This window comes from Lissotriton helveticus, chromosome 4_2, assembly GCF_964261635.1.
Source record: "Lissotriton helveticus chromosome 4_2, aLisHel1.1, whole genome shotgun sequence".
In the NCBI taxonomy this organism is placed as follows: Eukaryota; Metazoa; Chordata; class Amphibia; order Caudata; family Salamandridae; genus Lissotriton; species Lissotriton helveticus.
Genome location: NC_136064.1, coordinates 32,691,111 through 32,835,289, shown reverse-complemented (window position 1 = coordinate 32,835,289; position 144,179 = coordinate 32,691,111).

Below are 144,179 nucleotides of genomic sequence, written 5' to 3'. Positions count from 1 at the left end.
AATTTGGTCATTGTAGTAAAGCTATAACTGATATAAAAAAAGATCTTGAAGCAAGGATACTAAAAGGATAATATGTAGGCTGTAGAACTGTGATAGTTACTTGCCTACTGGAGTCTGTGGTTGATATGGAAATACCCCTCATTGATCGAAAGGAGTGGTGCTGTGATCAGTGCTACGGACTTGGGGTCACTGCCATTCAGGACTCAGGACACAGTTACACATGTGGGATCTACTTGTGTTAGAGAGGGTTAGTGGGACTACGTGAAGCCGGCCTTGCATAAGGAAGTATGCCTCACTGATCAGAGGGAGTCTGGTGCTATGGTCGCTGCCACAGACTTGGGATCACTGCCATTCAGGACACAGGTACACATGTGGGATCGGCTTGTGTTGAACAGAGTTAGTGGCAGCACGTGTCGCCGGCCTTCCATATGGAAACGTGCCTCACTGATCGAAGGGAGTTTGTTGCTATGGTTGTCTCATGGAGTTGGGGTCACTACCATTCAGGACTCAGGAGACAGTTCATAAGTGGGATTGGCTTGTGTTGAAGATGGTTAGTGGCACCATGTGTCGCCGGTCTTCCACAGTGTAGGCTGGAGGCAGCAGTGAGTAAGGGCCCACAGTCATGTGCATACGTTGGTGGTCCCACCAGCCTGCGCAGTTCAGGTTCAGTGGCACCACATGTCACTGGCCTTCCATATGAAAATATCCCTCACTGATTGAAGGGAGTCTGTTGCTATGGACTCTGCCACGAAGTTGGGGTCACTGCCATTCAGGACTCAGGACACAGTTACACATGTGGGATCGGCTTGTCTTGAACAGGGTTAGTTGGCACCATGTGTCGCCAGTCTTGCACAGTGTAGGCCGAAGGCAGCAGTCAGCAAAGGCCCACAGGCACGTGATGTTGATTTGAGCTGCCCAGATTGGTAGCATTTGGTCTTCTTAACCCATTATAACCTCTTATACATTTTGTGTCACTACTAATCTTGAACTGTGAACCGTGTAACACCAGTGTAGGGCAGAGGCAGCGGTCAGGATGGGTGCATAGCCATGTGGCATTGAGTTGAGCTGCACAGTTAGTGGCATCAGAAGCATTCAGCATCCCGGAGGGCCGCACTGGGAGCAATGTCTTTTGTCTAATGAATTCTGCCTTAATAAGGGAACCTTGCGATGACTTATGGTGCATTGAGTTAGTAGCACCTGAAGCACACAGCGTGTGTGCAGCCTGCGATGATACGTGGTCCAGATGGGTAGCGCTGGGAGCAATGTCTTTTGTCTAATTAATTCTGCTTTGATAAGGCTATGTGGCGATGACTTATGGTGCAGTGAGTTAGTAGCATCTGAAACACACAGCGTGTGCGCACCCTGCGATGATGCGTGGTCCAGGTGGGCCGCACTGGGAGCAACGTGTCTTGCGAACTGCACTGCATCATCTGCAATCACCACTGCATCTGAATTGTGGGTCCTGCTGTCCACAGTGTAGATCAAAGGCAGTAGTCGGTACAGACATAAGTCTGCGGTGCTGTGCCCCTGGGTACGCAGGAAGCCTGAGTCGAGGAAGGCCTGCAGTCATGGCGGCAGCCACGTGACAGGGTGAGGGCCGCTGGTCTGGCAGAGTCATTGGTCTTTCCACAAGTAAACCACACCTGGGGCCTGGCCTATTTATTCATACTCCTATGCTGGAGTGGCGTACTTGGACCAGCCCACTCCAATTTCACTTCCAGGGGGGACAACACAGCTACTTGACCGAGCTCTTCCCCACTGCCTGAGGTAACATGGTTGCATCCACTGTGCACTACACTACAAGTATCAATATTATATCTCCACATGGAGAGGTTTGTGCTTTACATTGTAAGGTCTGTGCAGCACATCAGCATTACACTTGGCATTGTGTGCATTATTATTCATGGGTGATTTGCCTCCTTCATACATAGTTGGTTCCCACATCTCCCATGGGGCCATCGTGTTTTGTGAAGGTCCGTTGTCTTGTTTTGCGCAGCCTCGGTGGTAGTAGGGGTGTCGTCCGGGGGGGAGGTTCTGGTGGTGGTGGCGCTGGGTGTTGTGTCCTTGTTGGGTGTCAGAGCTGCATGATCCGTAGTTCTATCACGTGTTGGTCTTTAGATGTGGCTGTGAGTTGGGTCCAATTAAAGCAGTAGATAGTCAACCTCCTAAGACCAGTTAAAGGTTGATGTTAATTTGTTACTGGTAACTTGGCTTATTGCCTGCTTTTTGGATCGCATTGCAGATTTGGCTGGTCGTTGAAAATATGGGGAAGTGGTGTTTTTTTTGCATGGGAACGCCTACTTTGCTTATCAATAGCGTTAGTTTTGGCTCGAGTTTGTGGTGATTTGTTGGCAGAAGGTATCGATGGAAGAGTGGTGAGATTTGCAGTTTTCATCAGATTGAGAATGGGATGATAATTAAAAAACACAGAAAAAAAAGATAGGTTTAATGAACATTATAATTAGAAATTAGCATTAAAAAACCTTTGAAATTTACTGAAAAAAACGTAGGTTTCAGGCATATTATAGTTAGAAAATAGCATTTAAAAAACCTTGGAAATTCACTGAAAAAACCATAGGTTTCAGGCACGTTATAGTTAGAAATTAGCATTTAAAGAACCTTAGAAATTCACTGAAAAAACCATAGGTTTCAGGGACGTTATAGTTAGTTGGAGATTTCACTCATACAAAACGATAGAAATTCCTCTGTTATAGTTAGTTGAGCTAACTATAATTCGCGCCCCCGCAATGCACTGCTGATGATGTCCCATATTGCATCATTCATGACATGGTCAGTGACACCACTGATGACATCTCAAATGACATCACTGTTTACATCCTCCACGTGAAAATCTGATGCACCTCATCAGACCCCAATATAACACTTGTTACACCCACTCTAAAATACAGACTATAATTTTTGAAATCATGAACACACCAATACCAGTTATTACATATCCACTCACTAATTCCTAGGTCTACACACACATCCATTCACTCACCCATACAGTCACTCAAACAGACAGCCAGCCATCAATACAGCATTGTCATATCCAGTCACATATCTATACAGACACTCACACACCGCCTCTCATTCATAGAGTTATTCACACACCTAGTCAGTAACGGAAATAATCAATCCCACTTTCATTTACTCACCTGTACAGTTATACACATACCACCTCACTTATTTAAACATATACTAACACATACTTACACTCTAATACAATAACTAATACAACCACACACTGATCCATACAGGCACTCTCATAGTCACTCACTCTCACATATAGTCATTTATACAGTCCAACACTCACATATATAGCCTTTCACATATGCAGTTACTCACACATGAGGCATCCATTCACTCACCAACATACCCATACACACACTCACCCAGCCATACGGCCCTTCACAGATACAGACTTGAACACATATACTCAGTGAATTATCCAATCACACATCTATGCACAGAGTCACATCCCCACACAGACACTCAGGCACCCATACAGATATTCAGACAACCAATCAATAGCCCATATAGAACCTCATTTAGCTGCTAACCAACCCATGCAACTGCTTACACACCAACTGACAACCTAAACTCTGTGAATGTCTGTATCAGTTGCTAACACATGCATTAAGTAAGACATAATTAATCACTCACTTATACAGTGAGTCACACACCTAACTAATTATCCATACTACTTGTATACACCCTTTCATTCTTCAATACACCTTGGCATATATATATATAAAACATATTTATATTTTATAGAAACACATAGTCACTGGATGATGTCATCAGTGATGTCATTTGAGATGTCATTAGTGATGTCATCAGTGATGTCACTGACCATGTCTTGTAATATGTGAAATCATCAGCAGTGCATTGCGGGGGCGCATGTTATAGTTAGCTCAACAGGGGAATTTCTATTGTTTTGTATAAGGGAAATGTTCAACTAACTATAACGTCCCTGATATATATATAATATAATATTATATATATATATATAAATATATTCACTAAAAAAACATAGGTTTCAGGGACATTATAGTTAGTTGAACTTTTGACTCTTATAAGACCAGAGAAATTCGCCTGTTATAGTTAGTTGAGCTAACTGTAACTCGCACCCCGCAGTGCACTGCTGATGATGCCACATATTATATCACTCATGACATGGTCAGTGACATCACTGATGACATCATTGATGACATTTCAAATGACATCAATCATGACATCACTCGTGACATCATCCAGTGAATGTGTGTTACTGTAAAAATGTAAATATGTTTTATATATATATATGCCAAGGTGTATTGAAGAATGAATGCATTTACAAGTGCCTAAAGGAATTATTTCGTATATGTGTGACTGACTGTATAAGTGAGTAATAGAACTGAGGTACTGGGTTTTTACGAACCGGCACAGAACCGGTAACCCAGCGGTGCCAGGGGATCAACACCCAGAGACCTCGGGTTCTTCCTGATCCAGACCTACAGAAACTCAGAGTCTTCGAGGTGAAGTCAAAGATTAGTTTATTGGCTGCAACCAAGGTAACAAGTGTCCTAGAAGTACAATACGGGTATATTCTCAGGAGACTGCACACTTTTACAAAGTCAGGCTTCTCTTCTTATACACAATTTTAGGCTCTAGGCAAGACATTCTTGGTTGTAAAGTAAATCGTTAACATACTTCTAGTAAAAAGAGAAAGCAGAGTCATGATGACATGTCCATATTTCACTTCGTGCTGCCTACAACAAATCATTTGGCAAGGCCCAACATTTCATCAGATATCGCTGGACCCCTAATAAAAACGGGCACCTCCCCACCATAAAGTAAGTGAAGCAAAAGAGTGGAGATAGATGTGAGCGAGATATGGCAGGTGTGCGCGCTGAAATGGTTTTATGGTTTGTTGAGCCTAGATGCTATCTTGCTTGGCCAGTGGGAGGGAACTGACCTAAAGAGTTCGGCCTGGGGCAATGGTTCCAACTTGTACTGAGGTCATAGAAAAGTCGATTAAGGAGTATGTGTCCTTGTGGAATTGAATTTAAATGGATTAAGGCCTATGTAAAGGGCAACGCATAAATGGAAGCCAAGGGATCAGAATGTGAACGACGATTTCGAGGTGAAATCGTCGCTCGAATATGCTGAAAATATATGTACATGATGTACTCGTCATTCTCGGTCTTTTGATACCAAATTCGTCATGTTTCGACTAAGTTTAAATTCTCGAGTAATCCAGATTTTCAGAACCTCAATCCCTCCTTTTGCCCTTACATAGGCAATTAATCTATCCTCATGTTAGTCTGAGTCCAGATCTATATTCCTAAAGTCATTGAGATGTTGCTGTAACATCATTCTAGTACTTAGTTCATCTCTTGACACAGGCTTCCTTACACATGATGTAACACAGAGGCCACATATTGCAGGAGCACACTGTATGCACAGACAGAACAGGAAAAGAATGACTAGGACCATCCCAATGACCATCAGAATTTTCCATCCCCAGGCAGATATCAGTTCCCAGAACCATCCCATTAACGACCAATCTCCTTTATCCCCATGAATAGATTCGGAAATCTTATGCAGTTTGGAGATGGCCCTATACACTGTTGGAGCATTATCTGGGATAAAAATGCAACAACTAGACTGGATCAATTTGCATACTCCACCTCGGTCCGCAAGTATAACATCCAAAGCGACCCGGTTCTGAAGGGTCATGAGTCAATCCGACTGGAGCTCAGCAGTCAAGTTACTAAGGGCACCAGCAGTTTCAATCACGGTGGATTCAACTACCCTTGTTAATCGCCTTATGTTTCTACTGTTAGCCATGGATCCCCAGAACGGCAGGAAACCTTTTGCAAAGTCCCCAAATTCTTGACCTGCAGTGTCTTCTTTACTCAAGACACCTCTAACTACCCTTGTCCGGTGGTAATCCGCCGCTGCTGTGTAGGTGGGAGGCAACAGAAATGAAACAAAACATGAGCCCGAGAAGTCAGGGGGCAAACATGTATAGGCTCTATCATGGCAGATGAAATAAGTACCCTTAGCGGCTAAAAACGCAGGGGAAGTCTGAGATCCAAAAACATATGTTTCTGCACAGATACTCTTCCCTAGCTGAGCTCTGGAATTCTTGCCAAAACCTTGCAGACACAGGTCACCCTGATGGGGTACTATCCAGATAGGGGACGATCTTTTGGCTTGCTGTTTCTCACTTAAAGTAGTGCCATATCCGGTCACGTTCCAACCTACATATGCAAGTATCTCATCATCCGGAGTATCCTCATAAGAAGTTACTTCTTTGATCATGTCAACTATACCTTTTACTAGGGCGCTAGTCTTAAGGTTGTCTTTTACGGAACGTAGGGGTTGGACTTCTCGCGCATATATGAACATTGTCCTATATGCCCATACTGAACCATTGTGACTAAATGGCAGGACCAAATAGGGGATACCTTTGTCCGTTGTGTGGGGCATGAGGCCGCACACCCAAAAGTTAGTTGTGTTCATTACAAGTTGGTGTTGGTGTAATAACTGAACAAAGGAGTTATTAATGGATTCTAACCTTCTATTGGATTCGTGGTCAGGCAGAGGGTGGAAGGAATGAGAGGAAACGGTAGGAGGAGGTATGGGTGATGCGGTGGGCGCAAATGTTACATGGAAAGAGAATAAAACATAACTTATCAAAAAGATCATTACGCTAGACAGCATAAAAATACACAAAATTATAAAACTTTTCTTTGTCATCGTGTTACACAGTCTCTGCTTAAAGTTTGTTTGTTTGGCAGGTCTCTCCACATCAGGAAACTCCATCCTCTCTAAAGTGCTGCCCGCGGTGGTAGGTTGCTTCTGCTAAAGGATGCTTCAGTCAGTCGAGGATAACTCCCTTGGACCAACTAGAACTACCGACCTAACGTCGTCAGTGGCACCCAAAAGACTTTTAATCAACCGCGGCCCTAGCAGCGGAACCCGGATGGCGGTTCGAAAAACAAAAATAAGCAAGTTACCTCGATGGGAGATCTGCACTTTCAAAAATAGTACTGGGGGGGGGGGAAAAAGAAGTATTTTATTTGTCCATGGATCTTAGTCTCAAACTGTAAAAAGGAATCACTTTTGTTAGTTCGTTTTTCTAGGTCGCAAATTGTAGCGTCTTTTTCCTGGTACTGTCTGGTCCTGAAACAGCAGTTCAGGCTCCAAAGAGTTCAATTGTTCTTGAAAAATGCTCTCGCTTTCACACTCAGGGTTAGTTCCTTCTACACGGTCATCGCTGACAGGTATGACACGTGGCACAGTTGTAAGCTCTGAGTCAGTGACACCTTTCTGGACCCACTGGTCATGTGGCGGAGGTGAAGGGATTCTTTTGCAATGGACCCCGTGGATCCAGTTGGCCTTCCCCTCCACACGAACTGCTGACCTCGTGGAAAGAAGGACGAGGTGCGGCCCGGTCCACCTGGGCTGGTCGTTCTTTGTCCTCTGAAAGTTTTTTACGAGAATCCAGGATCCAGGGACAATGGAGTGACCTGGAGTCTCAGAGACCGGAGGCAAGGTGTCGTGGACCTGTTGATGCAAAACACGTAATTTAGCCGTCAATTCATACAAGTAATCAAGCAAAATAGGGTGTTGCAGCTCGCTGAACTTCGTGGGCCTAGGCACTCCCCATATGTTGGCTGGCCGGCCAAAGACAATTTTGTAAGGGCTGAGTTTCACTCGCGAATGCACAGTCATTCTGGTGGATAGGAGTGCTAAGGGTAGAGCGTCAGGCCATTTAAGACCTGTGCTCGCTTGGATTTTGGCCAATTTAAGTTTTAAAGTGCCATTGTAACATTCTACTAATCCAGCTGATTGGGGGTGATTTGCAGCGTGGAACTTCTGTCTAATGCCTAGCCCTTCACACACTCTTTTCATCACACGACCCACAAATTCACTTCCGTTGTCAGACCAGACCATTCTAGGCATTCCGAACCTGGGGAAGTACTCTTTCACAAGGGCTTTCGCTGTGGACAAGGCAGTATTGTCTTTTAGGGGATAGGCTTCTACCCATCTTGAGAAAGCACAAACAACCACGAGCACGTATTTTAAGTTGTTGCACCTCTCCATGTGTATGAAATCTAGCTGCAAAACCTCGAACGGATAAGTAGGAGGTGCAAAATGACCAGCTGGAGTTGGGGTTCCCCTACCAGGATTGTGCTTCAGACATACCATGCAATTCTTGACAACATTCTCTGCACACTTGGGAATCCCTGAATTTTTCCACACTGGGGCCAACAACTCGCAAATCCCTTTCACGCTGATATGACATATGAGCCATTCCATGAGCCACTGTAACCACTGCAAGAACATATGCATCGGGTAACAACCATCTCTGATGCTCTGTCAATTCAATCCAACAACCATTTGCATCCATTCTTCCTGTACTCTCTCTCCACGTGCTCAACTCTTTCTCTGTGGCCTCAGCTTGGATGGACTTCACACTTTCTATCGTGTCCTCACATATTCCAACATCACCAGTCCATCTTTCTGGGCCTGCAACATACATTCGGCTCATCACATTCTTTGCCGTTTCTTTAGCGGTCTCATCAGCGAATGCATTTCCACGACCAACATCATCAGTCACCTTCTTGTGAGCACTACATTTCACAATCGCCATTTGCAGGGGCAAGGTCAGTGATTCAAGAAGCTCATTCACCAACTGACCATGCTGAATCTTAGCTCCATGCGAAGTCAGGAACCCACGTTCTCTCCACAATCGTCCGAAACTATGAGCCACACCAAAAGCATACTGGCTGTCGGTGTAGACATTCACTTTCATTCCTTTGGACAATACACATGCTCTTGTGAGTGCGACTAATTCTGCAGCTTGAGCTGAACCATGCGGTACTCGTGCAGTTTCAACGACTGTGTGCAAAGTTGTGACAGCATATGCTGCAGTCACGTTACCATTTGGGAGCTTAAAGCATGAACCATCCACCCATAACGTACCATCACATTCAGCAAGAGGAGTGTCAAATAAATCCACTCTCCCTTTTGTCTCTTCCTCTGTTGTGAGGAAACAATCGTGCTGTTCTAAAGCATCTGATTCTTCTGCAATTGGTAACAACGTGGCTAGATTTAAAGTACTTCATCTTTTTATGTGCACATGGCTTGCTAGCAGCGTTAATTCGTAACTGGACAGTCGAGCACTAGTTAAGTGCTGTGTCTTGGTCCTATTTAACAATGTGTCTACTGCATGCGGAACCATCACGATTAGTGTATTATTCATTACTAGACCAGCAGACTGTCGAATAGAGACAGCTGCTGCTGCTGTGGCCCTCAAACAACTTGGCAATGCTTTAGCTACCGGATCCAAAGTTGACGAAAAATAGGCGCATGGCCGCTGTCTATCTCCGAATAACTGAGTCAACACAGACAATGCACAGCCCTCCTTCTCGTGGACATATAATGTAAAAGGCTTACTGTAGTTGGGCGTACCTAGCACAGGAGCTGAACATAATGCTGTGCGTAATTCGAGAAAACTTTTCTGACACTCTTCAGACCAAGGAATGGGATTGGGTGTATTTTTACACGTTAATGCCACCAAGGGTTTGGCCAATAACAAAAAATTTGGAATCCACTGTCTACAGTACGATGTAATGCCCAAGAAAGCACGCACTTCTCTCTGTGTTCTTGGCACACTCAATTTCGCTATTGCCTGAATTCTTTCTGGGGTCAGTTTCCTTCCCTCCTTCGATAAGAGGTGACCTAAGTAGGTCACTTCTTGTCGGCAATATTGAAGCTTGGAAAGTGACACCTTGTGATGCAGATCACACAGATGACGCAATAATGTCAATGTGGCCTTTTTATAAATTTTCTCAGTGTCTGCAGCGATGAGCAAATCGTCCACATACTGTACAAGAGTGGCACCTTTAGGCAAAACAATCGTGTCAAGCTGTGTCTTCAGAGCTTGACTGTATATTGAAGGGCTTTCACAGTAGCCTTGAGGAGCGCGTTTAAAGCAGAAGCTTCGACCTCCTAAACTGAAGGAAAAGATATCCCTGCTCTCTTCAGCAATTGGGATGCTGAAGAAAGCATTCTTTAGGTCAATCACCGAAAACCATGAAGCAGAAGCTGGAATCATAGTCAATAATGTGGTAATGTCGGGGACAACTGGGAATTGTGGCACAACTATCTTATTTACTTCTCGAAGATCAATCACGAATCTGTACACAGGTGGCTGAGAAGGGTCAGTTCGTTTTAAAACAGGCAGAACAGGACTATTGCACACGTTGCCTCGTGTTTCCTCAATCACATCCTTTTTAATCAATTCGTAAACAATCGCTAGCAAAGCTTTTTCACCCTCATTAGATATTTTGTATTGGGGAATTCGTGGCATTTTGACATTCGACTTCAATGTTACAACATAAGGTGGAATTTCTAAAAGGCCTACATCATTAGGACCAGTAGCCCAAAGAATATCTGGGAGAAGTGACAATTCTGCTGGAAGTGCATCTCTCGACAAATACATGGGAGAAACCACTTTCTTACCTAAAGTAAGTTGTACTCCTGAAGGAGAACAGTACAAAGTCGCATACAATCTTTTTAACAAATCCAATCCTAGCAAATTTTCACCACAACCTGTTGTCAGAATAAGGGGTGCTTTGAATTCACAAGGACCAACTGAAAGAGATAAAGGGTCAGAAATCGGATTTCTAACTGGGGCGCCAGAAGAACCTACAGAAACGTTCATTTCGCCAGACGAAGGTGCGCCAGGGAGTTTGGAGTGCATAATAGAACTCTTTGTAGCACCAGTATCCAACAGAAAAGCTTCTGAAACACCTGATGTATTCACCTCAACGTATGGTCCACTCTGATCTACTGGAACTGAAACAACTCCCTCTCTTTGTCTATGGCTGTTCTAGCAATCATTATTCTCCCACTGCTCATTTTCTGTGTAATATTCATCAACGTAGTATTGAGCTGTCCTGTCAGATACGTTATTTTGCTGATCAAACCTGTTCATAGAGTTTTGTGGTGGAAGGGGACATGTGTCCTGAGGGGTGTTTCCACGCCCTCTACCTCTAGGTGCTTGCTGACTGCCACGACCTCTAACACCAGAAACTCCATTTGCACGTTGTAATAGAATAGGACAATTGTACTTGTGATGACCCTCTTGTTTGCAATATAAACACTGGTTGGGGCCTACAGATACACGGGGTTGATTATACTTGAATCTTTGCGAGTCTCTCTGGTACTGTTGAGGCTGCTGAAAAGTATTCTGGTAGTGATTTCAACCATTATTATTCTGTTTACCACCACCACGTGGCGGATAGGCTTGCTGTAGCAAAACCTTCGTTTTTAGTTCCCTAGTTTTCTTTTCCACTTTATCTTTCTCATCTTTGTCTCTATTCTCGTAATATTGTGCAGTAGCCAATATCTGGGCTGAAGATGAGACTGCCCAAGAACTTTCTGAATCTTTGAAATTTTTTACACAATTCTGGAAGCAGATTGTGCACGAATTTATCGACAAACAATCTCTGACCACCTTCTGTGGTCATATCTTGACCGCTGTGGTCAACAAATGTTTCTTCAAATCTGGTGAAGAAATCTGAAACAGTTTCTTCTTTCTTTTGCTTGCATGCAGACAACTTATCCCAATTCACGCGTATTGCAGGCATTATCGTTTTCATGTAATCTACTATTTTACCAGGGAGTTCAAAGGCTCAGGCTTGGCACCACCAACTTGTCGGGCATCTGCAGCAGTAATATTAGCCCATGTATCACCTAATTCCTGGTCATGATCTATATGATGAATTTTACCCCATAAAGGCTGTGGAACAACGTTCCCAAATAACATATCGATATCGGCTAAATTCATTATACATGACCCAGCAGTTTGTGACAACTCTTTATAGTACCCTGCAGGATTTTTACACGGATCTGGTAATGTTTGTTTGAGTGCTAAAACTTCAGCTCGCTTCCATGGGACATGTACCCATACACCCTGAAAATGCGGCAGAATAGGTGGGACAGCAGTCGTGTCACCCTCTCTCCATTGTGGGGGAACTTCTCTCATAGGGTACTGTCGCGTCTTTTTCCTACTGGATGTATTAGATTCAGATGGTGACCCAGAACTGCTTCCCTTACTTCGATATGACAACAACATTTCAACTGCTTTTTCCACATCCGGACCTACAATCATACCCTCTCCAACCTTAAACCGTACACGACACATCTCTTGTGGGATGCATTCCTGATCATTGTCTTCTAAATCCTCGCAAAGGAAAACACACATCTGTTCAAAAACGTATCTCTGTGTCGCTGCTTCCCATTGATGGAAGACTTCCATGACAGACTGTACAACATATTTTACGGTGTCCATGACCCATTTTCGTGCTAAACTATTCAATGTATCTCTCTCTTGATAATCAGGTAGTTGACTTCGCAACTGTCTTCTTCCCATGTTAGGGGTCGTGGTAGGCGACCCGAAAAGAGGTAAAAGAAGGTTAGTAACAGTACTGGCCATTTTCTGCCAAATGGAAGGTGAAACTGAAGGACAAACAGATGGAAAAACGGGATGAGACAAGGCAGGGGTAGAGATAGCAGAAGAGGTATCAGGGAAAATAGAGGGGGCACTAGGCAAAATCATAGAGGGAGCATTGGGAGACGTGAAAAGTACAGTAGGCAAAATCGTAGAAAACACAGGTGAAACAGAGGTAGTCGGTGGGCCTGAAGGAGGCTGCACCGAAGAAGTGGGAGCCAGCTGAAGAACAGCCGGTGGGTGCTGTTGAGGAGCAGGAGGTGTAGTTTGCGCAACTAAAGGTTGCGGGGGTGCTGTGGCATTCTGCGCATAGGGGGGTGGTGAATTTAACAAATGTGACATTAATGGGTCTTTTTCACGTTCTTTTGCTGCCTCTTGCTGAAGAGACGGCAAAACTGGATAACACTTATCTACTGCCATTTTACGTTGCCTGTGCAACTTCTCATTCATCTGCTCTTCTTCATTGTCTTTAAACTGCACAGCAGCTTGCATTACTGAAAGTCCCCCTTCTCTCTTATTTTTCTTAGCTAATTTAATTTCTTTTTGTTTGGCTTCTTTACGCCATAAGCGGAAAGAGTCAAACATCGCCGGCCGGGCTTTCTTTTTAAAGAGTTTAACTTCAAGGTTGTCTAAGATTTCAGAATCAAAGCTACCATATTGGGGCCATTTTAGAACACCATCTTTCCTGGTGTATTTAATCCATACTTCGTTGTAAGTGATGGGGCCTACCCCATGTTTTACATATAGCTCGTAAGTCGGAGTTCCAACTGGAGGAACCGAACATGAGTCCTCCAATCGGGAGTCCCTATTATTACCACCAAGACAAAACAAATTCCCAAGTCTAAGACCAGGCATCTTCGCTCTCTAGTCTAGTTCCAAACTTCAAAGGATTATCGATTACGATATTTCTCGTGAATACACGAGTCCTTCGGTTTTGGTGCTTGGAAGTACCAACACAAACCTTTGTATCCCAAAGATACCCAAAATTAAGTCCAACTAAGGACTGGGAGACGCTCCACTTATACTTAACTGAAATATCGATGACGTCACCAGAAGACTCGTCTCAGTGTTTCGCTATACCAAAAACTTCAAGGGTCCAAATCAGGGCGATAGCCAGGGCAGCAGTCCTTGTAGCCGTCGGGAAGCGGGGAACCTCGCAGCAAAGACCTTCGGACCACGTTGACATGCAGGGGTCGATGAGGTGGTTGGCCGTCCTCTGGAATTTCCACACGAAGCTCCTCACGATCTTCAGGCTGACTGGTACCACTGGAATCGCCCCAAACGTTGGGCGCCAACTGAGGTACTGGGTTTTTACGAACCTGCACAGAACCGGTAACCCAGCGGTGGCAGGGGATCAACACCCAGAGACCTCGGGTTCTTCCTGATCCAGACCTACAGAAACTCAGAGTCTTCTAGGTGAAGTCAAAGATTAGTTTATTGGCTGCAACCAAGGTAACAAGTGTCCTAGAAGTACAATACGGGTATATTCTCAGGAGACTGCACACTTTTACAAAGTCAGGCTTCTCTTCTTATACACAATTTTAGGCTCTAGGCAAGACATTCTTGGTTGTAAAGTAAATCGTTAACATACTTCTAGTACAAAGAGAAATCAGAGTCATGATGACATGTCCATATTTCACTTCATGCTGCCTACAACAAATCATTTGGCAAGGCCCAACATTTCATCAGATATCGCTGGACCCCTAATAAAAACGGGCACCTCCCCACCATAAAGTAAGTGAAGCAAAAGAGTGGAGATAGATGTGAGCGAGATATGGCAGGTGTGCGCGCTGAAATGGTTTTATGGTTTGTTGAGCCTAGATGCTATCTTGCTTGGCCACTGGGAGGGAACTGACCTAACAAGTTCGGCCTGGGGCAATGGTTCCAACTTGTACTGAGGTCATAGAAAAGTCGATTAAGGAGTATGTGTCCTTGTGGAATTGAATTCAAATGGATTAAGGCCTATGTAAAGGGCAACCCATAAATGGAAGCCAAGGGATCAGAATGTGAACGACGATTTCGAGGTGAAATCGTCGCTCGAATATGCTGAAAATATATGTACATGATGTACTCGTCATTCTCGGTCTTTTGATACCAAATTCGTCATGTTTCGACGAAGTTTAAATTCTCGAGTAATCCAGATTTTCAGAACCTCAATCCCTCCTTTTGCCCTTACATAGGCAATTAATCTATCCTCATGTTAGTCTGAGTCCAGATCTATATTCCTAAAGTCGCTCGAATATGTTGAAAATATATGTTATGTTATGTTATGTTATGTTAACTATTATTTATATAGCGCACGGCTACTCAACAAGAGTGTCCCGGCGCTTTCAAAGGGCGGCTCAGCAATTAAAAAACATAACAGTAGACAAACAAGAAAAGAAAAATGGAAATGTACTCGTCATTCTCGGTCTTTTGATACCAAATTCGTCATGTTTCGACGAAGTTTAAATTCTCGAGTAATCCAGATTTTCAGAACCTCAGAACGTGTCTTACTGAATGCATGGGTTAGTGACTAAACTGTGTAAAAGTCTGCATTAGTCTCTCCATTGGTGTGTAAGCAACTGCATGGGTTGCTGAATAGCTACTTGAGTGTCTATATAAGTTATTGATTTGTTGTCTGAATATCTGTATGGGTCCCTGAATGTCTGTGTGGGTGGGTGGGCGTATGAGTCTGCATAGATGTCTGAGTGGGTGATTCAGTGGATGTTTGGATTAAAAAGTGTATCTGGAAAGGGCTGTATGGGTGAATTAGTATGTCTATGGGTATGTTGGTGAATGAATAAATGTCTCAGTGGTATATCTGTGGCTAACTACATATATTTTAAGACACTATATGTGAGTGTTGGAGTATATAAATGAGTATACGTGAGACTAAGTTATTTTAAGTGTGGGTGTATTAATAAGTATCTGCTTTTATCAGTGATTGTATAAAACAGTAAATATATGTTAGTCTTTGTATATATAAGTGATGAGGTATGTCTAAAAATAACGAAGTTGGTGTGTATAACTGTATACATAATTACATGGGTATGTGATTCATTCTTTGCATTACTGACTAGGCATGTGAATAACTCTATGGATGAGTGGCAATGTGTGACTGCATGTATAGATGTTTGAGTGCATATTATAGTCCTCTATTGATGAGTAACACTACATGTATAAGAGACTGTATGTGTGTGTAGACGTAGGAAATAGTAAGTGCTATGTAGTATATGGAATTCTTCTTTGTATGGTTTCAAAAATAGTAGTCAGCATTTTAGAATGGGTGTTTTAAAGTTTATATTAGAGCATCAGTATGTGCATTAGATTTTCACGTGGATGAGGTCATGAGTGATGTCATAAGTGATGTCAGTTCAGTATGTACTTTATCCGGCATAAATACAATACCATAAAAGTGCAATTTATAAAAATAATCAAATGTCACAATATGACGTATCCAACCCAAAAATACATATACAAAACATAAGCTATAAGAGCCCCTGCTCTACTATCATTCATATACGTGTCATTAATAAATATACTGGATTACAAAAGAAGTGACATAATCAGATAAAATAATAACACGTGCAAAATACAGCCTCCTAAGCGGGAACACAGAAGGTAGTCATTTGTTTCGAGGGTGCCCACACCCACCCAATTCGTTGCAGGGACCTTTAACCTACCGAAACTAGGGTCAATATAACCACTCCTCTCCTCTAATATTTCTAAGTTGCATTGCCGACCTTAAAAAATGTACGGTACAACAGAATTAAAACCTCTGTGGACAACTTTAAAAAAGTAGGGCCACCTTGGCCTGCTTAAAACCACCGTTTTTTAAAATACTTTTTAAAAAATAGCTTCCTGGGGTGCACATAGTAGGGACATAATAAAACAAAGTGAAGGGTGTCCTGCGGAGACCGTTGGTCGCAACCGCACGGGCCCTTCAACTCTATAGTTTTAGTGTAACCTGCCGGCACCGCTAGGCTATGGTGCAATACATTTAGCCTGTAGCGTGTCATTAAAAATCTGTCTTGGGCATTGTGGATAAAAGACAAATATGGCTCAATGACCAGGCAGGATTTAGTTAAAAGGTGTGCTCTCACAAAGGGTTTGATCGCCTCGCTGTCTTCCCTACGGGAGGCCGCATACTTCAGGAATTCCACCTTAACGTGGGCCTTGTCCTTGGGCAACAATTTTGAGGGGTGGTTGAAGAAGTGTGCGCAGCCCTGGACTGACAGGGTTTCCCTACGATACTTCAGCCATGGGATGTTCCTCCCCTGGTCACGTGCAATGCAGTCGATAATAATAACCTTGGTTAGTGCAGCCTCCGGGTTTGTCCAAACATTGACCCAACAGGTAATGGGTTTTAATTCTATCTTGTCGCTAATGTGACTGACACCCAATTCCTCATGAATAATATAAGACGAAGTACTCTGCTGTACGTTCAACAGCCACCGCAGGTATTTGTTCTCTTCAGTTTGAAGAATTTGTGAGTCGATGAAGCCCCAGACCTCACTACCATAAAGTGTCTTGGCACAGCACCTCGAATTATAAAGTCACAATATTTGTTCCGGTGTCCATCGGTCCAACCTACGCGCAAAGTTCATGATAGTGCCGGAACAGCTTGTTAAGGTGCGACATTCCTCATCTATCAGGGCTTTAAAACAGAGACAGTTATCAAATAAAATCCCCAGATATGAGAAAGACTGGACTTTTTCCAGGCAGTGCGCGCCAATCATATATTTATATTTCCTTTTCGGGGTTTTCCCCACCTCCATGATATATGATATAGAGAGGTTAGAAGGCAGGTCAAGAGTCTCCATGAAATGGATGAAACCATATATCAGGCATTGTAGGCCTCGAGGGGTCCGGGTGAGAAGCACTGCATCATCTGCGTAAAGCAGAACAGGGACCCCTCTTGTTCCTATCCTTGGCGAGTCCACCCTCAGGGCAACTACCTTCAGCTCCAGGCCATTTATATACAGGGTGAATAAGAAAGGTGCCAAGATGCAACCTTGTCGTACCTACCTTGAGTATGGAAATTGATCAGTCATGCTTCCCTCCTCATTGTATCTGACCTGAGTGAAAGTGTTCTGATGTAAAACTCTTAAGATATTTACTAAACCCGGGTCCACGCCAAGAGTTCCCATAAGCTCCCACAATTTCTTGAGGTTCACCCGGTCGAAAGCTGCTGTCAAGTCCATGAAAGCCAAGTACACAGTCTCTTGACTAGCAATAGTGTACTTGGCTGTAAATAGATATAAATTGAGGCATTGATCGGCCATTGAACGTCCTGACCTAAACCCATACTGGGTATCAGTAATTATATGGTGTTCCTCCGCCCAATCCAGTAGTCAATTGAGAATAGCCCTGCCTAAAACTTTCACTGTCACGTCAATGAGCGAGATGGGATGGTAACACAGTGGGCTGTCCCCGTTTCCCTTTTTAAAAATGGGTACAATTGTGGCTGTTGGACCAAGATGCAGGCATACCCGACTCTACTGCAGCATTAATAACCCTGGTCAATATAGGTGCCCACAATTCCACCTGGCTAAAAAAAAAGATCAGGGTGAACCCCATCAGGCCCAGGGGCCTAATTCCTTGTTAAACCCTCAATGCCTGCTTTTTTCTCGCCCAAAGAAAAAGTTATGTGTCCCACAGTCTTGACCCTTCCTCAGCTACTATGGGGTCCTCCGTCATGCCATGATTATATAGGCCTTTAAAGTGCCCATACCAAGATTCTGGCAGTATGTGGTTTGCTATCCTAGGTTTATTAGCGTCTTGGAAGCAGGGGTCATTAATACCCTTCCAAAAGGCGGTCATGTTTTTGGACTTCCCTCAGATTCTCCCAAGCCTGCTGTTGCAAGGAGGATTTGCGACGCTTTACTGCTTGTTTATAGAGTACCCGACATGTGGAGACCCTTTTCTTGTCCCTTGGGACCATTTTTATATCTAACTTCAGCTCTATTGAGGCAGAGGAGCAATCGTGGTCAAACCACCTATGGTCCTCCTTTCCCTTTATGATCTATTTAGTCCTGAGTAGGCTGTCAATATGCTTGGTGACACCTTCAAAGACTTTAACCAGTTCTGTCCCCTCCACCATTGGATTTAGGCACTTCCACACATACTGGATTTGGCCGCCAATAAGGCTCTATAAAAGGCTTCACCATCCGCCTGAGACCATCTGAGCCTCCTCCCTTGATCAGTGGCTGTTCTTACTCCACTCTCCCCCATACGGGCAGAGTGCTTGATCAAAGGGTTATGGTCACTAAAGATACTTGACTGTATCTCAAACCCTAATGTCCCCCATTTTAACGTGTTGGAAACAAAAATAAAATCAATAAAGGAGTCTCAGCCGCTACCATTAAATGTTGGGTGGACCAGGCCATTCTCCCCTACTTTGATCAGGTCCATGGTGTGTGTGAGGGCATAAGTTCCTAGCACCTTATTTAACTCCTTTCCCTCTCTTGTGTGCTCTACATGCGGACCCTCTTCCAATGGGCAGGAAGACCAGTGCCCCCTTCTGGGTTTCACATTTGGGCAAAAGTGAGAGTTAAAGTCGCAGAGTAACACCAACTGGAATGCCCGTTCCCACTGGTCTTGTATCCCCGCTAAACTGCTCTCCATTTCATTCAATCTTATTATGGGTTGACCGTTAAAACAGCATTATAAACATGTATAAATATTAACTTTTAACCCTTGATACACAATCTAATCCCCTGCATAAAATCTGAGTCCCAGCCCAAATCGTCCCACCTCCTCTGGAGCCTTAAATCCACTTAAGGAATCAGCCCTCCTCTTGCTCTTCCCATAACACCCTTACGTGCCGGTACAAAATACATTTTGTAACCCTCAAAAGAGAGCGTGCTACTGTCTGTCTCCCATGTTTCCTGGAGGCAAATAACCTGAAATTTCTTTATGTAAGATAGCCATTCGATATTTTAGATGAGAGCCCAGCTATATTCCATGAGATGATCTCAGTAATACTCTGACTAGAGATGTCTGGACTATCTAGTGTCGGGCAACTGGTGGACCCAGGGGGAACAATAGATACTTGGGTATTGCCTTCAGTGGCAGGCCTAACAGAGTCTCCCGGGGAAAATGGGAAAATAGGCTCCTTGGCCTGTAACATTGGTGACTCCCCCATGCCTGCATTAAAAGAAAATCCCTCTAATCTATGGCCATCCCCAGATGGGATGCTTCTATCGCGTCAATCAATGTCGTCTAGGGCCAAGACATTTACAAGAGGGGCATACCGATTCAATAACTGGACCGGGGGACCCCCTCGGTACGTCCTACATGGTCTCTCCTCTGATTGTCATGAAGGTTTACTCCCATCGTGTCCCTATAAAAAAAAACAGAGGTAACAGTTTGATAATTGATCCGCCCTCTTCCTGGAAGGACCCCTTGAGCTGGGTGAGGAGATCATGTACCAACCCTGGAAACCTAAGATTTAAAATCACAGTGTCTCCTGGGAAGCACCCTTCTCGCCATTAGTATGTGCCTGTGGTTTGCAATGTTAAATGTGCATTTTTGTTCAGCCCGTGGGCCGCCTTATTGATCAGCATTCGCGGTGTTTCTTCTCTATTTCCACTAAGGGCCGGAACCCCTGTCAGAACTATTGTGTATGGGCAGGCTGCCGGCAAAAGATCTAAAACCGGCAAACCCGCAGTACACCTAATGGAATCATCTTGGGCGGGCACAATAGCCTGTGGTGCAAGTGCTCTAGCTGCTATGCCCCATGTGTTTTATGGGCCTGCATTCGGATTCAGATTCTGGACAATGGGACCTGCCCTCATATGCCTTGTATCTCCCACGGTACCTCTTGAACTCGGGGCATTTCAGTCCCTAGACCCCACCAGTTGCTCTTTACCTACACCCTCCTTTATTCTCTTCTGATGTTCACCAACATGTATCACGCCCTCATTTCTCTCTAGGGGGATAGCAACCCTTGATGGACTGGGAACATCTAATGCCCCCAAGCTTTTGGCTCTGTGCGTCGTGACTCCTTTGTTTGGTTGCTATTCTAGGCAATCAACAGGGACACCTTCTCTTCGATTAATTTGATTTTCTCGTGTATGGGCCCTAGGTGAGTGGTTAACATTGTTTCCAGCCTAGGCCATAATTCCATGTCTGTCCCCCGCCCTTTATCTACCTCTCCACAATTTGTGCACTGAAGTTTCACTGTGGGACCTTCTGTGTCTTTAGACCTGGCCAGTTTTAGTGCGCCGTTCTGTTTGGATTTACTATTGACAGTATGATGCCCCACCCCCGGTTCGCTTTGCTATTGCCACAGGGCTTGCTGGTGGGGTGACGGCCCTACTTGTCTTGCTTCTGTCTAGCAATACCCTTTTTGACCAGGTGACCACCTCCCCGCCTTCCCTCAGTGAAATTTTGCACCTCTTCGGTGTCATGGCTAGGACAGGGCCTCCCTCTGCCTGGCCTGACCCACATGCTAAATCCGAGTATGGAGCTCAGCCCTCCTCACTCTCTTGTACAACAGTCTCTGTCATACACAAAACATCCTGTCATAACTCAGTTGTTTGAGTTGATGATCCCGCCACCAATGGTGATAAATCGGCAAAATTCCGGCAAATTACAGTGTGATCGCCGATTGCATTATCTTGGGCTACTGGGTTACCGACATTAGGCGACCTGGCTTTAGCTAAGCCCCCCATTGACAACCTCTTCTGTGACACAATTGAATCCAATAAAAGTCTCTTTTCAGCCAACTGGATCTCATGCACTAGTAGAGACTCTGCCCTCAATAGGAATGCACCTAGTGTCCCCTTTACACTCCCCCCCACCCTTGAATCCTTCACCTTCCGTTTACTCATCACGCAAAATAAACAAATGACCAAATGGGCAGATCCGGTACCAACGGGACAGTTCATACAATCCAGACCCTTAAGAGAAAACAGGAGAGTTCTGACCCAGGTCTTCAGTGTTTGTGTGGGAATAAAATTTCCGAGCTGACCTATGATCTCCACCCGGCAATAGTAAGATAAGAAACTGTGAGTAAACCTCTAAGGCTTGTCCTCACCTCCTCCTCTTGTTGGTGGCCTGTAAGTATTTGTGCAATAGGCAGATGTTTCAAAGTTCTGGGGATGTAAGTGGAGTGGCCCAGCCCAGCCTCTTCCGGCTCCTGACGGGCGCGGACGGGCCCGCCCTTGGTCCGGGCTTCACCCGGGAAGCGCCCCGCGCTGCAGGAGGGCCGTGCTGTTTATGATGGCCTCTGGCGCCTTCTGCTGATGCCCTCTAGTCGCACCGCTCAATGCCTGTTGGGAGATTTAATCACCAGCTCCCCAAGGCAGAGCGGCGTGTAGGAGCAAGGGCATCACGGTCAGCCGTTCCCCACACGGCGGAGCAAGTATCCAGGAGTGCCCGGAGGTGCGGTGGCAGTGGCAATACCAGCCGCTCCCCTCATAGCAAGGTGGGTCCTTGGTTGCGGCATCCCGCGCTGCGGGAGGACCGCACTGTTTATGAAGGTTTCTGGCGCCTCCTGCTGATGCCCTCTAGTCGCGCCACTCAATGCCTGCTGGGAGATGTAATCACCAGCTTCCCAAGGCAGAGCGGTGTGTAGGAGCAAGGGCGTCGTGGTCAGCCGTTCCTCTCACGGTGGAGCAAGTATCCAGGAGTGCCAGGAGGTACGGTGGCGGTGGCAATAACAACTGTTCCCCTCACGGCAAGGTAGGTCCTTGTTTGCGGTGTCCCTGCAGTGAACGCATTTGAGATGTCATCAGTGATGTCATAAGTGATGTCTCTGATCATGTCATGAGTGATATAATATGTGACATCATCAGCAGTGCATTGTGGGCATGTGAATTATAGTTAGCAACTAACTATAACAGGCGAATGTCTCTGGTTTTATATGCGTCAAATGTTCAGCTAACTATAACTTCCCTGAAACCTATTTTTTTGTGTGAATTTCTAAGGTTTTTTAAATGCTAATTCCTAACTATAACGTCTGTAAAGCCTATGGTTTTTTCAGTGAATTTCTAAGGTTTTTTAAATGTTAATTTCATATTTTAATGTTTATACAACTTATATTTTTTCTAACATATTTTTAAATATTTCAAACTCTATTATACTTCTTTTTTTTAACTTTAAAAATCATGTAATGTTTTATATCTTCCCCCAAAAATATGTGTATTTTTTGGGGGGGGGGAGAAAACTGCACTCCCATACCGGTAGCGTACCAAGCTCCATCACCACACAAATCCTATCTGCCATATTGCTAAACTCATAAATGATGGGCATTTCGGTACCGCGTCCCGTGTAACATCATATATACATGAAGTCACCCCAGGTACTACTTTGGTATCCGACGGGTACGCAGTACCAAGCCACGCGTTACGTCATGTACGTATGGGGTCGTGCTTGCTGCCGTTACGTATTCGATGAGTACACGCTGCCAGACCCTGTGTTACATCACAGACGTATAGTATTGTGCCGGGTACGCTAATCCCTTTTTTTTCCTCAAAAGTATATCTAAATTACTTTAAACAGTATATGAGAGCACAAGAAAATCTAAATTATTTCAAACATTTAAATATTTCTAACTGTAATAAACTTATAATATGATAAATATATTTTGTCAAAATCGCGTTGGGTGCGGCCTCCTTGCGCGCAATTGCCATGTGACCTTAAAAAAGCATTTGATTGGTTCATAACATTTCCCATTGTAACAGTTGTACGACCCCACCCATTTTACTCATTTTCTATACAGCATTTGATGACAGACACCTCTTCTGCTTAGAAACCTTTTTCTAAAAGTGTTTTCCTGTATACACATATCTTATACTACACACAACATGCAACAATCATCTTGATCAATATTCATGCTCTGTACATTAGCCTTCCACGTGTGATTGCCATGCATCTCAAATGTTCCATCAAAAAATAAATATGTGTGTTACACGACGCCCCTGCTGTGTGTGTGTGCACATTATTGTGCTGCCTTTTGGCCTGGGTATTGGGGGCCCTAAGGAGTATTATTAGCCACGGGCAGACTGCACATCCTAGATCACATGCCATCTCATTAACGATAGTTTCCACCCTCCCGACACATACAATACTAATCTAAATTGCACACTCTGCGAGGTCAAAATTACAAAAGAAACACACATAAGTACACTTCATGGCCAGGCAGGAACTAAACAGCACCCAAGTCCCCGGAATAATTATTCACGCCCCTACGCTGGACTGGCATACGCAAGCCTAGCCCACTTTGCGTACATATAAATAGGATAACCACGACGCCAACACGTCCCTCTTCTTCCACACTACCTCAAATGATATGCCGCATCCACTGCGCCTATCACAATGCGCAATAAAAAAAAGAAATGGATCCATGAGGTGTACACTATCCTGGCAATCAACACGGGCTCTAAATTGTGAGCCCTACTGCCCATCGTGTACGAAAGGGATCCATGAGGTGTACACTCTCTTGCAATCAAAACTCCATCTGAATTGTGAGCACTGCTGCCCGTAGAGTCTGCGCACACAACAATGACAGCAGGTAAGCAGAGCGGCCTGGGTGCACAGGGCCTCCAATTGAACGCGGTGCAGCGCGAGGGGTGGGGTGCTTCAGCCTTGCTGCGCAGGTGCGAACAAACAATATTGTCGTGCGTAATGATGTGATCTCTGACCTCATGCAGTTTCATCTCTGTCTCATTTTAAAGTCCTGCTGGACCATACTGTAGGCCTGCGCCAGCGGGCAGCGCTGCCCTACAGACATGTCTTCAGCGCAGTGCTGCGGGAGGGGAAGGGATGCATCAGCCAGACTGCGCACGTGAGAATAAGCGATATTGCCATGTGTTATGATGGCATCTTTGTCCTCATTCAGTCACATCTCTGTCTCATTTTAAAGACCTGCTGTACCATAAGGTAGGCCTGAGCCTATGGGCAGCGCTGCCCTACAGACACCTGTTGAGGGTGGTACTGCGGGAGGGGTGGGGTGCATCACCCTGAGTGCGCATTTGCAAAAAAGCGATGTTGCTGTGCGTAATAATGTGATATCTGACCTCATTCAGTCACATCAGTCTAATTTTAAGGACCCGGTGAACTGTACTGTAGGCCTGAACCAACGGGCAGCGCTGCCCTACAGACACGCGGCGTAGGCTTGTAGGACACTGTAGTGAGCGCCTTACTAAGTGTACATGCACACAGGCTCCCACCTCTGCAGTACACGCACACATTATGCTTCTAGCATGCGCTCTTTTCCTTTCTATGTTAACGTTGACATAACATATTATTATTTGACCTTGTGTATTTTCCTGCACTCCAACTCCTCTTTGAACCACGATTACAACTAACAGTTGGTAGATCATACTTCAAAAACGAAGGATGCACTCAACTCCTATTTTCTATCAAGCTTGAAATAAACCTTCATTTACCTCCAGACATTTCCATCATTAAATAATTTCTCCCTTTTCAGACATTCCATTGATTGCCACAAGAAAAGCGGAGGTCCTGGCATTCTGACACCTTCCATTCTGGTATCAAGACACCGTCCCCGACCGGAGACCTGGTCTACCGTACAAAAGTACCCTGGACTAGGAGCTTGCACCAACCCATCGTGCGACACACCAGTGGAGGCAGGTGAGTAGTGAAGCTTTGGTGTGCAAGACCTACAATTGAGCACAGTGCGGGGGAAGAGGTTGGGGTGCAGCACCCTGGGTGCACTGGTGCATGCAAGCAATTTTCCCGTAGCTAATAATGTAGGACTATATTATCAAAGAACGGCTATAACATTATCACCACTTTAGTGACAGGACATTGCAGCTAAAGTGACGATAAGGGATTGATAATATGCCCATGTGAATTCCCATAGAAGCCCAGGTTCACACCAGAACCTGGGCTTCTATGGGAACTAATGAGGGCATTTTATCAACCCCTTATCGCAGCCTAAAGTGGCAATAATGTTATTGCACTTCCTTCATGTTATGGCCCATAATCTCTGGCCTCATGTATTTAATTTTAAGGACTTGCTGAACCACACTCTTTCTCGCAGACTCCAGCATCCTAGACAAACGGGCGACGGAGGGTAAACACTTAGGGCTGGGGGCAATAGGCTGACTCTCTGTCTCCTCCTCCCTCTCTTCTTTTGACTCTCCATCCCCTTCTCCCTTCCACCCCCTCCCCCTCCCTTCCATTCTCACTATGGTCCTTTCATTCGGACTACCTTTCTTTACCTCTTCCACATAGCACACATACTTATGATTCATTTTTGTCTTGCAGGTTTCCTACGCTACTTCCACTGGAGTCCAACCCACGTTTTTTTTATTATACTGTTCTATTAAAGTTACATTTCTATTTATTTCTGTTTTAATAAAGGTTACTCTTGTTTTCAAATAAATAACTGAGTGTATAGGACTTGTTTTTCTGACATCACTTGTCTATTATTTATTGTGAAAATTCTCTGTTTATAGGATGTTTTAAGGACAACATTATTTAATATTAGAGTGCACCTACCAAACATAATCTAAATGACTATTAGACAAAGGAAGCCTGGTTAATTATACAACTGCAAGAGTTCTATGATGGTATCACTTTATAACTCCATAAGTACCTCCCGTGTGATTACAGAACAAATAAGGCACTGCCTAGGACCACCGAGGCTTCAGGAACTGCAGAGGTCCACCCTGCATATTTAAATAAAGACCCCCAAGAGAATGCCCGGCCTAAAAATATATGTTAAAACCCCTCCTATCCGAAACTCTCACCACACACCCCTCCTCCGTCCCCCTGCTACCCTTACCCAAATCTTCCCCTCAACCCAACTCAACCCATCCCAGCCTAATCAATAACAGACTTTTAAAAAACAGAAAATTGCACCCTACGTTTGTAGCTAGTAACATTCCAAACAACCAATCTTTGCTTTTTTTCAAAACTCCACTTATCCACCATTTTAGAAAAAAAAAATCTTCAAACTGCCCTTTCATTTACAGAGACCATCTCAGTGCATCCAGACCTCTCTTCAAGATGTTTAAAGTATGGATTGTGGGACACAGCTATATTTTCAGGAGTGAAAGGTACGCACAACAGAAAGGAACTCACAAAGACCTAAGTTTATCAAATGTGCACATTAAATGGATTGGACAGAGAGGGTTAAAGTGGCACCAATTGATGCCATTAGTAAAATCCTTTATACATCTCCAACACCCTGACCTCATAATTGTGCACTGTGGTGGCAATGACCTAGGCACTTTAAATGGGGTAGGTCTGGAAATGTTTATGAAGGACACCTTTCAACAACTGATGGCACTTTTCCCCCAAACTGCCTTTGTCTATTCTAATTTCAAAAAGGGGGTGGTGATGGACAGAGTATCTGAGTTAATCAGAACACTCCTACCCAGTCAACAGATCAGGGCTTGATCCATCACCGTTTTTAGCTCACTGCACCATCCCAGTTCAGAACCTGGCTATATGCAAATTAGTCTGTCCCTGGCCCAGTGCATCATGGGAACAGGGCAGACCAAACTACCAAGCCAATTCTTTACTGGAAAGGAAACAAGCTTCCGGGGACCGGTTTCTGGCATTACAGCCGTCTTCGGCCCGGCTTGCTTGAATCCTGATGGTGCAGTGAGCAAGGGACTCACATCTGAGCATACCCTTCCACACTTATGGTGGCCAAAATAATTTCAAAAAGGGGGTGGTGATGGACAGAGTATCTGAGTTAATCAGAACACTCCTACCCAGTCAACAGATCAGGGCTTGATCCATCACCGTTTTTTAGCTCACTGCACCATCCCAGTTCAGAACCTGGCTATATGCAAATTAGTATGTCCCTGGCCCAGTGCATCATGGGAACAGGGCAGACCAAACTACCAAGCCAATTCTTTACTGGAAGGGAAACAAGCTTCCGGGGACCGGTTTCTGGCATTACAGCCGTCTTCGGCCCGGCTTGCTTGAATTCTGATGGTGCAGTGAGCAAGGGACTCACATCTGAGCATACCCTTCCACACTTATGGTGGCCAAAATAATTTCAAAAAGGGGGTGGTGATGGACAGAGTATCTGAGTTAATCAGAACACTCCTACCCAGTCAACAGATCAGGGCTTGATCCATCACCGTTTTTTAGCTCACTGCACCATCCCAGTTCAGAACCTGGCTATATGCAAATTAGTCTGTCCCTGGCCCAGTGCATCATGGGAACAGGGCAGACCAAACTACCAAGCCAATTCTTTACTGGAAAGGAAACAAGCTTCCGGGGACCGGTTTCTGGCATTACAGCCGTCTTCGGCCCGGCTTGCTTGAATCCTGATGGTGCAGTGAGCAAGGGACTCACATCTGAGCATACCCTTCCACACTTATGGTGGCCAAAATAATTTCAAAAAGGGGGTGGTGATGGACAGAGTATCTGAGTTAATCAGAACACTCCTACCCAGTCAACAGATCAGGGCTTGATCCATCACCATTTTTTAGCTCACTGCACCATCCCAGTTCAGAACCTGGCTATATGCACTGGGCCAGGGACAGACTAATTTGCATATAGCCAGGTTCTGAGCTGGGATGGGGCAGTGAGATAAATAACGGTGATGGATCAAGCCCTGATCTTTGGACTGGGTAAGAGTGGTCTGCTTAATTCAGACACTCTGTTCATCACCACCCCCTTTTCTGAATCGTTTTTGGCCACTATAGGTGTGGCAGGGTATACTCAGACATGAGTCCCTTTCTCACTGCTCCATCAGGATTCAAGCAAGCCGGGCCGAAGAGGCTGAAATGCCAGAAACCGGTCCCCGGTAGCTTGTCTCCTTTCTGGTGAAGAATTGGCTTGGTAGTTTGGTCTGCCCTGTTCCCATGATGCACTGGGCCAGGGACAGACTAATTTGCATATAGCCAGGTTCTGAGCTGGGATGGGGCAGTGAGATAAATAACGGTGATGGATCAAGCCCTGATCTTTGGACTGGGTAAGAGTGGTCTGCTTAATTCAGACACTCTGTTCATCACCACCCCCTTTTCTGAATCGTTTGTCTATTCTAATACATGCCAAAGGCAGAAATGGAACTGGTCCAACCAATATTGTCCACAGATTGAAAAAGCTAGGAAACATGTGAATAAATCTGTTTCTGCATTTCTCCGAGACTATAGAATGGGGTCCATTTGCAACAACAATCTGTGTTTCAATATGCAAGGAATCTATAGGAGAGATGGTGTACATTTTTACAGGTGAAGGGAACAGAGTCTTCCTCATGAACTTTAGACTCTGCATCGGTACTTACTTGTAAGTACTAACATCTCACAATAAACACAAGGGCTCTTTTTAGAGCCACACAACACATAAATACATACAATTCATAAATATCTAAAAATATTCATATTTTTCTTCCTTACGTGCGCTTATGGTACGACTTACGAAATTTGCACCGTAAGGTGCATCTATTGTAAAAAAAAAATAGCGTCTACATCAAATTTTTTATAACCCCCGGGGACCCCATCCCCCGGGGTAAAACAAAACGTTGGAGACTGTGGGGGGAGCCCCAATACCCCCACGGTCCCAGCCGGCTACCTGCGTCCTTAGGGAGCCGGCATTGCTTTTCGTCAGAGAGAGCAACTAACATGCTGCTCTCTCTGATGAAAAGCAGTTTGCTGTGGTAGGATTGGAGCCGTGAGGCTCCAACCCTACCACAGCAAACAGCAGGTCCCGGGGGTAGGCACCCCGGCACACTGCAGGAGCCGGCCCTGGGGAGGTGGTGGTCCCCAGAGCCATCAATGGCTCCAGGAGGGGGACCGCACGCCCCCCCTCCCAACATAGAAAAGCCCCGGGGCTGGTGGTCTTTTTTCAATATTGGAGCCCCGGGGGGGTGGCGGTCCCCGGGGCGAGTTGGGGGGAAAACAGCACCCCCACATATTTTTTTTTTATGAAATAAAACAATATTGCCCCAGGGATTTGGTCACCCCGGGGGCTAATTTTGAAAACAAACAGACCGAGTTTTATTATTTTTTTCATGGGTTACGCATAGGTACGCGTACCACCGCGAATAAAAAAAAAATATATATATATATATAGGCCTTGGGGGTCCTTGAAGAACCCCCTGAGCAGGCCTGGGAGGTCAGGGTGTGTCTACCCTGCCCCATTTGCGTATTTTGCACATTTGTTTCTCATTTCTTGCACCTCGGTTTTACCGAGACACAAGATGGCTGCCAACACTTCCTAGTTTGGAGTGTTGACAGACAGTTGACATCCAATCAGCGTGCAGCTCGTGCTCGGGAAGGTAAGCTTAGGGTACGCGTATGGGTACACCTCCAATATATACTTATGATTTTACTTTTGATTTTCTCAGGAACCACTGAACGAATTTACACCATTCAACAAAAAGGCCCATCTGCGAACAGAACTCTACCTTTTTGCCAAATTTGGTGTAATTCCGCTGTAGCCCCGGCTAAAGGTCCTATGGGAAATTGCATGGGGAAAACACGTTTTGGGACCCCCCTTTTTTCTCGGCCCCCGTTTGATGAATCACCCCCACACTTTCAGGGAAGGAGCGGAGCAGAGCAGGCCATTTTCTTGGAGAAATTTGCGAAGATTCGTCCACCGGCACTAAAGTTATTCCAAATAGAATGTTGTGGATTTCCTATGGAAACCAGATTTTAACTATAACTACCTACTGGCGACCGCCAGTAGGTAATATATATATATATATATATATATATATATTAAAGCTCGTATTTCTCCAAATCCCCAAGAGAAAATACCGCACTCAAGGTGGGGGGTCTCGCACAAGTCTTTATTCGGCAAACCAAGAAAAAAACATTTCGGCGTGGAGCCTTCTTCTGTGTCATTGATTCAATCATGAGACAATGTTTATAAAGCATTATTCGAAAAGGACAGTGAAATGGAAAAGGGACAAAATACCTCTTGCGAATTCAGGCGCCATTTTAAAGAGGTCATCAGTCTACTTGTTTTCCTATGGAAACTTCCCTATACATATTGTAGACAACAATGCTGTGATTACAACGTAGACCTTTTTCAAAACGCTTAAATATGTAAAAAACATTCAATATGTATTTGCCGGGGGCAATTTGCTTTATTATAATAGGGAGCCAAGATGGGCCCCCCAGCCCTGGGGACAGTCACCCCTGGGGCTTTTACATTAGGTATGCGGGAGGCTCATGGCCCAGCAAAGCCCCGGGGACTGACACCCCCGGGGCTTCTTTTTTATTATAATAATGGGGGCCCAGAGTGGCCCCTCAGCCTCGGAGACCACCATCCTCCGGGGCTTTAAAATTATGTATGGGGGGCTCACGGCCCCCCGCAGCCTGGGGACCGCCACCCCTCCCGGGGCTTGAGCCGCCCCACATGCCCCGGGGACCACCACCACACCCAGGGCTTTTAAATGTTGGGAGGGGGGCCGCGCGCCCCCCCTCCTGGAGCCTTGTGGTGGCCCTGGGGACCACCACCCCCAGGGCTGGCTCCGGCAGTGTCCCGGGTAGGGCTCCCGCCCTATGGTAGGGCGGGAGCCTCGTGGCTCCCGCCCTACCACAGCAAACTGCTTTGGGTTTTGGAAGAGAGAGCAGGAAACCTGCACTCTCTTCCAAATTCCAAAGCCGATTGCTTTTCTACACGGGGAGCAGCATGTTAGCTGCTCCCCATGTAGAAAAGCAAAGCCGGCTCCCTCAGGACTCAGGGAGCCAGTTGGGACCCTGGAGGATTGGGAACCCCCCCCACGGTCCCCAACGAAGAGGGCCAGCCCCGGGGGATGGGGTCCCCGGGGCTAGAAGTGGCCCGAGAGGGGTTCACAGGGCAACAAAAAAAAATAGAAAAAGAAGGGGGCCCCCTTCTTAAAAAAAGAAAAACACTGCATCGTGCCAGAGGCCACGCCCCCTTCATGCAGCACTCTGTAAACGCGCCCCCCTGGCACGTTTGCAGAGGGGAAACAAATTCCACTTGAATACTGGGGGTCCCTGGGGGCCAACTAGCCCACCAGGAACCTCCAGTATGTGCCAGGGGGCTGCGTTGCAGAGTGGTGTTCTGAGGCCACGCCCCTTTTTACACCTCTCTGCAACGCAGCTCCGTGGCGCTTACTAGAGACAGCTGGTGGGCTAGTTGCGCCCCAGGCACCCTCAGGATTCAAGAGGAGTTAATCCCCCAACTTAAAACGTGCCACGGGGAGTGTTTGCACAGTGGTGAAGGGAGGGGGCGGGGCCTGAGTTCACATGTTTACAAACACGCCCTATGGCGCGGTTTAAGTTGTGGAATTAATTCCTTGTCAATCCTGAGAGTCCATGGGGTCCAACTAGCCCACCAGGTTCCTTCAGTAAGAGCCACAGTGTTACGTTACATAGTGTTGTAAAAAAGGGGCGTGGCCTCTGAACACCTCTCTGAAATGCAGCCCCGTGGCACATACTGGAGGTATCTGGTGGGCTAGTTGGCCCCCAGGGACACAGAGGAATTAATTCACTAACTTAAAACATTCCACATGGCGTGTTTGCAGACATGTTACCTCAGGCCACGCTCCCTTCCTTCATCAGTGTGCAAACGCGCCCGTGGTGCATTTTAAGTTGGGGAATTAATTCTCTTTCAATATTGAGGGTCCCTGAGTGATGTCATCAGTGATGTCACTGACCATGTCATGAATGATGTAATATGCGACATCATCAGCAGTGGATTCCTGGCGATATAACAGAGGAATTTCAATGGTTTTGTATGAGTGAAATGTCCAGCTAACTATAACACCTCGGAAACCTATGGTTTTTTCAGTGAATTTCTAAGGTTTTTTAAATGTCAATATCCAACTACAATATCCCTATAACCTATAGTGTTTATTAAGTAAATTTTAAAAACACATATATACTTTTTATAGTAAAAACAAACTGAACAGTACTGTTTTATAACTTATAATTATACTTCCTGGTTTTATGGTATTTATTTTTTGGACACATCCATCTGTATTTATTCATATTTTTAAAAAAAAATTTTTTATCTATATTTACCCATATATATTTCGGGTTCTGTAAAAAACTGAATCTGAATTTAGTATATTTCCACCTTTATTTTACTGATAAATATGCTCTCATCTCTGAAAGGCTGACCGTTTTCACTCACGTAAACACTCTTAGATGATAACCTATACACAACCTTCACATTAAAATGTGCAAGTTTTCTTATACGAAGATATATATTGTTCTTTAAGGCTCTTTACTAAAAGACTTTTATTGTTTTTACCCATCTACTTTTAGAATGACAGACCTATTGACCTACTACTTATCATTGACAGCATTTACGATTGCTCAAAAAATAACCCAATTTCTGTATTTATCCACACTTTAAAATTAATACAGAGAGGAAAATAAATACTTTTCTGTCTGTATTTATCTGTAAAAATCAGTAAAAACATAAATCAAGGAGCCCTACTTATAATTTAAGAATGTTTTCAACTTAATTAGCAGTAATTAACATATAAGTGTGGTAAAAGTATGACGCAGTACCTATAATACCTGACTTTGAACAACAGTGTTGACAGTTCGATTCCAAAGTCCATCCGCATCTTAGCCCACCACTATCTCACTGTAGGTAACACCTTGCTTAATCTTCCCAAGACCCCAAGCGCTGGCACACCTTTCTGGGGTAGCTTTACACTTTACAAATGCTGGCATTTTTTAAATAAAAAATCATAGTGATAACAAATATTAACACTTTTTTGTTTTCTTCTATTGTAAATGATAATTTTTTTTATATATTCTATTTAGATGTTTTTAATCATGAGAATGCAAAGGACACAGTTTGCCGGGTAACACTTTTTAATTTCTCCAACATATGTAAATAATAAGGACCTTATACGTGTTACTATGGAAATCAAAACCTTTGCCACTTTACAGTTTGTAACTTTTCCCAACACGTGCACATGTAACACGGTTAAAATGTGAGCACGTTTAAACTGTAAAGCATAACATCTACATAGGCGGAGCCAAATCTTCCTTTCATAACCTACTAAACAACCAAAAACTATTTAAACCACACCTATTGTGCAATTAGTTTCATTTTCGCAAGTTATTTCTGTATCTCCAATCTGTGGTGCAGGTTCCCTTTTCTAGCAACCGATTCTTGTTTTACGTCAGCAAACATATTCCGGGGTTGTAAGTTGTTTCATTATGACATAGTAGATAGTCATAATTTGTGGCAATTTGATAAAACTTTTCGACCTCCGGGAGAAAAAGAAGCTTGGAAAATAATTATCACTCATAAGTATTCAGTTATGGATCTACTGTTAAATAGATAACTTTATTTTCCGTTTCTTTTTATTGTAACAATGGTATCAATTGTTATATTGTAATAGATTGTCCTATTGTTACAGAAGAGGAATAGGAGATTTTTCGGCGCCATCTGTAATACAGCTTACGAAACATTAGAACGTACTTGATCAAATATTTTTTTCAGGGAGCATATTTTACGAAATTGCAGAATAAAAAGTATAGCTTTCATACATACTTTGTTACTTTAAATGCTTGATAAACCCTACATTTCTAAATGTTATTTTCTATTTTCAATTCTTCTCATTTGCGGTTCCTATTCACCTTCTCCCTAAAGAATACAGAGGACCAGTTCTGTATATTATAATAGTACTATCCTATATATTCTTAAATGAGAATGTGATTTGTTAGCGGAACAGTGTGCGACCTCTAAGCACTACGACAGAACGTTCCTGAATTCTACAAAATACAAATTTGAAAAATAATAATGCATACATTTCTATGTAATATGAAGTCAGTTGTATTTAACTGTTTTTTACTTGTTCTCCTGACCTCAGATAATGTAGTGCGGGAGTTTTTGTTGTAGCACTTCTATTCTACTTTATCTAAAAGTAACCAATGCCCTCTTACATTATCTAGAATATGGGGCAACACTTTTACAAACTATAGCAGAAAAAAGGAGGGTATGGCCACGCTTAACTGATATTTGATGAAATTCCATTTTTATTTGTAATCCCTTTCATATATACGGCATCAGTTTCTGAAGAAAGTTTATTTGTATTTGATAAAAAAAACTGTTTCAAACCTAGACTGAATTTTTTGCTGCGCAACCACACCTCCCCATCAAAAAAGTAAACACCACATTATAAGTAAATAGTGCTCCTGGGAAGTATCTCACCCGCAAACGTGATTAAAAAAAACATAGCAAGACACTGTCATTTTTTCGCCGTGATTTGTACACGACACGGCAGTTATATAAATGGACCTTAAAACATATAAAAACAATGTTCACCTTCATAATCCCTCTCCACCACCTTGTGACCACTGTAAAGAGTTAATAGTGTTCCTAACCTCCCTCTACTACTTTCTTTTCCCATACTCCTTTGGAAGTGTGTCACAAAATCACTGACAACAGGGAACGGTTCACATTCAATAGGGAGCAAACTTGTGCTCGAAACACTTTAGCCAATACAATGTCCATGTTGTTCTGGGGAGGAGGAAGGAATGACTGCCAAAACTTCTACTTTTAATGTTTCACAGCCAATGAACATTAAGCTTCGTAAGGAAGGGCCAGCTTGGAACACGTTACTTAACGAAATGTCCATAATACTCTGTGAAGAGGGAAGGAATCACTAACAACACTTTTACTTTCAACAGTTTACAGCCAATCAACATTAAACTTGGGAAAGTACACGTCAGCAAATCAGATGTCCCTTCTACTCCGCAGAGCGGAAATGAATGGCTTACAACACTTCTACTTTCAATTGTTTGCAACCAACCAACATAAAGCTCAGGAAGTCCTCCTTACAACATGTAAGCCAATTAGATGTCCTTGCTCCTCTCCAGAGCAGAAGTGAATTGCAGAAAAAACTTCTACTTTCAATAGTTCTCACCCAAATGAACATTAAGCTTGTTGTTGGAACACCTTAGCCAATTAAACGTTAAATTTGTTCCACGCACACATACAGGACACGCCCTCCTACATATATATACATTTCCTGTAACAAAGTGACTCTATCCGTAACAAAAGTGAACACTGACTAATAAATAAACATTATTCCACATTATATTAAAGAAAAGCTGCAATACACCGCATTGTTGTTTTCCCGATATAATTTCCACAGCCTACCGCACCCCATCCCAACATGAGTGAAGCCTCGCGACTGTGGGGGCCCCAGCGAACCCCCGCTATTATTTTTATTATATTTTCCACTGACTTCTTCTACGACTAATGGTTCCTATGGAAACATTTTAAAACTCCAGCACAGTAACAGTTTTGATTACCAATATTGTGTGGTGAACTTCTAACCTCTGTGCTCACTTAACTGGTCCATGAACTGTTACTATGGTAACAGGTAGTAAGCAGTTTGGGGGTAGGGTTGAAAAGTACTGGCTGTACAGAAACCGTTATATTTACCCGGGGTCCTCTACATAACAGAAAGGAAAGCAAAGTAAGACCCAACACTGTGTAGCAGATTCACAAGCCCCTTGCGCCACTTTCGCGTCACTTTTCCCATCTTAAAAATGATGCAACAATAACGCAATGAACTTGTAAATGTGCCCCTATGCACACTACGAGCAAAAGAAGTACACAACTCTTTCAATTCTTTATCGATCACAATTAGACAGTGTTGCTTCACGATTCAAAATGCACTTCAATAAATACTTTGAGACTATTTAAATGGGAGACAGGATTGTTGACATTACAAAACTTAGGGGCATATTTACAAACACGGCATTAATATTGTTGTCGCTCTAACAGCAGCAAACTACCACACAAACAGCGAAAATGGACTTCAAAATCCTTTGTTATCTTGCCAGAAGATTTTTCAACATTGCTGTTTGCTATGCAAGAGTGAGAGCCACCCCCCAGGGCTATAAAATAAATGGTGCCTACTCCCGGGACACTGCTGTTTGCTTTGAGAGTGTGGGAATCTCGTGTCTCCCACCCTCCCTTAGCAAAGTTGGTAGGTATTTTGAAAGAGAGAGCAGGAAAATCGGTTCTCTCTTTCAAAATCCAGACTAGATTGCTTTTCCACATGCATGTTAGCATCTCCCTATGTGGAAAAGCAATGCCGGCTCCCGAAGGATGCGGGGAGCCGACAAGACCGTGGGGGCATTGTGGATCCCCCCATGGTCCCCAACATTTTTTATAAGACCTGAGGGATGGGGTCCCCGGGATTATAGAAGTTACTGATAGGGTCTATTTTTTTATGATACAATTAGAAGTCACTCACCAAGAGCGGCGCTCAGTGTGCGGCCCCCTGGTGTGCACGCGATGGATGCACGACTCATGATCTGTAGGGTGCACGACTCCAGCACCTTTGGTGCAAAACTTCTACGCGTTTGGGAGCTGGCATTTCATATCCACATGGGGAGCTACTAACATGCAGCTCCCCATGTGGAAAAACAATCTGGTTTAGATTTTGAAAGTGAGAACAGATTTCCTTGCTATAGGAGGGCAGGATGGGCAATGCATAAAGCCCCGGGGGTGGTGGTCCCTGGGGCTTTGGGTATCTTGGAGCCCCACCCCCCAACCATTTTTTTTTGTAGCCCCGGGGTTGACAATCCCCGGGGCTGGGGGACCCCTCTGGCCCCCCATAACATTTTATAATTTTGCCCCCGGGATTTGACCCCCCCGAGGGCTAACTATGAAACAAGCGCCATTTTATTTATTTATTTATACGACAGAGTCCACGCACCATACGGCACTTGCCGTTTTTTCAACAAAATAATTTTTTTTGTGGGCCCTGCAGGTCCTTCTGGGACCCCATAAGCAGGTCTAGAGGGTCAAAGTATTTCTACCCTGCCCCCTTTCTACGTTTCGCACACTTTTTCCACTTCAGCCTCGCTTCTACCGAGGCACAAAATGGCTTCCAGCAGTTCCTGCTTTTAAATGTTGACAACCACTTGACAGTCAATTAGCATTCAGCGTGTGATCTGAAGGGTGCGCTTACGATACACTCACAGTGCACTCATAGTCCGCGGATCCACCGCACCCATAGATATATATATAAGCTTTTAACTTTAATTTTCTCAGGAACTACTGAACAGATTGACACCATTTAAGCAAAAGGCACTAATCTGAACTGAGGACTACATCTCTGCCAAATTTGGCGTAATTCCGTTCATCAGTTCGGGCTATAGCTGTGGCTAAAGGTTCTATGGGAAATTGCATGGGCAAACACGTTTTGGAACCCCCCTTTTTTCTCGGCCCCCACGTCACGAATCACCCGGAAACATTCAGTGAAGGAGCGGAATGGAGGTAGCCATTAGTTTTGAAAATTTCGCAAGGATTCATCAACCAGCGCCAAAGTTATTCCAAATAGAATGTTGTGGATTTCCTATGGAAAATAGGTCCTAACTATAACTATAACTACCTACTGGCGACCACCAATAGGTAATATATATTATAGTGATATCTAGAGACGAAGTACTGTACGCGTACGGAAATCCGTACAATTACGAGCACGAGCACGAGCTGCATGTTGATTGGATGTCAACTGTCTGTCAACACTCCAAACCAGGAAGTGTTGGCAGCCATCTTGTGCCTCGGTAGAACCGAGTCCCAAGAAAACAGTAAAACAAAGTTGAAAAATAAGGAAAGGGGTAGGGTATAAACATCCTGATCCTCTAGGCCTGCTCAGGGGATCCCACATGGATGATTAGGCTACAATTTTTTTTTTTTTTAAATCGCAGGGTACATGTGGAAAAGGGAAAAAAAAACTAGAAGTCCGTTTTATTCTTAATTAGCCCCCGATTTTTTTCCATAATGGGGGGCTTGTAAGGCCCTCCAAGCCCCGGGGAATGCCACCCCCGGGGTTTTATTTTGAAGTATGTGGGGAGCTCACGGCCCCCCGTAGCCCTGGGGTCACCACCCCTCGGGGCTTTTTTAAAAAAATAATTCAAAAAAGTATGTTTTCAGCCCCACACCACAAACGACCCGGGGACCACCACCTTCCTGGGGCAGTAATATTAAAAATAGGGGGGTCCGTGATGGCACGGACCCCCCAGCCCGGGGAACCACCACCTCCCCGGGCTTTTTAATGTTGGGAGGTGGTCACGCGGCCTCCCTCTTGGAGCCCTTGATGGCCCTGGGGACCACCACCTCCCAGGGCCGGTTCCTGCAGTGTCCCGGGGTGCCTACCCCCGGGGCACTGCTGTTTGCTGTTTGCTATGGTAGGGCGGGAGCGTCACGGCTCCCACTTTACCACAGCAAACCTCTTTCCTATTTGAAAGAGAGAGCAAGTTAATCTGTAGGAAAGCAGATTGCTTTTCGTCAGAGAGAGCAGCATATAAGCTGCTCTCTCTGAAAAAGCAATGCCGGCTCTCGAAGGACGCAGGGAGCCGGCTGGGACCGTGGGGGTATTGAGGTTCCCCCCACGGTCCCCAATGTTATTTTTGAATCCCGGGGGATGGGATCCCCTGGGATTATAAAAAATTTGTGATAGAGACTATATTTTTTTTTTACTATCTATGTTGAATCTATGAATGTATGTTGGCAGTGTATGTTGACTGGGGTTCGGCTGCCGTTGATGGGGAGCAGATAGTATTTCTTCTCCCTGTGGTTTTGTGTACCCCCTAAGTCTAAAGGGAGCTTATACAGGCCGATTCTAGGTTGGCAGTGGGCGTTCACTAGGGTAATGGTATTTGTGTACCCACTTTACAGCTCTTTAAACATTCGAACATATAGTTTCTGCATTTTTTTTTGTATTGGGCAACAGAGTATCACCCCAGTGACTTCGTCATCCATGTTTCTTTTTAACTTTTTCTATATTTGAATTCCGCTTTATTTACAGTATCTTTCTACCTCTCATCACAATGAGTTTTACAGCGTAGCATCCGTTGTAGTGTTGTTAGTTTTCTTGTTCTTTTGCTGACTTACCAGTTTGTGTTGAAGCTTCGCTGTCCTATTTGTATAGCTTTCCTTTGTGTATCTTTTGTGCAGCCTTCTTTTGTGTATCTTCTTTTGTATCTGACTTTGTTTATTTAGTGCTTGATCCAGTGGCCTGAACATAGCAGTACATCTGTAGACATGTAGTTTACTGCTTTCCTTTCCCTCCCTAATTGACAACATAATGGAGGGAGTCAAAGTAAGGCACTCCTGTCGTCACTGTTTTAAGCTTGCAGCACAATTGGTAGGACACAGGTTAAGAAACCCAGGCTGTACCACTCTTAGACCCTCCTGGCCCTTGTTGCCTCCTCATTTGCTATGTCTTAAGTATTTAATCTCTGCACTTGACCGTGGTCCTCCAACAGTGTAATCTACTCATAGTCCAAGCACATACAATCCATCATTTTATCTGCTCTTGTGCATTCTGTGTGGTGGTACCGCCACCACATATTGCACATTATAGAACAACTTGAGTGTACCCGCCCTCGAAACGTCTCCACTGGCAATTGTACATGCAGACCTTGGACCACCCTTATCATCCATTCTTGCAAGCTGAGATGTAACCTCTTACCTCTGTTCTTTACTTCTTAGTTTACCCTTTTAAATATTCAAATCTTCTTGGAAAGATATTAGTAATCCTTATCATCGAAAAAGTAGCACGTTTCTGAAATCATTTTATATGTGATTTGTGTATGCTTTGAAACATTCTGTAATGTGCTTTAGTTGCAGTGTTCTTTCTTGTTTTGGTTTATATGTCATTACAATCAAAGGCAACATATTCCTATATATCCTAAATAAAGCAATAGACACAATGCATAGTGACACTGTATTTATTATATTTATTTTTCGAATGTTTTCAAAATAATATACACTCAAGTACACAATATTGTTGCTTCATTTCCAAGATAAATATTTAATTTACTTTATGAGAATCATCACATATGGTGATATTTCAGTAAGGATAAAATGAAGTGTTTATGTGTTTGTACAAGGACCTACAACATAAGAAATTCAGTATGGAAAATCAACAAAACAATTTGGAAGACGGTTTCGAAATTAGTAACAGTGTCATAGAAGAGCTGAACATACTTTTTTGTAAGTAGTGAGAATGAAGAGGAAGAAATGAATGCTGCAGATATCAGTTGTGATTTCCTAGACGAAACCTTGGATGCTGATTTTGTGGAAGCATTAGATGACATCGAGTATGATCATATGACTTTTGAAATTAAAAATCAGGAAAATGAAATACATGATGAAATTATTTTAGAAGCTCTATTCAATTATGAGATGTTACAAGAATACATTTATTATTATATAATAATAATGGTTTGAGACACTCTTCTTTCAGAATTGTAATCATTCAGCTAGTACTGAAGTACTCATGATGCACAGTGGGCCTTAGGGCATGGACTGCTTCAAACCCCTATAGACTTTGCATGCACTCTTCCATGTACCGTCAAACTTGTGTTTTATACCTTCAATACCCCAGTCTGTATCTTTACACTTCCAGCAAACACTATCACACTTCTGTTTTAATTTTGTAGTGAGCCACACAGCACAATGTATCACATTTATTTTCTGTTACCACCTCAAAAGCTGATATTACAGTAAATAATGTTTTAGACTAGTTGCAATTTATCCAAAAAATGTTTTATGAAAGCAGTTGAAACACTGATATTATAGTAAACAAGTTTTAAAAATAGTTTCAAGGTATCACAAAATATTTTATGTGAGCACCACAAACCTCGATATTACAGAAATGAAGTTGAGGAAATAGTTGCAGTGTAGCTTAAAATATTAAACGTGAGGAGCAAAAAAACACTGTAACAACAAACAACAATAAAGAAGCTGTGAAAATAGTTTCAATATAACACAAAAACTCATTTCACTTCACTGAGAACATGTTTCTTTTCTATTGACAGGTCTTATATCTTACAGATTGAAAATGTCACTTACACAGTAAGCATTTCTTTTTGGCATGTAGTTCTGTAATTTTCATAGTCCTGCCATGTCGTGTTGTGTTTGACTGAGGTAGTAGCTACAACAAAAAGGCTCGAAAAGGGGCCTCGACTTTGAATCAGAATATGAAATTCAAGAATAATTGATAACCCCAGCCAAGAAAGGCAGCAAGTGCGCAAATTTCCCTCTGCCTTCGGCCGGGGTAGTAGCTACAACAAAAAGTTCGATAAAGGGCCTTGACTTTGAATCACAATATGAAATTCAAGAATAATTGATAACCCAAGCCAAAAAAGGCAGCAAGTGTGCAAATTTCCCACTGTCTTCGGCCGGGGTAGTTGTTACAACAAAAAAACTCGATAAATGTCTAATGACTAATGTGGAGGGCAGCGATGCTCCTGTTTCCTGTTTTTTAACAGGTCGATAGACTGTTCCATGTAACACAAAAGTTCATCGCAATAAATGCATAGAAATTTAAGTTTACCAAAATCAAAATCAATATGTGGGTATGGACTGTTTGCCGAATATGCTGTTGCAGCAGTTGATGTGCTTGGTGCAGAAGCAAGTGGATTGTCCTGCAATCTCTGTGTTGCAGCTCAAGCAAAGTTGTTGGGGTGCAAGTTGTTTACATGTTGCACTATATTCACTGTGCCAAAGGAGTATTTTTGGGATTGATCACCCCTTGAAAGAGTTGTTTGGCAAATTGTACAGGTTACTAATGGTTGGTGTGTTTCAGTGAGTATGTGTCTGGACTTCGCTGGAATCTTCAAGGGACACATTAGGGCTTGCATAATACAGAAACACTTTGTACTTAGTGACATCCAATTCTATTTCATGTGGAACATTTGAATTCTACATCCACCTCTAGGACTAGTGGGAGGGTAGCATTTCAAATTGTTTGACAGGTTACACTACATGTTTCCATGCAGCCAAAGCAAACTTAGCATGCTTATGCATGGGCACCCTCTCACACAAAAGCCAGCACTCAGCATTCAGGATTGTAAAGGCTTGCCATAGGAGTGACTGATGACATTATGTATGTCAGTGACAAAAGAAAAGAAAAACAAGTACCCTTGTTTTACAATACAGATATACATACCTGAAAGACTATGCATGTCAATGCATGAAAACTTTTTTGAAGGTATAGAAGAAAGCAGTGTAAGGGTGTTTAGAAGCAATACTTTCCAGCATAAAATGTGTATGATTGTTCTTTTTGTTGACTCTAAGCACACCTTTTGGACTATGACCATGGAATAGTGGTGTAACTATATCATAGATTCTATTGTCAGACGTCTACCTTAGTGATAGTGGAACTACCACTACTTTTTAGACTACCATTGAACAATAATGTGTAGAGGAGCAGTATTTCTTGTTGACCTTAAACAGGAGGAAGATTTAAATTAATATCTCAACACCGTAGCAAAATAGTTGCTCGATATGAAAAAGAAAATTAAGTAGGAATGTTAGAGGAAGTCTGGCCCAACTCTAAAAGGATTGTGCAAATCGTGACAGCTGAAGGAAGTGGGTCTCAACATTACTTCTTATGATAATCTGGACACAACACTAGATGGCAGTAGTATGCCAGATATTTATTTGCAGCGTGCCACACCTGCACTGCATGCAAGGTCGGGCCGGTCAATGGAAACCTCCCACGTCTGGAATACAGAGCCCTATCTATCATCCCACCTGGGGCCTGGCCCGGTCCATGGCATATCCTGGATCCCCGGGGATTCCATAAACAATATGATTAACGGCGGCCAACTGCGAGGCCCAATAGTACTTTCTTAAATCTGGGAGCCCGATCCCTCCATCGTACCATGGGAGAGTCAATTTTTTAAACGCAATGCGGGCTCTCCCATCCCACAGGAGCCGCCTCTGAAGAGTCTCTATCTCCTTAAAAGAGGGCGGCTCTAGCAGGCATGGAGAGCGGGAGCGCTTTCCAGCGCTCCACATCCTTCCTACACCTGTTCAACGGGAAAGCCAAATTTTTTTCGTATCGCATCTGTGAGTTGAGCGTAATAAATATCCCTAGATACTTAAAACCTATTGTCTCAATATGTATAGGGCACGATTGCGGAGTTACCGGTGGGTCGCCCACCAAAACAAATAGCACCGATTTTGCCCAATTAATGGCCAAACCAGAGAATCTACCAAAGATAGCGAGCACGTCCAGAAAATTATGGAAGGATTCCCTAGGGTTGGTGAGATAAAGTAGAACATCATCGGCATGACCATCTTAGACCCCGTATCGATCTGTCCCATCTGACCCAAGCCGCCAGGGGCTCCATTGGTAGTGCAAAAAGTAGCGGAGACAGTGGGCACCCCTGTCTCGTCCCCCTTCCCAAGGAAAAATCACTAGACTTGCAGTTGTTGACTACTATTCTAGCCAGGGGGTTAGTGTACAGCAGGCGCACCCAATCAATAAACTCGCTTCCAAAGCCCAGCTTCGCCAACACTGCAAATAAATATTGTCACTCCACTCTATCAACGGCCATTGTGGCGTCTAAAGATACCAATACTGTAGGTTTGTGGATATTTGGGGAACCCTCAAGGACTCCGTGCAATCTACGCAGATTTAGTGCAGTGTTCCGACGTGGCATAAAGCCGGATTGGTTCGGGTGAATCAGGGACGTGATCACTTTAACGAGCCTGGTAGCCAGAATTTTCGTCAGTATCTTAGGCTCTGCGTTAAGGAGCAATATGGGCCTATACGAGGAGCATTGTGTCATAGGTTTACCTGCTTTATGTACGCCCACTATATTAGCCACACGCTGATCATAGGGGAGCTCACCCTTCTCCCTTCTTTCCACGAACATGGCTCGTATGTGTGGGGCAAGTCTACCCGCATTCAACTTAAACAACTCAATAGGTATCCCGTTGGGGCCCCCCGCTTTACCAGACTTTAACTGTCTGATTGCCTGCGCGACCTCATCATCCGACAAAGCAGAATCAAGGTAGTCCCTGTACTCCTCCGACAGACTCGGCATAGCTATGTCTCTGATCATCTCGCTATTCTCGACTTCCGTAAATTCAGTACCGGTGGTGTACACCCTGAGGTAGTACTCTGAGAACTCGTCGGCCACAGCCTGTGGATCCGTGATTATACGGGACCGTGACCCTTCCAATTCAGGTACTAACCTAGTTGCTCTCTCCCCGTGGTCAAGCCATGCAATCAATTTACCAGCTTAATCACCATGTTCATATATACGGCTCTAGATGGCATTATAATGGGCCTCTGCTCTATTCCTGACAAGGTCTCTATTAAGCATGGGCGTAAAATCCGTTGCGCTCGCAGATTTTGCGGATTTTCGGCAAATTCGCAATCCGCGAACTCTCATGAATTTGCCGAAAATCCGCAAATCCGCACGCGGTGGATTTTTTTGCTTGGTGATACAATATTGCGGCGCGCGGCGTGGCGCACGGCGTTCACTTTCCGTCATTCAGCGTTTGCCGAGTTGTTTTTCTCGATATTTTGCAAATGCTGCGCCATTTTGGATCTTGCTGCGGGATCCCGCAGGAGTTTGGCGCCCGCGAATACGTAATCGCGGCTTGCCACCTTACCTTGCACAGCACGCATCGCGAGAGTTCGCAATTGCGAACACGTAGGTGCGGCGGGCAGGAACAATCTCGCACTCGCGAAATAGAGATTTTGCAATTCTGCACAAGAAATCCACCAGCAAACAGCATAAACCTTCAGAAAATGATGATTTTTATCAGAATCACTCCTCAGGTTGACATTTGCCTGCACTTTTTTTTGCAAGGAGTCCATTTTTGGGGGGGGGAGGAAGGAAGTGCCCCACAGTCTCCAACTTCCTGTTCCTGTCCAGCAGGCTCCTCCCAGTGCTTTCTTCATGTGCTGGTCACTTTCATTTGGACCTTTACCTGGCAGGATTACTTTTTGTGGGTGCTGCTGGATATTTGGATTTGAGGCCTTTTTGACTTTCATTGGATCACTTTTGGATTAGAAATCAACTTTCACAAGTAAGTTTGTTTGGGGCATTACAGTTGCTGCAACTACAATTTTGGAACTTTTTCAGAACATTAAATAAAATATATTGTGGGTAGCCACAGTATCCAGTAGGACCAGGGTTGGTTATGGGTGCATGATACAACGGTTTTGTTGAATTTAAACATCATTGAGGCCATGGATGGGCTGGGATTGTGCTTAATTTTGTGTTTTTTTGTCGATTTTTTGGGGCTGCTGTTGGGGCCTTTTGCCCAGGGGTAGTGAGTGGTGCATGGACTGAGTCTGCATGTGGGGTCTTTTTAATGTAAACATCCTGGATGGCATTGGATTGTGCTGATTTTTGTGTGTTTTGAGTTTTTTTTGGGATGTACTGTTGATTTGGACTGGCCATGTGGGTGGTGGTGGTGGCCATCTTGAGTGCTGGTACAGGCAACATGTGCTTGGGGTGCAAGGGGCCATTTTGAAGAGAGGCAGTGTCTGAGACCTGCACTTATTTTGCCTAGCTTTCATCCATTATGTCCAGGGGTAGTGAGTGGTGCATGGGCCTAGTCTTTCTGTGGGGTGTCTTCTTGAATTTAAACACCATTGAGGCCATGGATGGGCTGGGATTGTGCTGAATTTTGTGTTTTTTGTCGTTTTTTGGGGGCTGCTGGTGGGGCCTTTTGCCCAGGGGTAGTGAGTGGTGCATGGGCCTAGTCTTTCTGTGGGGTGTCTTCTTGAATTTAAACATCATTGAGGCCATGGATGGGCTGGGATTGTGCTGAATTTTGTATTTTTTATCGTTTTTTTGGGGCTGCTGGTGGGGCCTTTTGCCCAGGGGTAGTGGTGCATGGACTGAGTCTGCCTGTGGGGTCTTTTTAATGTAAACATCCTGGATGGCATTGGATTGTGGTGATTTTTGTGTGTTTTTCGTTTTTTTTGGGGTGTACTGTTGATGTGGACTGGCCATGTGGGTGGTGGTGGTGGCCATCTTGAGTGCTGGTACAGGCAACATGTGCTTGGGGTTCAAGGGGCCATTTTGAAGAGAGGCAGTGTCTGAGGCCTGCACTTATTTTGCCTAGCTTTCATCCATTATGCCCAGGGGTAGTGAGTGGTGCATGGGCCTAGTCTTTCTGTGGGGTGTCTTCTTGAATTTAAACACCATTGAGGCCATGGATGGGCTGGGATTGTGCTGAATTTTGTGTTTTTTGTCGTTTTTTTTGGGCTGCTGGTGGGGCCTTGTGCCCAGGGGTAGTGAGTGGTGCATGGGCCTAGTCTTTCTGTGGGGTGTCTTCTTGAATTTAAACATCATTGAGGCCATGGATGGGCTGGGATTGTGCTGAATTTTGTGTTTTATGTCGTTTTTTTGGGGCTGCTGGTGGGGCCTTTTGCCCAGGGGTAGTGGTGCATGGACTGAGTCTGCCTGTGGGGTCTTTTTAATGTAAACATCCTGGATGGCATTCGATTGTGGTGATTTTTGTGTGTTTTCCGTTTTTTTGGGGTGTACTGTTGATGTGGACTGGCCATGTGGGTGGTGGTGGTGGCCATCTTGAGTGCTGGTACGGGCAACATGTGCTTGGGGTTCAAGGGGCCATTTTGAAGAGAGGCAGTGTCTGAGGCCTGCACTTATTTTGCCTAGCTTTCATCCATTATGCCCAGGGGTAGTGAGTGGTGCATGGGCCTAGTCTTTCTGTGGGGTGTCTTCTTGAATTTAAAAACCATTGAGGCCATGGATGGGCTGGGATTGTGCTGAATTTTGTGTTTTTTGTCATTTTTTTGGGGCTACTGGTGGGGCCTTTTGCCCAGGGGTAGTGAGTGGTGCATGGGCCTAGTCTTTCTATGGGGTGTCTTCTTGCATTTAAACATCATTAAGGCCATGGATGGGCTGGGATTGTGCTGAATTTTGTGTTTTTTGTTGTTTTTTTGGGGCTGCTGGTGGGGCCTTTTGCCCAGGAGTAGTGAGTGGTGCATGGGCCTAGTCTTTCTGTGGGGTGTCTTCTTGAATTTAAACATCATTGAGGCCATGGATGGGCGGGGATTGCGCTGAATTTTGTGTTTTTTGTCGTTTTTTTGGGGCTGCTGGTGGGGCCTTTTGCCAAGGGGTAGTGGTGCATGGACTGAGTCTGCCTGTGGGGTCTTTTTAATGTAAAAATCCTGGATGGCATTGGATTGTAGTGATTTTTGTGTGTTTTTCGTTTCTTTTTGGGGTGTACTGCTGATGTGGACTGGCCATGTGGGTGGTGGTGGTGGCCATCTTGAGTGCTGGTACAAGCAACATGTGCTTGGGGTTCAAGGGGCCATTTTGAAAAGAGGCAGTGTCTGAGGCCTGCACTTATTTTGCCTAGCTTTCATCCATTATGCCCAGGGGTAGTGAGTGGTGCATGGGCCTAGTCTTTCTGTGGGGTGTCTTCTTGAATTTAAACACCATTGAGGCCATTGGAAGAGGTGTGGCGCCGCGGCCAGGGCGACTGACGCTGGAATCTGGGGACCACGGTTCGATCCCCGGCTCCGGCGGCAGGTCAGCCCAGCACCATGTGACTCTGGGCAATAGTTCGCTTAATCTTCCCGACGGCCCCCCAGCGCCTAGAGACCCTTACGGGTGATTGTGCGCTTTACAAATGTGGACTTTACTTTACTTTTATGGATGGGCTGGGATTGTGCTGAATTTTGTGTTTTTTGTCGTTTTTTTGGGGCTGCTGGTGGGGCCTTTTGCCCAGGGGTAGTGGTGCATGGACTGAGTCTGCCTGTGGGGTCTTTTTAATGTAAACATCCTGGATGGCATTGGATTGTGGTGATTTTTGTGTGTTTTCCATTTTTTTTGGGGTGTACTGGTGATGTGGACTGGCCATGTGGGTGGTGGTGGTGGCCATCTTGAGTGCTGGTACAGGCAACATGTGCTTGGGGTTCAAGGGGCCATTTTGAAGAGAGGCAGTGTCTGAGGCCTGCACTTATTTTGCCTAGCTTTCATCCATTATGCCCAGGGGTAGTGAGTGGTGCATGGGCCTAGTCTTTCTGTGGGGTGTCTTCTTGAATTTAAAAACCATTGAGGCCATGGATGGGCTGGGATTGTGCTGAATTTTGTGTTTTTTGTCATTTTTTTGGGGCTACTGGTGGGGCCTTTTGCCCAGGGGTAGTGAGTGGTGCATGGGCCTAGTCTTTCTATGGGGTGTCTTCTTGCATTTAAACATCATTAAGGCCATGGATGGGCTGGGATTGTGCTGAATTTTGTGTTTTTTGTCGTTTTTTTGGGGCTGCTGGTGGGGCCTTTTGCCCAGGAGTAGTGAGTGGTGCATGGGCCTAGTCTTTCTGTGGGGTGTCTTCTTGAATTTAAACATCATTGAGGCCATGGATGGGCGGGGATTGCGCTGAATTTTGTGTTTTTTGTCGTTTTTTTGGGGCTGCTGGTGGGGCCTTTTGCCAAGGGGTAGTGGTGCATGGACTGAGTCTGCCTGTGGGGTCTTTTTAATGTAAAAATCCTGGATGGCATTGGATTGTAGTGATTTTTGTGTGTTTTTCGTTTCTTTTTGGGGTGTACTGCTGATGTGGACTGGCCATGTGGGTGGTGGTGGTGGCCATCTTGAGTGCTGGTACAAGCAACATGTGCTTGGGGTTCAAGGGGCCATTTTGAAAAGAGGCAGTGTCTGAGGCCTGCACTTATTTTGCCTAGCTTTCATCCATTATGCCCAGGGGTAGTGAGTGGTGCATGGGCCTAGTCTTTCTGTGGGGTGTCTTCTTGAATTTAAACACCATTGAGGCCATTGGAAGAGGTGTGGCGCCGCGGCCAGGGCGACTGACGCTGGAATCTGGGGACCACGGTTCGATCCCCGGCTCCGGCGGCAGGTCAGCCCAGCACCATGTGACTCTGGGCAATAGTTCGCTTAATCTTCCCGACGGCCCCCCAGCGCCTAGAGACCCTTACGGGTGATTGTGCGCTTTACAAATGTGGACTTTACTTTACTTTTATGGATGGGCTGGGATTGTGCTGAATTTTGTGTTTTTTGTCGTTTTTTTGGGGCTGCTGGTGGGGCCTTTTGCCCAGGGGTAGTGGTGCATGGACTGAGTCTGCCTGTGGGGTCTTTTTAATGTAAACATCCTGGATGGCATTGGATTGTGGTGATTTTTGTGTGTTTTCCATTTTTTTTGGGGTGTACTGGTGATGTGGACTGGCCATGTGGGTGGTGGTGGTGGCCATCTTGAGTGCTGGTACAGGCAACATGTGCTTGGGGTTCAAGGGGCCATTTTGAAGAGAGGCAGTGTCTGAGGCCTGCACTTATTTTGCCTAGCTTTCATCCATTATGCCCAGAGGTAGTGAGTGGTGCATGGGCCTAGTCTTTCTGTGGGGTGTCTTCTTGAATTTAAACACCATTGAGGCCATGGATGGGCTGGGATTGTGCTGAATTTTGTGTTTTTTGTCATTTTTTGGGGGCTGCTGGTGGGGCCTTTTGCCCAGGTTTAGTGAGTGGTGCATGGGCCTAGTCTTTCTGTGGGGTGTCTTCTTGCATTTAAACATCATTGAGGCCATGGATGGGCTGGGATTGTGCTGAATTTTGTGTTTGTTGTCGTTTGTTTGGGGCTGCTGGTGGGGCCTTTTGCCCAGGAGTAGTGAGTGGTGCATGGGCCTAGTCTTTCTGTGGGGTGTCTTCTTGAATGTAAACATAATTGAGGCCATGGATGGGCTGGGATTGTGCTGAATTTTGTGTTTTTTGTCGTTTTTTTGGGGCTGCTGGTTGGGCCTTTTGCCAAGGGGTAGTGGTGCATGGACTGAGTCTGCCTGTGGGGTCTTTTTAATGTAAACATCCTGGATGGCATTGGATTGTGGTGATTTTTGTGTGTTTTTCGTTTCTTTTTGGGGTGTACTGTTGATGTGGACTGGCCATGTGGGTGGTGGTGGTGGCCATCTTGAGTGCTGGTACAGGCAACATGTGCTTGGGGTTCAAGGGGCCATTTTGAAGAGAGGCAGTGTCTGAGGCCTGTACTTCTTTTGCCTAGCTTTCACCATTATGCCCAGGGGTAGTGAGTGGTGCATGGGCCTAGTCTTTCTGTGGGGTGTCTTCTTGAATTTAAACACCATTGAGGCCATGGATGGGCTGGGATTGTGCTGAATTTTGTGTTTTTTGTTGTTTTTTAGGGGCTGCTGGTGGGGCCTTTTGCCCAGGGATAGTGAGTGGTGCATGGGCCTAGTCTTTCTGTGGGGTATCTTCTTGAATTTAAACATCATTGAGGCCATGGATGGGCTGGGATTGTGCTGAATTTTGTGTTTTTTTGTCGTTTTTATGGGGCTGCTGGTGGGGCCTTTTGCCCAGGGGTAGTGGCGCATGGACTGAGTCTGCCTGTAGGGTCTTTTTAATGTAAACATCCTGGATGGCATTGGATTGTGGTGATTTTTGTGTGTTTTTCGTTTTTTTTGGGGTGTACTGTTGATGTGGACTGGCCATGTGGGTGGTGGTGGTGGCCATCTTGAGTGCTGGTACAGGCAACATGTGCTTGGGGTTCAAGGGGCCATTTTGAAGAGAGGCCGTGTCTGAGGCCTGCACATATTTTGCCTAGCTTTCATCCATTATGCCCAGGGGTAGTGAGTGGTGCATGGGCCTAGTCTTTCTGTGGGGTGTCTTCTTGAATTTAAACACCATTGAGGCCATGGATGGGCTGGGATTGTGCTGAATTTTGTGTTTTTTGTCGTTTTTTTGGGGCTGCTGGTGGGGCCTTTTTCCCAGGGGTAGTGAGTGGTGCATGGGCCTAGTCTTTCTGTGGGGTGTCTTCTTGAATTTAAACATCATTGAGGCCATGGATGGGCTGGGATTGTGCTGAATTTTGTATTTTTTGTCGTTTTTTGGGGCTGCTGGTGGGGCCTTTTGCCCAGGGGTAGTGGTGCATGGACTGAGTCTGCCTGTGGGGTCTTTTTAATGTAAACATCCTGGATGGCATTGGATTGTGGTGATTTTTGTGTGTTTTCCGTTTTTTTGGGGGTGTACTGTTGATGTGGACTGGCCATATGGGTGGTGGTGGTGGCCATCTTGAGTTCTGGTACAGGCAACATGTGCTTGGGGTTCAAGGGGCCATTTTGAAGAGAGGCAATGTCTGAGGCCTGCACTTATTTTGCCTAGCTTTCATCCATTATGCCCAGGGGTAGTGAGTGGTGCATGGGCCTAGTCTTTCTGTGGGGTGTCTTCTTGAATTTAAACACCATTGAGGCCATGGATGGGCTGGCATTGTGCTGAATTTTGTGTTTTTTGTCATTTTTTTGGGGCTGCTGGTGGGGCCTTTTGCCCAGGGGTAGTGAGTGGTGCATGGGCCTAGTCTTTCTGTGGGGTGTCTTCTTGAATTTAAACATCATTGAGGCCATGGATGGGCTGGGATTGTGCTGAATTTTGTGTTTTTTGTCATTTTTTTGGGGCTGCTGGTGGGGCCTTTTGCCAAGGGGTAGTGGTGCATGGACTGAGTCTGCCTGTGGGGTCTTTTTAATGTAAACATCCTGGATGGCATTGGAGTGTGGTGATTTTTGTGTGTTTTTCGTTTCTTTTTGGGGTGTACTGTTGATGTGGACTGGCCATGTGGGTGGTGGTGGTGGCCATCTTGAGTGCTGGTACAGGCAACATGTGCTTGGGGTTCAAGGGGCCATTTTGAAGAGAGGCAGTGTCTGAGGCCTGCACTTATTTTGCCTAGCTTTCATCCATTATGCCCAGGGGTAGTGAGTGGTGCATGGGCCTAGTCTTTCTGTGGGGTGTCTTCTTGAATTTAAACACCATTGAGGCCATGGATGGGCTGGGATTGTGCTGAATTTTGTGTTTTTTGTCGTTTTTTTGGGGCTGCTGGTGGGGCCTTTTGCCCAGGGGTAGTGAGTGGTGCATGGGCCTAGTCTTTCTGTGGGGTGTCTTCTTGCATTTAAACATCATTGAGGCCATGGATGGGCTGGGATTGTGCTGAATTTTGTGTTTTTTGTCGTTTTTTTGGGGCTGCTGGTTGGGCCTTTTGCCAAGGGGTAGTGGTGCATGGACTGAGTCTGCCTGTGGGGTCTTTTTAATGTAAACATCCTGGATGGCATTGGATTGTGGTGATTTTTGTGTGTTTTTCGTTTCTTTTTGGGGTGTACTGTTGATGTGGACTGGCCATGTGGGTGGTGGTGGTGGCCATCTTGAGTGCTGGTACAGGCAACATGTGCTTGGGGTTCAAGGGGCCATTTTGAAGAGAGACAGTGTCTGAGGCCTGTACTTCTTTTGCCTAGCTTTCACCATTATGCCCAGGGGTAGTGAGTGGTGCATGGGCCTAGTCTTTCTGTGGGGTGTCTTCTTGAATTTAAACACCATTGAGGCCATGGATGGGCTGGGATTGTGCTGAATTTTGTGTTTTTTGTCGTTTTGTTTGGGCTGCTGGTGGGGCCTTTTGCCCAGGGATAGTGAGTGGTGCATGGGCCTAGTCTTTCTGCGGGGTATCTTCTTGAATTTAAACATCATTGAGGCCATGGATGGGCTGGGATTGAGCTGAATTTTGTGTTTTTTTGTCGTTTTTATGGGGCTGCTGGTGGGGCCTTTGGCCCAGGGGTAGTGGTGCATGGACTGAGTCTGCCTGTGGGGTCTTTTTAATGTAAACATCCTGGATGGCATTGGATTGTGGTGATTTTTGTGTGTTTTTCTGGTTTTTTGGGGTGTACTGTTGATGTGGACTGGCCATGTGGGTGGTGGTGGTGGCCATCTTGAGTGCTGGTACAGGCAACATGTGCTTGGGGTTCAAGGGGCCATTTTGAAGAGAGGCAGTTTCTGAGGCCTGCACTTATTTTGCCTAGCTTTCATCCATTATGCCCAGGGGTAGTGAGTGGTGCATGGGCCTAGTCTTTCTGTGGGGTGTCTTCTTGAATTTAAACACCATTGAGGCCATGGATGGGCTGGGATTGTGCTGAATTTTGTGTTTTTTGTCGTTTTTTTTGGGCTGCTGGTGGGGCCTTGTGCCCAGGGGTAGTGAGTGGTGCATGGGCCTAGTCTTTCTGTGGGGTGTCTTCTTGAATTTAAACATCATTGAGGCCATGGATGGGCTGGGATTGTGCTGAATTTTGTGTTTTATGTCGTTTTTTGGGGGCTGCTGGTGGGGCCTTTTGCCCAGGGGTAGTGGTGCATGGACTGAGTCTGCCTGTGGGGTCTTTTTAATGTAAACATCCTGGATGGCATTCGATTGTGGTGATTTTTGTGTGTTTTCCGTTTTTTTGGGGTGTACTGTTGATGTGGACTGGCCATGTGGGTGGTGGTGGTGGCCATCTTGAGTGCTGGTACGGGCAACATGTGCTTGGGGTTCAAGGGGCCATTTTGAAGAGAGGCAGTGTCTGAGGCCTGCACTTATTTTGCCTAGCTTTCATCCATTATGCCCAGGGGTAGTGAGTGGTGCATGGGCCTAGTCTTTCTGTGGGGTGTCTTCTTGAATTTAAAAACCATTGAGGCCATGGATGGGCTGGGATTGTGCTGAATTTTGTGTTTTTTGTCATTTTTTTGGGGCTACTGGTGGGGCCTTTTGCCCAGGGGTAGTGAGTGGTGCATGGGCCTAGTCTTTCTATGGGGTGTCTTCTTGCATTTAAACATCATTGAGGCCATGGATGGGCTGGGATTGTGCTGAATTTTGTGTTTTTTGTCGTTTTTTTGGGGCTGCTGGTGGGGCCTTTTGCCCAGGAGTAGTGAGTGGTGCATGGGCCTAGTCTTTCTGTGGGGTGTCTTCTTGAATTTAAACATCATTGAGGCCATGGATGGGCGGGGATTGCGCTGAATTTTGTGTTTTTTGTCGTTTTTTTGGGGCTGCTGGTGGGGCCTTTTGCCAAGGGGTAGTGGTGCATGGACTGAGTCTGCCTGTGGGGTCTTTTTAATGTAAAAATCCTGGATGGCATTGGATTGTAGTGATTTTTGTGTGTTTTTCGTTTCTTTTTGGGGTGTACTGCTGATGTGGACTGGCCATGTGGGTGGTGGTGGTGGCCATCTTGAGTGCTGGTACAAGCAACATGTGCTTGGGGTTCAAGGGGCCATTTTGAAAAGAGGCAGTGTCTGAGGCCTGCACTTATTTTGCCTAGCTTTCATCCATTATGCCCAGGGGTAGTGAGTGGTGCATGGGCCTAGTCTTTCTGTGGGGTGTCTTCTTGAATTTAAACACCATTGAGGCCATTGGAAGAGGTGTGGCGCCGCGGCCAGGGCGACTGACGCTGGAATCTGGGGACCACGGTTCGATCCCCGGCTCCGGCGGCAGGTCAGCCCAGCACCATGTGACTCTGGGCAATAGCTCGCTTAATCTTCCCGACGGCCCCCCAGCGCCTAGAGACCCTTACGGGTGATTGTGCGCTTTACAAATGTGGACTTTACTTTACTTTTATGGATGGGCTGGGATTGTGCTGAATTTTGTGTTTTTTGTCGTTTTTTTGGGGCTGCTGGTGGGGCCTTTTGCCCAGGGGTAGTGGTGCATGGACTGAGTCTGCCTGTGGGGTCTTTTTAATGTAAACATCCTGGATGGCATTGGATTGTGGTGATTTTTGTGTGTTTTCCAATTTTTTTTGGGGTGTACTGGTGATGTGGACTTAGCATGTGGGTGGTGGTGGTGGCCATCTTGAGTGCTGGTACAGGCAACATGTGCTTGGGGTTCAAGGGGCCATTTTGAAGAGAGGCAGTGTCTGAGGCCTGCACTTATTTTGCCTAGCTTTCATCCATTATGCCCAGGGGTAGTGAGTGGTGCATGGGCCTAGTCTTTCTGTGGGGTGTCTTCTTGAATTTAAACACCATTGAGGCCATGGATGGGCTGGGATTGTGCTGAATTTTGTGTTTTTTGTCATTTTTTTGGGGCTGCTGGTGGGGCCTTTTGCCCAGGTTTAGTGAGTGGTGCATGGGCCTAGTCTTTCTGTGGGGTGTCTTCTTGCATTTAAACATCATTGAGGCCATGGATGGGCTGGGATTGTGCTGAATTTTGTGTTTGTTGTCGTTTGTTTGGGGCTGCTGGTGGGGCCTTTTGCCCAGGAGTAGTGAGTGGTGCATGGGCCTAGTCTTTCTGTGGGGTGTCTTCTTGAATGTAAACATAATTGAGGCCATGGATGGGCTGGGATTGTGCTGAATTTTGTGTTTTTTGTCGTTTTTTTGGGGCTGCTGGTTGGGCCTTTTGCCAAGGGGTAGTGGTGCATGGACTGAGTCTGCCTGTGGGGTCTTTTTAAAGTAAACATCCTGGATGGCATTGGATTGTGGTGATTTTTGTGTGTTTTTCGTTTCTTTTTGGGGTGTACTGTTGATGTGGACTGGCCATGTGGGTGGTGGTGGTGGCCATCTTGAGTGCTGGTACAGGCAACATGTGCTTGGGGTTCAAGGGGCCATTTTGAAGAGAGGCAGTGTCTGAGGCCTGTACTTCTTTTGCCTAGCTTTCACCATTATGCCCAGGGGTAGTGAGTGGTGCATGGGCCTAGTCTTTCTGTGGGGTGTCTTCTTGAATTTAAACACCATTGAGGCCATGGATGGGCTGGGATTGTGCTGAATTTTGTGTTTTTTGTTGTTTTTTAGGGGCTGCTGGTGGGGCCTTTTGCCCAGGGATAGTGAGTGGTGCATGGGCCTAGTCTTTCTGTGGGGTATCGTCTTGAATTTAAACATCATTGAGGCCATGGATGGGCTGGGATTGTGCTGAATTTTGTGTTTTTTTGTCGTTTTTATGGGGCTGCTGGTGGGGCCTTTTGCCCAGGGGTAGTGGCGCATGGACTGAGTCTGCCTGTGGGGTCTTTTTAATGTAAACATCCTGGATGGCATTGGATTGTGGTGATTTTTGTGTGTTTTCCGTTTTTTTGGGGGTGTACTGTTGATGTGGACTGGCCATATGGGTGGTGGTGGTGGCCATCTTGAGTTCTGGTACAGGCAACATGTGCTTGGGGTTCAAGGGGCCATTTTGAAGAGAGGCAGTGTCTGAGGCCTGCACTTATTTTGCCTAGCTTTCATCCATTATGCCCAGGGGTAGTGAGTGGTGCATGGGCCTAGTCTTTCTGTGGGGTGTCTTCTTGAATTTAAACACCATTGAGGCCATGGATGGGCTGGGATTGTGCTGAATTTTGTGTTTTTGTCGTTTTTTTGGGGCTGCTGGTGGGGCCTTTTGCCCAGGGGTAGTGAGTGGTGCATGGGCCTAGTTTTTCTGTGGGGTGTCTTCTTGCATTTAAACATCATTGAGGCCATGGATGGGCTGGGATTGTGCTGAATTTTGTGTTTGTTGTCGTTTTTTTGGGGCTGCTGGTTGGGCCTTTTGCCAAGGGGTAGTGGTGCATGGACTGAGTCTGCCTGTGGGGTCTTTTTAATGTAAACATCCTGGATGGCATTGGATTGTGGTGATTTTTGTGTGTTTTTCGTTTCTTTTTGGGGTGTACTGTTGATGTGGACTGGCCATGTGGGTGGTGGTGGTGGCCATCTTGAGTGCTGGTACAGGCAACATGTGCTTGGGGTTCAAGGGGCCATTTTGAAGAGAGACAGTGTCTGAGGCCTGTACTTCTTTTGCCTAGCTTTCACCATTATGCCCAGGGGTAGTGAGTGGTGCATGGGCCTAGTCTTTCTGTGGGGTGTCTTCTTGAATTTAAACACCATTGAGGCCATGGATGGGCTGGGATTGTGCTGAATTTTGTGTTTTTTGTCGTTTTGTTTGGGCTGCTGGTGGGGCCTTTTGCCCAGGGATAGTGAGTGGTGCATGGGCCTAGTCTTTCTGCGGGGTATCTTCTTGAATTTAAACATCATTGAGGCCATGGATGGGCTGGGATTGAGCTGAATTTTGTGTTTTTTTGTCGTTTTTATGGGGCTGCTGGTGGGGCCTTTGGCCCAGGGGTAGTGGTGCATGGACTGAGTCTGCCTGTGGGGTCTTTTTAATGTAAACATCCTGGATGGCATTGGATTGTGGTGATTTTTGTGTGTTTTTCTGTTTTTTTGGGGTGTACTGTTGATGTGGACTGGCCATGTGGGTGGTGGTGGTGGCCATCTTGAGTGCTGGTACAGGCAACATGTGCTTGGGGTTCAAGGGGCCATTTTGAAGAGAGGCCGTGTCTGAGGCCTGCACTTATTTTGCCTAGCTTTCATCCATTATGCCAAGGGGTAGTGAGTGGTGCATGGGCCTAGTCTTTCTGTGGGGTGTCTTCTTGAATTTAAACACCATTGAGGCCATGGATGGGCTGGGATTGTGCTGAATTTTGTGTTTTTTGTCGTTTTTTTGGGGCTGCTGGTGAGGCCTTTTTCCCAGGGGTAGTGAGTGGTGCATGGGCCTAGTCTTTCTGTGGGGTGTCTTCTTGAATTTAAACATCATTGAGGCCATGGATGGGCTGGGATTGTGCTGAATTTTGTATTTGTTGTCGTTTTTTGGGGCTGCTGGTGGGGCCTTTTGCCCAGGGGTAGTGGTGCATGGACTGAGTCTGCCTGTGGGGTCTTTTTAATGTAAACATCCTGGATGGCATTGGATTGTGGTGATTTTTGTGTGTTTTCCGTTTTTTTGGGGGTGTACTGTTGATGTGGACTGGCCATGAGGGTGGTGGTGGTGGCCATCTTGAGTTCTGGTACAGGCAACATGTGCTTGTGGTTCAAGGGGCCATTTTGAAGAGAGGCAGTGTCTGAGGCCTGCACTTATTTTGCCTAGCTTTCATCCATTATGCCCAGGGGTAGTGAGTGGTGCAAGGGCCTAGTCATTCTGTGGGGTGTCTACTTGAATTTAAACACCATTGAGGCCATGGATGGGCTGGGATTGTGCTGAATTTTGTGTTTTTTGTCGTTTTTTTGGGGCTGCTGGTGTTGCCTTTTGCCCAGGGGTAGTGAGTGGTGCATGGGCCTAGTCTTTCTGTGGGGTGTCTTCTTGAATTTAAACATCATTGAGGCCATGGAGGGGCTGGGATTGTGCTGAATTTTGTGTTTTTTGTCGTTTTTTTGGGGCTGCTGGTGGGGCCTTTTGCCCAGGGGTAGTGAGTGGTGCATGGGCCTAGTCTTTCTGTGGGGTGTCTTCTTGAATTTAAACATCATTGAGGCCATGGATGGGCTGGGATTGTGCTGAATTTTGTGTTTTTTGTCGTTTTTTTGGGGCTGCTGGTGGGGCCTTTTGCCAAGGGGTAGTGGTGCATGGACTGAGTCTGCCTGTGGGGTCTTTTTAATGTAAACATCCTGGATGGCATTGGAGTGTGGTGATTTTTGTGTGTTTTTCGTTTCTTTTTGGGGTGTACTGTTGATATGGACTGGCCATGTGGGTGGTGGTGGTGGCCATCTTGGGTGCTGGTACAGGCAACATGTGCTTGGGGTTCAAGGGGCCATTTTGAAGAGAGGCAGTGTCTGAGGCCTGCACTTATTTTGCCTAGCTTTAATCCATTATGCCCAGGGGTAGTGAGTGGTGCATGGGCCTAGTCTTTCTGTGGGGTGTCTTCTTGAATTTAAACACCATTGAGGCCATGGATGGCCTGGTATTGTGCTGAATTTTGTGTTTTTTGTCCTTTTTATTGGGGCTGCTGGTGGGGCCTTTTGCCCAGGGGTAGTGAGTGGTGCATGGGCCTAGTCTTTCTGTGGGGTGTCTTCTTGAATTTAAACATCATTGAGGCCATGGATGGGCTGGGATTGTGCTGAATTTTGTGTGTTTTTTCGACTTATTGGGGTGTATAACTGATGTTCCTCTGTCTTCCATTGCTTGTAGGTGCACAAGAGAAACACCAGTGCCAGGAAGAAGTCCTGCTGCGGTGTGTGCAGCACAACGTCACGTGTGGCCACAGACAACTCTGCAACTTGTGCAACTGCGGCCTGCTGTTCAGAGTGACATCTGAAGAAGATGGCCCCAAAAAAAGTTGCCCGTAGCTCCTCTAGCAAGAAAGTTGCCAGTAAGGAGCAGAAGAAGCAAGTGGCGCCACTTACTAAGGAGACTGGTGTGATAACGACCGCTACATTTTTTGGGATAAAAAAAAGTACGCCTGCAGCAGCAGCGGGATCTGCTGGGGACCAAGCTGGGAGCAGCACCTCCACTCCATTGGGCTCAGTGCCACCACCACCACGCCAACTTATGTCCAAGCCCTTGAGTGCTGCAGAGGCAGCCAGTATAGTTGTTCAATCACCATCAACCAGTGATGTTGGCTCATCGCAAGAAAGTAGCAGCAATGTCCCTCAATCAACACAGGTCGTTGTAACTCATCTGACGAGTGTTGAACAACCACAGCCGCAACAACAATCACATGTGCAAGTACAAGCCCAAGTACATGTGGAAGGAGAGGCGGCGCAAGGAGAGGAACAAGCAGAGGTGCATGGAGGGGCACAACAAGTGGCCACAATAGTTGTTCCTCCAGAAGTAGGGGCACATCTGGAAATCGACAATCAAGCCGAGGTATCATTCGAGGAAGCCACTCCTCCTGATGATCATTCATTGTCTTCCACATCCCGAGCAAGGAAAAGATCAAGGGTGTTGGTGTCTACATCTTCTTCAAGCCCACCTCCTTCTGATGATATGGATCTTACTTGGGAACCAGCACCACTGCCGTCTGAGAGTGAGGTTGAGGAGGCACACCATGATCTGACAAAGGTAGCTAAGCGTAAAAGGAAGGTCGTCAAAACTCTCATAGTTATGGGGTGTGATGACGCTCAACAAGAAGTGGCGTATACTCCTGCTGATGAAGACTCTCACGACGACGACGCAGTCATCATCACTAACGTCACTGAAGCCCCAGCAGGCATGCAGCAAACAGACATTTTGACCCTAGCCCAACAAGCTGCTGAGCGTGATGATGAAGTCGACGAGGAGGCAATGGGAACACCACAATCATTGATGTTAACTAGTACACCACAACCTACCGCTTCCATATTTCTTACTCGCCAGAAGGGACCACCATCCACCTCGACCTCAGTTAGTGGTGGTGAAAGTGCACAACGTAGTAAAGTTCAGCAATACACATCCTCCACTTCATCTGGCATTAGCAGCACGACCACCACCAGTATCGTCTCCTCTGGCCCCCACATACATTTCAAGTCCGCAGTTTGGGACTTCTTTAGTGTTTGCCCAAAAAGTGAAAACATAGCCATTTGTAGCATTTGTAAGCTTTGCAGTTAGTCGTGGTAAGCTTGGTACCAACTATGGGACTGGAGGCCAGAGAGGTCATCTTAAGAGACAGCACACTGTCCAATGGTTGGCGCACCTAAAGGAGATCAAGGAAGCCCGAATTGCAAGTCGAGAAAACGTTGATGTTCCATCTGATGATGACGAGGAGGAAGAAGTGTCACACACTTCACTTACACCCAGTACCCCTGGGAGCCACACTAAGAGTGTAGGACAGAGTGAGACACCAATGCAAAAAAGTTCATCAGTGAGCGTAACTGGGTCGAAGAAGTCATCATCATCATCCCGTAAAATGGTCCAGGGCAACATTAAAACAATGTTGTTTTCAGACGCGCCATATGACCGCAACCACCCAATATGTGTGTCTGTATAACACTAAGCTGGCTAAAATGCTAGCGCTGGATCTTCTCCCCTTTTCTTTTGTAGAAGGGGTTAGTTTTCTAGAATTAGTGGCAGCGCTCTGCCCTAAATGGAAGGTTCCTAGCCAGTACTATTTTGCCCGAGTTGCGGTTCCAGCACTACATGAAGATGTGCTGGAGGAGATTGGGTCAGCTTTGCAGAAGAGTGCTGTTCACACTATACATCTGACAACAGACATGTGGACCAGTGGCGCAGGCACTGATTACATGTGCATCACTGCACACTGGGTCTCTTTTTCAGGGGTTAAAGCAAAGCTAAACGCAGGTGCTGACCTGGACCAAGTTTTTAAAGCTGCTCGGAAACATGCAACACTAGCCATGTTTGGCTTGGAGAAACGTCATACAGCACAAAACATTTTGAATGAGTTCAACACAAAGGTCTTTCACTGGCTGTCTCCAAAAAAACGCGGCATTGGTTATGTTTCCACGGATAATGGCGCCAATGTAGTTAAGGCCATGGAACTAGGTGACTATTTCAGAGTGCCGTGTTTGGCGCACTGTATAAACCTGGTTGTTAAAAAATTCTTGGATAAAGACAGTCCAGCATGCCAGTTAGTGGTCACCTGCCGAAAAATGTGCAACCATTTCAGCCATTCTTTTAAGGCCCGGAAGCATCTGAGGAGCCTGCTACATGAACGTCGAATGCCAGTGAGAGCACTCATCCAGGAGGTGCCAACACGTTGGAACTCAACCTTCTACATGCTTGAGCGTCTGTATGAGCAGTTTACGGTACTCGATCAGTATTTCTTAACAATGGGTACAGCTGTGAAGGAGGACCTGAGGTTAAATGCGGCGCAATGGGAGCTAGTTAAAAGCCTGACAGACATGCTTCGTTCTTTTGAGGTCTTCACACGTGCAGTCAGCAGGGAGGACTGTAATTTGGGAAAAGTTGTTGCGCATGCTGGAGCACAAACTGAAGGCGGTGTCTTCAAAGTTTCAAAAAGATGAAGAAAAGCAAGAAGCTTTTGTTTTGGCAGAGAAATTATTAGAGCGCCTACTTGGCGATGAACGTCTTCAAAAGATCCACTCAGAACAGCATTACATTTGTGCTACTATTCTGCATCCACGCTACAAAAAGGCGCTGGCAGGCTCTGCATTATTTTCTTTTAGTGATGAAGATGTTACAAAGTACAAACGTTGGCTAGCCTGGTAAGCCATCAGGTTTGAAAGAGAACGGAAGCACATTGAAGGAAAAGGCAGTACATCAGCATCAGCAAGCCATCCCCAGTCAAAAGACTCCACTTCTGCACCTGTGGCTGTGGCAGAAGTGACCTCTCAGCCGTTAAAGACACCGGCAACCGCATCGTCTGCACCAGACACAACAGAAATATTGGGTAATGAATTTGCGTATTTGCGGATTTCGAAAATACGCAAAATCCGCGGATCCTAGCGTATTTATTTATTTTTTGTGTTCACACGGGTTTCTGCAAGTTCGCGAGGGTTTTATTGTACAAAACGCTCGCGAACGTGCAGAAACCCGTGCAAACACAATGTGCCCACTCATGGGTATTGCGCTCGTGAAAGTCAAGGATGCAAAGTCTATCCAGCATCACAGCTGATTTTCCACGGTAGATTTGGTAAAGAAGGCACATTGCCCAGCCTCGACGACGCTCTCGATTGTTTCTGGGCTGATGAATGAGTCACTGCATTTGAGCTTCAACTAGTTCCAGCGACCATGTGTGTGTTACTATGCAATCGTGCCGAAGGGCGCAGGGGTCTCTTGAGTGAGCTGCTGTTGCTGTAGTATTTTACAATGGCGCCAGCAAGCTGCCAGCGCCGTTGTAAAATAGTTACAAAGTTAGCTTGCACAGGAAGCACTTAGATAAAATAAAGCAGCACCTGCTTTGTTTTATCTAGTGGTTGCTGTGCAAGCTAACTTTGCAACTATTTTACAACGGCGCTGGCAGCTTGCTGGCGCCATTGTAAAATAGTTACATGAGTGGGGGTTCAACTTTTGAACCCGTTACATCCGCGGATTTTTTTTCTTCGGATTTTGTGGAAAATACGTAAAATACGCGGATTGCATATTCACAAAAAATCCGCGGACGTAACGGATTTTCCGCTCGTGCCTGGTAATGAAGAGGATTGGCTAGCTGAAATTGGTTATGGTTCTGAAAAGGTCCGAGCGAAAATTCAGCAAAGTGGAGGAACCGTGGAGAACTTTGAGTCGATGGTGCAGGACTATCTGAATGACTCAACAGAGGTCTATGTTAATGCTGACCCATTGGCGTATTGGCATGGGAAAAAAGAATTGTGGCCAGAGATCACCCACCTGGCTATACATTACTTGTCTTGCCCACTCGCAAGTGTGTCTTCTGAACGTGTTTTCAGTGCTGCTGGTGGCATTGTAACTTGCAAACGGACCCGCCTCTCGCCAAAAAATGTGGAGATATTGACAATGATCAAGATGAATGAGCACCTCATACCACCAGATTTCAAAGTACCAGATTGCACGATGGAAGAAGACGAGGAGGACAGCAACTTAGATGAGGGAATTTCTTCTGTGTTAGGTGACACTGACCTACTCCTGCCTGAATTCGCAGAGTATGAGGACGAACTCTTCTTCCCTGACACTGAGGCCTGAAAATGAGCCAATGAATTCAGAAATTTTCTTTTTCGTACTTATTCACTTTTATTCCTGTGTTTCTGTCTTTGTTTGTTTTGCGCAAGTTAATATAACTAAAACTTTAATCACCTGTACTTTTGCTTTTTGGCTGTTTGGGGGTCTTCTACTTGTATTCGCCTGGGTTGACGGCAATGGGGCCATTGCTGGGAAGGTCTAATACCGGATAAAACTGGTTTAAACAACATCCATGAGGAAAAAGGTTTTGCATTTTCTGACTTTTCGCTCAATGTAGCGTTTTCAGGGGCCTGTTTGGGGGGCTACCTGGTGTTTGTGGGTGGGTTTCGGGGTCTGGGAGCACTACTGGGTATGGATAGTTTAGATAGCAAGAGCTTTGAAGGAAATCCATGGAGGCAGAGGGGAGTTAGGGCCTAGCTGCAGAGCGCGCGCCGAGTGATTTTGGAAATTTTCAGAAAAGTGACTAAGTCCACATTTTTGTACTTTTGCTTTTTGGCTGTTTGGGGGTCTTCTACTTGTTTTCGCCTGGGTTGACGGCTCTGGGACCATTGCTGGGAAGGTCTAATACCGGATAAAACTGGTTTAAACAACATCCATGAGGAAAAAGGTTTTGCATTTTCTGACTTTTCGCTCAATGTAGCGTTTTCAGGGGCCTGTTTGGGGGGCTACCTGGTGTTTGTGGGTGGGTTTCGGGGTCTGGGAGCACTACTGGGTATGGATAGTTTAGATAGCAAGAGGTTTGAAGGAAATCCATGGAGGCAGAGGGGAGTTAGGGCCCAGCTGCAGAGCGCGCGCTGAGTGATTTTGGAAATTTTCTGAAAAGTGACTAAGTCCACATTTTTGTACTTTTGCTTTTTGGCTGTTTGGGGGTCTTCTACTTGTTTTCGCCTGGGTTGACGGCTCTGGGGCCATTGCTGGGAAGGTCTAATACCGGATAAAACTGGTTTAAACAACATCCATGAGGAAAAAGGTTTTGAATTTGAATTTGAATTTAAAAACATTTGTACAGCGCACGCATACCCAACGGTTTCATGGCGCTAGTGAAAGATCAGTGGATGGCAGCGGCGACGGATTTAGGGGAAGGCTTGGGTGAACAGAAAAGTTTTAAGATTTTTACGGAACAGGGAGTACGAGAGGGAGGTGCGTAGAGCGATTGGGAGGGAGTTCCAAAACGTTGGGGCCAGGACAGCGAATCTCACTCCGCCCGACCTCTGCTTTTTAAAGCGAGGGATGGTAAGAAGGGCCAAGTGAGCCGAGCGGAGTTCTCTGCCTGGACAGTAAGGTTTGATAAGAGAGCAGATGAATTTAGGAGCAGTGCCCGCTCTGGCTTGATAGGTAAGACAGCCGAGCTTAAACAGGGCGCGCTCTCTTATCGGGAGCCAGTGCAGGGTCTTGAGTAAAAGGGTGACCCGATGATATCTGGGAAGGCCATGGATCAGACGGGCCGCCTGGTTCTGCACCAGTTGCAGACGGTGGATCATATATGCAGGGGCTCCGTTATAGACTATGTTGCCATAGTCTATCCGAGATAACACCATGGCCATCATGATGATTTTTAGAGCAGGGGGGGAAAAGAAGCGGGAAACCTTCCTAATCACTCTAAGGGAAAAGAAGGATGAGGAGACCACAGAGTTAACTTGTGGGAGAACCGAAAGCTGGGGATTAAGAAAGATACCCAAAGTCTTCACTTTAGGAACCGGGAGTGGAGGGACACCAAGGGAAGGGGGCCAAAAGGAGGGAGACCAGGGACTGCAGCCACCTCCGGTCAAGACCAGTTCAGTCTTGTCCGGATTGAGTTTGAGGTGGCTGCAGTTCATCCAATCTTGAATAAGGGTCATGGTGGTTTGAACATTCAGAGCGGATGAAGATGAATGGGATAGATTGAAGATTAACTGGAGATCATCCGCGTAATTAAATACGGTGACCTCCAGTTGCTGTAACATAAAAATGAGAGGGAAGATATAAAGGTTAAACAAAAGAGGGGAAAGTGATGAGCCTTGGGGGACCCCGCACTCTACCTTGCGGGTGGCTGCTGCAAAATCAGCCAGATGGACACTCTGTGTTCTCTCAGCCAGGAAGGACTGCAGCCAACGGAAGGCTAGGCCCTCAACCCCCGCCGCCCTGACACGGTTAAGAAGAATGGTGTGGTTCACTGTGTCAAAAGCGGCGGATAGGTCAAGGAGAATCAGAGCTTGCGGACGGTTGATGTCGATTCCGTCACGCAGCTTGTCCATAACTGAAATGACCACCTTTTCGGTAGAGTGCAGGGGGCGGAAACCAGCTTGACAGGGGGAAAGGCAGTGATTTGTCTCAATGTGAGTACTCAGCGTGGAAGTGATGTGGGTTTCGAGTACCTTAGCAAGGTAGGGGAGGAGTGAAATAGGACGGTAATTGGAAGCAGAGAGGGGATCGGCGTCCAGCTTTTTCAAAATAGGGATGACAACCGCAGATTTATGTGAAATAGGAACGTGACCATGAATAAGGGAGTCATTGAGGAGGGTCAGGGGAGGGGTGAGGCAGACTGAATAGATTTCCCTGAGTATGTTAGCGGGGGCAAAATCCTGAGGCGAGCCTGATTTGACCCGTTGAAGCAGGGGAACGAGGGTATCAGTGGTAAGGAGTGGGAAGTTGGACAATTTAGCAGAGGGGGGGGGGAAGGGTCCATGAAAGTGGGGGAGGGGAGGGGAATGTTATGTTTAATCTTTTTAACTTTATCTATAAAAAACTCATTGAGCGAGTCACAGAGGAGTTGGGACGGGGGAGTGGTGGACGTGACTCTGGTGGAGGAGGCAAGCTCGTGAACAGTGGAGAAAATTTCTTTCGATTGAGACTCCGCAACCAATATCCGGTGGGTGTAATATTCAGCCTTAGCTTCCAGAATGGTCTTTTTATAGGTATGCAGAGTGGCCAAATAGATGGTTTTTAAGGCAGGATCGTAAGTTCTACGCCAGACTCTTTCAGCCCTTCTAGCAGCAAGTTTTTTCTCTTTCAGATCGGGGGTGAACCAGCGGTTGGCTGCATGGGCCCGTTTTACTGAAAGGCGCCTGAAGGGGGCGAGTTCATCTCCAGCCCTCGTGAGCCAGTTGTTAATCGCGGCAAGTTGAAGGCCAGCTGTCAGGCCAGTAAGGACCGGGCAAGTCGTGGCCAGGGCCGAGCAGAGGGAGGGCATACTGACCTTGCCCCATTTCCGAACCCAGGTATTTTTAGGAAGGGGGGGCTTGATCGGGAGTGATAGACCAAGGGAAAAGGTGATAGTGAAATGATCTGACCAAGGGCAGGGTGAAATGATGGGCGAAGTGGATGGAATGTTTAATGTCCAAATTTGGTCTAACGTGTGGCCACGTTGGTGGGTGGGACTGTGGATAAGCTGTACAAAATTCAAATTTTCCATGAGGCTAGTGAATTCCTTGGACTGGGGGCTTTCGGCCGGGTCGGAGGGCCAGAAATTAAGGTCCCCAAGGACAAGTACAGAGGAGTAATTTACTACCAGAGTGGCCAGCAGAGTCTGAATCTCAGGAAGGAACGAGGGAGTAGGCTGGGGGGGGCGGTATATGAGGACAAAAGTAAAAGGGACTTGCTGGGAGGTTGAACGAGCTACAAGAAGGTCAACATCAGCGATGGGGGGGGAGGGGAGGATATGAAAGGTGATGTCCGTGCGGGCTATTAGTGCCACTCCACCTCCCCGTTTGCCGTCAGAGCGATCCGCACGAATGGCGGAATAGGTAGATGGCAAGGCGGCAAGCACATTGGGGAGGGAGTCGGTCTTGAACCAGGTCTCCGTTAAAAACAGGCACTTTTTGTAACTTAGGGTTCGTTCGGGTTAGCCCTAGCAGCAGGATTGCATGTGTTTCGGGGTGTTCTTGATTTTTGCAACTGAGTTCTGGGGTTTTAGAGCACTCGTGGGAATGTGTAATTTTTGTTGCAAGCGATTTGAAGAAAATCCATGGTGGGAAAGGGGGGATCACTTACTCTGTGAGAGGCACTTAGTGTTGAAAACATTTAGCCATTTACACTTAAAGGAAGAAAATGACACAGACTTAAGTTTCAGGAAAACAAACTTACTGTTAAACCACCACCCACCAGACTCAAAAGCAGTAGTATGGTGGGAAAGGAGGGATTTGGAAAGAAAGCCTTTGCCACTATTCTTAACTTAGGGCTCGTTAGGGTTAGCAGTATTTCTATTGCATGTGTTTGGGTGGGGGGGTTTTCGAGTCTTGGAGCGATGCTGGCTATGGATACTTTTGCTTGCTTGCAAGTGGTTTGAAATACAATCCACGGTGGGTAAGGTATTTGGGCCTACTTTTACTTTCAAAGTACGTTTTGTCACCAGTTTTCTGCTAGGCCTCGTTTTTTGAGATCTGATTGGGGGTCTTCTACATTTTTGCGACTGGCTTTAGTAAGGGTCTGGGTGGGAGCACTGCTCGGAAGGTCTAATTTTGTTCTAAAACACAGTTTACAGTACACCTAGGTTGAGGGGAAAGATCCGCTAAATTAATTTGCCCATACTTATTTATCCTTCAAAAGGTGACTCAGACAGAGTACGCACTTTCAAAAATATTGTACTGTCTATTAGGAAAATCAAAGTGTGACTTTTTGCACTACACAGCGTACATACCTTATATTTATTTATCAGTGGTGTTGTAATAGCACTTCCTGTTTTTCGTTCAATAATTACAGGCCGGGTTTCAGTCTGTGCAATGGGGAAAAAAGGATGGAGTCAGGCTTCACATTAGCGAGCCGCAATTCAGCATCCGCCAGGCAGGCAGTGGACAGGGTGTCTTCTGGTCACCAACATTGATAGACGAAGCGTCAGCTGGAATGGAGGAGTGCCGCCAATAAGAGGAATTGTTTGCTGCATGCAACTTACTTACCAAATTCAACAGGACAACTACAACAACATACAGATACAGTATCCATTGTTTTCTTCTATGAGTGGGACTGCATTTCTTGGATCTCTCTCTGCTTCTAAATTGATCCCTACAGCCATTCTATAGGTTTAACTTCGGCTAATTTTTAAACCTAATTTAATGTAAGAAGTGTTTCTCTGAGTGCAGAGATAGGCAAGTGACAACGCTGCAGCCCTGTACTGTCGCATTCTAGTACTACTTACTTTTCAGTAACAATGCATGCAGTAGGGCATGCACTTCCTTTATGTCACTTAAAAGATTTATGGTTTGCTTTGTACCCAAAGATTTCTTTATCTTCAATTATTGTTTGTCCATGCTGTGCTTTTTTTTTTTTCTCTCAACAAAACCTACCCAAAAAGAAACCCCCATTCCCATCCATTTTCCAAACCCTAACCCTCTTCCCCCGGGCTGTGTGGTTTAGCTTGATGTGTGACTAAATGACATCAATAATTCCACACACTTGCCTGGGAGCATAAGGTCATAGCAACAGGCTGGTGAAGGAATCCGAGGATATATTCTAGACTTACTCAGCTTCAGTACTATTTCTTGTAGTAGTAGCCAATGTCAAAGAAATTCAACGCAAGTACTACTTATACTTTCAATACTTTACCATTTGTTAGGCTCTGTGTGGCACTGTTCTAGTGTACTGTCACCTGCTATATTATCTATCGTACCGTTGTAATGCTACAGTAAGGACAAACCAGGTTTCATTTTCTTTTTTTCATAGGCATGCAACTGCTACTGTGTCACACCACTAGCATCACCGCAATGAGGACATTTCATCCGCCCAAGATTGCCAACCTTAATCACCATTTCCCGTGGAGCCAGCCCTGGGCCTAGCCCTACTTTCAAACACAAATTACAGGTAAGATAAGCGTTTGGTGGGAGGTAGTATAATGGAGTATTAGGAATAGACGAGAGATTGACGGTAGTACTACTAAAGTCCTAGGACTCTTCAGGAAAACAAACTTACTGTTAAACCCCCACCCACCAGACTCAAAAGTAGTAAAAACAGGTATGGTCAGATAAAGTTTCAAAAAGTATATTTTTGTAGCCCTAACAAAATAATCTCCCGTAAGACCCTCCCTAACCCCAACGATTGTCCTTCAAAAGTCCCAAAAACAACCCAACTCCCAATTCCCACCCCCCAAAAGTCTCTAAAAAAGGGGCAAGGGACACTATACTACGGGAGGGTGCTGTTGGCTTTAGCGGCCAGGGCATCATACTCCTTGCAGAGGGTGGCATGGTCGAAGCGGAGGCCCTCCACCAAGTTCTTATAGGTTTGCACCTCCTGCCCCAGGTAGGACACTCTGAGGCATAAGCGGCGCTGGCGTGCCTTGCAACTCCTGTGGGGGGCAGCTGCTGTCTTTGCTGCTCGGCGGTGGCGGTTGGCTTTGGTAGCCCGGCTCCGTACCGCTGGAGTACTGCGCTGGCTGACAGCCCGTGGGGGCACGGAGGAGGATGCAGCTGTCCCAGTGGATGTTGTTGTTGTACCGGTAGACTGCGTCTCCTCCTCCTCCAGGGCCACCAGCCGCCGATATTCGGCGACAGTGGCATCCAGCCTCCGTATCCGGGCCATTCGAGCCTGCTCCCTCCTTGATGGTCTGTTTGATTTGGAAGGAGCAACTATATGAAGAAAGAAAAACATAGTCTGTAACCAATGCTCCTTAAGAGTAACACAAAATGATTGAGCAGAAAGTTGTGTCACAGTACAAGTAGCAAATTGAAAGCACAGTACATAACTATTGAGGACAGTATCTATCTAACCTCCCACTTTTTCATCCTTGCTCTAACATTAGTGGGAGTTTAAGGAAAAAATTCTACGAGCACTATGGACTTCCATTACAGTCGACTATGACAGTACACCAGTCTTATTCTTCTTCTTCACTTTTGTTCAGGAAAATTGGTACGTTATATTATGCAAGCCGGCATAATGCCAGTGCAGTGAACTTGCACCCGAGAAAAACAGACGCACACCATGATGAGTGAGACAGACTTGCGTTACTGTACCGGTCCAGTACATGCAGGTGGTGAAGCTCTTACTTTTCTATTACGGGTGGCACTGAGAATACTCTGTTAAAAGGGCTACTGCTTAATTAATTTAGCTTTCACCCTACAGTGCAAATGAGTACTAGAAAAGGAAAATGAAGAAGCTAAATAATCTGATTATCTATCACTTCACATGGGATGTATTTGATGACATATGGGATGACTTTAGGTGCTTTGCTTATTATTGAGTGAACAGTGATACACCCACACATGAATGACGTACTACTACTAAACTAAAGTTATTAAGAGAGGTAGGGAGTGTCCACCGTAATAATCGGATATATGCTGTGCTTGCAGTTGCAATACAAACTACTGCTACTATTCATGGTAGTATTTGGACAAAATTACAACTTCTTTTCCTTGCCTTTCCTACACTGGAACGGACGTGCGGGTGCGGTGTTACATGCTCTTCAAAGTAATACTTAGTTCATCCAGTGACCGTCTACTCTCTCTAGATACACATATGCTATCTAAGAGTCAGATAATACCATGATCCAGGCATCCATCCATTCAAAGTATATGCACACATACAGTTTCTGTTTCACCCACCCAGGCTGTTCTCCTTCCACCCATCCTTGCTTCATCATTTACCCAGCCATGCACCATACCATATTCTTTCCTTCCCAGCCACCTCGGGGACCAAGCAAACACATATCATTCTTCTTTGCCAGTCATCATTACATTTCTCGTCCTTCCACACTTACTTACACCCTTCTTTCGCTTTTCTTTCATCCCATCCATCAAGTTCATCTCAGATCTTATTGGGATTCTTCTCGCCAAAAACTTCACAGCTAAGTCGAAGTACATTTAGAGGAGGCTACTACCTGGTTGATTTATAATACACCCGTGCAGAAAGCACACTATGCAGTCTTCAATCTCAATAAGTAAGGAATATATAGCTTACCTCTGCCCGCCACCACCGTGTGAACCCTCACAGGCACGTCCGGCACTTGCACCGCCTCCTCCCCAGAGTTGTTCCCCTCGTCCAATACCACCACCTCCGCGTTGGCCCCGCCACCAGATGTTCCACCTACAAAGTACATTTAAGAATGTTGAAATACACCACTCACTACTATATAATATTTGGTCTAGGAGGAATAAAGAAATGTGAAAAAAACAGAATACAATGTAATAATTTGTGACTGTCTACTCTAAAGTAAAAATGTCCCTTTTTCCAGGGAAGGCTGTTGTCTTGCTGCACTTTTTGGCACAACTGATGAATGCTTGCTTTTTATTTTTAACACGCACCACTTTTTCTCCTAACAGACAGAAGCTTGACTTCTAAGAACACGAGCAGGATCAAGTTCAAACCAGGTGAGAGCTCGGCTCGACCACAAGAAATGTGTCCAATTAATCGTCAGCACTAAGCACTTTTCCATTTTCAGTTAAACGTTTAGTTTTATGACAAAGTTGATTTTAATAAATGTGTTTACTTTTAATAAAGCTTTTAAACTTAAATAGACTCTGCGGTTTTTGGTCCTCCAGACTAGAGCGGATGAGCTAAAGGTTTTGGAATTTTTGCAAGCATGAGTCCGTGCCTCTGACACTTCTTGACTCTGACTCCGTACTCTTGTCCTGCGTTGGATAATCTAATCATCATTGGGGATCAATCATCGGTGACTTTGGGAGCTAAATGACTCTGCCACACTATCTAGTCAGTAAGGAGATTGGGGGTTCAACTACAAAGTCTGTTATCACTGAGGTATGTGGAAAGTCTAACAGCACCTATTATAATTGATAAGCTAAGCAATGTATTATTTAGTGTCCATAGTTCTGTTTGTGCAGATTTGTCCCTGCAACAGTAGTAGAATGGATTGTCCTACTATCCAAACCAAAAGTAAAGTAGTATCTTATTCTTTCTTGGTGGTCATTCACCTTTTTATTGTTGGCAATTGTCAAAGCATAAACATTTAGAAGACTTGAAAAGACATTATGGACAATCCCAGAGGACTGCACTCAGTGCATAGAGCTATTGCTGACTAGAATGGGAGTCCAATAGTATTGCCAAATGTGCAATCTTAGTTAGCTACACAGACAGACTAATAAGAATAATCTAGTAATACCACAGGGAGTCATAGTTGAGGCAGGATAAGAATTTAGATCCAGTCTACAAGAAGATCAAAGACAATTTAGAAAAAATTGAATGAGGAACGCTAGGAAAAAATAGGAACTCTATATTAAAATTAAAACTTACTGGGGCCAGCAAAGGAGCCCTCGCCTGCCCGATCCTGGCCTGCATCCTGAACAGCACCCTCCTCCTCCTGCTGTGTCCTCTTGCCCCTGGGGGGACCTGATGTACAACATGAAAGAAAGAAAGACCAGAAAACATGGATGATATTTGTCAACCAAATCAAACATTTCAAAAGAACAATAACAAAATATTTTGGCGAAATAGCAAATCGACAACTATTCCACAGGATATATTGACCGATCTCATGTGGTCTACTACGTTATTAGTATTGCTTGATTTGCGGACCGTTGACTTGGAAAGTTCCTATGTAACTCACTAAACAAACTACTAAAAAGGTTTGCCTAGGCCTGGCAGGCAGCAGTCCGCAGCACGCGAAGTGACAGACAAAGTCCATAGTGCTTGCAGATCAGTGAATACTCAAACTATCAATCCACCGACCACCACCACTATTTCTACTTATAGCCATGTGTCTAAAGGAAGGACTGGACTTGAGTCTGTAGGGGCTGATTTAGAAGCCCCTTTTGGCCCTTTTGCTCCATTGTTGCGTGACTTTTGTGACGCAGCGGCAGAACAAAAGAGGCGCCATGGTGCGGCGTATATTAACAAAGTGACGCATATGGGAGATGCATCACGTTGTAAAGCCCTGCGCCATCAGGGGGCTTTCCGGCGCAAGGGAGGGCGTTCCTGCGCAGGAACGAATCCTAAAAGTGGCTGAGGGAAATCTACAAGATGTCAATCAGTCACTTTTAGGACAATGATGCGTGACTCAAACCCTGCGCCTGCTTGAAGCCGACGTACGGCTTGATGCAGCATTGGGGAGATAGGGCACCCCAGAGCATTGCTGGAGCTGCGCCATCGTTGGCACGCAACTCCAGCAATGCGCCGCCTTTACGGCACAGATGCGCAAGGCTTCTTTGACGTTTTGGGCCCATGGTGCGCCACATTGTAAATACGGCGCACCATGGGTGGTAGTGGCGTGGCGCACAATTACTGGCGCATCCCTGCTACTTCGCAGGGATGCGCCGGTAATTGAAAATCTGACCCTTAGTGTCTAGCATTACGCAGTTCTTTACACTACACTCATACATAATTTCTCAGGCCAATGAAATGAACACAAAATAGAAAACAAATAAGCATAGTAGCAAGGCTACTGAGAAGGAGAGCAGTGCACCTGAAATGCATAGAAGATTTTGAAATATAATTTACCTACAATGTAATCGGCAGCATTATTGCTCTTGGTAAAAAACAAAAATTTGCAATATAATAACACACAGAGCGGGATAAAACAGAGTAGTGATGAAATAGATAGAAATAGCTAATACTACTCACCAAGCCCGGGGATCTCTATGCCGAGCACGTCCAGCAAGTCGCGTTCCCAGGCCATGAGATCCGTCCAGCGGTGGGTGGCCTGGTTATAGGTGCGCCGGACCCCAGAGTGTTCAAACATGGCCTGGCACACCTTCTCCCACTGCTTCCGGCGCTCCCGGATCCTGTAGCCGGTAGCGATCTTGCCGCCTCCCATGATGATCTTGGGGAGGCGGCGCTGGACGTGAAAGACTAGTGCGGCCACCTCCTCCGCACTAAAAATCTCCCGAGCTATAACTGTCTCCCCCTCAAACGCCCGCACGGGAGCCGGGCACGGGGTGCGGGACCCTTCCCCTTTGCGCGCTTCTTCCCGGCTCCCTTTGCCATGGTCTGGGCAGAAAGGAAGCAAAATAAGAAAGAAGAAATAGAACAGGGAAGAAGAAAAGAAAAGCGTTTAAAAAAGTAATTTAAAATTAACAAAAAGTAGCAGAAAACACAAAAATATAGAGCTAGAAAAATGGAGGGATAGATAATAAGTAAAATAGATTTAAAAAAAACTTCAAACAAGCAAAGGATGGCAGAGATTAAGAAAGGATACAGAGAGCATGCCCAGAACCATAGCAATGAATGAGAAACAAGATGGCCGTGCCTGTTCACGACCGCGTGGGTAAGTTTGCGCGAGATTTTCCTCGCGATCACACGCGAAATTGTACTAGCGAGCCGCACACTTTGCGAGATTACACATAGCGGCCGGAAACGGAATTACATCACGCAAACAAGATGGCCGAGCCCATGTACGACCGCTAGGGTAACTTCGCAAACGTTGCTCTACAAGCGGCTTGCGAACACGCAAAAAATCACGCAAACAAACACGCCGCAAAAAAAACAAATCGTGTATTCGCACGAATTTGCGGCTTCCGAAATAGATCTCGCACAGATTTGCGCCCCGCAAATCGCGCAAAATTGCAGAAAAACGATTTTTGCAAAACTGAAAGCAATCAGCAGGTGCAAAAGTTCAATCTTAACATTAGTAACCATTCACTCTAGTGCTTCCTGAGGGGCCCCTCGAGAGTTCAGTTGCCTATTTGCAACTAATCTATGACCCTGCTCTGACCCTCACAGCAGGCTCATAGAATAGCTACAAGTAGGCCATAAAGGTCCTGTGAAAAGCAAATTACAGATAAGGAAGGAAGCAGGTGCCAGCCAGACTGGAAGTTTAAAAATCAGTGACACATTAATCAACCCCAAATTAATTCATGGCAGTTGAAGCAGGGCAGGTGTGCTTGCTTTTTTTCACCCCCATAATCTACAGTGATAAACCAACCAGAGGGTGGCAGTGAGGATGTACCAGAGGGTGGCATAGGTGTACCAGAGGGTGGCAGTAGTGAAACAGAGGGTGCTGTGAACCTGTGATGATGAACCAGACGTAGAAACAACATAGTGGCGGCCGTTGCGAGCCGACAAGTAAGTTCGCAATTGCGAACTGGTACACAAACCTCGCGAACTGGCAGAAACCCTTGCGAACACAAAAAAACACAAAAATCCGCAAATTCGCAAGAGTTTGCGGATTTTGCGGATTGCGAATCCGTAAATACGCAAATTCGCGTACGCCAGATTCGCAAGATCCGCCCATGCTTAGTCTCTATATTCCTCCTTGCGAAGTCTCAGCAAGTGGAACTCCGCCGGTGTATGGGACTCGGCCATCTTCTCCTCAAGAAGTTCAACCTCCGTTTCCCTTCGGGCCTCTTCTGCATAGCTCTCTTTCCTCTTACCTGACACCAAGGACAAAACCTCGCCTCTCGCTACTGTTTTATATGCCTCCCAAAGGTACTGTGCCGAGTCCACTGAGCCTATATTTTTCAGGAAGTAGCAGTCCGACATCTGGAGTACTCCCTTTTTGATAACTGGATCTTTTAACTGCCAAGCGCTAATGGGAGCTACCCTGCCATCTGCCGGTCGATCGAGGGCGAGCCGCAGCCACAAAGGAGAATGATCTGAGATTCCCCGCCCAAGATACTTCACCTCTTTTATTCTGCTCGCCATTGCCGCTGGTAGCAGCATATAATCTATCCTAGATAAGCTACCATGAGCTGCTGAGATATGGGTGTAGTACGTCAATGTCGGGTTACGTATACGCCAACTATCCACCAATCCCAGCGTGTCCAGGAATTCTGAGAGCCCTCTTTGTGACTATCTAAGCGCTCGCGGCGGGCTGCGGTCCAACTCTCCATCCAAGACAGCGTTGAAATAACCTCCTAAAACAAGACACCCGAAGGGCAACATGAGAAAAATAGAGCTCAAGTCTCGGAAGGTCTCAGTCTGGAGGCCCGGAGTCACATATATAGATAGAAAGGTGACCGTCTTGCCCCCAACTTGCCCCGAGACTCCTGCGTACCTGCCTCTTTGATCCACGTAGCTTGCACTGACAGAGGGAAGGAGTTCTTAACCAAGATCCTGACCCCTCTGGAGCCGGTGGTAAATCCGGCGTGTACCACCAATTTATACCCCCGACCAAATGCGTTTCTTGCAACAATATCACATCCGGGGAGTGCCTTCTGAGTAACTGGCTGACCATTCCTCTCTTGATCTTTTCTCCTAGACCATTCACATTCCAACTTAGCACTCTCATCCCAGATCCTCTACTACCCTGCGCCATTTTACCAATGGAAAGAAGATCGCGCTACACTGCGGTCACCTGAGTCGGAATTAAAAAAAAACAAAATAACAAATAAAATCTACCAACACACAAAAACAGTTTCATCCCGCCGCCCCCCACCCTGCACCCCTGCTTGTGGCCTTGGCCAATCCCCAATTTGCAGCATGCCTGTCGCCCAATAATCTAACTAATCAACTATCTAAATGTAGATCAGAGGGGGAAGCCAGAGCCCCACGGCCCCGCCCCGCCCATAGGAATCATGCCCTGCCCCTTGGGCGACACCTAGGCAAAGGAAACAGTTACACAGGATTAATATGCGAGCAGCATCCCTCTCTACAACCTGCACCCAACAAGATACAGCTATAGCTATTACTCCTGTTCCTGAGCTCCGTTTTCATCCCCGCCGCCCTCTTCCCAGGAACCTCCTTGGGAGGGAAGACCCTCCAACCAATCCGAGGCAAATTCAGGGTTGTCAAAAAACCAAACCTTCCCCGCACTCTCAACCCTCAACTTGGCGGGGTACATCATTGCATATTTCAAACCCTTGCCTCTAAGCCGCTTCTTAACTCCGGCGAGACTCTGCCGCTGCCGCTGGACCATCTGGGTAAAATCTGGAAAGAAGGTGAGAGTGGTGTTCTCATAGCTCAGGGGGCCCCCGGATCTAGATGACTGCAGGGTAGCGTCTCTGTCTCGAATGTTGAGCAGCCTTGCGATCATCGGTCATTGCGGGGCCCCCGGCCTAGGTCGTCCCCCCGGTATCCTGTGGGCACATTCAATGGTAAAGATTTGCTCAATCCTTTCGGCTTCAAATGATTAAGTATGATATCCTCAATAAAGAGTTCCGGGCTAGGCCTTCAGCTTTCTCCGGAACGCCAATTATGCGTACGTTATTACTTCGAACCCGTCCTTCTTAGTTGTCCAGCTTGCGGCTCGCCAATTCACCGGCAGCTTTAAGTGCACGAACCTCCAGCTGCAACTCCGACACATCGTCAGTCAAGCTTGCAGTCTTAATATCAAGTGACTTGACCTTCTCACTGGTTTTGGTGTGGTCAGCTCGGATCAGGTTGACCTCAATGGACACAGTATCTAGTTTATGATCCAATGACGCCATCTATTGCCCCAAGGAGGTCCGGACCCCCTCTATGGCGGCCATAACATCCAGTTATGTGGGATCCAAAGTGAAATCTATGGATTCTTTGTTTCCCCCAGCACTGGCCCAGAACTAGAAGGGAAGCCTCTGGGCAACGTATACCGGTCTAATTTGTTGGATTGAACAGACCGGGATCCCCTGGCCGGCTTGGACATCGATTTCTCACCCTCCAATCGAGCCGCCATCTCAGGATCGCGCCCAGAGGACCGCTAATCTGCAGCCAGCACCACTGTGACAGTAATATGCCAAGGGGCACTCCCGCAACAACCACCGTCTCTAGAACTCCTGCCGTGCACCAGACGCATCAGTATCCACTTCACCAATTGCCATCTGATCATCAACCCGCAGACATCCCAGAATCGCTGGGGCACACCAAGAGCCTCCAGACCAGCCAATCACTAAATACCGGTGCACAATCTTGCGTGGGATTTATGCAAAACTGCCCCAATTAGGAATGTCACCTGCAAGTAGCCCTGTAGCCCATAGGGCACTCCTCATCAAATCCAGCAACCAGTCATCAGATTCACTGCAACCCTGGCTGCACCGCAGTCAACAACTGTTCGCAAGTCATCAATAGCGCTGGTCCCCCGGTGGAACCCAGCTGCACAAGTCCAGGCAGCAATGCGGATCACTCCCAGCGAGCCCGCAGCGCCAAATCTCCTCAAACGGCCCGCTGAGCAGTGAAATGAATCAATGGGAGCCGCTGGTAACCCCTGTCTTCCGCCCCAATCACCTGGGTCTCCGCCTTGGTGTCCCCCGCTCACCATTGACAAATAGGGCGCGGTCCGGGGCAATCGGCAGCCGAACCCACAAAGCGCTCCTCCTTGCGGTGGGTGGGGGGTCAAAGCAAGCCCCGGGGACCTGGGAGCCGCAGACCACGCCAAGACCAGACCGCGTCACTTTTGCTCCACGATCAAGTCGGGGAGACACAGCCGATATGTCACCTGTCCCAGCAGGCTCTTCGCGGTCACTGGAGCCAGCCCTCAGGCGTCCCGGGGTCGCCAGTCAAAACGGTCGATTAGGCAGGTTGCCGCCGACAAATTCCGGTCATCGCCGCCGGTGTAATTGAACTCGGCGCCGGCCGCTTCCAGCACCCGAGTCCCCGGCGGAAAGGAAAGCAAAATACCACAGATACAACCCCCTAGCACAGTTTTTTTTTAATAAAAAGAGGCCCGGGGGGGTCCTCGGGGAGAGGCCATGAGCCCCCCTGCATACATATAGTTAAAGACCCGGGGTAGTGATCCCTGCGCAGGGGGGACCCTATGGTCCCACTATTATGAAAAAAAAATTACCCCGGGATTTGGCCTCCCCCCAGAGGCTAAATAACAATAAAGCGGGCTTCACAATTAGTTTTCCGCCCAAAACGTGGATCCCACGTATTATTAAACAAAACCCGCATGACGTCATGTACAGCGCCCCATACGAGTACGGCGCGAACGATTCTAATTGGTCAAAAACATATATTTATGTATTTAAAGTACATATTAAGGGAAGAAATTATCTGGGATAATCATGAAAATAGTTTTTAAAAACTTTAAATAAGCGTATATATCTTTTAAAAGCATTTACGTAAATAGCGGCGTATGTCGTAACAGCAAAGATGGTTTGAAGAGTTATACATTTTATAAAACAATATAGTACTGCACGCTAAAGGAGAAAAGTCAGCACAATTATTGACCCCTCTCCCAACATTTAAAAGCCCCTGGGGGAGGTGGTAAATTAATCGAGACTGAATACGTTAGTACACCCTACTGTGCTTACGCTACCGGGAAAACACAACAACAGTACAAGGCCCAGATTTCCATTGTTGTGATTTCTTAGTTCCAGGTTTAGTTGTCAGATCGACACACACACTCCCTCATGGCTGGTCTACAACCACACCACACCCATCCAGCATATTTGTCACTACACACATGACCCTATGTATAAAAAAGACGGAGCGCACACGTATGCCAATTTAGAGTTGTTCCCAAAGTACTGAAAAAGGTGCCCACTACTACATGCGTGGCCTCTTTGGGCACTGAGTTAGTGGTGCTCGAAGCACTGAGCGGGTGAAGAACCTGCGATGATAATGATGGGAGCAGGAGTATGTCGTTAGCCATAGAGATATCAAGACTCGGCACCATATATGAGACTTCTTTGTTGGAGATCGGGACTACATTATGCAGAAGGTGTCTTTTCCACGAAAAGGTGAGCAGTGAGGTTTGAGTACGCATTGGAAGGAGGCAAAGGGTTGTAGAAGTCTACATACAAAAATGCGACTTACCGTTTTAGACAAACACACTCCTATATAGTGTATTAATTTACATTTATACATTTTTTTCCCAATAGCAGGAACGTTTTTATAATCGGTGAAATGTTCGAAATATTACCAATACAAACAGTTCGTAGAAATTTGAGCAGGAACGTGTATAAAAACTCCAAATTAATATAGTAACAATTACCAATCATAACATCTTTCTTTTAATATCTTTTAGATGTAGAGCTTCACGATGCATTATGTAACAAGAACGATGGCAATGGCACAAGGTGAGCAAAGAAGCTTGTTTCCGAAAGAACGACAAGTTATCGGTGAAACGAGAGAATGTGTAGTATGCAGCAGGCACGCAAAACACACATTGGGCTAACGGGGCTACAGCTAGCATCAGATAGCTTCCTGGGCCCCCACACAGTCGCACCTGAGTACTTCGCAGGTCTTTTAAAGACATTTTGATTGTTAATGAGGTTTTAATGCCCCCCTGCTTACAGCCCCTGCAGCTCCACTCTTCTTTTTGCTTGAAGTTAAGCCCTCCCCGAAAAAAAAATCTAGCCCCCCCCAATATTTTTGACTGTGGTTGCGCCTCTGTCGTGTCATGTGTGTCTCTCCCACGTTTTAATGTCCTTTTTTCTCTCTTTCTCTTTCTTACTCTCTCACATTGTTTCTCTTTCTTTTTTTAAAGTTTTGGACACTGCTATCTCCAGTCTGCTATATACAACCTTATCTGAGTTGAAGTGGTGAACTCTTTTGATTACTGTGAAGGCTTCTTCAACACGTAGAGCACCCTCTTTCAATCACGCCAATGGCACTAGGTGAGCAAAGGATTTTGTTTCCAAAACAACAACAAATTATTTGTGAAAGGAGAGAGTGGGTAGTGTGCAGCAGCTTGACTGTATAGAAATGTATAATTACTTTCGAGCAGTGACAACAGATAGGTTACAACAGTCTGAGAAACAGATCTACAAGCTTATTGTGCCACTTTTGTGTCACTTTTAACATGGGAAAAGTGGCGCAAGGAGCTTGTAAATCTGTTTCTGACTTTTCAAGAAAAAATCTCAACTCCAGACTCTGCGAGACAGTTTTATTGTTGTTTTCTCTCTCTTTCTCTCTCTCACTCTCTGTAACATCATTTCTCTTTCTCTTTTAAAGTTATAGACGCTGCTGTCTACTTTGACGTGTAGAAGCAGAGTTGAATTGAAGTTGTGAACTCCGGTGGCCGCAGTGTTTGGCCGCAGTGTTTGTGTCAGTAACGCATTAGGCACTTCCATATAGACACCACTTGAACGCGGGACTATAAAAGAAGTGAAATGTACTAGGCACACTGCACACGTAAAATCGTAGTGTTACCTTCACTTGTAATGCTTCACCTTATTTAGTCACATCTACATAACTTTAAACTCTTTTTTCTTTTTTGTTTTGCAGTTTACCTACCCAACGTCTTTTGCAGTCCACATCACAATTTGTTTATAATACTGTTATATTAAAGTTATTTTTCTAGTTGTTTATTACATTATCTCTAAGTTACGTTTACAGTTATTGTTGTTTTAATAAAAGTTAATAAAAAAAACTATATACTTGTTTTTTTTGGGGGGGGGCGGTCCACAACAAAAATAATATTTATAATTTGAAATACTATAGTAAGACGTTAGACAGTAGGGTTGAAAAGTACTGGCTGTACAATAAGTAATATTTTGTCTAGATGGACTACAACATAGAAAGGAAATCAAAGTAAAACAATATGTACCACATTTACAAACCTTTTGCGACATTTTTGTGTGCAAACCTAACCTCCTACAAAATTAACTGTGTGGGCCTCAATGACACCCCTCAAACCACGAAAACGACCACCCCCCGGAGATTTCTATATAGTGTGAGGGAGGCTGCGTAGCCTGGCATCCGCCACACCCTGACCCGGTTCCTGCAGTGTCCTGGTGGAAAACAGCCCTTACAACGCGGTCATAACCACGCGTGATCGTCACCACAAATTCATTAGCACGCATTTGGCTTTACCATTCATGCCTTTACCATGCATGCTTTTATAACTAGTATACATTTACCATGCATGATAAAGGCATAAGCATGATAATGGCTTTGTGGTTACGGACACGCGTTGTAATGGCTGTGGCTTACGTGCTTCAAATTAGTTTTTAGGTATGGGTGTGACCAATTCTGATAACATCAGAGGCCAAGGACAAACACCGTGGTGTCTGTGGCAGGAAATCTCATCGATCACAAAGAAGATGGGCGGAGGGTAAAATGAAACTAACAGGTATAATAAAAATAACGGAGGAAAACTACTAAAATGGTGGTGGACGGAGTATGTAATCAACGTTTGGCGCCTTGGCAATAGGTTTCAAATAAATATAGATAGAATATGATTATTAATATATTACAAAAGTATAGTAGCGGATGACACACACGGCCCGGGAAAAGAAAGAGGCAAATTTAATACCTGAAATAAGTACAGCTTTGCTTGGTGAGCTTGAAGAAAAAGAAAGAAACATGGGCTTGGTAACGAGGCTGCACATGCATAGAGTACAACTGGTGCACATAAAAAACCTGAAAGTTTTACATACTATCATAGAAATATAGCTCTTTTTTTGACCAGTAAAGTTAGTTCTCAAAAAGAACTGTTTCTTTTTAGCCCCAATGCCCCCACGATCCCAGACGGCTCCCCGCTTCCTTCGAAAGCCGGCATTGCTTTGTCAGAGAGAGCAGCTTACATGCTGCTCTCTCTGACGAAAAACAATCTGCTTTCCTACTTGAAAGAGAGAGCAGATTAACTTGCTCTCTCTTTCAAATAGGAAAGCAGTTTGCTGTGGTAAAGTGGGAGCCGCGTCGCTTCCGCCCTACCATAGCAAACAGCAGTGTCCCGGGGGTAGGCACCCCGAGACACTGCAGGACCTGGCTCTGGGAGGTGGTGGTCTCCAGGGCCATCAAGGGTTCCAGGAGGGGGGCCGCGCGACACCCTCCCAACAATAAGAATCCCCAGGGAGTGCAGGTCCTCGGGGCTGGAAGGTCATTTTACATATTACTGCCCCAGGAAGGTGGCGGTACCTGGGACGTGTACGGGGGGAGTGGGAGGGGGTGCTGAAAACATACTTTAAAAAAAATATATATATTTTGAAAAAGCCCCGAGGGGGTGGAGGTCCCCGGGACTGTGGGGGGAGGGGAGCCGTGGCCCCCCCGCATACTTCAAAATAAAACCCCAGGGGGTGGCTTCCCCCGAGTCTCGCAGGACCTTACAAGCCCCCCATTATGGAAAAAAATGCCCCCCGGGATTTGCCCCCCCCCCCCAGGGGGCTAATTAAGAATAAAACAGATTTCTACTTTTTTTTCCTTTACCACCGCGTACGAGTACCATATGCGTACTCCGCGATTTTTATTTCTTTCTTAAAAAAAAAATTGGGGCCTAAAGATCCATGTGGGACCCCCTGAGCAGGCCTAGAAGGGCAGGATGTTTCTACACTGCCCCCTTTCCCTATTTTTCAACTTTGTTTTACTGTTTTCTTGTGACTTGGTTCTACCGAGGCACAAGATGGCTGCCAACACTTCCTGGTTGGAGTGTTGACAGACAGTTGACATCCAATCAGCATGCAGCTCGTGCTTGTAATTGTACGGATTTCCGTACGCGAGCAGTACTTCGTCTATAGATATCATTATGATTTTCTCAGGAACTACTAAACAGATTTACACCATTTAACAAAAAGCACAATCTGCGAACCAAAGTCTACCTCTCTGCCACATTTGCTGTAATTCCGTTTAGCCGTTTGGACTGGTCCCTATGGAAAATTGCATGGGGAAAACACGTTTTGGGATGTTATGTTAGGTTGTCTTGTAAAGCGCATGCCTACCCCAGCAATGGGGCGTCCCAGCGCTGTAGACCACTGGGGAACCCGTCCTGGCTTTCCCTGTGAGATGATCCCTGCTGGGTATCTCCAAGGTGAAACCAGGCATCCCCGGTGTATGTGGGGGGCCGTTGTGGAGATGAGGCAAGCTAATGCCCAGAGTTGCCGAGTGTGATCCCTGGTTAGAGTAGGCACCGAAGCGAGAATTATCGAGTCCGCTGACCCTGGTCCACGACCCTGCCGCGTCGGGAATTGAACCCTGGTCCCGGGCCGTCCTCTGCTTCCGGGTCTGCCGCCTCTAACCAGTGAGCCACACCACTCCACATCCCCTTTTTTCTCGGCCCCACTTGACGAATCACCCCCAAACTTTCAGGGAAGTAGCAGAGCAGAGCAGGCCATTTTCTTGGAGAAATTCACAAAGATTTGTGCCCAGCGCCACAGTTATTCCAAATAGAATGTTGTGGATTTCCTATCGAAAGTAGGTCCTAACTATGTAGGTGATATATAAATATATATATATATATATATATATATATATATATATATATATATATATATATATATATATATATATATATATATACCCGACACACACTCGAATCCACAAGTGAAGAATAGACGGCACTCCAAGTCGATGTTTCACCACAATGGATTTATAAAAAAAAATAAAAAAAAAAAAATATATATATATATATATTTATATATATATATATATATATATTACCTACTGGCGGTCGCCAGTAGGTATATATAGTTAGGATTTTTTCCCTATGGGATTTTTGAAAATTCTATGTCTAATAACTTTGGCGTTTGTGGACGGAATTGGCTGAAATTTTCTGGAAAATGGAACATTTTGTTTCTGAGCAGCCACAGGAAATTTGGGGGGAGTTGGTCCAGGGGGGGCCGAGAAAAAAGGGGGGTCCCAAAACGTGTTTTTAACATTGAGTTTTCCATAGGGCGGTTAGCCTCACTTTTAGCCCGAACGGCTGAATGGATTTGCACGAAACTTGGCAAAATTGTAGGGACTGGTAGCCCGATGTGCCTTTTGTAGGTCTCAATATATGTGCTGCAGTGGATTTTGAGAAAATAACGTTCAAAAAAAGATATATATCTGTAAGCGCGGACCAGGCAGCGCCCCGGTACGCGTACTTGACGCGTAACGGAACTTCGCGTAGCGAAGTTGATTGGCTCTCCGGTGTCTGTCAACATTCTAAACAGTCCGGAGCGGCCGCCATCTTGTCTCTCGGTAGGATCGAGAGACAAGAGGAGGCAAAAGCGAAGGGGCAAATGACCTTAAGGGGGCATAGTAGATACTCCCTGACCCCCTAGGTTTGATGTGGAGGCTTTAAAGGGGCCCCGCTAAGCAAAAAAAAATAAAAAAAATTTTGTTTTTTTTCGTGGTTAGCGCCCGGTACGCGAACCGGGAAGCGTACTGGGGAGCGTATCACAATAAAAAATGAATGATAGACTTTTCAAATGCTGTATGTTAATTGATTGTTGGTTTTGTTGATTATTTATTTATTTTTTTTAAACTTTTTTTATTGTGTTTCATAATTTATTAAACTTTCTAACATTTCATTGTCAGAAATTTCATAATCATGGAATATAGATTGTAGTCTCTGAGGTTGTAAAATGTCCTCATTTGCAAGGAGGTTATCTACTGCTTGTACACATTGCAGTAGTTCTTGGTCCCATGTTTCATCCATAAATTCAATCTCATTTGGATCAATGATTTCTGTGTTGGACTCTGGAAGGACAATTTCAAATGAAATGTTTTGTTCACTTTCCATTTTTCCTGAAATTTGCATAAAAAAAATATATATTAGTAGAGGTAGGGCACTGTTGGGATTAATTTTAGATAGGCAGTTTTTATCAGAGAATTTATCTTTGGGCAGTGTATAGTATCAGAGTGGAAGTAGGAATATAAAAAAGTGTATCTAAATTTATAAGTACTACAGAGGGATAGTATATAACTAACAGAAAAAGTTTGCCATATTAACTTAAAGTGCACAATATACTTCAGTTTTAAAAATAACAACTTACCTTTAAAAAGAAGTTGAAGTTATTAATGAAAATCCAAATGAAATGTACACCAGGAAGTAGTAGTCAAAATGGCTGTGTTTCCTTCTCTTCCTTTATATATATTCGGGTACATAACCAATCAAATGTCAGGTAAAAAAAGTAGAAAATGAAAGTAACATTTTAATTGGTTGTCAATTCCAACACTTCAGATGTGTTTTGTGAAGTAATTTACCTCACGGTATTTAGAGAGGTCTACAGGCTAAATGGCTAAATGGAATTCCAATCAAATTTGTGAAAATGGTAGGGATTGGTATGTAGTATGAGCTAATCTATATTTGGTGAAATTGTCTCAAGTGGCTTTTGTGTGAACTACTTTCCCACCTTTTTTGATGGTGCGCTTCCCAGGAAGCGACCCGGTACGCGAACCGGTGAGCGCCCTGGTACGCGAACCTTAAGCGTAACGGGAGTCCACCATTTTGTGTTTCGGTCAAATTATGATACAAGATGGAGGGCAAATAATGTTCAGAATAGGTAGAAGGGGGCATGGTAGACTTATCTTGACCCCCTAGGTTTTGTGAGGGTGGCTGAGGAGGCCCATATGTGCGAAAAAAAAACATTTTTTTAAAAAATTTCGCGAGGTTAGCTCCCGGTACGCGTACCGGGTAGCGCACCAGGGAGTGTACTTTGTTGAAAATTAGTGAAAAAAGTTAGAGTAAAATAATAATTGTGAGTAATTAGATGTAGGGTAGCTCTGAGAAGAGCTTTTGGGTTTATAGTACATTTTGGTACTTATAAGTAGGTACCAATGCACATTTTTAAATTCAGAGTGAAAACTCTGTTGCCCTCATCTGAGAAGTGAACTCCATCTCCTCTGTAGATATCTTGCATGTAATAACGCAAGTTATTGTTGTACAGGGAGCCCATTCCATGGTCTCTCATGTAAGCTGAAACAGATTTGTTTACATGCTTCCTCGACTTCTCAATTTGTGGACAAAATTGGTTTGACCACCTCCATTTCTGTCTTTGGCATATATTTGAATATACCAAGGCAGTCTGAGGAAAAAGTGCCATTAATTGCTCAAAGGTGTCCTTTAAAAGCATTTCCAGACCTACACCAGTCAAAGTGCCCAAGTCATTACCTCCACAGTGCACAATTAACAGGTCAGGTTTTGGCAAATGCATAAAGGTTTTCACCAATGGTATCAATTGGTGACATTTTAATCCTCTGTGGCCAAACCACTTAATTTCCACATCTTGTAAATTGAGGTTAGGTAAATTCCTGCTTTCAACGTACCTTTGAGCCCAGTGAATATAACTATGACCAACAATCCAGAGAGAAAACATGGTGAGAGAAGGTTCTCCTGCAGTCAGATGAAGTGTGGCAATGAAATGGCAGTTGAAAAAATGTGAGTTTGAAATGAAAAAAACTGTGGAGTTTCTGTGTTCATGAAGTAGTAACAGTGATTGGTGGATTTTAATTGATGAAAACAGAAAGTTAGGGTGTACAGATGTGTTGTTTGAAAGATGTATTTTGAGTGGTCAATAAAAAATCATTAAATGAAAGAAAGCACTGGATATGCAGGTGCACTGAGAGTTCAGAGTTCAATTGCAACATTGTTGTGTGAATTTGCAAACACCAGAGTTTCTCCAAGAGGTGGTTGCTATGGAAAATAGGCAGAAAGGGCAGAGGGGGAAGGGTTTTCATTTGAAAAAAAGTGAGGGAAGAGTTTTGATTGGGTGACATGAGAAATATGTGTGAAGAATTACACCATTTCTGTGCTTTTGATAGCTGCAGACTCTGGAGTGCATACCTTTTGCTCTGCTGAAGACAAATTGGTGTGTTTCTTAGACTGTTTTCAAACTCAAAGTATTTGCTAAGGTGAGAAAATATTTCTTTACTTTAGATAGAGAATAGTGTGCTTTAAGGAGAAAATTATGATTTATGTGGCGCAATTTGCTTGTAAATATGCTCTCACATGTGCATGGAAAATTTTGATTTTGAATGTTTTTGTTATATAGCCATGTTAAAAGTGACGCAACCATGCTGGAAAGCCAATCAAAAAATGATTTCATGTGTTTTAATGACATTTTAAGTCATTTTCTGATGTGCAGTGTTTAGAAATTATGATTTGAAAATCGTTTTTGTGGAAAAGGAATTGTTTTTAAATTCATGACAAGGATATAATGGTGTATGGTTCTTTATAAGGCAATTGACTGTCCTTGATGTTATTTTTCTCATTTTAGTGTAAGACCTTTCTCTGTGGCGCAAATTGCTTGTAAATATGCTCTTACATGTGCATGAAAATTTTAATTATCAATGTTTGTGTTACATAGCCATGATAAAAGTGAACCAACCATGCAGGAAAGCCAATAAAAAAACGCTTTCATGTGTTTCAATGACATTTTAAGTCATTTTCTCATGTGCAGTTTTTTGAAATTATGATTTGAAAATCGTTTTTGGGAAAAAGGAATTGTTTTTAAATTCATGAGAAGGACATAATGGTGTATGGTTCTTTATAAGGCAATTGACTGTCCCTGATGTTATTTTTCCCATTTTAATGTCAGACCTTTCTTTGTGGCGCAAATTGCTTGTAAATATGCTCCCACCTGTACATTGAAAATTTTGATTTTGAATGTTTATGTTACATAGCCATGTTAAAAGTGACCCTACCATGCAGGAAAGCCAATCAAAAAACGCTTTTATGTGTCTTAAGGACAATTTAAGTAATTTTCCCATGTGTAGTGTTTTGAAGTTATGATTTGAAAATCGTTTTTGAGGTAAAGGAATGTTGTTAAAATTTATGTTCGCCATATGCCCCCAAATTTCTTTTTCAGGGTTGCAGCAGGGTGTTCTTGAGACACCCCTGCACTTTTGGAATAAATTCCTAATTTGTGATGAGCAAATTGCTAATCGCAAATTGCACCTTCATTTATATGAGCCTCCTAGCCCATGGAAATGAATGGGTAATTTGCAATTAGCAATTTTCTCAAACAAATTTGGAATGGTAAAGAATCGCTATTTATTCCTTAAAATTCGCTTTTTTGGAAATGCAAAATAGTTATATGATACATATGGCGGTTGATGTCTAACAAGATAAGAAGCTTATGGATACATTTATGATGACTGGTGCAATGAAGTAGAAATCACTTACTTCATTGGTAGGCCTTTACAATAAATTATCTCCTCTGTATTCTTCATCAAGCATAACTTTAATCTGCAATCCTGAGTAGGCCTCACCTTAAACAAACCTCTGGATAGGCCACATCTTATTGTCATCCTGATTTAATCATTTATAATGCTAGGGACAGATTTATGATAGGTGTATACCTCTTTTGTGCCACTTAGAAAACATTGTCCATGGGGAAATGACTTAAAATGTCATTAAGACACATGAATGTTTTTTTTTAAAACGTTTGCAATTTTTTTGGGTCACTTTCAACATGGCTATGTGTCTGAAACAGTCAAAATCTAAATTTGCAATGCACTGGTGGGAGCATATTTACAAGGAATGTGCTTCATGGGGAAAGGTCTTATAATGTAATATGGGAAAAATGACATTAGAGATACTGAAATGCCTTATAGAGAAGCATACACCATTATGTCCTTGTCATAAATTTGCAAACCATTACTTTTCCCCAAAAACGATTTTCAAATTATATTTAGAAAACAGTGCACATGTGGAAATTACTTAAAATGTCAATAATTCAAAATTTGTGATTCCTTAAATGCAATGTATCAAAAAAAAATATGTAAAAAATGATATTAAGGATTTGGAAACTACCACCAACTTCTAGTTTGTGGTAATTTGCGAATTCTTTTCAAAAAGCATTTTTTTTTAAAAAAAAAAAAAGGTCCCATATGACGCCCATACATGCCATTAGGGCATGTAGGTGTGCCATGTGCTCCCAATTTTCTTTTTCAGGGGTGCAGCAGGGTGTTCTTGAGATACCCCTGCACGCTTGAAAAAAATCCTATTTTGTGATGAGCTAATTGCTAATCACAACTTGCAACATTAATTCCTATGAGCCTCCTAGCCTATGGAAATGAATGGGTAATTTGCAATTAGCAATTTGCTCATTGCAAATTAGGAATAGTAAAGAATCGCTATTTATTCCTTAAAATTTGCTATTTATAATATGTAAAATATTTTGATGATACATATGGCAGTTCATCTGTAACAAGATAAGAAGCTTAGGGATAGATTTATGATGAGTGGCGCATCCCCAGGGATGTGACAGTCATCCTGCGCCACTGTTCCGCCACCCATGGTGTGCTGCATTTACAATGCGGCGCAGCATGGGGCAAAAAAGGCACAGATGCGTGACGCATCTGTGCCGTAAAGGTGGCGCATTGCTGGAGTTGTATCGTAAGTGCGATGCAGCTCCAGCAAGGATCAGGGGTGCCCCATCTATACAATGCTGCGTCAAGACCTATGCCAGCTTCAAGCAGGCGCAGGGTTTTGAAGCAGCTTTCTCCTATCTGATTGTAAATGCGGCACACCATGGGTGGTAAAGCAGTGGTGCACATTAACTGGTGCATGCCTGGGGATGTGCCATTTAATATAAATCTGCACTTTAACATTTGAGTATGTGCAGGGGACACAGAGTCGTTGAGGCTTATCCAAGGTTAAGAACAGATGAGTCCTGTTCAGTGAAAAATTAGACATAGGCTTCACCTGCTCAGCATCGCTGGACATGGCTAAATAATAGCTGCAAAATGTTACTCTTGTTAAATAATTTTACTATTATAATCTGTGAGATTTGTCTCTTACTCTGCAACATCTCATTGTTGTTGTCTTTCTTTAAAGATAAAGACAACCTCAACATGAGCGACAATCTGCAATCAGTTGATTTTGACCTCATCATTGAACTTGTAATTGAAACATCAGTGGATGTTGATCCATTGGATGATTTAAATCCTGAGGATGAAGAAGAGCGTGATGAGGATGCAGATTTGTCCGAATTATATGATATAGGATGGGAAGCTGACCTGCTTGAGCCTTTGGAATTATAAACATTTATTTTTAAAATTTATAATCAATAAAAAGTAAAAAGGTAAACCGTTTAATTTAAAAATAAAGACACCTTCAAAAACAGGTTATGTGTAGTGTCTTCAATAACATATTAAAATATGCTCATAAAATTAGATCAGATTCACATATAAAATAGCATAGGTAACATAAATATAAATCTCATTTCTTTTCTGCTATTTCTGTATTGTAAATTTGCAAGGACTAAAAAATCTTCTATTTAAAATGTCAAGTAGTGTGTTATGTTTTTGATCACTATTACTGATTTACTGTTTGATAATAATGTTTAATAACATTTTTATTATATTTTTCCTCAGATTCAACTATGCCTACAAAAATAAGAGAGATGAAGGCTGCAAAACGTCAAAGACAGCAGGAGAAAAAAAAAATGCAGCAGTCCTCTAACAAAAAGATTTCTCAAGCCATGAAGAAAGCACCGGGTAAGAGCTCTAAATATTTCATAAGAAATATTTCTAATAAAAAAAATATTAGTACAGAAAATGTTTCAATCCATAACATGACAAGTAAATCAAATGGAAAGAAAAGGACAAATGAAAATGTTACTGCTAGAGCAAGAGATAAATCTGTGCATGATAGTAGAAGGAAACAACAGTTTACGGAGATTCGTAAACGAATGTTCCGTAACAGGATAATTGGCAATTTGTTAAAAAATATTAAGAAAGGTCAACAGAAATTAGTTTTTTATAGGAGAAAAAAAAAATTGAGAAAGTTATTGATCAGGCTTTTGAAATTAAACGTAAGTTATTTATTTTGATAATCAATAGAATTAGGAAGCTAAACAAGGCAATTTTTGATTTCAAAAGAAATAGTAGATGGAAGAGAATAGTTAATCGTAGTAATTTTTGTGAAGTTTTTTCTGGAGAATGGATACATAGTTCAAGCTGTGAGGCATTTTTTAATGAAGAGAGTTATTTCCAGGATAATGATTTGGTGCATGCAGTTGACATCAGTGGTCGTGCTTATGAAGTGAAAGATGGTTGTCCAGTTGAAAAAGAAAAACTTGTGACAACAGAGGCAGAAGAGTTGTTAGGTAATGAGGTTTTAGGAAGACGTGCTAAGGGTCCTGTGTACACCTGGAAGTGTAGTAGTATTTGCAGTGTGCGACAGGATTCCATCAATTTGCTTTGTGATTTTGTACGGACATTTAACAAGAAAAGTTTGAAGCAGAAAATAAGGTTGTTGCAAGAATTAGATCCTTGCAGAGTGAGAGAAGTGACAGGTTTGCATGGTCATTCACTGGCTTGTCTTTCCAGGAGAGTATGCCAGAGTGTTTTTCATCATTTCAGGATGCTAGCAGTGCATCATAACAAAGTGAGGAAGTTAGTTAGACTGTTGTATTATGCTAAGAGTCCAGCAATTATGCTGAAACAATTATGCGCTGCTCTTTTGCATGGTTCTGAAATAGATGTGAACAATATATGTGAAGAAATTGAGTTTTGTTACTTTGGAAGTAAAGAGGAGAATGTTGAAATTGAGCAAGAAGTAGAGGTTCATTTGGAAGATAGTGTACAGGTTTCCAGTACAGATAATTTCCAGAGGGAAATTGCGACGTTTGACATGAAATCAAGTGAGAGGCCTAATTTCACTTGTGTGTGTTGTAGACGCACTTATTATAAGAATCAGACTAAGTTAGTGGATTTATATGCAAAAAGTGAAAGGGAAAATAATAGTGAATGGAAGGATTTTGCAACATACTTGATGGTAGAAAATTGTTTTGATTTGGGATTGGATCAACGTGTGTGTACTTATTGTTGTAACAAATTAAAACAAAACCAGATGCCTGCTAGAGCAGTTCATAATAATCTGGAATTGGTTGAGATTCCTTCTGAATTGAAGGACTTAAATACTTATGAATCTATTTTGATTCAAAGTATCCATCCCTTTCAGGCTATTGTAAGAATGGAGCCAAAGACAGGGAAATTGCCTCCATCAGATTTACAGAGAGGATTAAAGGGAAGAGTTGTTTATTTGCCTCTAGATTTCAAGAAAAACATTAACACAATTGGAGTAGAAAAAGTGGAAGAGGAACCTCTGGTTATCTTAGTTAATGGGGTTCCGACAAAGAATAAGAAAATATGGCAAGATTTAGTAGATGTTAGGAAAGTTAAAAAGGCAACATTGTATTTGAAAAAAAATAATAAATACTATAAGAATGTATATGTTGCAGAAGAGGAAGTAAGTGAGGAAGAGGATAGCGATTTGTGTGCTGGTCAAATTGAGAAAGTAGAACCCTCTACTAGTGAGGAAATATATGAACATTATAGTGTTCATCCTTTGCATTCAAAGGAAGTCATGGGGAATGCTATTGAGTTGTTTCAAATGAAACAAGCCAAAGGGAGTCCCATTAGTGTTTGGGAGGAAAGTTTGGAAGCTCGGTGTTTCCCACAGCTTTTTCCAACAGGTCAGGGAGGAAGATATGATGAGCGACCTCATCAAATTCCTGCTTCTGAATACCGGACTTTGCGATTGTATGCAGGAGATGCTAGGTTTCGACAATGCATTCCTTATTTGTTTCATCTCCTGTTTGAAAGCGATCTGTCTGGACTGTCATATGCAGTGAACCACATCTTGAAAAGTGGTATACACATGCAAAACATCTCGGCAAGTGATTTTATGGATAAAGTGAATGTCCAAGATAGTATTTTGGATTCTCACCTGATTAATCTCATGGCGTGTCAGCGTGGTACTAATGAGTACTGGTACCGTCGTCATGGTGATTTAAAATGTATGCTGAGGAACTTAGGTACTCCCACATGGTTCCTCACTCTGAGCTGTGCCGAGTATGGCTGGGAAGACTTACTTGAATTTCTACGAGAGGCAAATGCTAACGTAGAAAACATCGAATTCAAGACACCCGGAGAACTGTGCTCTTTGGATCCAGTCAATGTATGTAGGTACTTCAATCATAGATTTGAAGCTATGATGTCTTTCATCATGAATAAGAAGAATCCACCTCTTGGAGAGGTGTTGGATTTCTTCTGGAGAAAAGAGTACCAAGCAAGAGGTGCTCCTCATATACATATGTTGCTGTGGATCAAGGATGCACCTAAATTTGGAACGGATCCAGAAGACTCAGTGATGAGTTTCATCCAACAGTATTCTACGTGTGCTGTTCCAAACGCAAAGGAGAAGAAAAGCCTAAGAGAAAAAGTTCTGCGTTTCCAAAGCCATCGATGTGGAAAGTACTGCCGTCGTAAATTCCGAAAGAAAGACAAGTTCTACACCAAATGTCGTTTCGGCTTTCCACGACCGGTGATTTCTAAAGGAAGAGTAAACGGTTTGATGTCTTCGCTGCGACATAATGTGATGAAGAAATCACCTAAAAACACTTACAATTTGAAGAGGAACGAAGAGTCCAAGTACATCAACGACTACAACCCGGTGATTTTGTCCATGTGGAATGCTAACATGGATATACAGTTTGTGGCTGATAACTGTATGGCTGTGGCTCGGTATGTGACGTCTTACATCACCAAAAAAGAGAAGACAGAATTGAAGGATATGTGGGAGGACATTTCCCATGAAAAGAGCCTCAGCAAGAAGTTGTACAGTTTCAGTCTGAAGATGTTGTCGCATCGAGAAATCGGAGCGTACGAATGTTCTGACCGGTTGTCTTCAGCAAGTCTCTATGCCAAGTCCAGGAGTATCGTTTGGGCGAGTCTTGGTCTTGCTGCAACGCGTAATCGAGTTCTCAAACCTGTGCGGGAAATTGAGTATTTGGCGGAAAAGGAGCCAAACAGTACCGACATTTTGAAGACAAACATGTTGGATACATATTATCCAAATCGAAGCAGTCACCTAGAGAATGTTTGTCTGTATGAGGTTCTGCAAAATTACATGTTCAAGAGGAACATCAAAGAAGATACTGAGAAAGGAGTGTATGCTGTAATAGGAAGTGAGGGATGTCTGGTCAAGCAAAGAAAATGCCACTTGATAAACCATCGAAAATTGAGTGGCGAATCTCCTGAAAAAAAGGAGTTTTTCTATTTAGCACTTTTGCAACTTTTCAAGCCTTGGCGTGCAGAAGAGGAACTGCTTGGAGATTTCCTCTGTTATGAAGACTCTTTCAATGCCGCCAAGGAGACCATAGAATGTCCTGCTTTTCCCAAATATGTAGAAATGTTGAATGCGGAAATTGAGCAGGAAGCAACGATTGCAGCCGAGATTGCCAGAGACAGTTCTCAGGACAGTCAGAGTTCTGCTTCATTGAGTCAGGATCCACTAGGAGGACCTCTTATTGAAAATGAAGCTGCCACTGCTATGAATGAGGTGGAAAGAGCCATGGCACATGCTCAAGAGGATGCGGTTAACTTAGAAGAGTTGGAAAGGCAACTCAACGTTGAGCAGAGGAAAATATATGACGAAGTTACCATGCAAATTGATCATGGATTAAGTCATGATAAGAAAGAGTGCTCATGTACGTCGTTGAAGCCTGTCCGACTGTACGTGAGTGGAGAAGCGGGAACTGGAAAAAGTTTCCTCATTAAAGCAATTTCATGCTATTTACAGGAAAGGACAGAGTCATCGCTGTCTTGTGTTGTCACTGCTCCAACTGGACTGGCAGCACATAATATTAAAGGGATTACTTTACATCGTTTACTGATGCTGCCAGTGGAGCATGACAACAAATTAGAATATCACAAGCTATCTGGAGATGCTTGTTTTGAAGTTTCAAGAATCTTGAGGAAAATGAAACTTCTTATCATTGACAAAGTAAGCATGGTTTCCAATGTCATGCTTGCCTTTGTGCATTTGAGGATGCAAGAAGTTCTCAAAACAGAGTATGATGTGTTATTTGGTGGCAAACACATCATTGTTTTCGGAGATCTTCTGCAGCTGACACCAGTGAAAGGGCAACCTGTGTTCAAAATGCTCACGCATGAAGATACCAGGAAGTGCCTAGGCAGCATTGGCAACGTCAATATATGGTTAAACTTCAATTATGCTGAACTGCATGAAAATATGCGTCAGGCAAAGGATGAAGTTTACAAGACTATTCTACAAGATGTTAGAATTGGAAAAGTGACCGAGCATGGGAAAGAAGCTTTACATGCACGATTACTGTCAAATTTATATCCAGAACAAGATGTTGTGCCTGAGAATATTTTTCAGAAAATTACTGATAAGAAATCTGGAATATGTTTGATGCCAACTCTTGCAGAATGTGCCAAATTTAACAACAAAATGTTGCATTTAGAAAAGCAAGAGATTGTGAAAGTGGAAGCTATTGATAGAGTAGAGCATATGGGATCAACAATTATTTTGTCTGAGAATCTGAAAACAAAATTGGATTCATTAGAGAAGAGTATATCTAAAACTGCAGGTTTTGAAAAGACTCTGAATGTGTGCTTGAACTGCCGTATAATTTTAAGAAGGAATTTACATGTTGAAAGAGGTCTGGTAAATGGATCAATGGGTAATGTTGTTGATTTTGTGAAATACAGAAATAGAGATGGAATTGAATTTTTAAAAATTAAATTTGATGGCATTGAGGAAGTACAGCTAATTGCTCGTTGTTCTGCTAGATTTTTGCTTGTAAAAGACTTATATGTTCGCCGTAAGCAGTTCCCTGTTTGCTTGGCATATGCGGTGACAATTCATAAATCGCAAGGTTTAAGTGTAGACACTGCATTGGTGAATATTGGCAGTTCTGTGTTCAAGGAGGGTATGGCATATGTGGCATTGTCACGAGTTAGAACTTTATCGGGATTGTACTTGATTGAGTGTGATGTCAGAAACATTTGTGCAGATCTAGATTGTGTTAAGGAATACAATAGGTTAAGAAGAGAGTATGCGCCACATTTGCCTCAGTTTCCTTTGTTTGAGAAACGTCTGGTAGGCCGGAAACGAAGAAATGAGAACAATACTGGGGAGGTTGTAGCAAAAAGACAAAAAGTGAATGAACCTAAAATTACAAGCAGAAACAAAGAGGATTCTGTTGAAGATGTTGTTGGTTTTCAGTTTGAAAACAGTTCTGGTGTCAACTGCTATGCTAATGTAGTAATTAATGTTTTGTTTTCTCTAAAAAATGTAAAAGAAGAGATTGTGGTCAATTCTGATCAAAGATTTTGCAGTTTGTTGAATTCTGTGTTAGAGAAATGTAGCACAGATAGAACAAAAATAGAAAGTGTGTCTGAAATTCGAAATCTGTTAGACAGATGTTCAGGGCAAACACAATTCTCTCAAAATATTCAGCAAGATTGTCAGGAGTTTTTAATGTATATGCTTGATGTATTACATGCTGAAGGTGTAGATGTAGATCAGCTGTTTGGGCTTTCTTATCAATGGCAGCATGACTGCGAGAACTGTATGGTATCAAGTACTACTAGTGTAGACTCAGAAAGATTTATATATTTAACTTTGCCAGACAGTAAATCAGTCTCCTTTAATAAGCTAGTAAAAGCTGCTAATCACAACATGGAGTGTAGCCAATGTAAATCTGAAATGATGTCCACATTATTTATACGAACATATGGCCAGTACGTCATTTTAATGTTCCAACGATGTAGGCCTGATGGAACAAAATTGACAACTTTAATAAAAAAATTTGTAGCTTCGCAGTTGTCAATATCAGGAAGGACTTTTGTAACTACAGCAATTATATATCATGACGGCCCTTCAATATCATCAGGACATTACACAGCTTATTTAAAGTCTAGAAATGGCTGGTCATTCTGCAATGATTCTGTTTTAATTTTAAAAAAAAATTGCCGTATGACCTTAAAAACTCTTACCTGGTGTTTTTAAAACCAAAATTTTAGGAAAATAATCTCGGGATATGATCTGTGGAATTTTAAGAAGTTCTAATGGCTCCTACACAATTTGGCCTTGAGGATAAGTGTAGTTCAGAGACATAACTTCTAATCATAGGATTGGACATCATGGAGATGTATGTGCACTTTAAATGAGTTCAGAAAAACTGTTTCTTTTCATAAGCTAATTGAAGCAGCCAATCAAAACATGGAGTAGAGGGAATGTAAGTCTGCAATGCTGTCTACTGTTTTACATTGCTTTGTGATTAAAAGTGATGTAGAGAATTAAATAAGTGTAGTACTCATAGAGGTAGTGTAAGTCTGCTTCATATTAAGCAGTATCAGTGTCATAGGAAATGTAGAACATGACTGAGCAAGAAGGGGAAGATATTACTATTCCAGGATTGTGAAAATGATCTTCAACATTTTAATTCTGAAAGTTGCGGAAATGCCAAATGATGGGATTGGCTTACAAGAAATCCAAGAGTTATAAATATCTCTGACTAGATTTGGCCTTGTGGAAAATAGTGGTAGAGAGCAAGAAGTCATTTATTGCATGTAACGTGTTTTTAAAAACGATGGAGGTTTTCTTTCAGAAAGTGGCGGGCTGAAAGTAATAACAGCACAAAAGAGTGTAAGCTGTTCATAGGACATCCTTGGACGTCATGGAAAGTAAGTTAACTTTAAGGAGTTCTGAATTTTAATTTCTGATGTTGTATGGGTTTTTTAAACACAATCATTTTGATTGTGTTTTTTTTTCCCCGCTGTTACATGATGAATACCTTCAAGTCACTGTTTTTAGTGAATTTTGATACATTCTGAGAACAGCAAAAATAAACCATTTAACATGTATAATTAATTCTGTACTGTTTGCATTTATGATGTATATGTAGAACTGTGTAGGAGGCATGGAGAAGGTGAGTTTTCTGTAAGTGTTAAATTTATTGTATGCAGTGCTGCACTTCTACGTATTCTTTCATATGCTGGACTACATCTGCACAATGAGATACCTAAGCAAAGGAAACACAAGTGATGTGATTGTGAAATGAGCAAAATAAATTGCACATATTTCAATTACATCACCTGAGTTTCCTATCATTACGAATCACATTGTGCAGATCAAGTTTAGGTCTGTCCAGGGAAACATAGGAGGTTTCTACTTTGTTGAAGAGTGCAGTGGACATGACTCACTTCATTAGTAGACTTTCACAGATATTATCTCCTCTGTACACTTCAACAAGTGTAAATCTCATCTTGAACTCTGAGTAGGACTCACCTCAAACAAATCTCTGGATAGGAGACATGTTATTGGCATACTGAAGCGACACTTTTCTGAAACAAGAAAAATGCAAAAGATGCACCATGTTTTAAGATAGGCCTCACTTCATCTGCATCAAGATACTGTTAGTTTAAAATGTATATCTTTAGGATTGTGTAGAGGACGTGGAGAAGCAGAAGCTTCTGTCAGTGTCAAAGTTGTTGAAAAACTATTTGTCTTTCAATATTTTCCCTTGTCTTTTGTAATTTTTAAATACATATTTTAATTTTTTTCAAATGTTGGTTCTCTCTTTCACAGATTGAAAGTATAGAAATAAAATGTGATTAATTTAACGGCAATTACAAGGTAAATAGTTGTACTCTTTTCGTTACATTTCTATCACATTCACCTACTATTAGATCCACTGCTTCACTTCTTTAATCCTCAGTTTCCTGCCTTTGCTACTTTCCTCATTCCTTTCTCTATTACCTATTTACTCAACTCCTTCCACTCTTTTTCTCAGTCCCTCTGTTCTCATAGTTCCTCAGTCTTGTTCACTCACTCCATCTCTATTACTCTTAGTGTCTGTGAATTACTTTCCCAACTTTTTTTTTTTTTTGGACCGCTTCCTGGGAAGTTGCCCGGTTCGCAAACCAGCAGCGTTATGGCAGTCCACCATTTTGTGTTTCGTTCGAATCAAGATACAAGATGGAGGGCAAATAATGTTCAGAATGGGTAGAAGGGGGCACGGTAGATGTATCTTGACCCCCTTGGTTTTCTGAGGGTGGCTGAGGAGGACCATAGTTCTTCACTCTTGTTCACTCTCTCTGTTTCTATTAATGTCACTGTTTATGACTGATCAAAAAAATGTTTTTTAAAAAAGAACAGTAACTATAAGGGAAGGAAATAGACAGTTATGTTAAAAGAAAGACAGCTATAGGGAGTAAACTAACGATACTGTTACCTACAATCCACTGCTGTTGATGTTACTGACCATGTCATGAATGATGTAATATGTGACATCATCAACAGTGGATTGTAGGTAACAGTATCCTTAGTTTACTCCCTAGAGCTGTCTTTCTTTTAACATAACTGTGTATTTCCTTCCCTTATAGTTACTGTTCTTTTTTAAAAAATATTTTTTTGGTTAGCTTCCGGTACGCGTACCGGGTAGCGCTCCGGGAGCGAACTAAGAGAAATAGAGGTTGGCAGAGTTCCAAATATTCTACCAATTTTTTTATAATGGGGAGTTAGTTCTGAAAAGAACTTTTTTTTTTATGTTTTTGTTGTTTTATATTTTTTTTAGTATTTTTTGAACATTTTTTTACTTTTTTTGTATTTTCTGAACGTTTTTAAAAATTTTTTGGTTTTTTTTGGGGGGGGGGGAAACAAAAACGATCCATTATAAAGGGCTCAACAGGAGCAAAAAAAAAAAAAGAATTTATTTTTTGGTGCGTCTCGTGCAAACATTAATATGATTTTGAATTGCTCGCAAAATCAAAGTGATGCTACTTTCTCTGTAGCAGATGAAAGCGCCACATTCCACGCACACTTGTTTTACGTGCCCAAACAACATTTGGATGTTTGCAATCACCTCCCTCGCCTCTGGTCCCGACACCTCTGGAACCACCGATCTTCTTGCCATTTGGAGGGGATTTTGTTGTTGGTCACGTAGCTGGGCAGCACTATAATTATTTGGGTGCCACCTACTCATATGCCGATGCATAGTATGATTGCCATAACTATATTTTTTATCAGTGCCCCTTGACAATCTATCACCGCATATGCGGCAAAACACGTAACGAGCATTCACTTTCTTTTGCCCCTCAGGAATTCTGTAGAATTGCCAGATATAATTCTCCTTTCGATTGTACCTCCTGGGCTCCTCTGGCAAAAACTCATGCTCTTCCTCCTCTTCCTCCTCTTCCTGTTCTTCCTCTTCTTGCAGAATTACTTCTGCAGGTGGTCCTCTCTTTCTTGGATTTGGTGGAGGTGGTGGGCTAGCACCAGCTGAAGCTACTAATGAAGCCATCACAAAGTCTCAATAAAGGGTCTTTCTCTCACCAAGATGAAAGTCAGAGTGATGAAAGAAGGAGGGGTTTTCATCATTTGGGAAAAACAAAAGTTCTAAACCAATGAAAAGTGTCCATTTTAGATCACATGACCTTGTATTACATCATTAGGAAACCAAAAGTGAAATGAACCAATGAAAAGTGTTATTACCGAGTCACATCACCTGCTATGTTTACATTACGCGGTCGGCGCCGCGCCGCGGATCGCTTCCGGTTCGCGTACCGCTGCGCTTCCGGGTACGCGAACGTAGCACGTAATATGACGTATTACGCGAGAACGCGAAACGTCATGCTGACGCGAAGCGTCGCGATGTTGTTTTGTAACGCGAGAGGTGCGCAAAAGGAACGTTTACCAGTTCGCGTACCGGGTCGCGCCTCCGGATTGAGCTAACGGGAAGCTAACCGGTACGCGTACTGGGAGCGAATCAAAAAAAAATACAAAAAAATTGTATAAAAAACATGTAAAAAATATTTTTCTTTTTAAAGAATAATACATTGTAAAGGTTTTGATATTAGCTATTAAAAAACCAATGAAATTCACTGAAAAAACCATAGGTTATAGACCATATATAGTTAGGAATTAGCATTTACAAAACCTTAAAAATTCACTGAAAAAACCATAGGTTATAGACCATATATAGTTAGGGATTAGCATTTAAAAAACCTTATTTTACTCACACAAAACCATTGAAATTCCATATATAGTTAGTTGTACTAACTATATATCACGCACCCGCAATCCACTGCTGATGATGTCACATATTACATCATTCATGACATGGTCAGTGACATCACTGATGACATCACTGATGACATCTCAAATGACATCACTGATGACATCACTGATGACATCTCAAATGACATCACTGATGACATCACTGATGACATCTCAAATGACATTACTGATGACATCACTGTTGTGATAATACGATGAACCTCTTCAGACTCTAATATAACCTTAGATACACTCAGTGTAAACACAGACTCACAGATTGTCACTCATCCATGAAGTTACACACACACCTAGACAGTCATGCAAACAATCAATCACACCTCCATTTCCTTAACTATACAGTTAAACACACCTTACTTACTTATTCAAACAAATACTAAAACATATTTACTCACTTATACAATCCTGGATACAAGTTCACAATGATCCATACAGCCACTCACACATTCACTGGCTCTTATGCACAGTTATTTATATATGTCAACTCTCACATGTACTGTATTTTACATATGTACTTAATTTGACATGTAGCACTGAGATATCTATTCACTCACCAATACAGTCATGCACACAGTCAACCGCCCATACAGCTGTTTCCAACATGCACTTTTGAACCCATACATCTATGCACAGAGTCATACACTTCCCAGCCACTCACACACACACTCAGTCTCCCATACAAATGCTTGGGCAACCAATCAATAACCTATATAGTTACTCATATAGCTACTGATCAACACATGCAGCAGTTTACAGAACAACAGACATAATGATGCACAAATTAAGACAGTTTAGTCACTAACCCATGCACTCAGTGAGACACATTTAATCACTCACTCATACAGTCAGTCACGCACCTACTAAATCCTTCATCCAGACACTTCTACATCTACTCATTCTTCAATATGTAAAACATATTTAAACTTTACAGAAACACACAGTCACTGGATGATGTCATCAGTGATGTCATCAGTGATGTCATTTGAGATGTCATCAGTGATGTCATCAGTGATGTCACTGACCATGTCATGAATGATGTAATATGTGACATCATCAGCAGTGGATTGCGGGTGCGTGATATATAGTTAGTACAACTAACTATATATGGAATTTCAATGGTTTTGTGTGAGTAAAATAAGGTTTTTTAAATGCTAATCCCTAACTATATATGGTCTATAACCTATGGTTTTTTCAGTGAATATATATATATATTCACTGAAAAAACCATAGGTTATACACCATATATAGTTAGGAATTAGCATTTACAAAACCTTATTTTATTCACACAAAACCATTGAAATTCGCATATATAGTTAGTTGCACTAACTATATATCGCGCACCCGCAATCCACTGCTGATGATGTCACATATTACATCATTCATGACATGGTCAGTGACATCACTGATGACATCACTGATGACATCTCAAATGACATCACTGATGCAATCACTGATGACAACATCCAGTGACTGTATGTTTCTGTAAAGTTAAAATATGTCTTACATATTGAAGAATGAGTGGATTTATAAGTGTCTGGATGAAGGATTTAGTAAGGGCATGACTGACTGTATGAGTGAGTGATTAAATGTGTCTCACTGAGTGCATGGGTTAGTGACTAAACTGTCTTAATTTGTGCATCATTATATCTGTTGTTCTGTAAACTGCTGCATGTGTTGATCAGTAGCTATATGAGTAACTATATTGGTTATTGATTGGTTGCCCAAGTATTTGTATGGGAGACTGAGTGTGTGTGTGGGTGGCTGGGAGGTGTATGACTCTGTGCATAGATGTGTGAGCAGTTGATTCACTAGATGTATGAGTTCAAGAGTACATGTGGAAACAGCTACATGGGCGGTTGACTGTGTGCATGAGTGTATTGGTGAGTGAATGGATATCTGAGTGCTACATGTCAAAGTAAGTACATATGTAAAACACAGTACATTTGAGAGTTGACATATATAAATAACTGTGCATAAGAGCCAGTGAATGTGTGAGTGGCTGTATGGATCATTGTGAACTTGTATCCGGGATTGTATAAGAGAGTAAATATGTGTTAGTATATGTTTGAATAAGTAAGGTGTGTATAACTGTATAGTTGAGAAAATGGAGGTGTGATTGATTCTTTGCATGACTGACTAGGTGTGTGTGTAACTCCATGGATGAGTGACAGTCTGTGAGTGTCTGTTTACACTGGGTGTATCTAAGGTTATTTTAGAGTCTGAAGAGGTTCATCGTATTATCACATGAATGATGTCATCAGTGATGTGATCAGTAATGTCAAATGAGATGTCATCAGTGATGTCATCAGTGATGTCATTTGAGATGTCATCAGTGATGTCATCAGTGATGTCATTTGAGATGTCATCAGTGATGTCATTTGAGATGTCATCAGTGATGTCATCAGTGATGTCACTGACCATGTCATGAATGATGCTAATTCCTAACTATATATGGTGTATAACCTATGGTTTTTTCAGTGAATTTTCAAGGTTTTGTAAATGCTAATTCCTAACTATATATGGTCTATAACCTATGGTTTTTTCAGTGAATTTCAAGGGTTTTTTAATAGCAAATATCAAAAGCTTTAAAATGTATTCTTCTTTAAATTGAAAAATATATTTTATATGTTTTTAATACAATTTTTTATGTATATACTTTTTTTAAAATGTTTTTTTTGTTTCGCTACTGGTTGCGCACCGGGTAGCTTCCCGTTAACTCAATTTGGTGCCGCAACCCGGTCCGCGAACCGGTAAACGTTCTGTTTGCGCAACTGCCGCGTTAGAAAACAACATCGTGACGCGTCGCGTAAGGGCAACGTATCGCGTTGTCGCGTAATGCGTCTTATGACGCGCCGCATTAGCGCACTAAGTGCTCCAGTGTGCGAACCGAGGCGCGAAGCGCAGCGCCCCGGAAGCGATCCGGGGCGCAGCGCGAGCGCGTAACGTAAGCGTAACAGGTCATGTGACTTGTTAATAAAACTTTTCATTGGTTCATTTCACTTTTGGTTTCCTAATGATGTAAGGCTAGGTCGTGTGACCTAAAAATAACACTTTTCATTGGTTTAGAACCATTTTTTTTCCCAAATGATGAAAGCCCCCACCTTTTTTCTCACTCTGACTTTCAACTTTGTGAGAGGAAGACCTATTTTGATTGATAAGAAATGGCTTCATTAGTAGCTGCAGCTGGTGCACCCCCACCACCACCACCACCTCCTAGGAAGAGAGGATCACCTCCTCAGGTCATCCTTAATGAAGAGGAGGAAGAAGAGGAAGAGGAGGAAGAGGAGCAAGGGAGGAGACAGTGTTTGCGTGAGGAGCCAAGGAGGTCCCATGTAAAGGATAGTTACATCTGGCAATTCTTTACATTTCCCCGGGGCCAAAAAAAAGTAAATGCCCGGTACGTCACATGTCTCATCTGTGGCAAATCTCTGTCCAGAGGGACTGATAAGAAGTACAGCTATGGTAATTACACCATGCATCGGCACATGGAGAGGTGGCACCCTATAAATTATAGTGCTGCGCAGGTACGTGACCTGCAGGAAAACCCCCCTCCTGTGGCCAGTACATCAACAGAAGAGGCAGTGACGGACCAGAGGCGAGGGAGACGGTCCCAAACATTCAGATGAAGTTCGGGGTCATGAAGCAAGTGTGCATTTTTTGTGGCAAATTAATTTTCTATAGGGAGAGTAGCATCACTTTAATCAAAAGAGCTATTGACAATCATAAATGTCCAAAACGCCCCAGAAACTAAATTATCTTTTTTTTGTTGCTCCTGTTGAGCCCTTTATAACGAATGGTTTTCGTTTCCCCCCCAAAAAAACTAAAAAAATATAAAACCGTTGAAAAAATACAAAAAAAGTAAAAAAATTGTTCAGAAAAAAAAGAAAAATATATATAAAACAACAAAAACAATTTAAAAAAAGTTCTTTTCAGAACTACCTCCCATTTATGAAAAATTGCTAGAATGTTTAGCACTCTGCCAACCTCTATTTCTTTTGATTCGCTTCCCGGTTCGCTACCCGGTACGCGAACCGGAAGCGAAACAATTTTTTTTTTTTTTTTTAAAAAGGAAGAGTGAGTATAAGGGAAGGAAACAGAGAGTAATGTGAAAATAAAGACAGCTAGAGGGAGTAACACAGATATACTATTTAATAGATCTATTTACCAAAGAAAAGATGTAAGAGTGTATAATTGAGAAAAACAACATAGATAAGGAAGTGAAAGAAAAAAAGGAGAGTAGAAGAATAATAAACAAGAGTTTCTTAGAGAATGTGAGTGAATGTTCAAATTAAGAAGAAAAACAGTAAAGGATGTGGAATGAGAGGTAGGGATAGAACCGGAGTAAAAGAACAACCCTGAGGGAAAGTGTTAAGAAAACAGTGAGCGAAAGTAACTAGGAATAAAACAAGATGTATGACAGTGACTAAGGGTAAAACATGTGGAATAACAGAGAGAAAAAACAGAAAGCAGAAAAGAAGAAGTGACAGAAAAGGAATAATTGAAACAGCAAAGAAATGTAAATAACATAGTGTGCTTGAACTACAGGGAGAAAGCATAATGAAGAAGTAGTGAAAGAGTGATGAGTGAGAGACAGTGACAGTAATAGAGACGGAGTGAGTGAACAGGAGTGAGGAACTATGAGAACAGAGGGACTGAGAAAAGGAGTGGAAGGAGTAGAGTAAGTAAGTAATAGAAAAAGGAATGAGGGAAGTAGCAAAGGCAGGAAACTGAGGGTTAAAGAAATGAAGCAGTGGAACTAATAGAAGTTAAATGTGATAGAAATGTAACAAAAAGAGTACAAAACACTTACCTTATAATTGTCGTTAACTTAGTCACTTGTTATTTTTATACTTTCAATCTGTGAAAGAAAGAACAAAAATTTGAAAAATATTAAAACATGTATTTAAAAATTAGAAAAGACAAAGGAAAAGATTGAAAATCATCCAATTTTACAAAGAAATAAAGTTAGAGATAAACATGCTGAAAAAAAGAGAAAGAAACGGTGATAGACAGTCAGAGACAAAAAGAAATTGTAATTGAGTAAATTACTAATAGAAAAAAAGGAAGATACTTTCAGTGACAGAAAAGAAGGATAGAAGAGAAAACTAAATTGAAGTTGTGTAAGCTACTAAAAGAAAGTGAGTAAGGTAAACTATATAAGGAAAGGGTGAATAAGGAAAAGAGAGTGAGGGAGAGAGGAAGTGAAGGAAAGAGTGTCAGATACAGACTGAGTGAGGCAACAAAGAAAGATAAATGAGTGAGGGTGAGTTATACTAACTGATTGCACCAAAAAAGGAGAACCCAAAAATATTTAATTTAGAAAACAAAGGGAGGAAAGATGGAAAAGACAAGCGAAGCAGAAGGTTTAAAAGCTGGAAAATGGTGCAAGGGAGAAAAGAAAAAAGCAGAGTTGGAATAGGGAAACAAAGGTTGAAAGATAAGTTGAGTTACAGAACAAGGGTGAAAGAGAATAAAACAAAAGGCAATGTGAGTATGTAAAGAGCATTGATAGAAGGTAGTAAAAGACGAGTGAGCATGAGACAAGATGAGTACAAATTAAAATTCACTATACAAAGTACAGAATTAATTATACATGTTAAATGGTTTATTTTTGCTGTTCTCAGAATATATCAAATTTCACTAAAAACAGTGAGTTGAAGGTATTCATCATATAACAGCGGGGAAAAAAAACACAATCAAAATGATTGTGTTTAAAAAAGCCATAAAACATAACCAATGAGAAATCAGAACTCCTCAAAAGTAACTTACTTTCCATGACGTTGAAGGATGTCCTATGAACAGCTTATACTCTGTTGTGCTGTTATTATTTTCTGCCCGCCACTTTCTGAAAGAAAAGCTCCATCGTTTTGACAAATATGTTACATACAATAAATGACTTCTCGCTCTCTGCCGCACTTCTCCTCAAGGCCAAATAGTGTAAGAGCCATTTATAACTCTTGGAATTCTTCTAGGCAAATCCCGTCATTTTCTTTTTCCACAACTTTCAGAAAGAAAACGTTCAAGATCACTTTCACAATCCTGTACTACTAATATCTCACCCTTCTTGCTCACTCATGTTCCACATTTCCTATGACACTGATACTGCTTACTATGAGGCACATTACACTACCTCTATGACTACTACAATTATTTAATTCTCTTGATCACTGTTAATCACAAAGCAATTTAAAACAGTACATAAACTTATATCAATTCCTAGAATCATTATAGGCCAGTTACCTACCCTAAATTCTCTCTTCTGAAAACACAAAGTAAGAATATTTTAAGTCAAAAGGCAACATTGTTTCATAGTCAAATGGGAATCATTTCCGAAACACCAGCTTTTTTTACATTTTAAATAAGCTGTGTAATAAGCGGATGTTGTCAAAGGACCATCATGTCATATAATAGCTGCAGTTACAAATGTCCTTCCTAAAATCAACGACTGTGTAGCCACAACATTTGTAATTTACGTTGGAAACTTACTTTCATTAGGTTTATATAGTTGGAATTTTAAAATGACATTATAACCAAAAGTTTGTACAAATAACGTGGACAGCTTTGCAGACTTACATTACCTCTACTCCATGTTTTGATTGGCTGCTTGAATTAGCTTATTAAAAGAAACAGTTTTTCTGAACTCATTCAAAGTGCAGTTATTTTTCCATGACGTCAAGTGTTATGGTAAGAACACCGTTTGCTTTGGGAAATACTCTGTTGTCCTTTAACTAATCCGTGCCCACCACTTTCTGTAAGAAAACCTTCTTTTTTTTCAGGAACTACTTAAAACTCAAAAATAACTTTTCACTCTGTACTACACTTATCCTCAAGGCCAAATAGCGTAGGAGCCATTAGAACCTCTTGAAATTCCTCAGAACAAATCCCGTCATTCTTTCCCTAAAATGTTGGCTGTAAAAACACCAGGTAAGAATTTTTAAGGTCAAAAAGGCAAATTTTTTTTGAAAGTTAAAACAGAATCATTGCAGAATGACCAGCCATTTCTAGACTTCAAATAAGCTGTGTAATGTCCTGATGTTGTTGAAGGACCGTCATGATATATAATTGCTGCAGTTACAAAAGTCCTTCCTGATATTGACAACTGCGAAGCCACAACATTTTTAATTAAAGTTGTCAATTTTGTTCCATCAGACCTACATCGTTGGAACATTAAAATGACATACTGGCCATATCTACGTATAAATAATGTGGACAGCATTGCAGACTTACATTGGCTACACTCCATGTTGTGATCGGCTGCTTTTACTAGCTTATTAAAGGACACTGATTTACTGTCTGGCAAAGTTAAATATATAAATTTTTCTGAGTCTACACTAGTAGTACTTGATACCCTACAGTTCTCGCAGTCATGCTGCCATTTATAAGAAAGGCCAAACAGATGATCTACATCTACACCTTCATCTTGCAATACATCAAGCATATAAATTAAAAACTCCTGACAATCTTGCTGAATATTTTGAGAGAATTGCGTTTGACATGAACATTTATCTAACAGATTTCGAATTTCAGACACACTTTCTATTTTTGTTCTATCAGTGCTACATTTCTCTAACACAGAATTCAATAAACAGCAAAAACTTTGATTTGAATTGATCACAATCTCTTCTTTTAAAGTTTCTAGAGAAAAGACAACATTAACCACTACATTAGCATAGCAGTTGACACCAGAACTATTTTCAAATTGAAAACCAACAACATCTTCAACAGAATCCATTTTCTTTCTGCTTATAATTTCGGGTTCATCGACTTTTCGTCTTTTTGCTACAACCTCCCTACTACTGGTCACATTTCTTCGTTTCCAGCCTAAAACACATTTCTCAAACAAAGGATATTGAGGCAAATGTGGCGCATACTCTCTTCTTAACCTATTGTATTCCTTAACACAATCTAGATCCGCACAAATGTTTGTGACATCACACTCAATCAAGTACAATCCCGATAAAGTTCTGACTCGTGACAATGCCACATATGCCATACCCTCCTTAAACACAGAACTGCCAATGTTCACCAATGCACTGTCTACACTTAAACCTTGCGATTTATGGATTGTCACCGCATATGCCAAGCAAACAGGAAACTGCTTACGGCGAACATATAAGTCTTTTACAAGCAAAAACCTAGCAGAGCAACGACCAATTAGCTGTACTTCCTCAATTAATTTAACGACAACAAGGGACCACAAAATTTGTCAGTAGGGACCATGGGGAGCATACTTTTTTTACAACAACAGTGGTCCCCAACATTAAGGAGTATCAACACATGAATAAAATATAGACAGAGTCAATCTATATTTTCAGAAAGACATGTCCAGCCAGACAGTGGTCTTTCAGAGATTTTACTCAGGATTTATGTATTAAGATCACATAAAGATACCATCCAACAATCAACCAGTGTGGACCACAAGCCTGTGTCCAGTACTAACAGAGCAAGTACAAGGGGTGATGTAGACAGCCGTGAAGGGCTTTGTAAGGCGAAAACACATTACTCCATAAACAGTACAATTGTACAGAGTATATCAGTCATGCACTTGACATTTCAGTAGTAATCACAGTTAGGTTCCAGTGCATTAAAGGTCGACGGCGTTTCGGACCCCTATTAAATATCAGGGACCATCATCAGGACAAATACAATGAAAAGCCTTAGGTTAATTAAGCCTCTAAATGCCTAAAGGGGGGAAAAAGGAAATATTTAAATAAGTACAAGAACAACGTAAGCATGAAAAGCAACATAGTGACTTGAGTGTGACCAGTGAGCGACACAGTACCGGTCAAACGTGTCAAGTGAACTATGGTGAACTGTGTATGAATGATTAACCGTGATCCGGACGGAGGAAAAGTAAGTATGGCAGTGAAGGTGTCCAGTGAGGACGAAAATGCAGTCAAGGGCGTCGTGGCACACAAGTTATACCGCGGTGACTAAATTGGAATGACCTCGCAGTAAGGGAGTGACGACTGGTGACAGGAAGGTAGGCAGTATTTAGAACGAGATGCGTGATAGTGAACGATTAAAAGAAGTTGACGCGGGGAGTCAAAAAATGGGACCAAGGCTCACCAGGGCGCCTCATGAGATAAAGGCTGGCTCCTCGGGCAATGGAATAGAACGCGATCACCCTGCAAGGGCGGAGAAATTAGTTGCGAACAATACCGTAACAGTTAGGCAACAAGGCGCGAGGACTCTAACGTGGGAGTATCGCACTTACCAGAATCGGGTGGCGGCCGCCGCGGAGTCGAATAAAATCCGTCGGCTTGCCAGGGTACCTGAAGGAATGAGGAACGAATTACCAATCTGTATAAAACCGGTAGTTTCAGTACGAGTGGGGAGGGTAGAGGGAATCCGCTTACCGGGTTAGTCGGTCTGAGTAATCATTTCCTGGCGTGCACAGAGCGGAGTCATTCAGAAAGCAATATAGTAGCATCTGATTGGTCCCATGGTGGGGCATGGTAATCGATGACGGACTTCCATAGGCGCCATCTTAGGGTAGTGGGTGTGAAGGGTACAGGTCATGACGCGAAGGGAAGATAACATGCTTTAAGGAAAAGCCTGTGAATGGTGCAGTTAAAAATACATATTTACAATAGAATACAGGTCTGACTGTAGATAGCATCCAGTTCTTGATGAATGCTTCAGGGAAAACACATAGATACTACAGTTCAGATACATATGTACAACAAAAAAGTGGGTCTGACTCCAAACCAGCACCAAGTATCAAATAAGGGCAGTCCATTCATCTTGAAGGTTAAGCCCAGAATTAAGACTGTCAGTCTTCAAAATCCATTTGAGTTCCTCCCTGTTCAAGAGGCGTGTGAGATCACCACCCCTGGGTGAGATGATGATTTGTGAAATCACAGTCCATCGGATATCATTCTCCGAGTGTCCTTTCTCCAAGAAATGTTCCACCAAAGGGGCGTTGGGTGTTTTACACCTGATACGGCTTCGATGTTGGGAAATCCTCAGTTTAACCTTCTGCTTGGTTTGGCCCACGTATATCAAATTGCAGGGGCAGAAGATGGCATACACAATGTTCTGACTATTACAGTTGGTAAATGTTTTTAGTGCATTTCTTACATTGTTGTACACAAATTCCTTGCCATCAATTGAAAACTCACAGACAACACATGACCCACAGCGGGCGTGCCCAAGGAGTGGGGGTAATTGCCAGTGATCGTGAAGGGTTACATTTCTAGTAGAAGGTAACGCTGCCCTCACCAATTGGTCCTTAAGATTTTTGTTCTTCTTGAAGGCAAACAGAGGAGTATCCCAATTCAGTACCCCTGAGTTTAGAATGTGCCAGTTCTTTTTTACACATTGTCTAACCCGGTTGGAGACTGGGGAATATGTAGTAACACATACCAATTTTTCAGTAGCTTGTTTAGGTTTTGGTTCAAGGAGGGTTTCCCGTGGACAATACCAAGCTCTCTTCATAGAGTTCTTAATTAGGCGCCGTGGGTACCCTCTGAACTGGAGTTTACTCGATAATATGCTAGCCTCACAGAAATAGTCTTCCTTTTTATAGCAGTTCCTTCTCAGCCTAAGGAATTGAGAATATGGCAAACTGTCCCTCAGAGCCCTGGGGTGACAACTGTCATAACGTAGCAGCGTGTTTCTCTCCGTAGGTTTGCGGAAAAGGGAAGTGTATAGGATGCCCTCATGATGTTGAATATTTAAATCAAGGAAGGAGATGTTACTTTGGTTGTGAGCAATCGTGAAGGTAAGGCCATTACAATTATGGTTCAACCAGTGCAGGAGCCCATCCAGTTCAGGGATAGTTCCCCCCAAATCAAGAAAATATCGTCTATATATCTCTTCCAATATTTTAATCCCTGGTAAAAGGGATTTGTGGGGCACAGGATAGTGTTTGTCTCCAACCAATCCATGTACAGAATTGCCAGGGTGGGAGCAAAGACAGCCCCCATAGATGTACCACGCACTTGTTGGTAATACTGCGAGTCGTACATAAAGAAGTTCTGGGTAAGACAGATTTCTAAGAGTTGGATAATAAAAATATTCGGAACTCTGTGGGGGCTGGGTCGGGTGTTGAGAATGCTCTCCATCACCAGCAGAGAGTCCCTCTGGGGTATGTTCGTGTACAAAGACTCGACGTCTAATGTACACAGGGTCTCAGTTTTAGGGTCAAAAGTATGGTTTTCTATGATATTTATCATATGCATACTATCTCTAATATAGCACTGGGTTGTTGATACAAAGTCCTTTAGGAAATGGTTGACATAAAGGCCCAGTGGTTCTAAAACTGAGCCACAGCCAGAAACGATGGGCCTGCCCGGGGGGTTGTCCAATCTTTTGTGGATTTTCGGTAAAGTGTAAATCACTGGTATTCTGGGATTGATAGTGTTGAGGAAGTTATATTCATGTTGGCTGATGATGCCCTTAGACATCGCGTCTGTTGTCACATGCCTGATAAGAGTCTGCAATTCCTTTGTCGGGTTACAAGGTAATCTACAATAATGATCAGTATTGGAAACCTGACGTAGTAGTTCTTCTTTATAATTTTCAATGTCTTGTAAGACAATCCCCCCACCCTTGTCAGCAGGTTTAATTATAAGCTGATTGTTGTTTTTCAAGGTGGAGATGGCATTCTTCTCTTCGATCGGAATGTTAAAGGGTATGAAGAGATGAGATTTTTCTAACTCAGAAATCTCTTTAAGGATAACCTTTTCAAATGTCACAATCTCTCTCGGTATCATGCTAGCTGCCGGAGAGAAGGTCGAGGGTGGTCTAAAAGGTGTAACAGTGATTTTAGGCTCAGAAGGATTGAGTTCAAAGTAAGAGCGTAGTCTTAACTTACGAAAAAAGGCCATCAATTCAGATTGTAGGTCCAAGAAATTAGGGTATTTAGCAGGGACAAAAGATAGTCCTCTCTGGAGGAGTGATGACTCATGGTCAGTAAGTAAGTGGTTGGAGATGTTAAAAATCGGTATAAGGTTGAGGGCACAATCAGGAGTTACCATTGGTAAAATTTGTGTCTCGTCTGGCGTTCCCCAGGGGGATTGTGCCATCTCTGTTGTTGTTTTACTCTGCCTTTCTTTTGGGGTTCTGAATTGCCTCTGGATAAAAAATGAGAAGGGTTACGTTGCTGGCCACTTGTTCCTTCTCCTGTGTCCGAACTGTCAGATGAGTCAGCTGACGAGTCCGTGAATCCCACCACTGTGTTCCTTTTATTAAAGCGGCCCCAAGGTCTTGGGGTCTGCTGGTGTGGGTTAAAGTTGCGATTAAGATAAAAGTCCTTCTGTAGATAGGGATAGGTATGCTCCAAGGAAAAGAATTTGATGTCCTTCTTTACCTTATTAGATTTCTTATTCTGTTCTATCTGGTGAAACTCTGCAACCGTTTTGTCAATTTTCTCCAGTAGGGACTTTGTATCAACAATGGTTTTGTCATCTACGATTTGTTTTTCCAAATCCTTGATAATATCGTCAAGTTTTTTCAATTCCTCGATAGCAGTGTCAATCCCAAGTACTAACCAGTGACGGGAACAGGTAGTCCCAATCCCGCTAAACCCTGTGATATATTTGGGGTTGTCAGTAAACACACCTGGAATATTTCTCACCTGTAGGCCAAGGGGAATGGTATTGGACTTAAGATACTGTGTCAGCATAAGCATCATCAATTCTAGCCGTGCATGTTTTTTCTTATATTTTTCCAAATCATCTGGTAAACTAGTATTGCCTGTCGGAGATGGTGCATCTGGGGTGTCAAACAAGGAGGGGCCTGCGCAAATTTTGTTTATATACTCGAGGGAGTATAAGGGTGCTGGGTCAGACATAACACAAAGAAAGGGGAAGGTACACAACTGTAGGTACCGGAAAGCAGGGGCCACTTAGGAGAAGTGGAGGGAAGGAAACCCTTGCAATCAATCGATTGCGCACAGTTAATTTAACGACAACAAGGGACCCCAAAATTAGTCAGTAGGGACCATGGGGAGCATACTTTTTTTACAACAACAGCGGTCCCCAACATTAAGGAGTATCAACACATGAATAAAATATAGACAGAGTCAATCTATATTTTCAGAAAGACATGTCCAGCCGGACAGTGGTCTTTCAGAGATTTTACTCAGGATTTATGTATTAAGATCACATAAAGATACCATCCAACAATCAACCAGTGTGGACCACAAGCCTGTGTCCAGTACTAACAGAGCAAGTACAAGGGGTGATGTAGACAGCAGTGAAGGGCTTTGTAAGGCGAAAACACATTACTCCATAAACAGTACAATTGTACAGAGTATATCAGTCATGCACTTGACATTTCAGTAGTAATCACAGTTAGGTTCCAGTGCATTAAAGGTCGACGGCGTTTCGGACCCCTATTAAATATCAGGGACCATCATCAGGACAAATACAATGAAAAGCCTTAGGTTAATTAAGCCTCTAAATGCCTAAAGGGGGGAAAAAGGAAATATTTAAATTAAGTACAAGAACAACGTAAGCATGAAAAGCAACATAGTGACTTGAGTGTGACCAGTGAGCGACACAGTACCGGTCAAACGTGTCAAGTGAACTATGGTGAACGGTGTATGAATGATTAACCGTGATCCGGACGGAGGAAAAGTAAGTATGGCAGTGAAGGTGTCCAGTGAGGACGAAAATGCAGTCAAGGGCGTCGTGGCACACAAGTTATACCGCGGTGACTAAATTGGAATGACCTCGCAGTAAGGGAGTGACGACTGGTGACAGGAAGGTAGGCAGTATTTAGAACGAGATGCGTGATAGTGAACGATTAAAAGAAGTTGACGCGGGGAGTCAAAAAATGGGACCAAGGCTCACCAGGGCGCCTCATGAGATAAAGGCTGGCTCCTCGGGCAATGGAATAGAACGCGATCACCCTGCAAGGGCGGAGAAATTAGTTGCGAACAATACCGTAACAGTTAGGCGACAAGACGAGACACAAATTTTACCAATGGTAACTTCTGATTGTGCCCTCAACCTTATACCGATTTTTAACATCTCCAACCACTTACTTACTGACCATGAGTCATCACTCCTCCAGAGAGGACTATCTTTTGTCCCTGCTAAATACCCTAATTTCTTGGACCTACAATCTGAATTGATGGGCTTTTTTCGTAAGTTAAGACTACGCTCTTACTTTGAACTCAATCCTTCTGAGCCTAAAATCACAGTTACACCTTTTAGACCACCCTCGACCTTCTCTCCGCCAGCTAGCATGATACCGAGAGAGATTGTGACATTTGAAAAGGTTATCCTTAAAGAGATTTCTGAGTTAGAAAAATCGCATCTCTTCATACCCTTTAACATTCCGATCGAAGAGAAGAATGCCATCTCCACCTTGAAAAACAACAATCAGCTTATAATTAAACCTGCTGACAAGGGTGGGGGGATTGTCTTAAAAGACATTGAAAATTATAAAGAAGAACTACTACGTCAGGTTTCCAATACTGATCATTATTGTAGATTACCTTGTAACCCGACAAAGGAATTGCAGACTCTTATCAGGCATGTGACAACAGACGCGATGTCTAAGGGCATCATCAGCCAACATGAATATAACTTCCTCAACACTTCCAATCCCAGAATGCCAGTGATTTACACTTTACCGAAGATCCACAAAAGATTGGACAACCCCCCGGGCAGGCCCATCGTTTCTGGCTGTGGCTCAGTTTTAGAACCACTGGGCCTTTATGTCAACCATTTCCTAAAGGACTTTGTATCAACAACCCAGTGCTATATTAGAGATAGTATGCATATGATAAATATCATAGAAAACCATACTTTTGACCCTAAAACTGAGACCCTGTGTACATTAGATGTCGAGTCTTTGTACACGAACATACCCCAGAGGGACTCTCTGCTGGTGATGGAGAGCATTCTCAACACCCGACCCAGCCCCCACAGAGTTCCGACTATTTTTATTATCCAACTCTTAGAAATCTGTCTTACCCAGAACTTCTTTATGTACGACTCGCAGTATTACCAACAAGTGCGTGGTACATCTATGGGGGCTGTCTTTGCTCCCACCCTGGCAATTCTGTACATGGATTGGTTGGAGACAAACACTATCCTGTGCCCCACAAATCCCTTTTACCAGGGATTAAAAAATTGGAAGAGATATATAGACGATATTTTCTTGATTTGGGGGGGAACTATCCCTGAACTGGATGGGCTCCTGCACTGGTTGAACCATAATTGTAATGGCCTTACCTTCACGATTGCTCACAACCAAAGTAACATCTCCTTCCTTGATTTAAATATTCAACATCATGAGGGCATCCTATACACTTCCCTTTTCCGCAAACCTACGGAGAGAAACACGCTGCTACGTTATGACAGTTGTCACCCCAGGGCTCTGAGGGACAGTTTGCCATATTCTCAATTCCTTAGGCTGAGAAGGAACTGCTATAAAAAGGAAGACTATTTCTGTGAGGCTAGCATATTATCGAGTAAACTCCAGTTCAGAGGGTACCCACGGCGCCTAATTAAGAACTCTATGAAGAGAGCTTGGTATTGTCCACGGGAAACCCTCCTTGAACCAAAACCTAAACAAGCTACTGAAAAATTGGTATGTGTTACTACCTATTCCCCAGTCTCCAACCGGGTTAGACAATGTGTAAAAAAGAACTGGCACATTCTAAACTCAGGGGTACTGAATTGGGATACTCCTCTGTTTGCCTTCAAGAAGAACAAAAATCTTAAGGACCAATTGGTGAGGGCAGCGTTACCTTCTACTAGAAATGTAACCCTTCACGATCACTGGCAATTACCCCCACTCCTTGGGCACGCCCGCTGTGGGTCGTGTGTTGTCTGTGAGTTTTCAATTGATGGCAAGGAATTTGTGTACAACAATGTAAGAAATGCACTAAAAACATTTACCAACTGTAATAGTCAGAACATTGTGTATGCCATCTTCTGCCCCTGCAATTTGATATACGTGGGCCAAACCAAGCAGAAGGTTAAACTGAGGATTTCCCAACATCGAAGCCGTATCAGGTGTAAAACACCCAACGCCCCTTTGGTGGAACATTTCTTGGAGAAGGACACTCGGAGAATGATATCCGATGGACTGTGATTTCACAAATCATCATCTCACCCAGGGGTGGTGATCTCACACGCCTCTTGAACAGGGAGGAACTCAAATGGATTTTGAAGACTGACAGTCTTAATTCTGGGCTTAACCTTCAAGATGAATGGACTGCCCTTATTTGATACTTGGTGCTGGTTTGGAGTCAGACCCACTTTTTTGTTGTACATATGTATCTGAACTGTAGTATCTATGTGTTTTCCCTGAAGCATTCATCAAGAACTGGATGCTTTCTACAGTCAGACCTGTATTCTATTGTAAATATGTATTTTTAACTGCACCATTCACAGGCTTTTCCTTAAAGCATGTTATCTTCCCTTCGCGTCACGACCTGTACCCTTCACACCCACTACCCTAAGATGGCGCCTATGGGAGTCCGTCATCGATTACCATGCCCCACCATGGGACCAATCAGATGCTACTATATTGCTTTCTGAATGACTCCGCTCTGTGCACGCCAGGAAATGATTCCTCAGACCGACTAACCCGGTAAGCGGATTCCCTCTACCCTCCCCACTCGTACTGAAACTACCGGTTTTATACAGATTGGTAATTCGTTCCTCATTCCTTCAGGTACCCTGGCAAGCCGACGGATTTTATTCGACTCCGCGGCGGCCGCCACCCGATTCTGGTAAGTGCGATACTCCCACGTTAGAGTCCTCGCGCCTTGTTGCCTAACTGTTACGGTATTGTTCGCAACTAATTTCTCCGCCCTTGCAGGGTGATCGCGTTCTATTCCATTGCCCGAGGAGCCAGCCTTTATCTCATGAGGCGCCCTGGTGAGCCTTGGTCCCATTTTTTGACTCCCCGCGTCAACTTCTTTTAATCGTTCACTATCACGCATCTCGTTCTAAATACTGCCTACCTTCCTGTCACCAGTCGTCACTCCCTTACTGCGAGGTCATTCCAATTTAGTCACCGCGGTATAACTTGTGTGCCACGACGCCCTTGACTGCATTTTCGTCCTCACTGGACACCTTCACTGCCATACTTACTTTTCCTCCGTCCGGATCACGATTAATCATTCATACACCGTTCACCATAGTTCACTTGACACGTTTGACCGGTACTGTGTCGCTCACTGGTCACACTCAAGTCACTATGTTGCTTTTCATGCTTACGTTGTTCTTGTACTTAATTTAAATATTTCCTTTTTCCCCCCTTTAGGCATTTAGAGGCTTAATTAACCTAAGGCTTTTTATTGTATTTGTCCTGATGATGGTCCCTGATATTTAATAGGGGTCCGAAACGCCGTCGACCTTTAATGCACTGGAACCTAACTGTGATTACTACTGAAATGTCAAGTGCATGACTGATATACTCTGTACAATTGTACTGTTTATGGAGTAATGTGTTGTCGCCTTACAAAGCCCTTCACGGCTGTCTACATCACCCCTTGTACTTGCTCTGTTAGTACTGGACACAGGCTTGTGGTCCACACTGGTTGATTGTTGGATGGTATCTTTATGTGATCTTAATACATAAATCCTGAGTAAAATCTCTGAAAGACCACTGTCCGGCTGGACATGTCTTTCTGAAAATATAGATTGACTCTGTCTATATTTTATTCATGTGTTGGTACTTCCTCAATGCCATCAAATTTAATTTTTAAAAATTCAATTCCATCTCTATTTCTGTATTTCTCAAAATCAACAACATTACCCATTGATCCATTTACCAGACCTCTTTCATCATGTAAATTCCTTCTCAAAATGATACGGCAATTTAAGCACACATTCAGAGTCTTTTCAAAACCAGCAGTTTTAGATATAGTCTTCTCTAATGAATCCAATTTAGATTTCAAATTCTCAGACAAAATAATTGTTGCTCCCATATGTTCTATTCTGTCAATAGCTTCCAGTTTCACAATCTCTTGGTTTTCTAAATTCAACATTTTGTTGTTGAAGATGGCACATTCTGCAAGAGTTGGCATCAAACATATTCCAGATTTCTTCTCAGTAATTTTCCGAAAATTATTCTCTGGCAGAACGTCTTCTTCTGGATACAAATTTGACAGTAATCGTGCATTTAAAGCTTCTTTCCCTTGCTCGGTCACTTTTCCGATTCTAACTTCTTGTAGAATATTCTTGTAATCTTCATCCTTCGCTTGACGCATATTTTCACGCAGTTCAGCATAATTGAAGTTTAACCATATATTAACGTTGCCAATGCTCCCTAGGCACTTCCTGGTATCTTCATGAGTAAGTAGTTTAAACACTGGTTGTCCTTTCACTGGTGTCAGCTGCAGAAGAGCACCGAAAACAATGATGTGTTTGCCACCAAATAACACATCATACTCTGTTTTAAGAACTTCTTGCATTCTCAAATGCACAAAGGCAAGCATGACATTGGAAACGATGCTTACTTTGTCAATGATAAGAAGTTTCATTTTCCTCAAGACTCTTGAAACTTCACAACAAGCATCTCCAGATAACTTGTGGTATTGTAATTTGTTATCATGCTCCACTGGCAGCATCAGTAGACGATGCAAAGTAATACCTTTAATGTTATGTGCTGCCAGTGCAGTTGGAGCGGTGACAACACAAGACAGCGATGACTCAGTCCTTTTCTGCAAATAACATGAAATTGCTTTAATGAGGAAACTTTTTCCAGTTCCTGCTTCTCCACTCACGTACAGTCGGACAGGCTTCAACGACGTACATGAGCACTCTTTCTTCTTATGACTTAATCCATGATCAATTTGGTTGGTAACTTCGTCATATATTTTCCTCTGCTCAACGTTGAGTTGTCTTTCCAAATCTTCTAAGTTAACCGCATCCTTCTGAGCATGTGCCATGGCTCTTTCCACTTCAATCATGGCAGTGGCAGCTTCATTTTCGATAACTGGTCCTCCTAGTGGGTCCTGACTCAATGAAACAGAACTCTGACTGTCCTGAGAACTGTTTCTAGCAATCTCGGCTGCAATTGTTGCTTTCTGCTCGATTTCCGCATTCAACATTTCTAGATATTTTGGAAAAACAGGACATTCTATGGTCTCCTTGGCTGCATTGAAAGAGTCTTCGTAACAGAGGAAATCTCCAAGCAGTTCCTCTTCTGCACGCCAAGGCTTGAAAAGTTGCAAAAGAGCTAAATAGAAAAACTCTTTTCTTTCAGGAGATTCGCCACTCAATTTTCGATGATTTACCAATTGGCATTTTCTTTGCTTGACCAGACATCCCTCACTTCCAATTACAGCATACACTCCTTTATCAATATCTTCTTTGATGTTCCTCTTGAATATGTAATTTTGTAGAACCTCATACAGACAAACTTTCTCGAGGTGACTGCTTCTATTTGGATAATATGTATCCAACATGTTGGTCTTCAAAATATCTGTACTGTTTGGCTCCTTTTCCACCAAATACTCAATTTCCCCTACAGGTTTCAGAACTCGATTACGCGTTGCAGCAAGACCAAGACTCGCCCAAATGATACTCCTAGATTTGGCATAGAGACTTGCTGAAGATAACCGGTCAGAACATTCGTAAGCTCCGATTTCTCGATGCGACAACATCTTCAGACTGAAACTGTACAACTTCTTACTGAGGCTCTTTTCATGGGAAATGTCCTCCCACATATCCTTCAATTCTGTCTTTTCTTTTTTTGTGATGTAAGATGTCACATACCGAGCCACAGCCATACAGTTATCAGCCACAAACTGTATATCCATGTTAGCATTCCACATGGACAAAATCACTGGGTTGTAGTCGTTGATGTACTTGGACTCTTCGTTTCTTTTCAAATTGTATGTATTTTTGGGTGATTTCCTCGTCACATTATGTCGCAGCGAAGACATCAAACTGTTCACTCTTCCTTTAGAAATCACCGGTCGTGGAAAGCTGAAACGACATTTTGTGTAGAACTTGTCCTTGTTTCTGAATTTACGACGACAATACTTTCCACAACGATGGCTTTGAAAGCGTAAAACTTGTTCTCTTAGGCTTTTGTCTTCCTTTGTCTTTGGAACAGCACATGTAGAATACTGTTCTATAAAACTCATCATTAAGTCATCCGGATCTGTTCCAAATTTGGGTGAATCTTTGATCCATAGCAGCATATGTATATGAGGAGCACCTCTTGCTTGAAACTCCTTTCTCCAGAAGAAATCCAACACCTCTCCAAGAGGTGGATTTTTCTTGTTCATGATGAAAGACATCATAGCTTCAAATCTATGATTGAAGTACCTGCATACATTCACTGGATCCAAAGAGCACAGTTCTCCAGGTGTCTTGAATTCGATATTTTCAATGTTTCCATTTGCCTCTCGTAGAAATTCAAGACGACGGTACCAGTACTCATTAGTACCACGCTGACATGCCATGAGATTAATCAGGTGAGAATCCAAAATACTGTCTTGCACATTGACTTTATCCATAAAGTCCCTTGCTGAGATATTTTGCATCTGTACACCACTTTTCAAGATGTGGTTCACTGCATATGACACTCCAGACAGATCACTTTCAAACAGTAGATGGAACAAATAGGGAATGCATTGACAAAACCTAGGATCTTCTGCATACAATCGTAAAGTCCGGTATTCAGAAGCAGGAATTTGATCAGGTCGCTCATCATATCTTCCTCCTTGACCTGTTGGAAATAGCTGTGGGAAACACCGAGCTTCCAAACTTTCCTCCCAAACACTAATGGGACTCCCTTTGGCTTGTTTCATTTGAAACAACTCAATAGCATTCCCCATGACTTCCTTGGAATGCAAAGGATGAACACTATAATGTTTATATATTTCTTAACTTTTAGAGGCTTCTACTTTCTCAATTTGTCCAGCACACAAATCGCTGTCCTCTTCTTCACTTACTTCCTCTTCTGCAACACATACATTCTTGTAGTACTCATTGTTTTTCATCAAATACAATGTTGCCTTTTTGACTTTCCTAACATCCACTAAATCTTGCCAGATTTTCTTACTCTTTGTCAGAACCCCATTAACTAAGATAACCAGAGGTTCCTCTTCCACTTTCTCTACTACAATTGTATTAATGTTTTTCTTCTAATCTAGAGGCAAATAAACAACTCTTCCCTTTAATCCTCTCTGTAAATCTGATGGAGGCAATTTCCCTGTCTTTGGCTCCATTCGTACAATAGCCTGAAAGGGATGGACACTTTGAATCAAAATAGATTCATAAGTATTTAAATCCTTCAATTCAGAAGGAATGTCAACCAATTCCAGATTATTATGAACCGCTCTAGCAGGCATCCGGTTTTGATTTAATTTGTTACAACAATAAGTACACACACGTTGATCCGATCCCAAATCAAAACAATTTTCTACCATCAAGTATGTTGCAAAATCCTTCCATTCACTATTATTTTCCCTTTCACTTTTTGCATATAAATCCACTAACTTAGTCTGATTCTTATAGTAAGTGCGTCAACAACACACACAAGTGAAATTAGGCCTCTCACTTGATTTCACCTGAAACGTGGCAATTTCCTTCTGAAAATTATCTGTCCTGGAAACCTGTACAGTGTGTTCCACATTACCTTCTTCTTCTGGGTCAATTTCAACATTCTCCTCTTTACTTGCAAAGTAACAAAACTCAATTTCTTCACAAATATTCTTCACATCTACATCAGAACCATGCAAAAGAGCACTGCTTAATTGTTTAAGCTTAATTGCTGAACTCTTAGCAAAATACAACATTCTCACTAATTTCCTCACTTTATTATGATGGACTGCTAGCATCCTGAAATGATGAAAAAAACTCTTGCATACTCTCCTGGAAAGACAAGCCAGTGAATGACCATGCAAACCTGTCACTTCTCTCACTCTGCATGGATCTAATTCCTGCAACTACTTCATTTTCTGTTTTAAACTTTTCTTATTAAATATCCGTACAAAATCACAAAGCAAATTGATGGAATCCTGTCGCACACTGCAAATACTACTACACTCCCAGGTGTACACTGGACCCTTAGCACGTCTCCCTAAAACTTCATCACCTAACACCTTTTCTGCCTCTGTTGACACAAGTTTTTCTTTTTCAACCGGACAACCATCTTTCACCTCATATGCTCGACCACTGGTGTCAACTGCATGCACCAAATCATTATCCTGAAAATAACTCTCCTCATTAAAAAATGCCTCACAACTTGAACTATGCATCCATTCTCCAGAAAAAACTTCACAAAAATTACTACGATTAACTGTTCTCTTCCATCTACTATTTGATTTGAAATCATAAATTGCCTTGCTTAGTTTCCTAATTCTATTGATTATCAAAATAAATAACTTTCGCTTAATTTCGAAAGCCTGATCAATAATTTTCTCTACATTTTTTTTCTCTTATAAAAAGCCACTTTCTGTTGACCTTTCTTAATATTTTTTAACAAATTGCCAATTATCCTGTTGCGGAACATTCGTCTACGAATGTCCCTAAACAGATTTTTCCTTCTACTACCATGCACAGAGTTATCTCCTTCTCTAGCAGTAACATTTTTGAGTGGCCTTTCCTTCCCATTTAAATTGGCTCTCTTCTTCTGGACTAAAACATGTTCTGTAGTGATACTTTTTCGTCTGCAAATGTTTCTTAAAAAAGATTTTGTTGTCTTACCCGGAGTTTTTCTGGTGACTTGTTGTAGAGGACTGCTGCAAAGGTTTACCAAGGTGGGGTGTAAGTCGCTTTGCTTCTTTTCTTTTTCTTTGCCTTGAGGGCATTTTTGAATTTTTCAAAAGATCTTCAGTTGAATCTGTGGTAAATATTTTTAAAAAAAGGTATTAACCACGATTACCAAACAGTAAATCAATAACAGTCGTCAAAAAATTAACACACTAGTTGTCAATTCTACATACAATAATTTTTAGTGCATTAACAAATTTAAAACTCACAAATAGTAGCAAAGAAATGGAATGCTTCTACATTTGACCTGTGCTCTTTTATATGTGAATCTGAAATAATTTTATTAGCATATTTCACTATTTTATTAAAGACACTTCACACAAGCTGTTTTTGAAGTTGTATTTAATTTTAAATAAAACGGTTAACATGGTTACTTTTCATTTCCAGTAACTTTTAAAAATAAGTCTTTATAGTTCCATAGGCTCGAGCAGGTCAGCTTCCCACCCTATGTCATACAATTCTGACAAATCGGCATCCTCATCATATTCTTCATCATCCACAGGATATAAATCATCCAAGGGATCTACTTCCACTGACGTTTCAATGACAAGTTCAATGATAAGATCAAGATCAACAGATTGCTCATTATCACTCATGGTTGATGTTGTCGTTATCTTTAAAGAAAGAGAACAACAATGAGATGTTGCAGAGTAAGAGACAAATCTCAGAGACTATAATAGTAAAATTGTTTAACAAGAGTAACATTTTGCAGATATTATTTAGCCATGTCCAGCGATGCTGAGGAGGTGAGGCCTATGTCCAAGTTTTCAGTGAACAGGACTCATCTCTTCTTAACCTTGGATAAGCCTCACTGACTCTGTGTCCCCTGCTCATACTTAAATGTAAAGGGGCAGATTTATGTTAACTGGCGCATCCCCAGGGATGCACCAGTTAACGTGCGCCGCTGCTCTGCCACCCATGGTGTGCCGCATTTACAATGCGGAGCACCATGGGGCAAAAACAGCACAGATGCGTCACGCATCTGTACCGCAAAAGCGGCGCATTGCAGAAATCACGTCGCAAGCGCGACATGACTACTGCAATGCACAGTGGCAAGCCACACATTGCATGGTGCATCACTCCTTATGCCTGTTTCAAACAGGCGTAAGGATTTGATTCAGCAATGCCATAAAACTGACTCAGTGAAATCTTGTAAATTTCACAGTGTTAGTTTTACAGGGCTTTCATGCAAGTGAACGCCCACCCTGCAACAAAACACCCACATGAAACCTGACGCAGGTTTCATGTGGCACAGGACTTTACAGCGTAACGCATCTGCCTAGATGCATCAAGTTGTAAATATGTCGTAACATAGCGCATCTTTTGCGCCGCCGCTGCGTCACAAAAGTGACGCAACGGCGCCGCAAAAGAGGCGCACGGCCATCATAAATCTGCCCCTAACATTTTAAATGATTGGTTCAGGATGCCGATAAGGTGTGGCCTATTCAGAGGTTTGTTTGAGGTGAGGCCTACTCAGGGTTGACCTCCTCTGTCTCCCTGGACAGGCCTAAACCTCATCTGCACAATGTGATTCGTAATGTTAGGAAACACAGGTGATGTAATTGAAAAACGTGCAAATATTTTTGCTCATTTCACAATCACATCACCTGTATTTCCTCAGCTTAGGTATCTCATTGTGCAGATGTAGTCTAGCATATCAAAGAGTACGCAGAAGATGAGCACTGTATGCAACAACTTTGACACTTACAGAAGCCTCAGCTTCTCCATGCCCCCTACACAGTCCTAAATATATACATTTTAAGCTGACGGTATCTTGTTGCAGATGAAGTGAGGCCTATCTTGCAACATGGTGCATCTTTTGCACCGCCGCTGCGTCACAAAAGTGACGCAACGGCGGCGCAAAAGAGGCGCACGCCCATCATAAATCTGCCCCCAACATTTTAAATGATTGGTTCAGAATGCCGATAAGGTATGGCCTATTCCGAGGTTTGTTTGAGGTGAGGCCTACTCAGGGTTGCAGATGAAATTTAGGCTTGTTGAAGAGTACAGAGGACATAAAACATGTGCAGGCCTACCAACGAAGTGAGTCATGTCCACTGCACTCTTGAACAAAGGCCAGACCTCCTCTGTCTCCCTGGACAGGCCTAAACCTTATCTGCACAATGTGATTCGTAATGTTAGGAAACACAGGTGATGTAATTAAAAAACGTGCATTTTTTTTTGCTCATTTCACAATCACATCACCTGTGTTTCCTTTGCTTAGGTATCTCATTGTGCAGATGTAGTCTAGCATATCAAAGAGTACGCAGAAGATGAGCACTGTATGCAACATATTTGACACTTACAGAAGCCTCAGCTTCTCCATGCCCCCTACACAGTCCTAAATATATACATTTTAAGCTGATGGTATCTTGTTGCAGATGAAGTGAGGCCTATCTTGCAACATGGTGCATCTTTTGCACCGCCGCTGCGTCACAAAAGTGACGCAACGGCGGCACAAAAGAGGCGCACGTCCATCATAAATCTGCCCCTAACATTTTAAATGATTGGTTCAGAATGCCGATAAGGTATGGCCTATTCAGAGGTTTGTTTGAGGTAAGGCCTTCTCAGGGTTGCAGATGAAATTTAGGCTTGTTGAAGAGAACAGAGAAGATAATACATGTGCAGGCCTACCAACGAAGTAAGTCATGTCCACTGCACTCTTGAACAAAGGCCAGACCTCCTCTGTCTCCCTGGACAGGCCTAAACTTCATCTGCACAATGTGATTCGTAATGTTAGGAAACACAGGTGATATAATTGAAAAACGTGCAAATATTTTTACTCATTTCACAATCACATCACCTGTATTTCCTCAGCTTAGGTATCTCATTGTGCAGATGTAGTCTAGCATATCCAAGAGTACGCAGAAGATGAGGACTGTATGCAACAGAGCAATGTACATTACTCACCTCCCTTGATATTTATTCAAAGAAGCAGACACCTTTTTGTCATTGTCATAAATGTAAAAACATTCCTTTTCTTTATGAACCATTTTCATGTCATAATTTGAAAACACAGCACAACTCCTATGTACAAGTACACCCTGTCAGTACTTAAATTTGCCAAGCACACATGCGGGCGTATTTACAAGAGCCTTGCACCACGGAGAAATGACTTAAATTTACCATGCACTCATGAGGGCTTATTTACAAGGACCTTGCACCACCTTTAAAGTCACTTTTAACGTGGGGAAAATGACGTGAATGTGGCTCATAAGCTTTGTAAATTTGCCCCCATGTTGACTATGAAACTCCTGCAGAACATATTGTGAAACCTTAATGACTTCAAAAAACGTGTTTTTAAACCGGCAAACAAGGAACTTATTCTCCCATATTCATGGTGGAAAGTGAAATATTTATTTAAAGAAGCAGACACCATTTTGACCTTCTCATAAATGTAAAAAGCATTTCTTTTTAAAAAAAAACTATTTTCTGGTCATAATTTGAAAACACAACACAGCTCCTATGTACAAGCACACCCTGTCAGTACTTAAATTTGCCAAGCACACATGGGGGCGTATTTACAAGGACCTTGCACCACGGAGAAATGACTTAAATTTGCAAAGCACTCATGAGGGCGTATTTACAAGGACCTTGCACCACCTTTAAAGTCACTTTTAACGTGGGGAAAATAACGTGAACGTGGCTCAAAGGCCTTGTAAATATGGTCCATGCTGACTATGAAACTCTATCAGTACATATCAAGTAACCTAAATGATTTCAAGAAACGTTCTTAAACACATCAAGTAAGCAAATTACTCACCCAGATTCATGGTGAAGTGACTTAAAATGCCCTAACACACATGAGGGCATATTTTACAAGGCCCTTGCACCACTTTTGCGTCACTTTTAACATAGGGAAAATAACATGAAAGTGGCTCAAACATGAGAGTGTATTTACAAGGCCCTTTCATCACTTTAGCGTCACCTTTAACATAGGGAAAATAAGTTGAAAGTGGCTCAAAGTCCTTCTAAATATGACCCATGCTGGCTATGAAACTCTAGCAGCACATATCAAGAAACCTAATTGACTTCTAGAAACGTTTTTAAACACATCAAGTAACCAAATTATTCACCCAGATTCATGGGGAAGTGACTTAAAATGCCCTAACACACATGAAAGCATTTTTTAAGGCCCTTGCACCACTTTTGCGTCACTTTTAACATGGCTATGAAACTCAAAGAAACTAAATCTATTTGTAAAACACTTGACACAAAGCAACATTTTAAATACACAACTTTCTTCATAATTTTCTCCCTAAAGCATACTATTCTCTATCTAAATTAAATGAATCTTTTCTCACCTTAGCAAATACTTTTTGAGTTTCAAAACAGTCTCAGACACACACCAATTTTTCTTTAGCAGAGCAAAGGGTATGCACTCCAGAGCCTGCAACAAACAAAGGCACAGAAATGCTGTAATTCATCACACATATCTCTCATGTCACCCAATCAAAACTCTTCCCTCACTTTTTTCAAATCAACACCCTTCCCCCCTCTGCCCTTTCTGCCTTTTTTCCATAGCAACCGCCTCCTGAAAGACCTGTCATGTTTACGAGTTCACACAACAATGTTTCAATTGAACTCTGAACTCTCAGTACACCTGCGTATCCAGTGCAATCTTTCATAAAATGATTTTTTCTTGACCTATCAAATTACATCTTTCAAAGAACACATCCATGCACCCTAACTTTCTGTTTTCAGCAATCAAAATCTACCAATCACTGCTACTGAATCATTAGCACAGAAACTCCACCGTTCTTTTCATTACAAACTCCTACTGTTTCAACTGCCATTTCATTCCCACACTTCATCTGACTGCAGCAGAACCTCCTCTCACCATGTTTTCTGTCTGGATTGTTGGACATAGTTACATCCACTGGGCTCAAAGGTATGCTGATAACAGAAATTTACACAACCTCAATTTACAAAATGTGGAAATCAACTGGATTGGTCACAGAGGATTAAGATGTCACCAATTGATACCATTGGTGAAAACCTTTTTGCATTTGCCAAAACCTAACCTGTTAATTGTGCACTGTGGAGGGAATGACTTGGGCACTTTGACTGGGGTAGGTCTGGAAATACTTTTAAAGGACAACTTTGAGCAATAGATGGCACTTTTTCCTCAAACTGCCTTGGTATATTCAAATATATGCCAAAGACAGAAATGGAGGTGGTCCAACCAATTTTGTCCACAAATTGAGAAATCGAGGAAGCATGTAAATAAGTCTGTTTCAGCTTACATGAGAGACCATGGAATGGGCTCCATCTACAACAATAACTTGCGTTACTACATGCAAGATATCTACAGAGGAGATGGAGTTCACTTCTCAGATGAGGGGAACAGAATTTTCATCCTGAATTTAAGACTATGTATTGGTACCTACTTATAAGTACCTAGAACTTACACAGAACCCAAAAGCTCTTTTCAGAGCTACCTTAACTATGATTACTCTTTTAAAATTTCAAATGTACCTTTTTTCACTAATTTTCACTTTTGTTCGCTTCCCGGTTCGCGTACCGGCAGCTAACCTCGCGAAAGATTCAATTTCTTTTTTTCTTTCTCGACATATATGAGCCTCCTCAGCCACCCTTAGAAAACCTAGGGGGTCAAGATACATCTCCCGTGCCCCCTTATACCCTTTCCCAACATTCTTTATCCTCCATCTTGTGTCTAAATTCATCCGAAACACAAGATGGCGGACTCCCGTTACGCTATCGGTTAGCTTCCCGGTCCGCGAACCGGGGCGCGCCTCTACCGCGAAAAAACGATTTTTTTTTTTTTTTGCCCCGCGGGACCCTTTAATAGCCCCCTCATCAATCCTAGGGGGTCAGGAGGGGTCTACCTTGTCCCCTTTTATTAATTTCCCCCTTCGTTTTTCTTCACCTCTTGTCTCTCGATCCTACCGAGAGACAAGATGGCGGCCGCTCCGGACTGTTTAGAATGTTGACAGACACCGGAGAGCCAATCAGCTTCGCTTCGCGAAGTTCCGTTACGCGTCAGGTACACGAACCGGGGCGCTAACCGGAGCGCTGTTACAGATATATATATATTTTGAACATTAATTTATCAAAATGCACTGGAGCACATATATTGAGACCTAGCAAAGGCACATCGGGCAAACAATATCTACAATTTTGCCAAGTTTCGTGGAAATCCATTCAGCCGTTCGAGCTAAAAGTGAGTCCAACCGCCCTATGGAAAATTGCATGGGAAAAACGTGTTTTGGGACCCCCTTTTTTCTCGGCCCCCCCCTTGACAAAACCCCCCCAAATTTTCAGGGGCTGCTCGGAAACAAAATGTTCCCTTTTCCTGAAAATTTCAGCCAATTCCGTCCTCAAACGCCAAAGTTATTCGACATAGAATTTTAAAAAATCCCATAGGAAAAAAATCCTAACTATATATACCTACTGGCGACCGCCAGTAGGTAATATATATATATATATATATATATATATATATATATATATATATATATATATATATATATATATATTCACTGAAAAAACCATAGGTTATACACCATATATAGTTAGGAATTAGCATTTAAAAAACCTTATTTTACTCACACAAAACCATTGAAATTCCATATATAGTTAGTTGTACTAACTATATATCGCGCACCCGCAATCCACTGCTGATCATGTCACATATTACATCATTCATGACATGGTCAGTGACATCACTGATGACATCACTGATGACATCTCAAATGACATCACTGATGACATCACTGATGACATCTCAAATGACATCACTGATGACATCACTGATGACATCTCAAATGACATCACTGATGACATCACTGATGACATCTCAAATGACATCACTGATGACATCACTGATGACATCTCATTTGACATTACTGATCACATCACTGATGACATCTCAAATGACAACACTGATGACATCACTGATGACATCTCAAATGACATCACTGATGACATCACTGATGACATCTCAAATGACATCACTGATGACATCACTGATGACATCTCATTTGACATTACTGATCACATCACTGATGACATCATTCATGTGATAATACGATGAACCTCTTCAGACTCTAATATAACCTTAGATACACTCAGTGTAAACACAGACTCGCAGATTGTCACTCATCCATGAAGTTACACACACACCTAGTCAGTCATGCAAACAATCAATCACACCTCCATTTCCTTAACTATACAGTTAAACACACCTTACTTATTCAAACATATACTAAAACATATTTACTCACTTATACAATCCTGGATACAAGTTCACAATGATCCATACAGCCACTCACACATTCACTGGCTCTTATGCACAGTTATTTATATATGTCAACTCTCACATGTACTGTATTTTACATATGTACTTACTTTGACATGTAGCACTGAGATATCTATTCACTCACCAATACAGTCATGCACACAGTCAACCACCCATACAGCTGTTTCCACATGCACTTTTGAACCCATACATCTATGCAGAGAGTCATACACCTCCCAGCCACCCATACACACTCTCAGTCTCCCATACAAATACTTGGGCAACCCCAATCAATAACCCATATAGTTAATCATATAGCTACTGATCAACACATGCAGCAGTTTACAGAACAACAGACATAATGATGCACAAATTAAGACAGTTTAGTCACTAACCCATGCACTCAGTGAGACACATTTAATCACTCACTCATACAGTCAGTCATGCACCTACTAAATCCTTTGTTCAGACACTTCTACATCCACTCATTCTTCAATATGTAAGACATATTTTAACTTTACAGAAACATACAGTCACTGGATGTTGTCATCAGTGATGTCATCAGTGATGTCATTTGAGATGTCATCAGTGATGTCATCAGTGATGTCATTTGAGATGTCATCAGTGATGTCATCAGTGATGTCACTGACCATGTCATGAATGATGTAATATGTGACATGATCAGCAGTGGATTGCGGGTGCGCGATATATAGTTAGTACAACTAACTATATATGGAATTTCAATGGTTTTGTGTGAGTAAAATAAGGTTTTTTAAATGCTAATTCCTAACTATATATGGTGTATAACCTATGGTTTTTTCAGTGAATTTTCAAGGTTTTGTAAATGCTAATTCCTAACTATATATGGTCTATAACCTATGGTTTTTTCAGTGAATTTCATTGGTTTTTTAAAAGCTAATATCTATAGCTGTAAAATGTATTCTTCTTTAAATCCAAAAATATATTTTATATGTTTATTAATAATTTTTTTTAAATATTTTTTTGTTTCGCTCCCGGTCCGCGCACCGGGAAGCTTCCCGTTAGCTCAATTTGATGCCGCGACCCGGTCCGCGAACCGGTAAGAAATCAACATAGTGACGGTATCGCGTTGCCGCGTAATGCGTCTTATGACGTACTGCGTTAGCGCACCCGGAAGTGCCCCGGGGCGCGGACCGAGGCGCGAAACGCAGCTCCCCGGAAGCGATCCGCGGCGCGTCGCGAAAGCGCGACGTATCGCGTTGCCGCGTAATGCGTCTTGTGACGTACCGCGTTAGCGCACCCGGAAGTGTCCCGGGGCGCGGACCGAGGCGCGAAGCTCAGCGACCCGGAAGCTAACCGGGGCGCGTTCCGCAGCGCGTAACATGAGCGTGAGAGGTCATGTTACTTGTTAATAAAACTTTTCATTGGTTCATTTCACTTTTGGTTTCATAATTATGTAAGGCTAGGTCAGGTGACCTAAAAATAACACTTTTCATTGGTTGAGAAGTATTGTTTTTCCCAAATGATGAAAACCCCTCCTTCTTTCCTCACTCTGACTTTCATCATTGTGAGAGGAAGACCTTTACTACTATATGAGAAATGGCTTCATTGGTAGCTTCAGCTGGTGGACCCCCACCACCACCACCACCTCCTCATGGGAAGAGAGGACCACCTCCCCAGGTCATGACCAACACTGAGGAGGAAGAGGAAGAAATGGATGAGGAGGGAGAAGAACCACAGTTCTTAGAAGAGGTGCCCCGGGTTTCCAGAAAGAAAGCCAGTTTCATCTGGCAGTTTTATTCGATCCCTCGTGGCCAAAAAAAAGTCAATGCGAGGTATGTCACCTGCCTCATATGCAAAGAACAATTATCCCGAGGGACGGACAAGAAATATAGTTACGGAAATCACACAATGCACAGGCACATGACAAGGAAGCATCCCCTCAATTACAGCCGGGCGGAAATAAGGGATTTGCAGGACAATCCAAGACCAACTCCTGTGGCCAGACCAAGAATACCAAATTCAATAACACCAGAAGAGGCACGGGAAACTGTGCCAAATATACAAGAACATTTTGGCCACATGATACACTCTTGTATGCACTGTCGTGCGTTGTTAGCATGTGGCAACATGAGCATAAATGCTATAAACCTGGCGTATGAACACCATAATTGCCCTAACCGCCCCCAGTAATTTTTTTTTTGCTCCTGTTGAGCCCTTTTCAACGCCTGTTTTTTGTTGTTTCCCCCCCCCAAAAAAACCCCCAAAAATATAAAATCGTTCAAAAAATACAAAAAAAACAAAAAAAATTCAAAAAAAAAATAAAATATATAAAACAACAAAAATATAAAAAAAAAAGTTCTTTTCAGAACTACCTTCCCTTTCAAAAAAAATTGCTAGAATGTTTAGCACTCTGGCAAGCTCTATTTCTTTTGGTTCGCTCCCCGGTTAGCTTCCCGGTACGCGGACCGGGAGCTAACCCAAAAAAAAAAAAAAAAAAAAAAGAGTAAGTATAAGGAAAGTAAACAGAGAGTGATGTTAAAAGAAAGACAGCTATAGGGAGTAAAGAAGACATACTGTTTAATAGATCTATTTACCGAAGAAAAGACGGAAGAGGGTATAATTGTGAAAAACAAAATAGATAATGAAGTGAAAGAAAAAAAAAGAGAGTATAACATTAACAAAGAAGAGTTTCTTGGAGAATGTGAGTGAATGTTCAAAATAAGATTAAAACATGAGGAATAACAGAGAGAAAAAATAGAAAACAGAAAACAAAAAATAACATAAAAAGATTAATTGAAACAGCAAAGAAATGTAAGTAACATAGAGCCATATCATCAACATAGGCAATAAAAGTTTTGCAGCTTTTATTGGCAGAAATGTGTCGCTAAAGCTGCTTTTGCGGCAGAAAACTGCTGCTAAAACCACTTTTGCACCAGTTTTCTGCCAATAAAAAGAGCAATAATTTTATTGGCTGTGTTCATAATATGCCCCTTAGTGTGCTTCAACTACACAGAGAAAGCATTATGAACAAGTAGTGATAGAGTGATCAGTCAAAGACACTAAGAGTAATAGAGACTGAGTGAGTGAACAAGAGTGAGGAACTATGAGAAGAGAGGGACTGAGAAAAAGAGTGGAAGGAGTTGAGTAAGTAGGTAATAGAGAAAGGAATGAGGGAAGTAGCAAAGGCAGGAAACTGAGGGTTAAAGAAATGAAGCAGTGGAACTAATAGAAGGTGAATGTGATAGAAATGTAACGAAAAGAGTACAAAGCATTTACCTTATAATTGTCGTTAAATTACTCACTTTTTGTTTTTATACTTTCAATCTGTGAAAGAGAGAACAAACATTTCAAAAATATTAAAACATGTATTTAAAAATTACAAAAGACAAGGGAAAAGATTGAAGGACAAACAGTTTTTCAACAACTTTGACACTTACAGAAGCTTCTGCTTCTCCAGGCCCCCTACACAGTCCTAAAGATATACATTTTAAACTAACAGTATCTTGATGCAGATGAAGTGAGGCCTATCTTAAAACATGGTGCATCTTTTGCATTGCTGTTGTCTCAGAAAAGTGTCGCAAGACAGTCAAATTTTAAATAATTGCTTCAGGATGCCAATAATATGTGTCCTATCCAGAGGTTTGTTTGAGGTGAGGCCTACTCAGGGTTGCAGATGAAATTTCGAGTTGTTGAAGAGAATAGAGGACATAATACATGTGAAGGTCTACCAATGAAGTGAGTCATGTCCACTGCACTCTTGAACAAAGTCCAAACCTCCTATGTTTCCCTGGACAGACCTAAACTTGATCTGCACAATGCGATTCGTAATGATAGGAAACACAGGTGATGTAATTGAAATACGTGCAATTTATATTGCTCATTTCACAATCACATCACTTGTGTTTCCTTTGCTTAGGTATCTCATTGTGCAGATGTAGTCTAGCATATGAAAGAATACGCAGAAGTGCAGCACTGCATGCAACAACTTTGACACTTACAGAAGCCTCACCTTCTCCATGCCTCCTACACAGTTCTACATATACATCATAAATGCAAACAGTACAGAATTAATTATACATGTTAAATGGTTTATTTTTGCTGTTCTCAGAATGTATCAAAATTCACTAAAAACAGTGACTTGAAGGTATTCATCATATAACAGCGGGGAAAAAAAAACACAATCAAAATGATTGTGTTTAAAAAACCCATACAACATAAGAAATCAGAATTCAGAACTCCTTAAAGTTAACTTACTTTCCATGACGTCAAAGGATGTCCTATGAACAGCTTACACTCTTTTGTGCTGTTATTACTTTCAGCCCGCCACTTTCTGAAAGAAAATCTCCATCGTTTTTAAAAACATGTTACATGCAATAAATGACTTCTTGCTCTCTACCACAAGTTTCCACAAGGCCAAATCTTGTCAGACCCATTTATAACTCTTGGATTTCTTGTAAGCCAATCCCGTCATTTGGCATTTCCGCAACTTTCAGAATTAAAATGTTGAAGATCATTTTCACAATCCTGGAATAGTAATATCTTCCCCTTCTTGCTCAGTCATGTTCTACATTTCCTATGACACTGATACTGCTTACTATGAAGCAGACTTACACTAACTCTATGACTACTACAATTATTTAATTCTCTACATCACTTTCAATCACAAAGCAATGTAAAACAGTAGACAGCGTTGCAGACTTACATTCCCTCTACTCTATGTTTTGATTGGCTGCTTCAATTAGCTTATAAAAAGAAATAGTTTTTCTGAACTCATTCAAAGTGCACTTATTTCTCCATGACGTCCAGTCTTATGGTTAGAAGTTATGTCTCTGAACTACACTTATCCTCAAGGCCAAATTGTGTAGGAGCCATTAGAACTTCTTGAAATTCCACAGAGCACATCCCGAGATTATTTCCCTAAAATTTTGGTTTTAAAAACACCAGGTAAGAGTTTTTAAGGTCATACGGCAATTTTTTTTTGAAAATTAAAACAGAATCGTTGCAGAATGACCAGCCATTTCTAGACTTTAAATAAGCTGTGTAATGTCCTGATGTTATTGAAGGGCCGTCATGATATATAATTGCTGCAGTTACAAAAGTCCTTCCTGATATTGACAACTGCGAAGCTACAACATTTTTAATTAAAGTTGTCAATTTTGTTCCATCAGGCCTACATCGTTGGAACATTAAAATGACATACTGGCCATATGTTCGTATAAATAATGTGGACATCATTTCAGATTTACATTGGCTACACTCCATGTTGTGATCAGCTGCTTTTACTAGCTTATTAAAGGAGACTGATTTACTGTCTGGCAAAGTTAAATATATAAATCTTTCTGAGTCTACACTAGTAGTACTTGATACCATACAGTTCTCGCAGTCATGCTGCCATTGATAAGAAAGCCCAAACAGCTGATCTACATCTACACCTTCAGCATGCAATACATCAAGCATATACATTAAAAACTCCTGACAATCTTGCTGAATATTTTGAGAGAATTGTGTTTGGCCTGAACATCTGTCTAACAGATTTCGAATTTCAGACACACTTTCTATGTTTCTTCTATCAGTGCTACATTTCTCTAACACAGAATTTAACAAACTGCAAAATCTTTGATCAGAATTGACCACAATCTCTTCTTTTACATTTTCTAGAGAAAACAAAACATTAACCACTACATTAGCATAGCAGTTGACACCAGAACTGTTTTCAAATTGAAAACCAACAACATCTTCAACAGAATCCTTTTTGTTTCTGCTTGTAATTTTAGGTTCATCGACTTTTCGTCTTTTTGCTACAACCTCCCCAGTATTGGTCACATTTCTTCGTTTCCGGCCTACCACACGTTTCTCAAACAAAGGATACTGAAGCAAATGTGGCGCATACTCTCTTCTTAACCTATTGTATTCCTTAACACAATCTAGATCCGCACAAATGTTTGTGACATCACACTCAATCAAGTACAATCCCGATAAAGTTCTAACTCGTGACAATGCCACATATGCCATACCCTCCTTGAACACAGAACTGCCAATATTCACCAATGCACAGTCTACACTTAAACCTTGCGATTTATGGATTGTCACCGCATATGCCAAGCAAACAGGAAACTGCTTACGGCGAACATATAAGTCTTTTACAAGCAAAAATCTAGCAGAGCAACGACCAATTAGCTGTACTTCCTCAATGCCATCAAATTTAATTTTTTTAAATTCAATTCCATCTCTATTTCTGTATTTCACAAAATCAACAACATTACCCATTGATCCATTTACCAGACCTCTTTCAACATGTAAATTCCTTCTTAAAATTATACGGCAGTTTAAGCACACATTCAGAGTCTTTTCAAAACCTGCAGTTTTAGATATACTCTTCTCTAATGAATCCAATTTTGTTTTCAGATTCTCAGACAAAATAATTGTTGATCCCATATGCTCTACTCTGTCAATAGCTTCCAGTTTCACAATCTCTTGCTTTTCTAAATGCAACATTTTGTTGTTAAATTTGGCACATTCTGCAAGAGTTGGCATCAAACATATTCCAGATTTCTTCTCAGTAATTTTCTGAAAAATATTCTCAGGCACAACATCTTGTTCTGGATATAAATTTGACAGTAATCGTGCATGTAAAGCTTCTTTCCCATGCTCGGTCACTTTTCCAATTCTAACATCTTGTAGAATAGTCTTGTAAACTTCATCCTTCGCCTGACGCATATTTTCATGCAGTTCAGCATAATTGAAGTTTAACCATATATTGACGTTGCCAATGCTGCCTAGGCACTTCCTGGTATCTTCATGCGTGAGCATTTTGAACACAGGTTGCACTTTCACTGGTGTCAGCTGCAGAAGATCTCCGAAAACAATGATGTGTTTGCCACCAAATAACACATCATACTCTGTTTTGAGAACTTCTTGCATTCTCAAATGCACAAAGGCAAGCATGACATTGGAAACCATGCTTACTTCGTCAATGATAAGAAGTTTCATTTTCCTCAAGATTCTTGAAACTTCAAAACAAGCATCTCCAGATAGCTTGTGATATTGTAATTTGTTGTCATGCTCCACTGGCAGCATCAGTAAACGATGTAAAGTAATCCCTTTAATATTATGTGCTGCCAGTCCAGTTGGAGCAGTGACAACACAAGACAGCGATGACTCTGTCCTTTCCTGCAAATAGCATGAAATTGCTTTAATGAGGAAACTTTTTCCAGTTCCCGCTTCTCCACTCACGTACAGTCGGACAGGCTTCAACGACGTACATGAGCACTCTTTCTTATCATGACTTAATCCATGATCAATTTGCATGGTAACTTCGTCATATATTTTCCTCTGCTCAACGTTGAGTTGTCTTTCCAACTCTTCTAAGTTAACCGCATCCTCTTGAGCATGTGCCATGGCTCTTTCCACTTCATTCATAGCAGTGGCAGCTTCATTTTCAATAACAGGTCCTCCTAGTGGATCCTGACTCAATGAAGCAGAACTCTGACTGTCCTGAGAACTGTCTCTGGCAATCTCGGCTGCAATCGTTGCTTCCTGCTCAATTTCCGCATTCAACATTTCTACATATTTGGGAAAAGCAGGACATTCTATGGTCTCCTTGGCGGCATTGAAAGAGTCTTCGTAACAGAGAAAATCTCCAAGCAGTTCCTCTTCTGCACGCCAAGGCTTGAAAAGTTGCAAAAGTGCTAAATAGAAAAACACCTTTTTTTCAGGAGATTCGCCACTCAATTTTCGATGGTTTACCAAGTGGCATTTTCTTTGCTTGACCAGACATCCCTCACTTCCTATTACAGCATACACTCCTTTCTCAGTATCTTCTTTGATGTTCCTCTTGAATATGTAATTTTGAAGAACCTCATACAGACAAACATTCTCGAGGTGAATGCTTCGATTTGGATAATATGTATCCAACATGTTGGTCTTCAAAATGTCGGTACTGTTTGGCTCCTTTTCCGCCAAATACTCAATTTTCCGGACAGGTTTGAGAACTCGATTACGCGTTGCAGCAAGACCAAGACTCGCCCAAACGATACTCCTGGACTTGGCATAGAGACTTGCTGAAGACAACCGGTCAGAACATTCGTACGCTCCGATTTCTCGATGCGACAACATCTTCAGACTGAAACTGTACAACTTCTTGCTGAGGCTCTTTTCATGGGAAATGTCCTCCCACATATCCTTCAATTCTGTCTTCTCTTTTTTGGTGATGTAAGACGTCACATACCGAGCCACAGCCATACAGTTATCAGCCACAAACTGTATATCCATGTTAGCATTCCACATGGACAAAATCACCGGGTTGTAGTCATTGATGTACTTGGACTCTTCGTTCCTCTTCAAATTGTATGTGTTTTTAGGTAATTTCTTCATGACATTGTGTCGCAGCGAAGACATCAAACTGTTTACTCTTCCTTTAGAAATCACCGGTCGTGGAAAGCCGAAACGACATTTGGTGTAGAACTTGTCCTTGTTTCGGAATTTACGACGGCAGTACTTTCCACATCGATGGCTTTGGAAACGCAGAACTTTTTCTCTTAGGCTTTTCTTCTCCTTTGCGTTTGGAACAACACACGTAGAATACTGTTGGATGAAACTCATCACTGAGTCTTCTGGATCCGTTCCAAATTTAGGTGCATCCTTGATCCACAGCAACATATGTATATGAGGAGCACCTCTTGCTTGGTACTCCTTTCTCCAGAAGAAATCCAACACCTCTCCAAGAGGTGGATTCTTCTTATTCATGATGAAAGACATCATAGCTTCAAATCTATGATTGAAGTACCTACATACATTGACTGGATCCAAAGAGCACAGTTCTCCGGGTGTCTTGAATTCGATGTTATCTACGTTAGCATTTGCCTCTCGTAGAAATTCAAGTAAGTCTTCCCAGCCATACTCGGCACAGCTCAGAGTGAGGAACCATGTGGGAGTACCTAAGTTCCTCAGCATACATTTTAAATCACCATGACGACGGTACCAGTACTCATTAGTACCACGCTGACACGCCATGAGATTAATCAGGTGAGAATCCAAAATACTGTCTTGGACATTGACTTTATCCATAAAGTCACTTGCCGAGATGTTTTGCATGTGTATACCACTTTTCAAGATGTGGTTCACTGCATATGACAGTCCAGACAGATCGCTTTCAAACAGGAGATGAAACAAATAAGGAATGCATTGTCGAAACCTAGCATCTCCTGCATACAATCGCAAAGTCCGGTATTCAGAAGCAGGAATTTGATGAGGTCGCTCATCATATCTTCCTCCCTGACCTGTTGGAAAAAGCTGTGGGAAACACCGAGCTTCCAAACTTTCCTCCCAAACACTAATGGGACTCCCTTTGGCTTGTTTCATTTGAAACAACTCAATAGCATTCCCCATGACTTCCTTGGAATGCAAAGGATGAACACTATAATGTTCATATATTTCTTCACTAGTAGAGGGTTCTACTTTCTCAATTTGACCAGCACACAAATCGCTATCCTCTTCCTCACTTACTTCCTCTTCTGCAACATATACATTCTTATAGTATTTATTATTTTTTTTCAAATACAATGTTGCCTTTTTAACTTTCCTAACATCTACTAAATCTTGCCATATTTTTTTATTCTTTGTCGGAACCCCATTAACTAAGATAACCAGAGGTTCCTCTTCCACTTTTTCTACTCCAATTGTGTTAATGTTTTTCTTCAAATCTAGAGGCAAATAAACAACTCTTCCCTTTAATCCTCTCTGTAAATCTGATGGAGGCAATTTCCCTGTCTTTGGCTCCATTCTTACAATAGCCTGAAAGGGATGGATACTTTGAATCAAAATAGATTCATAAGTATTTAAATCCTTCAATTCAGAAGGAATCTCAACCAATTCCAGATTATTATGAACTGCTCTAGCAGGCATCTGGTTTTGATTTAATTTGCAACAACAATAAGTACACACACGTTGATCGAATCCCAAATCAAAACAATTTTCTACCATCAAGTATGTTGCAAAATCCTTCCATTCACTATTATTTTCCCTTTCACTTTTTGCATATAAATCCACTAACTTAGTCTGATTCTTATAATAAGTGCGTCGACAACACACACAAGTGAAATTAGGCCTCTCACTTGATTTCACCTGAAACGTCGCAATTTCCCTCTGGAAATTATCTGTACTGGAAACCTGTACACTATCTTCCACATTACCCTCTTCTTCTGGGTCAATTTCAACATTCTCCTCTTTACTTCCAAAGTAACAAAACTCAATTTCTTCACATATGTTCTTCACATCTATTTCAGAACCATGCAAAAGAGCAGCGCATAATTGTTTAAGCATAATTGCTGGACTCTTAGCATAATACAACATTCTAACTAATTTCCTCACTTTATTATGATGCACTGCTAGCATCCTGAAATGATGAAAAACACTCTGGCATACTCTCCTGGAAAGACAAGCCAGTGAATGACCATGCAAACCTGTCACTTCTCTCACTCTGCAAGGATCTAATTCTTGCAACAACCTTATTTTCTGCTTCAAACTTTTCTTATTAAATGACCGTACAAAATCACAAAGCAAATTGATGGAATCCTGTCGCACACTACAAATACTACTACACTTCCAGGTGTACACAGGACCCTTAGCACGTCTTCCTAAAACCTCATTACCTAACACCTCTTCTGTCTCTGTTGTCACAAGTTTTTCTTTTTCAACTGGACAACCATCTTTCACTTCATAAGCACGACCACTGGTGTCAACTGCATGCACCAAATCATTATCCTGGAATTAACTCTCCTCATTAAAAAATGCCTCACAGCTTGAACTATGCATCCATTCTCCAGAAAAAACTTCACAAAAATTACTACGATTAACTATTCTCTTCCATGCACTAGCAGGCGGCTGACCCTGTGGCAGGGGGTTCGCGCCTGTAGCTAAAGGAAGCTGCACCACTTGACTTGTTTCCAGGAAGAGACGCTGTTTTAGTTAGCGCTCCTGCACAAAGCGCAGAGGCGCGCTTTTAATTTTCCCTGCTCACCTCTTCCCTCACGGAATCCTGACGCTCACTCTCCACTCCTTCTGAGCGCACCGGCACGGCACAGCGCTGAACACAGCGGCGGCTCGCAGCGGCTGGGGCCGACATCTTGCATTGGGCTGCTCGGGTGAGGCGAGGCCACGGCCATCTTGGCCACACCCCCACGAGTACCGCCCCTACTTAGGAGCTCAGTTCTTCGCAAACCTTTGGCACTAGCAGGCGGCTGACCCTGTGGCAGGGGGTTCGCGCCTGTAGCTAAAGGAAGCTGCACCACTTGACTTGTTTCCAGGAAGAGACGCTGTTTTAGTTAGCGCTCCTGCACAAAGCGCAGAGGCGCGCTTTTAATTTTCCCTGCTCACCTCTTCCCTCACGGAATCCTGACGCTCACTCTCCACTCCTTCTGAGCGCACCGGCACGGCACAGCGCTGAACACAGCGGCGGCTCGCAGCGGCTGGGGCCGACATCTTGCATTGGGCTGCTCGGGTGAGGCGAGGCCACGGCCATCTTGGCCACACCCCCACGAGTACCGCCCCTACTTAGGAGCTCAGTTCTTCGCAAACCTTTGGCACTAGCAGGCGGCTGACCCTGTGGCAGGGGGTTCGCGCCTGTAGCTAAAGGAAGCTGCACCACTTGACTTGTTTCCAGGAAGAGACGCTGTTTTAGTTAGCGCTCCTGCACAAAGCGCAGAGGCGCGCTTTTAATTTTCCCTGCTCACCTCTTCCCTCACGGAATCCTGACGCTCACTCTCCACTCCTTCTGAGCGCACCGGCACGGCACAGCGCTGAACACAGCGGCGGCTCGCAGCGGCTGGGGCCGACATCTTGCATTGGGCTGCTCGGGTGAGGCGAGGCCACGGCCATCTTGGCCACACCCCCACGAGTACCGCCCCTACTTAGGAGCTCAGTTCTTCGCAAACCTTTGGCACTAGCAGGCGGCTGACCCTGTGGCAGGGGGTTCGCGCCTGTAGCTAAAGGAAGCTGCACCACTTGACTTGTTTCCAGGAAGAGACGCTGTTTTAGTTAGCGCTCCTGCACAAAGCGCAGAGGCGCGCTTTTAATTTTCCCTGCTCACCTCTTCCCTCACGGAATCCTGACGCTCACTCTCCACTCCTTCTGAGCGCACCGGCACGGCACAGCGCTGAACACAGTGGCGGCTCGCAGCGGCTGGGGCCGACATCTTGCATTGGGCTGCTCGGGTGAGGCGAGGCCACGGCCATCTTGGCCACACCCCCACGAGTACCGCCCCTACTTAAACGGGCCACCATGTGTCAGCGCAGCGGACGAGCGCAGCGGGCGCGACGGAGGCGCGCCGGAGTTGCGCCTGAGTTAAGCCCGTCTGCGCCCGTCCGCGGCCGACCGGGACCCGGGCCTACTCCCCCTGGCCACTTTTTAAAATACTCGTCGCTGGAACTTCTAAACCTACGCCCTTACACTCTCCAGGGTTCCTGCAAGCACTCTCTTGCCCCACGTACATTGACTTGCATTCAACGTTTGGGTCTTTCCTCTTTCCCCACTTCTGTGCCTCATCCTCAGGCTTTAATTCAACCCCTTCCTGAGCCTCAATCTGCATCTACGGCAAAGCACAGTTTACGCTGTTACTACCTCAATACTCGGTCCCTGGTTAAAAACCAAATAGACATTTTTCTTTTCTTGGAGGAGGTAAAACCCGACATTTTCTTATTAGCTGAAACCTGGCTAACCCTTCACTCCCTCCCCGATGT